Source organism: Numenius arquata, chromosome 3 (assembly GCF_964106895.1).
Source record: "Numenius arquata chromosome 3, bNumArq3.hap1.1, whole genome shotgun sequence".
NCBI classification, from domain to species: Eukaryota; Metazoa; Chordata; class Aves; order Charadriiformes; family Scolopacidae; genus Numenius; species Numenius arquata.
In genome coordinates, this window is record NC_133578.1 from 28,294,457 (window position 1) to 28,438,635 (window position 144,179).

General features: G+C 39.8%; 1 protein-coding gene across 1 annotated transcript; it reads right to left on the reverse strand.

Annotated features, from left to right (window-relative positions):
- Positions 1-3,039: 3,039 nt before the first annotated feature.
- RAPH1 (Ras association (RalGDS/AF-6) and pleckstrin homology domains 1) lies at positions 3,040-99,362 on the reverse strand. The gene is made up of 14 exons (XM_074145606.1): positions 99,011-99,362; positions 63,039-63,158; positions 57,139-57,244; positions 55,754-56,271; positions 25,534-25,611; positions 24,040-24,199; positions 20,210-20,331; positions 18,644-18,709; positions 17,062-17,205; positions 15,746-15,856; positions 12,244-12,342; positions 11,444-11,564; positions 9,651-9,793; positions 3,040-5,010 (listed from the first exon to the last, which is right to left on the reverse strand). The coding sequence occupies exons 2-14, from the start codon at positions 63,156-63,158 to the stop codon at positions 3,040-3,042; spliced, it is 3,759 nt and encodes a 1,252-aa protein (XP_074001707.1). The 5' UTR covers positions 99,011-99,362.
- Between the last annotated feature and the right edge of the window lie 44,817 nt (positions 99,363-144,179).

The window sequence follows — 144,179 nt, forward strand, 5'->3', positions numbered from 1 at the left end:
TGAACCACACTGTAGCCAAATTTCAGTGCTTGGTTGAGAGAAAGCAAGTTGCAGCCACTCACTGTATTTCTGTATCACTACTGGCTGAGGAAGTTAGTTGTAACAAGAAGGAATACAGGGTGCCACCTTTGCTGACGCTCATTCTTTTTGCTGCAAACTTAAGAGTTAAACTTCTGTCTCCCAGCAAGCCTCGTAGCAGCCCTCAGTAGTAAGCATGGATTCATTGTCTGGGGAGAGATACTGGGTAAGTGAACTTGGACACAGGAAAATGAGAACAAAGCTCAAACACCTCTGAAGAGATTGCACTCAAAACATTGCTCTGCCGAGTCCAAAGCCCAGAGGTACCCGCACTGAACGAGCAAAAGAAAAAGAGCTGGACCTGATACACACCAGTGGAGTTGTCTTGGGGGGAAAAGAAAAACAGATGGGGCAAGCAGAATTCCCTGACTACTCTCATCTGGGAGCACACACTGCATCGGCCCAGATGTATCTTGCCAGGGAGTAGGAGAAGGTGTCCCCTTACCTGCCTGTCATCAATAACAGCTGGGGAGTTATGACTGTATCTGTGCACTTTTTGCCCCGCTGGTGGGTATGAGCCCCAGGAGCTGCGCACAGTAAAAAGCAGCAGGAGGACCAATGTTGAAAATTACAGCACCCATGAACTGCAGTATAGCTTAAACAGCTTCCTGGGAAGTTATTTGCCAGCTACACTGAGCATGCTTAAAATCAACAATGCAAATGCTTTTAAGGACACTTTATAAGCACAAAAATAGTAGAAACAAAACTTTGTGAACAATTTGAAAGATACAAAAAAGTGCCTTTCCATAGCAGTGCTTTAAAAATGCACACAATGGTATATACTCTTATTGCTCAAAAAAACTAGTCTGAAATATTAAAACAATTTCCAGAGGTGCTGAAACAGATTTTAAAAAAATCATATGAAACAGGTCAGCAGAGACAGCACCATTAATTTTTCTCTTTTTGTGATGCACTTATTTAAAACTATATAGTTATAGATGTGTCATTTTTCCCCTCTAATTAGAAAGCTTTTTTCCTATTCATAAATTATTCACAAAGACATTTATTTTATTATTTGGATTTTTTTAAAAACACTTTATAAAAAAAAAAGGAATGGGGGACACTGTCACAATAGTTCTGAAATCTATCAGCCTGAATTACTCTAATGAGAGATTAATTTACATCTTTTTTACATGCTTGAGGATACTGTCAGGTCAAGCCACTTCCTTTGTTTCATTCTTTGGGGGAAGGAAAGCATTTAGAATTTGCTTTTGGAGAACAGGTCAACAGTAACATCATTTGCCATCTGAGCCATGACAGTATCCTCACGGTGATGAGAGAAGTTGTAACAACCGAAGATGGGGTAGGTAGAGTCCTAGTTGCTTTACAAAGGCTGTGTACCACTACCCTGTAATGAACATGCATGATACATAAGACCACTTACGCTAACTACACTACCTTATCACAACGCCCAAATATGCGGGTAAGACTGTACAATCGAGCTACTGACGTACAAGAAAAAGGACTCTAGTACTTAATTTGGTGATTGACAGTGAATTGGAGGCAAACAAAAAAACGAAAGCAAATGCAATAATCTATTTCCTACTCATATGGGCCCTTAAATTAAATTACTAGAAATGTTACTGCCTCTCAAGTTTGGGGTTTTTTCCAGTCTTCTCCCTTGACTGCTGGAAGTGCAACTTTGTAATTAACAGATTCATGCATTGGTCGCAGTCTCTGCTGGGTCAAAGAAAAGAGAGAGAATTCCCACTGTGCTTGGCCCGGAATTACAACTCCCTTCTCTCTTTCTAGAAGGGAGAATTTTCCTGACAGTTTATAATGAATTACAAAGAATACTTTCTTTAAATGTTTCCACACACTTGTTTTTGTAAAGATAATACAGCTTGTCAGGCACAGACAAGGTGAGACTGTGTATGCTCTACAGAAACCTACCTGTTCATTGAGGGAAAGAATTACATGTACAAGTGATGCATCTATCGGCGTGGGTCAGCCTTGTAGGTCGGCATCGATTGCAGGAGTCCTGGCAGCTTTCAGAAGAGGTTAACACAAATATATTCATCTTGAGCCACAGAAACAAATGATCGAGCCTACTGTAAAGTTAGAATGCATAATGGATTGGAATAATATATATTTATCCTCTTACTGCATGGACAAATAACTTTGAAATAATTTGTAGCAGTGTATATTTTTAAACTATTTGGAAGGGAGGGGGAGGCTCTTTATAGTATAAATATATTTCACTCCAGCCCACTATATATAAAATCTATTTTCTTCCTCAGAACATATTCATTTTCAGTAGTATTAGGACCAGAATGTTTTGGTATGTTGCATCTGTACTTTTCAATCAATGGACAGTGTACAGTTACTAGCAGAACACCTCAGCTCTGCACCATTTACCCACCACAAACTGCCAAGAGGTTTGTGGGGTTTTGTAGTTTGTTTTTTTCCTTTCTTTACAGTGCCCCCTACATCTTCATCTTTATGGTAAGATTTGACTAGTTACAGAGTCCGATTCCAGATAATATAGTGACTCAAACAATAAATACGGTTCTACAAAAACATTCTGGTTATCTTCTATAATTGCGACGAAATATATCACAATATATTATATACCTATACTTATAATACATGCACAAACATGTCTCACGTGGACAGACACTACAAAAAATTATCTCCCCCCCCTCCCCTAAATGCAGAAAAAGTAAGAAAATGGGGGTTTGGTCCAATCCATATGAAGGGCAAAAGAAACTGAAAGGATAAGTCAATGCCTCTCTACCCACCTTTCCCAATAAAATATCAACACGCCAAGCCCCCAGCTTTTTTGGCCTAGCCATAAAAGGGGAATGTCTTTACATTTAGCCTTAGCTACAGTTTGAGATCACCTCTTTTGATGGGGCTATCATCTGCGTCCCCACATTTTCTCCAAGTGCGCAGGATCACAGGTTGGCCAATCATGGAGCAGCCCACAAATCACGGAGAGCACCGGCCCCTGGGGACCAACTACCAGTCCCGTGACAGCTTGGTGTTCTGATCCCTTTTGGGAGGTGCAGGGGGAGGCCCCCTCCGTAACGTTGCATAGCCAGATATATGAGTGCCCGCAAAGCTGCTCGTCTTCTGCTGGTCAGCCAGCAGCTCTGGTGGAGGCGGAGGCAGGGCCATGTCGTCCATGGTGGCTGTAGGCTCTGTTCTGGACATCCGCGCGGAGGAGAGGGAGCCATGCCGGGTGATGGATTTCCGCTGTAGTGTCCGGTTGAGGTCTGCCAGGAATCCCGGCTGAACGCTAAGGCTGGACTTGGGTGAAGTGGGCACTTGAGGGCCAGCTGACCCCGGTGGCTCTGCGACCTCTGCCTGCGTCAGCCGAGTGCTGTCATTCCGCTTGGGACGTGTGGGTGGTGGGGCTTTTTTCACAGATGGTTTTGACCATGCCTGAGGCTGGGGATTGACAACAGCAACTTTTGGGGAAGTACTGCCTGAAAACACAGATGGGATCTCAACTGGTGGGAGAGGAAGATCTATTTCAGGTGGTGGTGGTGGAAAGTCTGAATCAGATGGCGGTGAAGGGAATTCGACCACAGGTTCCTTCCCAGACACACCCGGAGCAGGAGCTTTGGCCGCGACCCCTCCTTGTGGAAGGACAATGGGCAGGTTCACCCCAGAAAGGTTGAGCTTTCCTGGCTTTGGAGGGGCTGCAGGAGGCGATGACTCCTTGGAAGGAGACCCTGACGGCTCTGGTGGGTGTGCAAATTTGCTGACAAGGCGGTCCACTGAAGGTCTCTTGGACTCATGGTACTCAGTGGAGCTGGTGGACTTGATGCTAGAGTTCCTCTGAGGTGTTGGAGGTGGTTTCTTCCCTCCAGGGCTTGATGTCTTGCTGGCCTTTTTGACTGGAGACCCTGATTTGTCAGGGGGGGGAGAACCTGCAGAGGAAGCTGGGGAAGGAGGTGGAGGAGGAAACACTAAGCTGCTCTCTGGTGGAGGAGGGGGGAAATCTGGTGAGGGAGCAGAAGTGGGCTGCCATTTGGGCTTTGCCTTCACTGCTGGAGGCGACTGTGGAGCCACACTCAGTGGAAGGGGTTTCAGAGGCTGGGGCTCAGTGGCAGGTGGGGTGGGAGGAGGTGGGAACTGGCTAACTATCTGTTTCACCACCGACGGCACGGGTGACTGAGGGGATGGAGGAGGCTTCACAGAGAAACTCTGCTGCTTCGGGAACGTTGGGGGAGGAGTGGGGCCAGGAGGGGCTGGGGGCAGCGGAGGCAACTGGGGAGAGGTGACACTTGGTTGTTTCTTTATTGCAAGGGGCAAGGGAGCTGGCACGTAGGGGGTGACATGTGTGACCCCTGGTGACACTGCCTTCCCACTAGGCTGTGGGGGCAGAGCTGCCATGACTGGCTTTGGGGGTGCCTGGGGTGGTGGTGGGGCAGGCACAGGAGGAGGAGGTGGTGGCAACGAGGAGGTGGCAGTGGCCTGGCTTATATTTGGTTGAACCTGATGGATTTTGGGGGGTGGTGGTGGCGGTGTGAACTGTGGCACAGAGGGGGCACAAGGTGCCGGCTTCAGCTGCGCCATGGCCGAGCCTGGTGTGGGGGGAGGCGGTGGAGGGGGCGGAGGCGGCATGACCCCGTTGGGGGGCACCAGTATCTGAGGCTTTGCGGAGGGCGGGGGGGGCGGGGGAGGCTGCTGTGCTGCAGGAGCTTTGGAAAAAGGCCCGCCATGCTGGGCAGCGTTCTGCAACCTGGTGATGGTGCTGTACTTGACAAACATGGTGGCGGGGGAGCCCGCAGATGGGGCGGCCTGGCTGGGGAGAGGGGGTGGGGGTGGAGGAGGGGGGGGTGGGGGCGGTGGGGGTGGGGGAGGCGGCGGGGGCAGCGGGGGGGACGGCTGTGATGCTGTGTAGGGGGTTGCCACTTTTGTCTGTGGGGACACAGGAGGTACGACAGACACGAAGGGCCGACCTGCAGGCTCCATTCGGGCCTATTGGGAAGGGATTTTTAGTGAAAGTGGAAAGGGAGAAAAAGATAGAGAGGGAGAGAGGGAGGGAGGGAGAGAGACAAAGAGATTATAAAGTCAAGGTCTAAACGTGCCTGTCATTAAAAATTAAGTGGCAGATTACAGCATGCAGGAAATATTAGCAAAAAATGCAGCAAGAGACAATTCCATACCCTGACAAGCCTGGACCGTGCAGTCTGACCGGGCAGGCAGGGAGGGGAGCTGGCAAGGCTCAGTGGAGCCAGGTCTAGTCCAAGCTAGGCTGAACGTCAGGGAGAAAATACACCAGCCTTGTCACTCCTGTGGGGCAGGCAGCTGTACCCAGTGAGAATCACTGGTCCTTCTCTGGGCAAGTACAATGACCCAAAGAGAGCGCTTCCCAGAACACTACAGGCCGTGACAGAGGACATCAGGCAGAGCAAGAGACTCTGTGGACACCTCCTCAGCTCAGTAAGAGTAAACCATGCGTGGCCTCCCAGAGCGTCCCTCAAGCCTTTAGGGTGGGTTAGCTCAGGCCTTACGCTGGTCAGTGTTACAAAATGCAGAAATCCTGAACTGCTCTAAAACATGTGAAGAGGAAGCTCTACGCAGGAATATTACTGAGATTCTTCCACTCCACGTGCTCTGATATTCAAGACTGGCAAGGAAAAAAAAAAATGAAGAAAAAGAGGGAGAGCTGAGGTTTCCTAGGAAAATTTCCCCACAAAGAAATGTTTTGAGATTTGCAAAAGAAAGTTAGCTTGGGGAAAAAAGCTATACATGCAACTATTACATTAAGCAGAAAAAAGAAAGGAAAAACAGGGAAAAGCTGACTAAGGGAAGGAGCAATGGGAAAGCAGCAGGCAACATTTTAGTCTACTTGGTGGGTTTGGCTCAAGTTAAATTGTTTCTCTGAAATTTTAAGCCTATATTCCTGTTAAAAATTAAAAAGATAATTGCATCACTCAAGTTTATAAACATTCTCCTAATAGAAAGTGGTTTGGCTACAACCCAAGTTGTGAATTTCAGTGCACAGCACAGAAACATGCCTTAGAAATGCAATACCGACATGGCAACTGACCACACTGGGTTCCTGTACTTCATTAGTAGATACTTTGCCACAAGTTAGCCCAGTTATGCTCATTTGCACTGTATGAGTAGGTTTACATATTGCTTTGTTTTTAAATACAGGTGCACAGAGTTTCTCTATGCGCAGAAGAACACCAAAAGGATTAGAGTCAGAAACAACAAACCGTGATTTACAACACACAAGGAGTGTGACTCTACCTGTCACATCAGGTCTGGAAGGCAAGAGTGTAACAAAGTTCTGCAGCTAAATCAAGGTGTTCACATAACAAAACAGGAGAGAAATCTTGGTCTCTTGCAAGTGTTAGTCTGTAAATTACCATTCTTCCAATCACCCAGGTTAATGAATTTTCAAGTAGCAACACCTGACCTTAATTGTGCCCTGTCTAAGGCACCACGGGTGTGCTGACCTTAGCTGTGCTGAGCTTCACTTTTGACACCTGAGACAGCAAAAGGCAACAGGAAAAATAAAAGCGGCATAAAACAGAGAGGGAGACCCAGACATAACGGAATAGCTCTCTCTGAACGGCAAGACCTTGGAGAATCTGGAATTTGTCACTGAAAGCACACACAGCGAGCACATGTTTTGATGCCTGTTGTAGCATCCCATTTGAAATAACGAGTTCAAAATCTAACAAGCAAAGTGAGACATAATGAGATCTTCAATGCCAAACTGTGAAGAATGTGAACAGATGAATAAAGTATTCTTTGGGCAAACAGCAATCTTTCAAAATATGAAGTGGACAAATTACCTGCACGTTGGGAAAGGTGGGGGTTTTAGTCTTAGATATATTTGAAACTGAGAGGAATTTTCCTAATAACCATTGAAGACAGACATTTTCACAGTGAGCAAATCAAACACTCAGGACAGGGAAAAGAATATTGAGCATCTCAGGAGGGGGAAACCCTCCCATCTCCACAGAATCAAATTAAATTTCCACAACCAGAAAGATATTCAGTGATACTTTGTTTATAGAAGAAGTCTGAAATGGATCATTGTCCTTGTTCATCCTTATAACTATGTGATGTCCTTCTATATGTCCTGAAAAATTACTTATTGCATACTATCAATTCATATTTGTAACATGCATCTTAATGACTATCTGGAACTCTCAGAAATGCTATTAAAAGAATAGTATCTATTTTTTAAAACAGTAACCATGCTAATTTTTTAGCTGTTTTTTCTAAGAAAACAAGCTTTTGCAAGCGAACTGTTTGATATCTCTTCTCCTATGCCGGTTGCTTTTGGGTTGGTTAGCAAATTTCAGTCAAATATGACAGCACTAGAAATCTCAATATATTTTCAACTTCAAGAAATTGTTGTGAAGTGGCACCTGGTAAATGAGGGAAGAGCAGGCAGAACTCACCCATTTTTAACCTGTTGTGCAGTTAGCCACTGGCCAACCAGTGTAACATCCTGGCTTCCTGGCCAGCCAGCCTCAATGTCACCTCCCTGCTGAGCCAAAGCATGCTCTATTCTGCCCTAATTGCTGAATGGGATGAGACAAGGGGGACAAGGGGGGAGAGAGCTGCTGCAGAAGGGGAAGGGACACACTGGATGAGTCTCCATTATTTCTGCCACTTGCAGCAACCTGCCTGTATGAATTTCTTATGCCAGCTTTGTCACCAAAGCACTGTGAAAGAACCACCTCTGAAATAACTGCCTGGAGACAATCTTCCTAAACCAGCATGTCTCAGCATCACTGCAACTGCAACTACCTTTTAATTGACATTACGATTTTTTCAACACTGTTGTTTCCTTTCTTGCCACACAGTTTAACATTTTCCACTGCCAGTCTGATTTATTAAAGTTCCTTGAGCCAGACCTATACAGGATGAAAAAGCATGTGCTGTAGTTTCACTGACAGTAAATTTGCCACCAATTTACTCAGAATTTTTTAACATGGCTTTGAATTATCATTTTACATGGTTCATTTCATTTGGATTCTTGGGAAGTTTTAGGGCAATCCATTCACCTCTGTTACGCACAAGGAAGAGAAATATACCTTTTCTTGGATTTGTGCATAGAAAGGAATTCAAATTGATGAAATCTTGAAACATGGATGGCTCTCAACAGGGAGCAGTCTGAATATTTTATTTTTAACGTGGATTTAGTCAGATAACATTAAAATTCTTGGGGTTTATTTAAGTGACCAATTGCCAGCAGCACTATAGTCTTGATAAGAACATCAGTGACCTCACTGTAGTAAACTTCAAACTTTTCTCTGAAAGCTCACAGAAAGTGTAGCAGCAAGATTTTCATGTTAAAACCAAAACTTCAGGAAACAGTAACATTACAGTTCCTGTAGCAGTACTCTCTCCCCTCTGTCAGACACATGCTAGATAGACTCAAGTGCCTTATCTTTTCCACCTACCCCGCTTCTGCAGGAATGATGCACCCTGTACACATACACAAGCCATCTGCTGATAAACATGCATCAGGTGTTGCACTCATGCAGTAAAAAAATTTGGATCACAATTTAGCAAGCTACATTCCTGGGCTGAGTACTACATTACTATTAGAATCAGACAATTTTGAAGCCAGTAGGCACTGCAAAAAAGTTACGAACCCAAAAGAATGCAGCCACATCAGCTTTCACATTGTGCCACATGTGCTTTCTGATTTGAAAATGTGACATTCTGTCTTATTTTTAGTTATTTATCTGATGCACCAATGCCAGATGTAGTGACCTACGGTTTTGGTTTTGAAAAGCTTGCTTCTCTAGCTTGAACCTGGGGTCTTGGAAAGACTCAAAATTGACGGGAGTGAAGATAGCTTCTCATAGCATCCTGCCAAAGTACTTCCACCTGTAACTGCTGCAGTTAATACTGACATCATGGCTGTTCAGGAACCTGTTGAGCTTGACAACAAAACTAGCTTAAGTGGGAATTCAGCTGTGTTTGGAAGTGCTCCCCAGGAATTACACCAGTCAACTACCACAGAAAGGACGGAAAACTAACCAAACCACAACAGACCTGAGCCCCAGGCTTCAATGAGTTAAAATCTTTTGTAACTCAACAAGAGATATCAAATCTGCCTCAATCCACAATTGCTGTCAATTTTAGTACTTTTTCTTTGCCCATGTCTATGGTTACTGTTTCCATTTCCACCAAATATAATAGAAAACATTTGAGTAAAAACTACTGGATTACTTCTTAAAAAGATATACTTGCCTTCAGGTCTCAGTTATTCACTAGTTAACTAGAGAAAGATCTTAGTGAAAGAATTTCATTCAACTTGTTAACAGCTGATCTTTTTATTTTGTCTTTATTCAACATTAGTTAATAGGATTCTATGGGAAGGGCTGTATCATGCCTTCAAAGAACAGAGGGCTTCTGTGCACACAAAAAAAAGCAAGAACAGAAGGTTCCAGGGCTGAATTCCCTGAAAAAGTGATTCCTGAAAAAACAATTACATGGCAGTGTATGTCAACAACATAGAATAAGAAAGAGAAAAAATCCTGAGAAGAAATCCCACTCAAGACAGAGGGGGAAGAGGTATCACACTGTCTCGTACATTTTGTTGGGCGTTGGTTCTCAAACTAAAGTCTTCTTGTTACCTTGCTGGATTCCTCCAGTTGAGTGCCTCGTTTCCAGGCCTCGGAGAACATGGAGCTGACAATACTTTGGGAACGGACATGTCCAGCTGGCTGGGTGTCAGAAACTCCACTGTCAGACTGATTAGAATGATTTGATTGAGATTCTGTTTAGAAGAAAGTTAAGGAACAGTTAGCATATGTTTCTGAATGTAAAAGTAAAATTGGTGTCCTTATAATGCAACTCTGCGTGACATTTATTGGTCACACTTGTTAAACACGTTATCCCACCAAAGGACATGATTCCCACCAACTACTGCATAAGCTCTAGCTCACATCCAGGCCGTTGCTGTCTGGAAAACAAAACAGTGCAACAGATCCCTGGTATTAACCAAATCTGAAGCTCCATGAAGATGACAGCATGTCAGATATGCTGCAGAGTAAAACCACACTGCAGTTATATCGATTCTGAAACATGCAACAGCTCCTGCCCTTTGGGAAAAGCCCCATCTCATACAATGCACGCAGCCTGCTCTCTCCAGCACTCCGTCCCAGCACAACCTTAGAAAGAGGCACTGGACATCGGCTGAGGACAGGCAAACTTCGCTAACAGAGGCTGCAGTCTGCTTCTGACTACTCCATTCCTCAAGGGAAGAGAAGGAATGATATGCATCGTGCACCCAACAAATGCAGATGACGCTCTGTGTCCACAGTGTATCTTAACAGCACAGCAGCAGCCACTGCCAGACCGATTTAGCCAGCCCGGCACCTGCCTTCTATGTAGTCCCAAGCTGTGCTGGGGAAAAAGAGCATCTAGGCATATAGGCACAGGCTGGACTGTTGCTCTGGCAGAACATGTGTGGCTGGTGATTGTGGCTCAGCCACCCACAAGACAAACTTTATCAGAAAAACACCCGAGCTTAGATGGAGAAACTGTCAGTAACCGAGAATGTACTGCTACACCTGGCAAGCTGCTCCACACAGTTTTAAAAACATGACACCTTCCCAGTTAGGCTGAATTTACTTAGCTCATTCTCACAGGCTACTTTCTGGACCTTTCCAGTTCAGTAGCATTACTTCCTGGCTGGTATCTGCGACGGACAAAACATTTTCACACAATAACCTGTTTTCAATAATAAAAATCGCCCCCGAGGGTTCAAAATAACCTGGCAGAGTGTCAGTCAGCTCTGAAGAGTGAAATAAGGCTATATAAACCATTCATCAATTTTTAAAATGTTATGTGCTACACAAGAACAGTCCTGGTCCTGCTGAGAGGTAAACAGGAGCATGTTACTGCAGGCACACACAGTCTGACACAGGAACAGAAACAGTATTTTCAAAGTTTGTCTCTAAAGACGTTGTTTGGAACTTTGCCTTTGGGCAGGGACTATTGCTTACTTTCCAATTTCAAATATTTCAATCAACTATATAAGTTTATGAGCTACACACACAAGTCTCTATGTATCATTAAAATATAGATTTGCTTTGTCTTTTCAGCTAGGTCAAGACAGAGGCATCAGGAATTTGAAAGGAAGATCCCTCTTCTCAATATCGGAAAAACATTCTTTTTTGGAGGTGAACAAGAAAGTACTCTATGTTCCTAATACATACACCACTGTAAGTAATACAATAAAATAGGTTTTTATGTTTCTATATATATATATTAAACATAAAGTCTATGTTTTAGACAAAACATAACATAAAAGACTTTGGAGAAACAGTCCATTTTCTGCAATAGTCTCTCCTGAGGTCTCCAGATAGCAGGTGATAAAAAAGGTAATCAAATCTTCATAATATGAGACAGATCACATTATTACCTGGCAAACTAGATGAGCTGGAGCCTGACTTGATACTGGAGCTAGACAAGGAAGTCCAGTCATATGCTGATTCTGTTCTCTTCAGTGCTTCCTGATAGTTCATGTACAGTTGCTTCCCATACTAAGCAAAATGACAGACAAATTTAACAACTGTATAGGGTGTGTACCCTTTTCATACTGCTGAGCTCCACCTCTGGCTTCTCTGTTCCACCATTTTTCCCCACCCAGACAGAAACAACAGGGTCTTTGTTAAGGAGCTCCGACAACATTAATTCAGTGCAAATTTCATTCTGTTTTATTTAACAAAAGTGGCAGCTCCCTTACCCCAACCTTTTGCCTTTTTATTAGTGAATTACTGAAAGAAAGAAAAACAATTTACTTATGCTAGAAGACATTGTGTCAAGCAAGAAATGGGCCAATGAATATACTAAGCCAACTCGGGATCTTAGAAAACAATTCTGTTTTCTCAATTCTCTTCTTTTCCCATAAGCCTTCTTTTTAAAATCTTTAAGGAAGCTGCGTAAATCTAGCCATGACATCAGTTAGAATTTCGTTGTGCGACAAAGAGGTGCAGCAGAAACAAGAAAAAAGGGCCCAATTACTGAACGATCATAACAACAAAGCCTAACAATTTTGCTAGGGAATGAAATATGCAAGAAAATTGTACAGTTCACGTTCAGAATAGTGAAACAGAGGGAAGTTAGATTTAGCATGTATTTTGCTAAGTAACAGTAAATGGTTTCAAACAGATAATGACAACAACTCATGACAACAGTGCAAGACCGCCTAGAGGAGGTTACCTTAGCAATGCGGATGCCATTGATCCATTGGTGTAGAGTTCTTACATCATCACAGCAAAGATACTTGATATACTGGGATTTCTTCTGGATCTGAGGATGCTGCAGAAAAATTGTTAATCTTCATCAATATTTTAATAGCTAGGAATGCAAGAAAAGCCATTGAGGCATGTTGAGGTCTATACAGACAAACTTAATGCTGGAAGCTCTTCAACAGTAATCTGTACTTACAGCCCACTTTAAAATATTTGAGAGTATTTCAGGAGGTGGCAGTGAGGATTGTTTCACAGACAGATTGGCACTGTGTCCAGTGTGCACCGATTTCAGGTTTGAAACATTAAGAAAGGGTGAATCTTTCGGTATTTTAGTATTTAGTATTTCTACCTACTAACAGAGTCTTATGTACCTGTAAAGCTCTTTAGAAATCTTTATACTCCAAGCCAAGTGGTCAGAACAATCTCATCTTATAAAAACCTTTCCTAAACACAAGCAAGAGACTGCCAAAGCATAAAGAGTTGTCTCCTTTCGCTGCTCTATGGATTAACTCACTGCCTGAGAGATGCAACTACTATTTCACCTTTCTCTCACACCAAAACAAACTGGAGGAAAACACACACACCGGTCTTCTCTGGTTTTGTATGGCTTGAGTGAGACACTTCACAAATGACACGTTATGCACAATTCCATTTGCAGCTTGTAGAGCCTTCAAGGTCTCCACCCTACTTATACAGGGTTCTCATCTAAAATACTTGTTGCTCCCATATGCATGTATAAAAAAAAGAAAAGGCACTGTATTTATCAATTCAGCAGTCGGAAAAGAAATGTTTATTTTTCAAAAATCAGACACTGGAAATCATTCTGGATGGATTATTCAATTCTTTCCTGTCCATGCTGTAGAAGTTATATGTCTCACAGCTGTTGGGGCAATGCTAAATACTCAAGTTCTTATAATTTCCTGTGTTAGCTTACAGTTCAGTGACACAGAGTTTTGCCAGATGATCATAGGTATTTAGGTTTCACTGAAGACTGTCTGAAACATATATCAAATAATTTTTAATCTCTTTTCAGAATATTTTCTCCTGTTGTCTTCCAAACTATTTCAAAATGAACATGAACATGTTTATCTCCATAAACAGAATATATATAACTAACTTTATTATGATGTTAGATAATTGTTTTCATTTTTCACTACCAGCCTCTTTCATATACATGTTGTATAACAAAGAAGAGTCTATAGAAACATAAAAAATTACTTCACTAACAAGCCATCTTTTTCCTCAACTTGTTAAAAAATTTGGCTACATAGAAATAAAGGAATGTCTTAGAGATCTAACATTTACAACCAAGGAGCTAATATTATATACTACAAATGTTATATTTAACAATAGCACATCACCTGTCTTGCACAGTAAGGATTCAAGATAAACAAGGGAAGCAAACATGTAAAGACAAATCTATTCTGGGCTTCAGTGAGAATCGGCCTTTCAGTTTGTATTTGCCATTCACCTCTTCAAAAACATGTTCATGTTTTGGAGGTACTTCTTAGTATCTTTGTGAATCTTAGTGAATCAGCTTAGTGAATCTTTGTGGCACAAAACTGAGAAAATAATATTAACTGAAAAAATAATTCACTATTAACCTGTCAGAATGATGGAGATAGAAAACGACATGTAAGCAGAAGAAATCAATTTTCTTCAAGGAATTTATAAATACCTACAAACACTGACATTTTTGCTTTTTATTGCATTCAGTTAACTGTGCCAAAGACCTATAAGAACATGAAAAACATTTCCCATTTCAGCTGCATGCTTTCTCCCTTAGTATCATGTCCCATATTTGATACTCAGTGTCTATCTCTCAGTGGTTCCAAATGCACGTTGTCCTGTGTATTGGGAGATTAGATTTCTTTTTTTTTTTTTACACAGTGGACAGGCAGCCACATAACTCCAGATACATAAAACATTCTAATGTACTGACATATCCAACATCACATGAACTACAAATCATGAGAGGTAAGAGGTTAAAGGAAACCTGTAAGTGCAACTATAACAGTTTCTTGTTACTTGCACCGTTTTCAAATCCATGAAGACACTTTACTTGCTATGAACATACTGTGAAAACCTGTATTAATATAGCTTTGTAGATAGCTATGCTGCAGGAACTGACATAATTTTGAACACTGTGTGGGAGTCAAGAGAGACTGGGGGAAGAGCTGATGCAATTTAAAATAACTTGAAGTACTTAAGTTATTAATCTCACAGTTTAAGATCAGGTCACTGCTGTCACATTTTTTCTACTTGTTCTTCCTACCTGTCCTTTATACTCAGAAGTTTCTGCCTGTTTCCCTCAGCACCCTGTTTCCCTCAGGTTGGGCAATATGGGTAGACTTGACTCTAATACCAATTTCTGCACAATTCTGGACTTATGCTCTGAGAAAACAGCAACTCCCTGAAATTAGCCTTTCAGGGGGTATTATCACACTGAGCCTGAATTGTTGTAAGGTACAGAGTTGCCAAAGGGTCAAAAAGAGTTTAGTGTTGTTTTAGAGTATGATGAACAATTAAATAGACTGGGACACATCAGTCTAGAAGTAAGACAATTCAGGGCAATATGGAAACATCTACAAATTCATGAGGAGCACGGAGAACAGGCAGCAATTGTTCACTAACTGTTCGCTTCCTATACAAGAATGACGGGAAAATGAAATGGAAAGCAACTGATGGCTCAGAACAAGCACAAGAGCGTACAAGTACCCAACTGCTGCAGCATTCTAAAAGTTTCTTGGAATCCCAAAAGAGACAGGACATACTCAAAGAGTAAGAATGCACCTTTGGCTACAGCCAAGATTCCTGGCTTTCTAAATTTCTAAAGGTTGAAAAAGTATTCTGTGGAAGTATTTCTGCAAGACTGTCCTGTACTTCTAATTTTTCTGTAAGCAACTGACGAAGAAAGGCCACTGTCAGAGAAACCTAGAGTGCTAGATAAATCCAGTAAAGCCATTCTTCTGCTGCTTCTATGATATTTTTTCCTCCCCCACCACATAATCCACATGGACCTTCTGGCAGGAGGAAGAAATCTGTCAGCCTGATGGGGAAGAAGGTGATTCATAGCCTTTTCTTCACTCTGCACTAGTCCCTGCATGGCATTTTCTCATTTGTTTACTATATTTCTGTCAAGGAGGGTCATTACAACAACTCAACAGAAAATACAGTTAAACATAGCTTTCTCATTGTCACTGTAACTTATGGCAATTTAGATTTCTCATGTGCAGAATGAAAACAATTTAGAGACTCACAGAGAAAACTGACAGGCATAGTTTTCCAATTGTTATATTACTATAGGAAGCATATTCCAAAATATAATCTCTCCCAAGATTGTTAATCAGCTTCTTGTTCACCATTAGAAAGTGTAGTTATTATAAGGGACTAAGATTAATGTGGAAATGTTTCAAGCTCTTTAATTGCTCTTTTCAGCATAAGAATTTTAAAAACAATTAACAAGTTACCTTTAGCACTAAACAATAGTCTGTGGGTGCTTTGTATTTGTTCCGATAGTCCTGTCCATAGTAAACATTGACATGATCTAGCTGTAGAAAGCACACGAGATCTCGCGAGACCTATTAAATACAAAAATAATAATTTACAAAACATCTGTATAAGAAAACCACACACACTGACAAAATCAGTCTAGTGTTAAGATCCAATACTAATATAAGGTCTAGTTAAGCCCTAATATTAGTTTCAATCTGATTCAAAAACTACCAATACAAGAAGGAGATACAGCCACGCATAAAGTCTTCCATCAGAAGTTCATTTTTAAGCAGGATATCATTTTCCCAAATTCAGTCTGTTTTTTTGTGTTTTGTCTGCATTTTGCCTTTTGACAACATTTTACATCAGTTTATTCAGAGTTGGTAATCAGTAGAAAGTAAATAGGATTGGTTGATCAGGAACTTTTCAACAGTTGCTAGTTACATTTCATCTTGGTAACAATCAAGGTATCCAAATTCCCATGTGACTGTGAGTACAATTCTAATGATGTTTGGCAGTGATTGTAGGGCACAGAATTCTGACAGGCTATCTTGCATACAGATTGTTTTAATGAAGCAAAAGGCTATGGAAAGAACATCTGAGATGTATTCAGCTCTCAAGGGAGTTGATGCGCTGACAGAGATTTCCTCTTCATTGCCAGCTGTGTGGGAAGTAGACTTCCTGTACTGGGGATCAGTTGACACTGTCAAGAGTCACGGACACCTTGAACTCACAGTAGTTCAGCCTTGAAGCTATAGTGCATTTATATCAGCTTTCTATTTACTTTTCATTATTGGTAACACACAGAACAGCAGTAAGTGACACTGAAGAAATGGTGTTATATTTACCAGTTTCAAAAAACATAGCACAAATTAGTCCAAAAAGAATCCCATTTAATATGAACTAACTGAAACCAATAAAATTATGCAAACTGATTATGGAGCTCGTCTGATACAGGAGCTTCATTTGGTCCTTCATCTGAATTCTGCTTGAGAAAAGACAGCCTCTTAACTCCACCAATCATTTTTCCTCAAGTGCTTCTGAACACCTAACCCCAAGCTCACTCAAAAAGCAGACCTGTGTCTTCTTGTATTTTTAAATTTGGGGTTACACCCTTCACATCAAGTGTTACCACAGTAATCTACACAATATCTCCATGATAAAGCTGCACTTTTAATTAAGGGATGTGGCACTAGGCAAGGCAGAGCTAAGCCAAAATTTAAGGCTGACTCTTGTGTGCATGATTTACCAGCAATAAACAATTCAGGGAAATTGCTTTAAAACAGCATACCTTTGCCTTCCCTTTAGGGACGTAGTAGATTCCAGAAGCTCGAAGAAGAAAGTAACGTTTCTTCCAAGACTTCTTACCATCCTCTTTCAGCCACAAAACTCCCTCAATCTCTGGCACAGTTACAGAACTTCCACAGAAACATTCCTGCCAATAAACACAGTGGTTTGGGAAGAGCGAAAGAGAGAACATCCAGCATGCAGTGATTTGTTCTTAATGACTGAAATTCTCAAATTCTTTATCTAAGGAATAAACACACAACAGGGACGGCTCTTTTTCATGCAGTAGTATGAATTAGAGATTAATTCTAGAAGCTGTAAGGTAATTAAAACACAATAGGGGATCTTAGCGTTTTCTCAATGCAAGGATCGCAACAAAAATATTAGCAGCTACTGTAAAGATTTTCTAACCACTGATTATCAGTAATAGATCCCCAATAGCTTTACAGTCACACGCTCACCTTATAGATATAGCCTCATAAATCTATACACAAAACCTCCTTACATATCCACCAGATACATCTATAATTCATCCCATGAGTACTTTGTTGCTACTAACTGCCAACACTAAAACTTCTGTTAAGGTTCTATTTATAAAGAGCTAACAGAGGAAAACAAGTGCTTTAAATACAGTTCAGATTAATATGTAACAGAGAGATTTATGAGTAATCTTAGAAGACAGAGAGAGTTAGATAGAATTACAACCCTCTGCATGTCATGGCTTCAAGCATCTTTTTGATCAGAAGTATTCACATGACCACTTATTAAAACCCATATTAATAATATACTAAGAGCATGCATATGCTACTTATAAGTTAAATTGTATTAAGTATGATCCAAAATTAAATACGCAAAACATTTACTTTTGTGTAACTATTGAAATCATAGTCATTATTCTGGAAATCAAGTGAAAGCTAAGACCCTTCAGCATCGTTATGTCTCTACAAAAATGTCACAAAACCATTCAGTTTTCAGCTTATGGAGGCTATGTTTACTGTTTGCTTTATATGCTCCACACATTTTTTTTGTTGTCCTTGCTTCTGTAAACTATATGATGAGTTCGATACTAATTAACTTCCTTTTCTGTCAGTCATTTTTTAAATTTAATATTTGATTGCTTATTTTAAAGCGTATTTGAAACAACGTTTAACTACTTTGCTTACTAAGAAAATTTAAAATATTAACATAGACCATTCACTGAATGAATGCTATAGAATTTTGTAGAGAATAACCATTTGAAGAGTACTAGTAAAAAAAGTCTCTGCCACCACAGGTGAAAAAAGCAGGTGACAGTTCTGCAAATTTCCACTGGTTTTACCCACGGTTACAGGTAACTTCATTTTGATTATCACTGTGTATGGCATTTTAGTTATTAAAGAAAATAAAGACATGTTTTTATTAACTGATAGTATCTGAAACACCATAACATCAAAATAGCCATTTATCTCAAATGCAACACATTCCATTCACAGTTGTTCCAGAATTACATTCAGCTCTGTCCATCGATTCCAATCGTCACACTCTTTTAGAGTTTAGCTTCCAACTCTGCAACTACCACTATGACCTTTTTGTTTTGGCAGTCTTACCTCTAGCAGCACCTCTTTATTTCTGTCTGCCATCTCAGAGGTTTCTTTCTTCCCCAGAAGATAGTTCTGTAACAAGAGAAAGCTTAATATTTCTACAGGCATTCTGAAATCAAGCCAAATCATAGAATCATAGAATGGTTTGGGTCGGAAGGGACCTTAAAGATCACCTTTTTCCAACCACCCTGCCATGGGCAGGGACACCTCCCACTAGACCAGGTTGCTCAAAGCCCCATCCAGCCTGGCTTTGAACACTTCCAGGGATGGGGCATCCACAACTTCTCTGGGTAACCTGTTCCAGTGTCTCACCACCTTCATGGTAAACAATTTCCTCCTAATTTCTAACCTAAATCTCCCCTCTTTCAGTTTAAAACAGTTACCCCTCATCCTATTGCTACACCCTCCCTATTCCTCCTATAGGCCTCCCTTTATTTTTCATGAAGAGTTACTAAATACTCCTTGTCTTCTTAAAAGGAAGGTAATTATGCATAGGTACTGTACAGTAAGAAGTTTTATACTCTTCTTCAGCTTGCAAGGGACTGGGACAATGACAATCTTCTGCTTCCTAACCCCTAGCTCTTACACTGGAAAAACACCCCAATATTCACAAACTTTAGACAGCTCAATATTTTAAACCAAGAAGAAATACTGGGTTTATGCTGCTACCTCATTCTTGTTGACAGTGCCTACCATATGTACTGACAGTAAATGTATCAACTACATGCTTTTTAAAAAGAATTTAGAGTTTTTCTCCTTCATCACAAAGCACTTGAGTAAGAGCAGTTTTTCAATTCTTGCTTAAAAAAAAAGAAGAATATCAAGTACACCAATGATGTCGCAAAGGATGTGTGTGCAAAACTGACAGTTTAAATCCAAGACCTTACCACATAGACGCCATGCAGACATAAAAATAATCTATGACACCAAAAAACAATACATAAGGTAAGAGTTAAAAGAGAGATCAAGTGATATTCTTTCCAGGTCTTTTCAATTCAAATTCTTCAAAGGGCCACCTTCTGCTTTTGCATTTCTTTTCCTCCACTCTCTTCCATTACTGAACTGCTGCTAGACATCCAATCTCTAGCTATCATTTGAGAGAAGGGAGGCTTTTAAGGCCATTTGAGAGAGAAGAGGGGCCTTTGTTTTCCTAACCAAGGAACAGGAAACACAGGTGAAGAGACCATGGAGTAGCTATTCTCTTTGATTTTCTCTTCCCCTTCTTGCCAGTAACAGTGGAGAGGCGTTACTATTAGCAGTATCTGTCAATGCCTTTCTTTCATATTTACATCTTTGAACAGCATTAAGTATTGGTGTAAATTCCATGAAATGGCTTGCCTTCATCTCCATTAAAATTACCACAAACACATTAGCAAACAGATTGCTTCAGCTCATGGTTTTCTGCTAGGGACTTGATTTTGTGTTGCAGTGTAAAGTTGCCTGGCATTTTAATACATATGCAAGTACCAAAATAAAAGTATGGAAATGAATGTTACCAAAAGAAGTAAGAAACTGCAATCAGACATACACGCGTGCATGCACACATGCATTCAACGTGAATTTCAGGCTTACCTGGGGATTCTTGAAAAGTGCGTATTTCTCTATACGTTCCACAAACATTAGTTTGTTCTGACTGTCTCTTGTCCAGTTCAGAAGATTTTCAACTAAATTTTCATGATCTTCAAAGATCCTTTCTGCAGCAATAACAAGAGAGCAAATCTATTTGAATCTGTCACTTTTTGGAATAGAAACTACTCTGTGTAGTCATTATCTGGGAGACAAGACATATATGGAAAGAAAACAGAGTTCAAGGCTACTAAAATAGGGAAATTTACACTAAGAAACTAAAAGAATTACTCAACTTTCAGACATGCCTGGTTTAATTTTACACATACACTCACTCAACACTCACTTCCATCTCTTCAGGCTTATAGTTCCATCAATATATGAAGTGTTTTTCCTTTTTTACCTGACAAAGCCTACCATCCCACATGAACACAGCAGACTCAAATGACAACATTTCAAATGTTAATGAGAACAAATAAGAACCTTACCACATTTATATGTACTCTGGTACATACACGCAATCCCTGGAGGAATTTATTAGACAGCTTTTCAGCAGAAAATTTGTTTCTACATCCCTAATCACTATTTCACTCATAAACTATCACAAAAAGACAGTGACCAGAGGGATCACTGATGCCTCTGAAATGCAGAATACCTGTGGTTAGCAGGGGTATGGTAGAAGAAATCTGAAAACCGACACTGTCTATTTCTTACAATCTGTCTTGCTCAATAAATGTGTATCAACAATGGCTTCTGAGAACTCCGAGCTTTGACCCTGTTGAAATATTTACAACTTTTACACTAATACAAAATACTGAAAATAGGCAAAACAGTAGAGAGGAAGTAAAAAGAGAAGAAAAAGAAGAAAAAAATTTACTGAAATGGTAAAGAAATATCTGAAACCCCTTATTCTAAAATAAATAGAGAAGAATATATCTTTGGGAAACCACTAGACCAACTTTCTCCTCCTTTCAAAGACACTGAAGTAGAACTGCACATTCTGCAATTCATTCCCTCTTCCCATAGGTGACACAGTGGCATTGCAGCCAATTATTTCTTTCAGAGTCCTTTGGGACTTGCTTGACATTTCAATCACATCTGAAAGCAGAACATGTTTTTTTCCACAAAATCAATTACACCATATTTTTACAGAGGGTATATGGCACTGATCACATCCAGACCTAGGAGCTATCACTAACGAAGTCTGAGATGACAGATGACATCTCAACATCTTTGGTAATTAAGCAGAGTGAACGCAACAAAATGTCATCTGTAGGGAATGAATTAAGGTTTGAGATGACAACACAATGTTAATGTAGGTCTCAATGAGATCTCTCTAAGAAGCTTCAAGTTACAACTCACGACTTCCATCAAGCTCTATCAGCAACACAGCAATACTGTCTTCCAAGAAAGTAAAAAAGGTGTTACCTAACAGAAGAACAAGACAAAAAACCTTCAGAGGACTGTCATACAAAAGCTTAAATCTCACTGCAGCCTCATTAGTGAAACTGGATAGCTTTCAAAACATATCAACTGTTATTACAAGAACAATAACTGAACTCAAACACAAAGCAACTTATTCACTGAGCATAATGTACCTATAGTATGTAAAACTGCATACAATGCAATATTCCTATTATTAAACATATCCTCTGAAATTAAAACACTATAACTCAGATATTTCATAGATATAATCTGCTCTAACTCAAAAAATTAAAACAACCGTTGTCCCAACAAAAAGAAACCTTCCAGAGCTCTTTCTGGTACAAACCTGCAGGGTAAAACTGGGCAAAGCACTTCATTCCGCATTCTGGAAATAATATTACTGAGTTCTTCTAAAAGTACGTATAAAGCGCCTGGTTAAACCATTAGATAGTAACAGGTGGTCTTCTACTTCAAGTACATGTACCTAAATCAGACTCCTCAATAGTTAACCACACACATTTGAAACAGACCACATAAAATGCAAAGACAACCTGAACTCCACAAGCCTCATGTCTTTCTCCGCATTTTATTAGCTTAAAGCTTTCACTGCATTTTATTGAACTGTTCAATTAATGAGCAATCAACTGACAAGACAACATGGTGAAATACACTGTGAAGGTATGTAGGTCTTCTGTGTCTTGCTAAAGGAAAATATTATAATAAAGGAGTTTCTTCCTCTTGCATAGGCATTGCCAGAAAAAATGTTTTAAAAGATGAGCCACTGGCAAAATAACACAATACAATACACAATTGTACATAGGGTGAGGGCTTTGTTGTAACCATTTTTTCATCTGTTTTTCAAGTTCCAGTATAAAACAGATGAATCAAACTGGCTGCATTTTGGATTGCCTTTTAAAAAAACACATGTATATGAAATCTATGAAAAACTAAAGTTGCTCTACCAAGGAGCAAGGACAGCCAAACTGAAAAATGAAAGAGAAAACTGAATTCTAATCTCTTGCATCTCTCTTAGGTTTATCAGCAGTTAAATCCTGTCTTTTCCAGTATGTCACTGAGCCCATGCAGTAGGGTATGTATATACTTGCAAAACACCCGACAACAAGAGAGATTTGTTAACCCTGGTTTCATTTCAAATATAATTTTAAATTCAAATTAATTAATTTCAAAATAATCTTAATTCAGACGCACTGTTAATTTGGATAAATATCAGTTTATCTTCCTGTCTGCAGCCTAGCTCTTTGTTTCCAACATTAATTGAAAATATTTTTTTCCATTATCTTTTCCTTTTATTTTTTCCAGGCTGCACAGTGAATGGAAGTGTCTTATGAAAGCAAATCCAGGATGGGAAAGACCCCTGGTTGAGCTTTGAGTCCAGGATCCTGCTGGACAGAAGCATAAAACTATTGCAGAACTAATAAGGTTATTTATTCATATTATTCTCACTGGTAAAATATTACAGAATTAGACCTTTGATTTTTACATACCTAATTTGGATTTACATAGAATTTATGAAGTTCTTTCTAGTTTCAAAATTGCACAATGCAAGTTTTCATTTATTAAAATTTTAAGGATTTGAGCCTAGAAAGATGTTATTTTTCATATGGAAGGTAAAACAGTCAAAGGATACCTTGTTACCTTACAACAGCCTTTTCTGTCTAACAATTAGCAAAGTTAACATGCTACATTGCCTGAAATAGAAAAGGTTTCACCAAAAGAAAGAGGAAATACTGATTTGAATTTTAATTTGAAATCAGTTATGGGGTTCTCTTTAGTCAACAGGTAAGAAGCTTAACAACTCTTTGATGTAATTCTTCTCTGATAATGGGGATTAATAACATTGGCTTTCTATCACTTTCCCCCTTCTTTTCTACCAAGATGCTGTATCGTTTGACTAAATGACAACTTACATTGTGGTATGTGCGATGCAGCACAAAGGAGCTTTAATTGCCCTCAGAGATGTTATTGCCAATTGCATTAAAATATTTAACAGAAAAAAATGTAGACAGCTTTTTGTAATAAGAGCTATTAGGATCAGTACAATATTTACAAAGAGGAAGATGCATGGTAAGTGGTAAGTTTTTTATCCCTTATTTCTTTCTTCTATGAGGAATACATCAAAATCAAGAGTCTCAGTGGCTAGACATTAACAAAATTACTATATCACACCTCAGAATTTAGACATGCTTTTAATATGAAAGAAGAAAACATTCCCAGATCATTCTGAAACTACATCCTTCATGAGCTTTATTACATGAATGAAGGTTTACTATATGAATGAATGGGATGATGAACATTACGAAGACAAGAATTTATATCATTCTGAGGACACAGATATAGACAAGTATTACATAAACAGATAAGAATTATAAAAGTTTGTAATTATTACTTACCCATTTGCAATTCAGAGATGGTTTCCACCAATGACCAATCTAAACTGTAACCGCAATGCGATTTGTCCATCAGATTGTCTAATACTTGTCTCACTGTCTGCCTCTCATCCACCATCATTGTTTTTGAGCTGTCATCAGACATGTGGACTCTGATCACCAACTATTAACCAGAAAATCAGAAAAATAAGAAGGATTGATTTCCCACATTTCAAATAAAAACATGTTTTTTAAGATAGTGTTTCTTTCTCTAAAATTTTGTTAAAATACAATAAAATACTAAATTCAATCAAAACCCTCCCTCAAAATGTAAAAAGCCATAAATGGTGCTTAGATATCTGTATCATGGACACTTAACAAGATACTGTTCTCCTTCAATATAAGAGAGCAAATATAAAGGTCTTCCCAATACAATGATAATGTGCTTTCATTGTGTGTTAAGGAGGAAAAAAAATCCCTCCTGCCAAAGTGTCTTGTTTGGATTAATAGTGTCTTTGTGACAATTTTTCTCACATAACTAGGTGCAACAAACACAGATATAGAGTTCTGCACAACCTTATACAGAATCAGAATTTTTCAGATTTGCAATTCAAGCTTTGTGCCCACTTGCTCCATATTTTCCAAAAATGCTATTATGTAAACAATATACCTATACTAAATCCTCTTTTTCTGGGGAGCGTGAAACATTAGCGCGAAAGAAATCTGCTTTTTAAACACAATGGCTTTTCATAGGCACTTTAAAGAGGTGATTGCCCAGAAAGAAAAATGCAGCCATTTTTTTAACCAATCAAAAAAGCTTAAGATAATACATTCTTCTTGCCAATCATTATGCTTCCTTTCTTACACCTCGTTCAGCTGGAAAAGTTAAAACATACTAGTTGTAATACGCTGATCGGCTTGCCAATTCCCATCTTCCAGTCAGGACAGTTTTTTAGCTTTTGATATATAGACACTAAATGTAAAGGGCATTTTAAGCTACTGAAAAACTCCAAATGTAAAATAAGAATGCTAAATTTCAAGGGAAAGCTTTCTATTCTTTGATAGTGCATCAAGTGGTGTCAGTAGACTTTCTCCACTTGGTAACCCCTGACTGTAGTCTAGAATGCTTTTATTCCATTTACCACTAGAAAATCTTGCTATGCATAATGGGAAGGGGTCTATAAAGAAAATAGACCCAAATTTTAAATGTGTGACCGCTTAATGTACAATCTCAGGAGGCTGGACCTTCATTTCAGCTCTGAGTGGAAGTTGTCAAAGTCTTTTGCAGCACTTGCTGCAAAATAAGCTATTCCTTAAGAAAAACATAACGTTATTCCACATACTAGGATTTTCTTGATTAGATCCAGTCTAGACGAGAAAGTACATTATCATTCAAGATCAGAACACTGGAGTGTTCCTATTTCATTTTGGGCAACTTAAGGGTAATAAACAAAACAAAAAGAATTCTGCCTGCATTTTCCACGTGAATATGATTAAAAAACAGTATAAATAATTTACCTTTTTCACTTGTGCCTCTTTAATCTTCTCTAATGCAACCCTGATCTTCTCAGCTTTGAGTTTAGCAGCCTGTTCTTCCTAGGGGGACACAACACGAAGAATTTCAGTTAATGCAAACTTCAGTCAGGTCGTAGTGGATTTAATTTTGATGCTACCATGCTTTAGAACATGAACTGAAATGCTGATTTTACCCACCTATAAATCCTTAACTATTTCTTAGTGATGATGAAGACTATTATTTTTTAAGACAAAAAGTATTACTACATACACCTAACATTTAGAAATACAACTGCCATTATTTCCAAAAGAACATACTGGAGCTATATATTTTGTATAGACATATTTGGCATTTCTCTATTCTTCCATATTGTAAGTAGCCTTGTGCATTACCACCAAATATTTTTAGCATATCATGTATTTACAGACATAGATTTGGACAATACATATTTAACAAGAATGTGCAATTAAGTACACCCAATAGATTTTTGGTTGATCAACATAAAACATAAATAGCACACTAAGAACTATCAGAATTAAACAGCACACAGAAAGTACGGAAAACAAATACCATAAATAGGATTCCACACTATGTGCATTGGTCTGGATGACTTTTAACTATTAAATCCGATTGCAGTAAGTAAATAGCTTGAATGCTCCGTTTACCTTTACTAAATCCAGGCTGTATTTCTCCTCACTTTAGGTATTTTAAGACACATAAAACAAACAAGCATTCTTTTCTTTGATGCTCTTCTAAGTAATTAATTTTTGTTACAACTGGAAATGCATTAAAAATTTAGATAACTTAAATCTGTTCTATCTGCTGATGCTAAAGAAATCTGTATATTGTAAGACTAGCAGTATTGGGTTTTTAATTTCTGGAGATTATTGATATTTCTGTTGAAAGTGGATTTGAAACACACAGCTGAACAAACAATCACTCTTTTTAAGATGCCATATACAGGTTTCAGATTTTAGAAATCGTAAATTGTGGATGTTCATTGCAGCTAATATCTAAAAGCACCATAATTATATTAAAGCCTCTAGAACAATAAGCAAACATATTAAATAAATAAACAAATCCCCTCCAAAATATTACATCTCCTTAGAAAAGAAAAACTCAGATTTTTCTCAGATCAGAAGTAGCACAGCCCATCACAGCATGCCGCAGACATTTAGTTCTGCATTGCTTTCTTATATGAAAGCAATTCCTGGTTTCTTTACCATGTGTTTAGATGGTTGCTCTTCTTGTAAAAGTCAAGATTCAGCTATCTTGAAATCCACAGAGTTTTAAGTTTTCCACTTCTCAGTGAATTACTAATATTCCTATCAACTGCTAAAGTTGCTATTTATTGTACTCTAACTTAACAGCTCTTCCTCCCTCACACCTGTGACCATAATATGCACCGGAAAAAACATCAGCTAGACAGGACACTAGGCTGCCTTGTGAGAAACATAATCCTTTTCAATAAAATGAACCAGTAAGTTGACACGAGCAGATATAATGTGAGCTTGAAACATTATCCGTGAACTCAATTACCTAGGAACATAGGTTTATATTAGTCTACAAGGAACGACAGCTTTATATTCACCATAAAGATGGGGTCACATAGCCTAGAAAGGGTAAATCAGATTTTCATTCTATTAAAAACAAACAAATAACACTGCCATGATACCTAGAATCATTTAAATGTAAAATACACCTAGAATTCTATAATATTCTTCTTTAACGTTAACCTTTTCCCTCTGTAAAAATAGATTATTGCTAAAACCCAAGGTTTTAAATACTTCTGAGTTTCTAAAAGGGATGCTATGCATCTGAGCATTATGAAATCAGCAAGAGTAAAAGATTTCTTATTTTATCACACATTTGGAGAAAATGTAATTTATGGTTTAAAAAAGCTGCTCACTAACCCAACCATAAACCTTTATTGCTGTACAAAGGTTGACAGCACATTTGTTTTCACTCTTCACTAAAGTAAAGCAGCAAAATTTTCCACCCCATTTCACTGTACACCTGTGCAATGCAACTATTCTATACCAAATCTCAGCAGGAGCACGTTATGGCCACAGCGCACAGGCACATGCAGCAACAAGAGAGCAAGCAACAAGGAATCACCTGGAGGCCTCTCATAGAGCTGCACTAACAGCTAAAATATCTTTGTTGATCTTCAAGTTTATAATCCATCATTCCTTAAAATACTTTAAAAAACAAACAAAAAAAATAAAGCTAAAAAAAGAGTTTGAGGATTTACTATTTTAACACTTACCAATTGCTTTTCATTCCCTACTTGATTTTAACGTGGGCCCAGAGATCAGGATTTCTTATTCTTTACTAAAGTTTAACAAAGTTGGTTTAAATTGAAACAGAAAACCAGAATTACAATTATTAAAAAAAGGAACTGGTTTCAACCAGCAACAAATTATAAAAAGAAATCTGAATCTACTTACTGAAAATCCAAAGAGGAAAAGAAAGCAGAAATTAGAAATTTCTGAAAGCACATAGTAGTCCAGGATTTTAATTTATTCAAGTTTTGCTTTATAGTTAAGTGCTCAGGCCACTGTTGCATCATTGCTGACGATGTTTCACTGGAGCAGGAGGAGTAACTGTCTGTTTTGATTACTTAATAAAATAATCAAGTAACTACAGAATTCTTGAAAACCTACAACAATTTACTCTGTTCCTCTTCTAACAGCCAAGAAAACAGCCATACACATCCCCTCCCCCTCAAACCCACCCCAAAACTGCACCCAGACACAAACACAGGCTCCCTCCTCCCCTGCACATGGAACCAAGACAGCTCCCCAGTGGGAGGAAGCATATGCAATCCATCAGCTTGTACTAAGCTAACGACATTTTTCATTGCACATGGCGAAAGGTGACAGGTAGCAAAAATACTTGACTGTACTTGTAAACTATTCACCACAAACTAATAAGGCCAGGACATGCAGTCCAGTCATATTTAGCTTAGGTATTTAATACCTATTTCCCCATTGCTAGCAAATCCTTCTAGTAATAGTGATGCAAGTTAGGTTGCCAAAGGGTCATAAACATGCACATAAAGGGCAGGACTGCTGCCTAGGTCATGGTTCCAGAAGTGGCATATACCAATGTAAACGCCTGATACACCTGAGTCCCGTGCACAGCATTACTTCTCAGCTGTAGCAGCCATAGTGCTGTTGTGGCCACACAGACAATCAGTCAGGGAGCTGATCTGGTTGAAAATTAACACAGCACAAAGATTCAGCAGAATCCACACCTTGATAAGGCTGCCTTTATGGTCACATACACACTATGGAAAAGCATAAAGGAGATACATTTGTATACCCACTGCATAAAAACACCAAACATAAACGACCGTCATTTTCACCTCTGACAGGAAAAGGATATTCTCTTTTAGTAGCAGTACACATTACTGTAAAATTGCAACATAAAAACTTCACTTTAATGGGACAGCTTCAGGAGCATTGCTATACTTGCATTTTAAAGCTTTGAGATAAGGTTACTTTTGGTTGTGGAAAATATCACACCTGACTTAAAGAATGCCTGGCAACATACTTATGTTATGGACTAAATTGAACGAGTACAGCTCTGCAATGCAATGGTCTTTAATTAATGACCTTTTTCTTTGCATTTTTATATCAGAACTCATTTTTTCAATAATTTTAGCCTAAACTGGAATACTGGAAAGAATAACCCCAAAAACCTAAAGTTAAGATTTCCTTAATGTAACGATCATCATAGTCTCCTGCTCCAGTTTCCAGTTAAATGTGCAGTTAAAGATATTCCAGCCATGTTTTAACATAAATTATCCAAGATGTGTGCCATGACAGAGCTGACCTTGCTCAAATGACTTTATGCCTCACATTTCTAGGTTGGGGTTTATTTTTTGTTTCATTGTACATTTTTGAAGTGTCATTAACTGATCCTTTTTACAGAGATCACAGGCAGAATGAAAAAATGAGGGAAAAATCACTTAAGAAAGGTTACAGTATGCAGGAAAGTTAGTAATTAAATGACAAGAGATAATTCATGAAGTCCACATTTCACTGAAGTTAGCAGCGTAGATACACAGATGACATGATGCATAGAAGAATACATTTCTTTTTATGTTTAATAATTTTTCTCTGAAGTCTTTCTTTGAATGCAAATAAGATGATAACTATATACACAAGTGGCATTGACTTTGGAAGGACTAGAAGCAGGTATCCTCTTTTTTTTTTCCTAGCTACAAGCTAGCCTCAGGTAGAAAGTCAATCACCTGTTTTGCAAAGAGTCACCTTCCTGCAGAGTTTTTATTGAAACAGAGGTTCCTGTTGCCTGAGAACACCGTATCAACATCTCAATTTGTACCTGATTCCCCAAAACTTCAAGACATCTTTACTAGTCTGACGTATCATCAATCAGAACATTAATGAAGTGTTTTCTGTTGGTTGTTTTCATTTATTATTTAAAAAAAAAAAAAGGAACACTAGAACAAGTGTGTATGTGATCAGCACTGGAAGGAGAAAGCCGAATGAGTGAATATTAACAGCAGTTCTTCTGTATTAATTGATAAACTCTTTAGGAGAGGCAGAACACCCCTACCCTAAAAAACAATATGTGGCAATGGTGGCACAGCCCTTTTGTTAACAGTGAACTTGTGTTTACAGTAGCAGTTCACAACCATTCTCAAAACATAACTTTTATTGCACTTCTCAAAATAACCCTGAATAATCTACATCTGAGTAAAGCAGAAAGGCAAACAAGACATTACTCTCTTTCAGAGCTCACTAAATATGAGCGTACAGCAGTCATTTCCTGGTGAGGGGTCCATCCTCTTTAATGTATACATATCCCACATTTCTTCCTTCCCAACTTTCTATAGTTTTCTATACCTCTGGCACATTTCTGACTTATTGTCATCATATTGTATTATGTTAAAAAATATGGAAATGCATGTAAAGCAGTAATATTGTTTTGGGTGCTGTGTCTAAGAATTATTCACCAGAAAAGTTTTTAAATATTACAATGACATAACACTGGGGCAGTGTCGTATTTTTCCTTTGTTCTACTTCTGTGCACCATTCACAAACTTTTTGCTATTAGAAGCCTAGCTCTAACACAGAAGATGGCTTCTGAATAGAAACTGGAAAGCAGCAGTTACATTTTAAATGCATCTGACAGTCACACTGGTCCTCATCACAAGTTCCAACAGAAGGAATCTTTTTGCCCTACAGACTATTAGGGTAAAGAAGGAAGGCCAAGAGAGGCAGCAGTTGCTTATGAACTTAAATGCATAACGGCATCTATGAATCTCTCCAGAACAGCCCTTGTGCTTGATCAAAATTAACCAGTACTTAAGCTTTTGTCCTGCTTACAGCTGTGATAGAGTTAATATTTTTTTCCTACTAGATGCTGTGTTTTGAACTTAGTATGAGAATAATGTTGATAACTGTCCTGGTTTCAGCTGGGATAGAGTTAATTTTCTTCCTAGTAACTGCCACGTTTTGGATTTAGTATGAAAAGAATGTTGATAACACATATTGTTTTAGTTGTTGCTAAGTAATGTTTACATTAGTCAAGGGCTTTTTCAGCTTCCCAGAGAAGCTGAGAGCAAACATAGACAGGCCAAAGGACTATTCCACACCACAGACATCATACTTGGTATATAAATGGGGATTGGCTGGCGGAGGCAGGAATCTGAGATCACTGCTCAGGACAGGCTGGGCAACCCATCATGGGGTAGTGTTAAGTCCCAATTGTTGATCTGGGAGGGGCTCATCACAGGTGGTGAGAGCAACTTGCGTTGTTTCTCTTCTGTTATTGTTCTATTAAACTGTCTTCATCTCAACCCATGAGGTTTTTTCCCCCCTCTTTGTTCCCTCTTCTGCTTTCCCTATGGGGGAGTACTGAGCAAGTGGCTGTGTGGTCCTAGTTGCAGGCAGGGGTTGAATGATGACAGCTTTTCACACCCTTCTCCAATGATCTTGAACCATACTACAACAACATATAGTATTTGGCAAAGTGTTAATACTAGAAGCGTGATGCAAAGAAATTTTCACAAATGTGCAAGTGTTACTTCTTATTAGAGAGAACCACTGTGCAACTTCAACAAGATCAGTTTTATTTGCCAGTAATATCATTAAACCAACTGGTTGGGAAGAAAACTGCAATGCTAGTGTCTATCTCAATCTGAAGCTGAAGAAGAGGGGATGCAAAGCTAGTACCTCAGTCACCTCAAAGGATGAGGAAAAGCAAAAGTTAAGTTTGTCCATATCAAAATAAATGTGGATGTCCCTATCTCTGGGAAACTTGTTTTTCCCAGTTTTCACAGAATGGCTGAGGTCATCTTGTCCAACTCCCTTGCTCAAGTGGAGCCACTTAGAGCCAGGTGCTCAGGACCACGTCCAGACAGCTTCAGAGTATCTCCAAGGATGGAGACTCTACAACCTTTCTGAGCAACCTGTGGCAGTACTCAGTCACCCTCACTGTAAAAAGTGTTTCCTGATGTTCAGACAGAATGTCCTGTCCTTCAATTTGTACACATCGCCTCTGGTCCCGTCACTGGGTACCACTGAAAAGAGCCTGGCGCCATCTTGCCTTCTTTATACCCTCCCTTCAGATATTTGTACACATTGATGAGATCCTCCTGAGCCCTGTCTTTCCCAGGCTGAACAGTCACAGCTCTCTCAGCCTCTTCTCACAGGAGAGATGCTCCAGTCCCTCCATCATCTTTGTGGTGCCTTTGCTGGACTCTTTTGAGTAGCTCCGTATCTCTCTTGTACTGGAGAGCCCAGAACTGGACACACTAGTCCAAGTGTGGCCTCATCAGTGCTGAGCAGAGGGTAAGGATCACCTCCACTCACTTACTGGCAACACTCCTCCCATTGCAGCCCAAGATACCATTAGCCTTCTTTGTTGTGAGGGTACATTGCTGGCTCGTGGTCAACTTGATGTCCACCAGGACCCCAGGCCTTTTTCTGCCAAGCTGCTTTCCAACTGAGTGGTCCCCAGCATGGATTGGTGCAGGCGGTTGTTCCTCCCTAGGTGGGAGGAACTTCATACTTCCCTCTGTTGAATTTTGCGAGGTTCCTGTCAGCCCATTTCTCCAGCCTGTCGAGGTCCCTCTGGATGGCAGCATGACCTTCTGGCATCACTGCCACTCCTCAGTCTGGTGTTATCAGCAAACTTGCCGAGGGCACACTCTGCCCCATCATCCAGATCAGTAATGAAGATGTTAAAAGAGGACTGGACTCAGTATTGATCCCTGGTGTGCACCACTAGTTACTGCCCTCCAACTAGATTTAGTGCCACTGATCACCACCCTCTGGGCCCAACCATTCAGCCAGTTTTCAGCCTACCTCACCATCTGCTTATCCAGCCTACACATCCACAGTTTGTCTATGATGGTTAGCTTGTCTATAGGGTTAGGGCTGAGCGAAAGGGAGCACCTAAGAGGGTCCACTGAAGTGGCACTGGAATTGGGCAGCCAAAAGAGAGCTGGAGCAAAGAGATCAGTGCTGAGAAGTAGTTTTTGGTGTTTGGCCAGAGGTGAGGAACTTAGTTCAAGCCTGAGCCAGCAATTAGGGTAAACGTTTGCCCAGGCATCCAGATCATTAATGAAGATGTTGAAAAGTACTGGACCCAGTATTGATCTCTGGAGTGCACCACTGGTTAATGGCCTCCAACTAGACATCATTCCATCTTGAACGTATGCTTCAAGGTATGGCAGAATATAATCTTATTCAGCAAGGGTATACATTCTGCTGTCCCCCTGAAAGAACACTCAAACTAGATTTGACAAAGCTAGTAGCGATGAAGAAAAAAAAACCAAAATGCATTTGCAAGGAATTTCTATATCCCTTGAAGCATCCATCTGCACTAGATTATTTTCCTGCTTGCCTCTAAATAGGACCTGTCTTGTAACAGCTCTATACCAGGCTCTTCACTGGGGCTACCTAAGGCAAATAATTATAGGAGAAAAGGTCCTACATCTGGGAGCAGAAAAAAGCAAGAAAGGGGAGAGAAAAAAAAAAAACACAAACCACCAAAAAAAATAAAACAGGAAGGAAAAAAAGCCTTAGAAACCACAGTAAGGAAGTTTGAGAGTGGAAAGAAGACTACAACATAACAGACGAGGCATTAGAACTGACTGGACAAAAAGCTCAACTGATACTCAGAACAGGGCAGAAACACAGATTTGAGAACACATGCGGCTTGTCTAACAATGTATCCACAATAGCTTATTACAGTTCATTCCAAGACAAAGGTGACATTAAAACTACATAGGAACACCACAATAATCACAGTAGATTAGTACAAAGCAGCTTGTTGAAGAAAAATTTTGTAACTTAACTTTCAGCATTGCACAAAACCCTGCTACTAACCGCCTACATCATTTTTGTGGTTTCCAGGTGTGGTCATCACATGTTCCTCAAAAACTGTAGGAGGCTGGAGTTTTTAGACTGCGCTTACATCCTTTGCAGATTAGAAATCAATTGCTGTATTTTTAAACCGCATTAAAAAAAAAAACTCAAACAGATGCTTCATTGAAGAATGAGCACATCTGAATCAGACTGACTTAAGATGCATGAAGCCAACTTCACAACTGTTTTTATTCAAAGGTCTGAAGGGATGACAGTGTGTAGTAACCGAAGCCCACAAACCAGGGCAATCAACATTCCTAGTACATGACTTTCAGGTCAACAAGAAAAGAAGAACAAAGTACCAGATATTTGGGAAGAGAAGGCATAACGTGATTCCTTTCTCCAGATGCTGACATACATATCTGAAGCATTACATCATTAAATCACCATCATCTGGCTTCCTGAATGTAGTTTCAGCTTCACATGCATCAGAACAGTAGAAGAAATGCTAACTTCAAAATCCAGCATTTTACATTTCTATTTCCTATTTTCATGTCCTAAACAAGGATATACTTGAGGTCTGAATACTCTCTCAAAATTATTTGCAGGTGCTCTATATTTCACAACCATAAGCTTCATTTTCAGTATTCATTTGATGGCTTAATTCCAAACCTATAAGGAAACAAGCTTGCAGATTTTACATTAAAGACACATTGCTTTATTTTCAGTATTCCTCCAACTCACTTACTGATATGCCTTCACTGTTTTAAAAAAAAAAGTTTAAATGCTGTGTGAACAATAACACACAGAATCACATTTAATAATGAAGCGACCACCACAATAAATAGACCATTTTCTGTGCTGAGATGTGCTCCATGCTCAAATAGGAACTATGCTTGTGCATGGTTGTAATGCAAAATTAATCTTAGTCCATGACTAGAATTTTTACAATTAGTTATATTACCAGAGGACACAAATGGCATTATCGTTCCCCCAAAGTGTCTCTAGTCTCAGTATAAAAGGTACACAGATCAAAGAAGAGAAAGAATAAAAGAAACAATAAGACAATAAGAAATATTTGACACACCAGAGTCACCAGCATAGAGCTGCAACAAGATCCTACAGTTAACTGATCTTACATCTTACTACAATTCCAAGGAAAAGCCTCATTTCTTGGGACTGCTTCTTTCATACTGGGGCTTATCTAATATTACAGCAAGCTGAAGAGATCTAAGCAGCAAAGTTGACTTTCATTTAATCATTTTCCTAAAGGTATTTCTCTCCACAGGAGATCAATAGAGAATCAGTAAGTATCCACAGGAAGACTGTCTGCTCAGTAGTCAGAAGTAGAGGGCACAGTTGTACTGAGACAGTCCTAAGCTCAGATAACAACAAACTTATCCTCAGAACATCAGCAAGCTCATCAAAAGCACCTGACTCAATGGGCTACAAAGTCTAATTAGCTAAGATTTATAAATCCAAACATTTAACTTCAGGAGTCTATTAGAAACACTCATATGAGGTAGCCCATGGTCATATGATGCAATGGACTTAATATTTTACACATTTTTTATTGAAGTTCCATATGCTAACCAACACTTATCCCATATATAAATAACCAGAAGGGAGAATACGAAAACACATGGAGATGAAAGAGAGAAAATTATGGTTTCTGTTTGTGCCACAGCTGTTGTTAATCTATTTGCAATCAAGCAAGGGTTGCTGGTTTAGTGGGTGTTCGCTTTGTTGGGAGTGTGGAGGGCAATGGGGTTGATGGGGGGAAAGAGGCACCGACATAAATTTTAAGCAAAGCAATCACAAGAGCAGAAAATTACTTGGTTTTGGCTGTTTATACTCCTCAGAAAGACACCCTGAAAATCTGTTGTCAAGATGCATGCTGAGCATTTTGAGAAGAATGTTGAGGTATTTAAGAAAAAGCAATCAACCGGTTCTAACTTTTTATTGGAAAATACAGACTACTTATATGCCCAGTAAACATTATCCTCATTGTTCTGAAGTCACCAAGGTACATTTTGTCACGTCAGGCTTGCCTGAGGTTTCTCCTCTAGAGTGTCTATTTTAGAAAAATAACTCAAGGAGTGTTCTGCAGTAGGTAGTAGCATCAGACATAACTGACACCTCAACTACTGAACATTCAAAGTTTTCTCAACAACATGAAGCTGTACGGTGTTCATCCCAGGTTGTTTTTTTCATCAAGGAGATTTATAGCTTGCTCCATCCCTCCTAGTCTAGTTTCAAAAGGAAATATGTATAGAAAAATGTAATTCTTAACAAACTGAATGGCAATTTGTGCTCTCTTAGTACATTACTGACCTCTTTCCTGTAAAGAAAATGAATTTACAATCAGGATTTGTACATACCTGGCTCATTATACCACTGTCCTACTAGGATATTCTCCCCACATTATTTCAAGACAGCATTGAAAATGTTAAAAAAAAAATCTTCAGTTTATCTTCAATACAGCAAGTGAATTTATTTTAAGGATACTACTGCCTTTTAACTGTACTGAATACTCCCACATATTTTACATAGTTGCAAACTTTTTTATTATTTTGAACTAGTGAATGGGAAACAGAACAAAAGACCTTGTAACTCAGTACATTTCCTTTTCAGCTAAGGCATTTTACCCGCTGATACGGCTATTATGTATTTGTCAAGAACTTAAACACTTTTATAAATCTGCAGAAACAAACAATAAAATTCAGCATTTAAAAGCACCTTGGACAATCAGGAAAATCATGTAAGTAAATGCACAAGTTCCTGGAAAGGGCAGGGATGGGAGGAGCATAGCACACACCAAAAGCATTCTTTCTACATAGAAATAGTCACATACAGGTGGAAAGAAGAAGCATCACCTTGGTCAGCAAATGAGAAGGCTTTCCTGCAATGTTTCTCAGAAGGAGGGAGGTTTCCCTGTCCAAATAGGAGTGCTTGTGCAGAAAGAAAGAGAAAGAACATAAGTCAAAAGAAGTCAGTATAGTAATTTTATAGTGTCTTGATTACAGAAGATAAAGCAGAGTTTAAGGGAAAAAACCCTACATCACCACTTTATTTCCCTCCCATAAAAACATGAACATTCCCAAATACTACAAGCCTAACACACTAGTATAAAAGCAGTTGTGTTAACAGAGGACGCTATTTTAATCTGCCCCTGTACAAAACATCACACAATAAAATTAAGAAAAGTTTTGCTTACCTTCTACTGCGTTCTTCTCTGCAAGAGATAACTTATTTTTAAAGACATTTAGAACTATAAAAGTAAGAAAACATGAACTTACTTTCAAATTCCTCTCCAGTTTTCTAAAACTGAACATTTTACTTCTGTTACAGAAACATAAAGCCACTAAAAACTGGTCATGAGGACAAGGAACTGGTTTCATGCTTTCTACATTGGCTGCTGCTTCCATAGTTAAAGGACAAAGATGTTACCATAATAATAATCCAAAACCTGACTTAGAATTAATTTTTTTTTTTTTTTAAAGAACTTGAGTCTCTCTTCTCTTGTACAGTCCAAATTATATAATCCAAGAAGTTAGAAACAAATCACCACATTCAGAAATTAGCAGAAAATATATTTTAATCTGTTTAAAAAGGGGAAGCAAAACCAGTATAGAAGGACTTCTCAAAAGGCAAAAATCAGTTAATGACAGTTAACAGAGTGGCTATTTTCTCCAGCATCTGCTACAGAGGAACAACAAAACCATCAGCCCACAGGAACTGCAGAACTACATAGTCACAAGCCTGCTAAGGAAATAAGGCTAACAACGTGGCACTTAACAAGAGCATTAAGTAGATCTCCTGTGTACCACCATGGCACTGCAAATTTTGTCCCATGTGGCTGCATCTGTCTCAACCTTATTTGTGTTGACTGGTCCAATGCTATACAGAAGGCATGACAACTGAGCAGCCTACTTTATTCTTGTTTAATAATTAGCAGCACAGAATCCCCACCTCTTCTTCAGAGCCACAATAAGGTATAGCCTCCTGAAAAAAATGAAGGGACCATGTCTACAACTTCATGCGAGGCAATATCAAACAGCTTGGTGAATACAGTTCCTGCAGGGAGTTTACTTGATGTGACTGCCATGTGCTGGCATGAGTAATTAAGGATCTCTAGCAGGCTTTAAAGGTTACAGCTCAGAAAAGACTCTCCACAGCATCTGAAGTAAAAAACTCAGGCTCCAGCCCAAGCTCCACCTGGTACTCAGCCACTAATACGGACACAGGTTATGCTACAGACTGAATGAAGATTTTTCTGCCTGCAAATTAATTACCGTCCGTGTCTACATCATATGTTTCAGAAGCACAGCAGTGCTGCCTAGTGACAAATTTTTCACACCTCAAGCACACACTGATGAGAGCTTTGTGATGCAGGACCTGGTATAATTAAAAGGTCTCGTGCATTGTCTACAATCATACAGACCTCTCAGATTAGACTTCCTGACATGTGTAATCATATTATTTGGAACTGATGAACAATCTGCTTTTTCTACATACACAGGGTTTCCAGCAACTCCAATGACACTTTAAAAAGCCTATCATTTAAAAGACAGTTCACTTACTCAGTCTGAGCAAGCCTGAGTTGGTACTAACATTGCTGGTGAACAATACAGCTTTGCTTATCTTGAAGGCAGACTGATCCTCTTTTTACGATTTCTGCTAGGTGCATTTTTTACTCTGAATTGGACCCTTTCCTAGACAAGCTCTAACTTCACACAAAGTCAGTTTAGAATGGTCTCATTACAATATATTACTACAGAATTCTGGAATAAATTCGTTGGCTCAATCCAAAGCTCAAAAATATATATAAAAATCCAAAGGCAAGTTTAAGGAAATTCTTTTAAAGAGGTTCATGTCAGATATCATGGACTCCAATTAACATGCATCACTTTTTCTTGGTGAATGGACAACTGCAGTAGAAAGAACATGACAATGTACATTTGTAGCGTCTTCCTTAGGGTTTAGCCACCTTCTCTCCTTAGACGATCAGTCAAAAATAGTGTCAGGATAAAGAGGAGATACTGAATCTCTTCTTAATGGAAATACTATTTACTGGAGAATATTTCTCTCTGTACAGAGACACTCAAGGCAGATCGTTTAACCTTCTTCATATCATTGGTCACTTTGGCTATTGCCATCTTGCATTTAAGTACAGTGGAACTTTTCTCCATTAAGGAACCTTTATTCTATCTGGAAAAGGGAATGCCATATATTTCTTACAAAATAATAACCACTGGGGACTTTGCTAATACTTTTCCAGGTTTTCCAGACCTGCAGCAAAATATGAAAACAGATAACCCCAGGAGAGTTATTTTGGAAATAAAGAATGATGGTATTTCATGGGAACAGGTGTTGGCCAGAAAAATGTGAACTAACAGCATGATGACAACTACCTATGTCAATTTGAGCTGGAGAGATGTGTCTAGAAACAGGAAGGGAGCAACTCTTTGCCAGACACCTTTTGTGCATGGCTCCTTCCTACTGCTTAACACATTCTGCAGTACTGCAGATACCCAAAAGTTAGAACGAGCAGAAGTAGCAAAGCAACAGGAAAGCCCAAGTTCTAGGAATTATCGCTTGGCTAGACAACTATGTGCACGTATTTTTTAAATATTTGATCTGCACAAACCATTAGAGAAAGAAAAACATTAAGTTTCATTTTAGAACAACAACGTGTTACTTTTCCACAATCCAGAGTTTTAAAACATTTAATCTATGTCAAAAGAAAGACTTCAGCTCAAACATCAAGTCTTGAGGTGAAAAGATGTTGCCCTTTACTACAGGCTGATAGGAATATTCCATTGTTCAGGGGAAGATAAATATTTTGTTATTTTTTCTTAAGTTACTACAATCACAACTGACCACACAGAGGACCTAAACAGCCCAGTCTTCCTCTCTACTTCTGGAGTTCAAATACATATCAAAGCTCTAACAGTAGAAATGCCTGATCTCTCCAAATAAATTCATGTACTTTTCTGCCTCCTCTTTCTTCCAGACTAAAAATAACACCAATGAAATCTAGAAAAACAAAACCAAAATATTAATTACTCCTAGGTAGTCATTTCTAGTCTTTCACCATGAACAGCATCTGTTCTCCTTCCACCTGCTCCCATTACATCAACGAGAACTCATGCCCTGGCAACAAAGAAGTCCCTCCCCCAGTGCATCGTTTTAGGTTTGTTCAGGATATAAACACAATTACAATTACACAAAATAGGATGTCCTATCTCCTGCACTCCCCCAATGCCATGCATTTTTCTATCCTGTTGCAGTAAGCTGACCACTTCCACAGTACAAGGCCATAATTTCTCATAGTGGGTATTTTAATTTCAGTTTTATTTTAAATCATCACGCAACCTTGTGACAATACTAAAAAGATCCTTGGAAAGTAGTTTGAAACATCATGAAAGTATCAAAATTTGACAAAAGTTTCAGAGAAGGCAAAAACGTGCAATTCTTTATACTAAGCATGAAATTATATAAGAGCTAGGCTGAAACACTGTTGGAAGACTATTTAATTGCTGCATTCACTAAAATACTCAGTGAAGCTTATTCAAAATGAGTAACATTGTTCAGAGACATATATAATATGTACAGTTCAAAGCTAGCTGTAATTCTTTACTTCTGCTAGAAGGTTTTTTAAAGCTGTATTTTTTACGTATAGCATAGCTTTCTAGCAGATATTAAAGTTTTCTACTAAAGGGGATCTATAAAACCACTCTGTCAATAAAAAAAAAAAAAAATCTTAAATCCAACGCTTCTAGTTTGATATTTTAAATGATTAATACAGAGTCAGACTCCACTTAGGATACCCGGTTAATCTAAGAACACCACTGCTCAGGCAGAACTCCAAATACCATAGCCTGGTGAGTATCCAGGAAGGAAAATGAGATAGTGCTTTAAGAGGATTCTTAAGAGGGATTAAGAATTTTTTCTCCTTGTCACGTCATCAGATCATGTGATTTGCACTTCTACAGAAACTGTTTAAGTGAAGAATCTGTTGATATAAAAACTGTGTTACAAGACTTCACAACAGTAGCACTGGATAGGCCATAACATAGCCATGCTGGAGACTGAACCTCACTAAGTTTCTTTCTTTATAATCTTCAGAAGATACTCTTCCTTCCCTAAAAAAAGCAAATATGAAGCCTACCATCAGGTATCAAATATGCTTGCAACTTCTTTTCATGGCAAAATCACTTCTTTTGGGGACAACTTTTACATAACACACAAAAAGCTATTAAATTGTATTGTAGTGCCTCCTCATAACATGGAGCAGACTTTGAAATAAGTTTCAGAAGTCAATTTACTTCAAAAGACCTGGATAGAGAAAAAATAGTGAAAACTATTAAAAAAATTGGAAAATTATGTTTTTTAACTCATTTTATACAAGAAGTACATCATTGCAGTGATGACTGTTTTGAACTGTTTTCTACTGTAACTCCCAGCAGCAATTATTCCAAGTCACACTGGAAACTATGGATGTCAAAAATAATAATTTAAAAATCCTCAAAATACTAGACAAGATATGCTGATCAGAACATTGACTTTCTATAAAATAAAAGGCATACCTTTTTCAAGGGATGGGAAAACAGCTCTGCACATAAGTATAAAGTACAGAAATATTTTAATATTAAAAAATGGGGTACAATGATCAAAATACCAGGACTAACAAAAAAGCATATAAATAAGCCTGCTAGTGTCTCCATAGTGAACTTTAGCTGGTATGGATAATCACAAGTTAGAAAACTAGATTTGAATAAAATTAACATTAAAAGTTCTAGATGATGTTAGGACAAAAAATTTTAAATAGTTTTCATGCCCGGTTCATCGAGCAATGACAGCTAGCCTTGATGTTTATAAAAACATGGAATATAGCCTTGTTCCAAATTACGTTTTGGACTTCAAAGACTTCCTATATCATTTGAAGACAGGAACGTAACATCCACTATGTTCAGGCCTAAATACCAAAAGTTCATGGACCAGCTGTTGAATATTGCGTTTCACAACGCAATACTCCTCTTAAATACAAAGTAGCTGCTTATGCTGGGAAGTTTTTTTCAATGCTGAAACATTTTTATAACCATCACCAACCCTACATCTACAAACATGACAGAACAGATGGACTACTAGGAAAATGAAAATACCTTTCAGGATTTCAGAATATAATTGATTGCACTATACTGAATGACACGTAATCCTTCACATGGCCAAAACCTCAAGATTTTCTCCCCTATTACCCTAGTCAGTTCCTTTACGAAAAGTTCAGTGGGTGTTTTAATTCTTGAGGTTCTGAGGTCTTCGGATGAAAGCCAGTTTCAAAAAAACAAAAAACAAACAAAAAACCCAACCGGAAATGATTTCTAAAATAACAAGCATACTGAGCATATTAGAATTATGTTTTGCAGACAGTAACTGATGGGTGGATTTTAAGAAGTCAGGATCATTTTAGAAGGGGTGATAAACCAAGCTGCCTAGCTAGATTCTGAAGGATGCAGGTTGTGCAGCCCATCTAGCAACTGTAGCAGGCTATCAGTTCACAGGTAACATGCTATATACATTGCCTTGTTTCTTCAATTCTACTTGCACATTTTTGCAAACCTTGACAATCATATTCATACAGAACACATCCATTTTCTTGTTACACACCTGATTATCACTTAGTACAGAACTAAGCGGGACAAATTTAGAAAGACTGGATCTCATCGCTAAGACAGTTGCATCCAGTTCCTCTAATTTTAAGGTAAGGGCTCCGAATACATACATGCATCATTTAAAAACAGTACAATACAGTATGAAAGGTGCCAAACGTTTTCACTATACTGTCAATTTACAAACAACGAATAAAAACTGTGTCGGAATTGTAACAAAAAGATGACCTGGCAACCTTCTATGGTATTTTATCTTATTGTTCTAATGCCTTTATTATATTAAATAGAAAAACTCCCTTCTAGTTAAATATTATCTGTAGGTTGAAAGACATCATTCAGTCAAGGTATGTACAACAGAATACCTTACCTCAGTACATAAGAAAACCAAAAGACACTGACAAGAGACTGAGGACTTGTGCATATAAATGTCTTGCCACGTTTCTTGCAAAACTCTTTTAATAATTTAACATTAACACACACATCTAACTAAACCAGCTGGTGGCACTCTTGTGCCACTATTTTGGATTTAATATGACTGTTGAGAAACACCGCAAAAAGGCTTTTTTAAAAGCCTCCTTCTGTCCCTCAGAAACTAACTAGAATGAGGGAAACCAAGTAAGGAGTGTCCAACAGAGACCTACATGCTTGCAAAACTTAGTTGAAAAGATAACTACTATAGCTTGCATTTCAACTACATCAGTGCTTGAATTCTTTAGACTCCAGCTTAAAGAATTAGAATCCACTATTTTCAAAAAAGAACAAAAATTAATAACAGTTTAAACATAATTTTTGTAATTTTGTCCCAAAGGATGACAAAGATGAGAAAAAAAACCTGAAAGTTTTCTTTGCAAACTCTTTGAGATTATGCATTCAAATAGAATGTTATAAGACCACACAATATAAAATGATGAACACCTAATTTTTAAAAAAACTAGCTTCTGCTTTCCATTGCAATGAGGATTTGTTTAGGCTGGAGAAAAGAAGACCAAGGTGAAACCTTGTCGCTTTCTACAACTACCTGAAAGGAGGTTGGCGCAAGATGGGTGTCAGTCTCTTTTCCGAAGTAACAAGTGATAGGATGAGAGGGAATGGCCTCAGGTTGCACTAGAGGAGGTTTAGGCTGGATACTGGGAAAAATTTCTTCACTGACAGGTTTATCAAGCGCTGAAACAGGCTGCCCAGGGAACTGGTTGGGTCACCATCCCTAGAGGTATTTTAAAAATGTACAGATGTGGTGCTTAGGGAAATGGTTTAGTGGTGGACTTGTCAGTGCTAGGTTTATTGTCGGACTCAATCTAAAGGTGTTTTCCAACCTAAATGATTCTATGTTTCTGTTCTATCCTATGATTCTATAACTGCCAAGAGCAATCATGCTTCAGAAAAAAAGTTGTGTATTTCAAATAGTCTTGCCCAATTAATAACTAGAAAATAGTCAATGGTCAACTTAAGACTAAAAAGCTTGACTGTAATGCTATACATGGTTACCTTACTGCAGTGTTGGCATACTAATGAATTAAACTCAAAGCCACTATTTTTTTTAGTGGCTTTTTTTGATTTTTCTGTTGCAGGCAAATTGACACAAGTATTGACATAAACAGAAGCTATATAAATATGTCTAATAACTGGATTCAATTCAGTTTCCTCTTCTGGAAAGTTAATGGGATGCTTGGACTGACTGATAGAATGTCTCAGAGAAACAAAAAAAAAATTGTAGGAAAATGGGGAGGGAAGGATGGAAAAGGGGAGGAGGGAAAAGGGAAGGAGGAGAAAGAAGGCTTTTTAAGGCTCAGAAGAGGGAAGAAAGAAGCAGTGATGATGATTAACTTAAGCAAAGGAAACCCAACTGAATTAGGAAGTTGCAGTGTCCCTCATCCAGATTTCTTATGGAGAAACAATCAACAACTTGAAGACAAGAGGAGATTCAGGTTCTCTTCTATGGGAAGGGAGAAGGAGACACGATACAAGTATGTTTTTGTTCACAGGGGAAACAGTCAATCTCAGATAAAAGCACTGCAGTAAAACATCTGCAGGCACACACAACATGCTTTTTCTGCCTTTGTTGAAACAAATCAGAAAATAAACCCAGGTAACATTCTCTTTGCGCAACCATTTGTTCACTAAGCCAGCAACTGAGAGTTAAATTCTCTAAACATTACAAACAGAAAAAAACATACTGTCACTTTACACAAGCTTATCTTGCTTCCCATGTCAGTTCCTCCATACCAGTAAATAACGTAAGACACTCTGGTGACAATTACTAAGTACATATAAGAAGAATGTCCATTTAGTACAGATTTATCTTATTTCCAGTTGGTTATACTGTTTTAGATCTCTGAGAGCCTTCATACTGTAATTCATTTAAAAAGAAATAGGAAGTATTTCTGTATTTTCGTGATCTTCAGTAAGAGAAGGGGAAAAAAGAGGAAAAAAAAAATATTTGTGGCTCAGGACAAAATGTTCATGATAGTGACAAGCTTCTTAGTGTGAAGTTGTTAAGGGATCAAAAATTGAATATTATGCTACTAAAAAGCAGAGCACCCAAGATTTCCAGTGTGTCATCCAATGCTTGCTCATTTTCCTTCAAAGGTACAAAAGTATTTGTTTCAGGCATGTTAATTTTGGTAACCAAGTTACAGTTAAAGTTTGACAGATGCACAAGGGTTTACAGTTTCTTCTTATCAAAACCTCGGAAGAGAAAAATAGACATTTAGAAATTGAAGCAGCAGCATTAGATGACAGACCTGCCTGATACTTCCATATACAAGATACACTTTCAATTGCTTATAAAAATTTTGCCAAGCTATAACCACTATGACAGAAATTTTCATGACAGGTTACTGTTACAGGATGGTTACTAGTCATTTACATTAGACAAAGTATTTCCAAAAGAAGAAAGAAAGGTGCAGTTCATCTCATTTAAAATATAGATGTTTTTAAAGACCTCTGCACGTCTGACCATGAAATAGATTACTGGCGGGGGCATCCTCAAAGACTTGCTTTGTGCTATCCCATGGGAAGTTGCCCAAATTTGTCAGAGCATAAGCCTTTAGAAGTCTCAGTGAAGTATGGAGTATCACACTTCAAAAAATAAAAAAAAAAACAACCAAAAAAACCTCAAGGCTGCATCGTCTCACAGAGCACTGCCCAGCCCTCAATTGGACTGCACACTACTAACCTTGAACAAAAGATTGGCCAAGTTTGAGAATGCCTGGGTCCACAGTGGGAGAGTACAGCAGCCTTCTTGGAATTGCAATGCTTGGCTGCTGCAGAACATATTGGAGCCAGACATGGGAACTGAGAATCTAGAGCTATTACTCTGTGCTCCCAAGTGGCTAACCCCTCCTCCTGGAACTCATGCAACTCCATTTCAATGCAGGCAACTGGAATTTCCTAACTCTACGTGTTCAACTTTGCAACCTAAAAAAACCCCACAAACTAATCAGGACTAACAAAAAAACACACACAAAAAAAACCCAAACACATTAATTTATAGCAAGTGTTTCTTAACTACTAGGGATGCTTATAGCTTCGTGCCAGTTCTGGTAGTCACAGTATAAATCTATTGAAATTCAATGCAATTTAAGAAACATGTCTGTGGACATTTCAAATTAAGAAACTGCTGTGTTGTGAGCATGAGGTGCGCTATTTGCCAGTCCATGCACCTCACAGGTCAGGTTCCAACGCTTCCCTGTTGAACATAAGTTCCCTGGGACATAGCAGGACATAAAGAATTGCAAAAGCCAATAAACATTTCAGTTCAAGCTTAGTTTCACTACCAGTTTTAAGAAATTTAAGACTAAACTGCCATAAGAAAGATGCAGTCCTGACCTTTCCTCAACAGTGTGCTCTCGTGTCTCTTTTGTGTGGACAGCAGTGATTTTGGCCATGCAGTCCAGTGAATCAATGAACAACAAATTCAGAAGTATTCTTTTTCAGGGCAACCACAAGCTGATCCAAATCACTAGGAGCTGCACAAACACTAGTGTCAATACAAGATGGGGCAAGACTGCCCAATTCAGCAGCAACATGGACCTAAATTAGCATAAACCAAACATGAATTCCCAAATAAAGTGTATCTGCAGTGGAATCTTCCCAAAAGAAAAAACAAAACAACAGGAATTAAAAATGGAGTATAATTTTTACTAATACTAATAATTTTATTAATACTACTAATAATAAAATAAAAAACAAAATAACAGGAAAATAAGATTTCACGGAAAGTCAGATCACGTCTGATCTGTCCAAAAAGGGGTACATTAAGTGGAAGAATGGAAGAAGAAATAAGTGCAAGACTGAAAGAAGGAAGGAAAAACAAACCCCAAACTTTAGTAAGACTAATTCATGCATAATTGCATTAGTTCCACAAAGAATATCAGATACTTCATCCTGTGAAGGGCTCCACATGCAGCACAGAAAATAAGACATCAAAGCAGCTAAGAAACCTAATGAATAAAAGTACACATAGTTTTAATTGGTTTTGTTTGAATCGACTGCCTTTTACACTAAGTAGTAACTGTACTAAGTAACATTTGCTTATATGTCCATTGACTTTGAAACTATTAATCAGTCTTAAAAAAAATGACCACAGACATCAAATCATCCAAAGATCAGTCTCTAGAAGCCAACAGGTATACACAGCTGGGGAGTTAGAGGTCACAAATCTACCCTTTTGTTTAAAAGCAGATAAGCCATACGAAACAAATGAAACCTGCATTCATAAAGCAAACCACTGATGTGGCTGGTCCAAAATCTTGAATAACTTGACTAGTAAGTGTGCAACATGGGAAACTGTAATGAAGGCTGTAAATTTGGTTAACTAGAAATGAAGACTTTTCTTTGTATTTGCAGACTTTTATTATACTATTAACAGACTAAACACAAACCAGCATGCGCAAAACTGACACAGTTCTAAGTTGTTTTATTTTGGAAGTCTCATTTTTTGGGTTCAAACTCCTTTACAAACCTGATAAACCCTAGTTTTCATCCTATAAGTTAGAAGTATATGCAACTGAAGAAAACTATGTAAATTCTTTTCTCCTCTTAAGAGTTTAATGTTCCACATTTGGCTGGTGTGTTCTTAATTTTTGTCATCTGTTCCAAATTTGAATTTTGGCAACCTGAAGTAAGGACAAACAAGTAAGCTGTTGCTAATTTCCTACAGATGTAGTATTTCTCTTCCCTAATCTAATTAGAAGTTGCAGAAAAAGTAAAGGAATTTGTCTTGATTTTAAGTGAACTGGTATATCTACAAAGAAATTACCTGTTTTAAAAGCTCTATTAATTAATCACAATTTGTAGAGCGATATCTTCACTGGAAACTGCAACCAAAGCATACAACTCCCTGCAGTGCATTTGGCAAATTTTGGTAACATCATAAGGCAAGTATTCTCATTTCTCAGCTCAGGTCTAGTGGCCTGGTCCAAGACTGCTTCTTTCGAGAGGTACGTTGCCTAGATTTACTTGGTCATTGATCTATGGTATTTTGTCTCTTGCAGATCAATCTAGTAATAGTTCCAACCTCTGAGCAACCATTTTCTTAGCTTGTCTGTATCACTGATGCAGTTTTTTCTCAGCAAGTCCTATCATAAACACAAGTATTTTTCTAAAGTGCTGTGGAATCAGCATGATAGCAGTGAGATTTATTTTAAAATGTGGCTATTTACACAGCACCCAATTCAAACTGTCTTCTGTAACTGAAGTTTGTGACAGCAACTTAGAATCATAGAACGGTTAGAGTTGGAAGGGACCTTAGAGATCATCAGGTTCCAGCCCCCCTGCCATGGGCAGGGACACCTCCCACTAGACCGGGTTGCTCAAAGACCCATCCAGCCTGGTCTTGAACACTTCCAGGGATGGGGCATCCACAACTTCTCTGGGCAACCTGTTCCAGTGCCTCACCACCCTCACAGCAAAGAATTTCCTCCTAATATCTAATCTAAATCTCCCCTCTTTCAATTTAAAACCATTACCCCTTGTCCTGTCACTACACTTCCTGACAGAGTCCCTCTCCAGCTCTCCTGTAGGCTCCCTTCAGATACTGGAAGGCTGCCATAAGATCTCCCTGGAGCCTTCTCTTCTCCAGGCTGAACAACCCCAGCTCTCTCAGCCTGTCTTCATAGGAGAGGAGCTCCAGCCCTCTGATCAACTTATCTAATCAACATATGTAAAGAGGCAGGAGGGAAAGCTAAAAGTATAAAAAAGGTCACTGGACTGCAGGCAGCTTCCATCAGCAACAGCAGCTATTCTGCTGTTAGCACTGCTAATCAAAACAGCACATGTACATACACACACAGAAGTCTAACCATTTTAAGAAGGTACCAGCTCAGACGACTACCACTGCCACCAGTTCACATTCTTTTCTTCTTAGAGGCAAGTGTCTACTGGAACTGGAAAGTGAAGGCTGATGAACCTTGAACTGTGTGCCTTCATCTTAAAAAGTGAGAACATATGGAAAACAGAAACCATCAAGCATTCGGTATCTCCAGAAGGACACAATGGAAGAAAGGACAAGCACACTGCAGACAAATTCTAACTGATCTTGTATGACTTTGCCAGTGACCACCATTTCACAACTGCCGTATGCAAGTGGCTACCAGGAAACTTTCTGAAGAAGCAGTTTCAACTGCAGATAAACTCTGCATTTGGGATAGCAGAGTTTGAGTCATCCAGTTGCTTGTCCACAAAAGACTCCAACATCACAGAACAACCAGAAAGAACAGCATTTATGCATGGATAATGCCTTAGTATTCATACTTAAGGAAACAAAATATATCGTAACTGTAATTTTTGAGTTGATACAAGCTTTGCCAGCCAGCTGTGTCAAACAAGACATGTATCATACTGTCCATGTTCCTGTTCCTTCCAGTGAGGGAACTTTTGAGCTTATTCATCAGTGTAAGGAAAAACTGACAGGCAATCTCAGAACATAAATTATTCTTACATGTTTTACAGTTCCTGCTACACTTTAATTAGTGACTTCCTACATGGAAAAAAGTTACAGGGTAAATTTTATATTCAGGGCTATGAAATTTCACTGAATTTCACTGAATTTTTTTTAGAGTTGGAAGGGACCGTATAGATCATCTAGTCCAACTCAATAAGTCAGACATGCTGATTGGAGAATCAAGATTTACCAATACAAAGAAATTGTTTAGGTTCTCAGTTCCCTTTCACTTATTTTAAATCTATACACCCCGATTTTTAAAATGTACCATTCCATGCATGTACAGTAATTTAAACTTCTAGAACATGTCCACTGGATTCCAATTCAAAATTCTTACAAAAAAAACCCCAAAATAATGATCCCTTCCCATCATTTGCTTTGCAGATTCCCTAAGTATAATGTGAAAAAAAAATTAGGTTCCAGTTCTGCAGGCATTGGGAAGAGTGTATTAGTAATCTTTGGGTTCTAGCACATCGCAGAATGAAAATTGTTTTACTGTCATGCATAAACTTCATGATGAATAGCCAAGCATTGTTGATTACCAAAATACATAAGTATTGTTTATATTTCATATTGTTTATATTTCATGTTTATCTCAGAGGGTATTTCAAAAGCCTCTAAAATCTGGCTTGTGAAGAGTCATTTTACATGTATTTCAAGAATACTTGAAAACTGGATGGCTCACACTTCTTATGCCAACAAAATTTGAAGCCAAAATAATCCTTCAAGATGATAGATATGCACGGTTTTCCTTTGCTGCTGACTTATTAGAAAGCACCTTTTGACTAATAATTACAAAAAAAAAAAAAAAAAGAAAAAAGAAAGAGGACAATATGGTCTATTTGTTTTCAAATTAAAGTCTTTCCATTGACTATTTTCAGCTTAGGAAAAGGATAACCGGAAACACTCCAGAATACACTTTGTGTACAAAGCTAAGGACATAATAGAACTGGCATAAAATAAAAATAATTTAATTTTTTTAAGTCTCTAGAGGAAAAACAAAACAAATGCCTGTCATGCCTTGTTTGTTGCATATTTGTGACTACTCTCACAAATCACAGACTAACATCCTTAGCATCTGCTAACCACAAAAAACATGGAAATAAGGAGAAGTACTCAAACCTTAAGCTCCCAAAATACAAGAGCCAATAATGCTGTATTCCTCGAAGAGCTAAAATAGACCACAACTGTTCTTTAAATCACCTACAAATAGCATGCGAGGTACAGCAATCCAACTCTATTTTAGGATACTGTTGCCTATCAAAGACCATATTATGGGTTGATTTCTCTGCATACAGAAACAGTTAACTGCATTTAAATACATTGTAACATTTCGTAATCGCACATAAAACATGATCTACAATAACCTTTAATAGGTAGAAAAAGCTTCTACGTTATGTTACTGTGTAGCAAATATTATTTTTGTGAGAACATGTCCATACAAGAACTAAGGCAAAATTGCTATGGAACACAATCTCTGTCTTTCCTTACACCCATTTCCACTTTATCCCATAGGAGTTATTAGCCAATACACAGATTTGTCTCTGTGTGTTGAGCTTATGTTACAACCATGACTAACTGTCATGCCCCTAAAGCTCCCTTGTTTTCCCCGAAAAACTAACATTAACATCTACTCTATACTGCCACCTTCTCAGCCAAGTGAAGCAAATAACCTGTAGTTTTAATGCACTGTCAGTCCCTGTCGTGATTTTCACCTCTTACACCTCAAGTCTAGAACTACAATGAATTTAAGTAACAACGCAAAAAAAAAACCCACCACAAAACAATCATGCAGAATTACCAACTGCTAAATTAAGCATTATTTTCGCATGTTAAGTCAGAATCTCTTAGCTGTGCAAATTGGGTTATGGTCATAACAAACTCCATCGTGCTGGGAGGGAGGCGGGATAATCCTGTACTGTGCCGGACCAGATGGCAGACTTCAAACTTATCTGCAACCTCTTCACTAAGTATACACAGGGCAGTAACAAAGGCTGTCCATGAATGGACCCTTTCACTGATCAGACATAACTAGCCACACTGGCATGATCAACACAGCTCTCTATTCTCTCGCCATTACCTTCGTCTCCTATTGCTCCAGCACAGCTCACTGAAAATAGAGACAATTTCTTGGTGGCAGAGAGACCAAAGGAAGAAGGAAGAAGGAAAAAGGTAATACGAGTGGGTGGGAGGGACAACTTTGTCATACAGTTGTCACTTTCCCTATCGTTACTCATGCTATTACATCACTCATTCAGTGTACGTTCAAGTGAAGTATCCCCACATGCAGAAATCAAGATTTAAAGTGTATGCCACTCATTATGCAACTAAAAGCACAGAAGACAAAGGAACTTATCAATTTAAGGAAGAATACTGTTAAAGCAAGGATTTGGGAAGAAATTTTGTGAAAGAAAGATTTCAATTTAGCAAAAATTACAGGGGATTGGGGTGGGGTGGAAACAACTTTTCTTAGGTAGCAAAGCTTAGAGGAGACTGAAGACAAAAACGTTAAGTGCAGACCAACAGCACTCGGTGCCACCAAGACAAGATCACGAGACTGCAAAGCAATAGTCTTTGAAGACATTAATGTTCACAATGTCCAAGGAGACAGTGTTAAGAATTGTTATGAAAGGGAGAAAAATAAACAAATCATGATGACAACTAATAAAACTCTGATCTTAGACAACCCAGGGAATTCCAACAATCTCTCCTTGAAAGTGGCATAGAGAAATTCAGAATGAGAACAACAAGGATGGTCCTGGCCAACAGGATCACCAAGAGTTATCATCTGGCACGATGCTGATATATCTTCAACCCCAAGAAGTTCCTACAGCACAGACTGCTAAGAGGAAGAGGAAGACAAGGACACTAAGGTGCCTGTCCAATCACTGAGGCAAAATTATTTGAATAATCCACTACCACCAATGGGTATATTCCTGCTCTCCCTTCCAGCCTCCAGTTCTTGGCTACAATACCCCAGTTGTGCATCAGCAAATATCAGACCCCTCTGAGCCTATGCAATTCACCCAAATAACATAGAACAAGCCTCAAAATAAAAGTGGCAAGTTTTCATGTGTTAAGTACCAGTGTCAAAGCTGGGACAAGGGAGGAGATGAGACAATGTAAATAAGAGTTTTGGGGATGGACAGACGGAAGGGAGGAAAGGGAAGTCATATCCTCCCATTTTTGATGACTATAGAATTGCAGCCTCTTTCCATAACATTTGTTGCTATTATCAGCCAGAAAGTGTACCAGACTACAGATACCTTCAGTGGGCCAGTGCATGGCAGTTCTCCTACAGGACTTCCCTACATTTCCAGGTCAGTGAGCTCTTAAATGCACAGCAGAATTACTTTTTAAGATGGAATACTGAAGTTAATAACTACAAAGCTAAATTTCCTTTTTCAGACAAGCATTTCCTCCTATGAAAACAGTCTTCTGTTTTACCTAATGTTATGTTCTTCCACTTGTGATTCCAGTAAAACTAAGTTGTAGAAGAAGGGATGACTTTTTAAAGTCCCTATAGTTCCTGGAGAGAACAGAAAGGATTGGTCAAAACGGCAGAGCTGCCAAGTCATTGACCTCTTTCAGAAGAGCCACAGCAGCATAGAAAAATTTTAAAGGTCAGCACAACTGCAGTCTCAAGGAAGACAAGCAAAAAGAAAAGAGCTAACTTCAAGTACTGAGTAAGAACAACAAATCTCAAAACACATCTGCTATGGCCATGAAGTATTAGCCTCTCCCAGCTTCTGCATAAAAATTGTGGTTTTTGCTATGTGGGCACTAGGTCTTCTTCAAAGGCTACTTCCTCAGCGGGATGTCCTCCATTAGAACAGCACCATTGAGCTGACTGGGCGGGTGGGAGGGTAGAACTCAGCCATACTAAGAAAAGATGTTTTGGTTCACAATCTAGCCATGAAGATTAATAAACTCTAAGCAACAGTTTTCAGGCACTAAATAAATAAAAAAGAAAATAAACTCCTTTATTGGTACACAATGATTTACCAAAGAGACCTTGGGTTTCTGCCATTTATAAGGTGAATTTCATTTAACGACCACCACCACAAAATCTGTCACAAACACCAAACAAATATGATTTTCCCCTTCTCATTTCACCTGTGATGAGAAAAAAAAAAAAAAAAGCTGCTTCGCAGTAAAAAGTCCCATCACATCAAATAACAGTTTCAATACTGAAGAGTTGAATACCAATTCTGTAAACTTGGTGAAAATGTCTCAAAGTTGAACACCTTCCTCAGGCTACTGAAATTAAAAAAAAAAGGATAGAGCAAAAACAAAGCAGCACTGTTAATGAGTGTAGAGGTTTCTGTTCTCAAGAGAGCAGAATTTGGCTCTCAAATTACCAACACTTTCTGGTTACCTCCTTCAAAGGAATCATTCTTATCAACTTATCTGGGCAGAGAAACAATAGCCACATTCTTATGAGAAGCGATCACCAGGTTTACAAAGACAGCTCTCATATTTCTTTGTGAGAAAATCTTTTGGGGGTGATTTTGAGCCTTGCAGTCAGTGGCCAAGAGCTCAGAAAGCAACTGCAACACTTGCAGCAATATAGATTAGCTTCCTGTGAAGACAAAGCAGCTTCTCGAGCTCTCTCGATTCACCAAGTTACTTAAGTACAGCAGGTGGTTTGTTGATTACTCATGCCATGGGAAGAACTGAAAAATCTGGGAGACAAGAAAGGCAATCTTACTGATGCCTTAAGCATATCACTCCTGAAGTAAAAGAGACTGAGATCTAGAGGGAGACCTGCAAAATCAAATGCAGAAGACATCCTACATTTTTAAAAATTAAGAAATGAAAAATTCAAGTTTTTTTTTTTTTTACGCTATGCAAGTTACAGAAGCAATTAATTCAAGTAAATCATCTTTTGAGCCTGAGGAGAGACAAAGATGCAATATTGCCTAACCTTCTACATTTAAAAAAAAAGAGAGATCAGTATGAATAACAGTCAGAGATCCAAAAAATAAAAAAATAAGCCTTGTCATACCACAGAAAGAAAATGACTGACAAACAAGTGACAATATAATCAATGATTGTCATACACTGGCTCCAATAATTAAGCCTACAGCAACAATGCAAAGGCTTGCATTTAAACTTTCCAAGCAGAAAAGGTGTATCTACTTGTGTTTTGCTTCACTCAATATGGATCTCCAATAAAAACATACTGAACCCTAACTTTTCATACAAAAATAAAAACTTTAGGTAAACTGTCACTCAATCAGTTCTCACCATTTCAAATAAAGATTTAAATTTAAGTATGACCTTGATGAGTTGATCATTAGACTGACATGCCTGCATCATCCCCTCTTTACATCAGATGAACTTTTGCTGCAGATGGGTAGAGGCATGCTTTCAGCACAGCTCATTCAAATTAGTGCTAATTATCGATTAGAATAAACTCAGCTTGTTCCAGTTTTCTCCCGCAAAAGAGAACATGCATATTAGTACCACTGACTTTTGAACATGCCAGATTTCTGTTTCAGAGAAGATTTCTACAAGACAGGGTTCAGTTTAAGTTCTCTAAATTCACCAGAATATGTTCCCCATTTCCTTCCACAAGTTACCAGCACATTCAACATTCCCCAAACTGGCTGTGTTTTTACTGAAAAGTTTTCTCTCTGGTTAAGCAATGCCGAGGGACCAAAATGCCAAATGAACATCTGCTATTGCTATATTCCAGCCCAGTTGTTTTTCCTGTGTTGTGCTTCAAAGAGATCTCCCTGTCATACATTAAACAAGAATACTAAGTAGCAGCAAATTCCTGATACAGTATAGCTCCAGATAAGCACTCAAATTGCTCCATGTGTTTCAGGTATTAAGTGTACTGTAACAGCAATGTAATCTTGTCAGTTGTACTTTCTTTTTTCCACAGCTGTGTGTTCCTCAGATTTAAATCAAAAGCAGTATATGAGATTTACTTAGAATAAAAACATAAACTATAAAACATTAAAATCCATTACTAGCTTAGGAGGAAGAAGAAATGGGAAAAGCCCCTAAAAAAAAGGAAGTACACATTCTTTAAAAAGATTCCTTGCAGACAGAAACAAAAACAGAGAAAGAAGTAGCCACAGCACGTGCAACCCATGAAAAAGCAATCTTAATCTTTGATCAACCCCACTGCACTGAAGATGTTTAGCTAGGAGTGTCAGCATGAGGTTTGGGGCAGGGAGGGGGGCGAAGGGAATCCAGATTGAAGAAAAAAAACCCAAATCAAAGTCTTGAATTAATGACACTCTACCTCAGTGATTGGTTGCCCTTGTGATGTCAAGTCCAGTTCCTGAGGTCTTGTCACCTTATCGATATCCAAGGAGTCCATGCTGGAAGCTGCAGAGGTTATGCTGGAACGGGAGGAGTTACTGATTGAGCGCACTTCAGCATCACTCACTGTGCCAGCAGATGCTGTCCTCCTGTGCTGAGCAGTAACTACTGGTTTGGCGTCTTCTGCAACAGACTGTTGGGCTGCCTCATCCATGCTCAAAGAGGCCTTCTCTAACTGTGCAGTGATGTCATCCAAAGATACGTTGGCATGTGATGGTTTCGTCATCTTACCAGATGAGGAGGATAATCCTTTCGTGCTGCTGTGCTTAGTAGAAAGTCGGCTAGCAGGTGGTTTCTGAGCTTTGGAATCTGTGGCAAGGCGTTTCACTGCAGCATTGTTTGCTGAATGAGACCCAATGCTGCTGAGCTCCTGCTCTATGGAACAAAGATCAGCCATGAGGGCATCCAGATCCACAGTCTCCCCCTGATTCAGGGCTTCTGCAATAAACAAGAGTTTTCAATATATGCAGAGTTACTTCATTTGTCTGTGCAACTCTTCACTTTGTGTTATCAAATTTAACAGCTAGGGTAAGGAAGCAAAGGAAGTTGTATTTTTTTTTTCCCATCTGTATTGAAAAATCTCTGCTCACTGCTAAGGAAAAAATTATTTGCACTACTACTCTTGACTGGTCTAAGAGCAATTAAAAAAAAAAAACCAAAACTATTTAGGTTAAATACATTTGGCAACAGAAGAAATCTATGAATGTTCAGATTACATTTGAAAAGTTTAAACTGCTGTCCTGTGAACAGGATCTAAAACCACATTTGTATAATAAAAACAGTACAGGTATTTTGCTTAGCATTTTCTGCTACAGCAATGCAAGGTATGCGACACTGCTTTTAAAAATACCCACAAAATACTATACATATACTGAAACCTTTAAATTAAGGCTTCCTGTATTACATCCACAGGAAGCCATTTTAAGACAGGAAAAACATGATTTTTGTTTAACATGAAGGCACTCTGTAGCTATATTCCTGCATCCAGTCCCATGAAGCAAGATGCTCTTTCCTCCTATTTAAGTGACACACATCAATTCATTCTTTCATGAGACCAGATCCCAGAATTTATATTTCTGTACAAACACTAGGCTGCAATTCTCAGATATTAGGTGCTGTAAAAGATACTGCTTTAGGATACTCAAAATTCTGTGCCACCAGAAAGCAATGCCTTCAGCAAACATGTTCTCACTTCAGCTAAAAGTGTATTTAAATGTTCCTGTAATTTACAGTGTTCTCCTTTGTAGCTAGAACAGGTCTTTTTTCCTAAACTAATATTTGAGGAGGTAAATAATTCAAACAAACCATTCAAATTGTACATGGAGAAGCGATATGAGAAATTGGCAAGATTGGTTTCCTGATGGAGAGGTGATCTCTTCACCGGTGCCATAGGCTTGTCTGTATCCAAACTCTGAAAGAGACCCAAAAAAGGGATAGAATGAAGTTTGACAAGGAACTGGACAAGCAAATCTTCAAGATGATTGAAAATTAATTTTCTCTAAGAGAATTTTTTCAAGAACTCCTGGAATATAAAAAACCCCATACCACAGAGATTTAGCTTCACATATTCAGTGGAGAAAAGATGTTAATCACATTCTGGTTTTTTTAGAATCAAAAGGATAGAAGCATATTTCAAATGCATTTTTAAATGGTGTTACATACTAGCTCATTTTGAAACACAGACTGGCCTACCTATAACATCTTTTCTGTATCTAAACACATCCAAACTGCGGCACCCTCTCTAAGAAATGCATCATTAGCTTATGAGCATAATCATGGCATAAGCATTCAAAAGCATTCAATGAAGAATTCTATTTTATTAAAAGGCATTTGAAATTGGCTAAATTCAGTCATTTTTCTCAATAAGACGTTCCTGTAAGAAATGTTAAATTGTGAAAGTAAACCCCAGCCAGTTTACATAGGATAAGGTTTTTTAGAAAAAACTAATATTTAAAAGAAAAAAAAAAAAAGAGATCTTTCTACCCAATACATTGAATTCTTGTATTATGAAGTCTAACGTGAGCATAATATAATACATACCAGCATTTTTTTAAGTAGCAAGCAGTAGGGCACTATGATCCAGCTGGTGACCCAAGAGATTGTGTGACAGGGTCCAGAGCTGCGGACCCTGGAGTGACAAATGTTACCTGGGGAATCTCTCTCTTGCTGTCACTGAGGCTCAACAGGCCTGCAAAGAGTTCGAATTTAAGCAATGCTTGTACTGATAGTTTTCCTGAAGATGCACTTTTCTGAAAGAAAAGCCTCTTCTAACTCCAACAGAACAACCCCATGCAGCACTACAGACTTGGGGAAGAGTGGCTAGAAAGCTCCCCAGAGGAAAAGAACCTGGGGTTGCTGGTTGACAGTTAGCTGAACATGAGCCAGCAGTGTGCCCAGGTGGCCAAGAAGGCCAAGAGCATGCTGGCCTGTATCAGGAACAGTGCGGCCAGCAGGACTAGGGCAGTGATTGTCCCACTGTACTCAGCACTGGTGAGGCCGCACCTCGACTACTGTGTCCAGTTTTGGGCCCCTCACTACAAGAAAGACATTGAGGTGCTGGAGTTTGTCCAGAGATGGGCAACGAAAGAGAAACTGACATCATCTACCTGGACTTGTGCAAAGCATTTGACACTGTCCTGCATGACATTCTTGCCTCTAAATTGAAGAAACATGAATCTCATGGATGAACTGCTCACTGGATAAGGAATGAGCTGGATGGTCACACTCAAAGAACTGCGGTCAAAGGCTGGATGTCCGAGTGAAGACCAGTGATGAGTGGCATTCCTCAGGGGTCAGTATTGGGACCGGTGCTGTTTAACATCTTTGTTGGTGACATGGACAGGGGGATTGAGTGCACCCTCAGCAAGTTTGCAGACAACACCAAGCTCTGTGGTGCGATCAACACACTGGAGGGAAAGGATGCCATCCAGAGGGATCTGGATGAGAGGCTTGAGGTGGGGCTTGAGAGGTGGGCCCATGCCAACCTCATGAAGTTCAATAAGGCCAAGTGCAAGGTTCTGCACACGGGTTGGGGCAATCCCAAGCGCAAATACAGGTTGGGCAGAGAATGGACTGAGAGCAGCCCTGAGGAGGGCGACTTGGGGGTGTTGGTGGATGAGAAGCTCAACATGAGCCAGCAATGTGTGCTGGCAGCCCAGAAAGCCAATCGTATCCTGGGCTGCATCAAAAGAAACGCAGCTAGCAGGTTGAGGGAAGTGATTCTACCCCTGTAGTCCACTCTCATGAGACCCCACCTGGAGTACCACGTCCAGCTCTGGAGTCCTCAGCACAGGAAGGACATGGACCTGCTGGAGCAGGTCCAGTGGAGGGCCATGAAGATCATCAGAGGGCTGGAGCACCTCTCCTATGAAGACAGGCTGAGAGCATTGGAGTTGTTCAGCCTGGAGAAGAGAGTGGGTCTCCCCCACTCTCTCTGGGGAGACCTTATAGCAGCTTTCCAGTACCTAAAGAAGGCCTGTAGGAGAGATGGGAAGGAACTCTATCACTCACTATCAGGGAGTGCAGTGATAGGACGATGGGTAATGGTTTTAAACTGAAAGAGGGGAAATTTAGTTAGATATTAGGAAGAAATTTTTTGCTGTGAGAGTGGTGAGACACTGGAACAGGTTGCCCAGACAAGGTGTGGATGCCCCATCCCTGGAGGTGTTCAAGACCAGGTTGGACAGGGCTTTGATTAAGCTGGTCTAGTGGGAGGTGTCCCTGCCCAAGGCAGGGGGGTGCAACTACATGATCTTTAAGGTCCCTTCCAACCCAAACCATTCTATGGTTCTTTGAAGTTGGTGAAGGGTCTAGAGCACAAGTCTTACGAAGGGTGGCTGAGGGAACTGGGATTGTTTAGCTGGGAGAAAAGGAGGCTCAGGGGAGACCATATCGCTCTCTACAGCTACCTGAAAGGAGGTTATAGCAAGGTGGGGGTGGGTCTCTTCTTTCAAGTAATAAGCAATAAGACAACAGGAAACAGCCTCAAGCTGCGCCATGGGAGATTTAGATTGGATATTAGGAATCATTTCTTCACCAAAAGGGTTATCAAACATTGGACGAAGCTGCCCAGGGAAACGGTGGAGTCAGCATCCCCGGAAGTATTTAAAAGACGGGTAGATGTGGTGCTTAGAGACATGGTCTAGTGATGGACTTGGCAGTGCTAGGCTAATAGTCGGACTCGATGCTCTTAAAGGTGTTTTCCAACCTAAAGGATTCTATGGACCTGTTGGAACTGGTCCAGCGGAGGGCCATGAAGATGATCAGAGGGATGGAGCACCTCCCCTGTGAAGACAGGCTGAGAGAGCCGGGGTTGTTCAGCCTGGAGAAGAGAAGGCTCCGGGGAGACCTCATAGCAGCCTTCCAATATCTGAAGGGAGCCTACAGGAGAGCCGGAGAGGGACTCTTTGTCAGGAGATGTAGTGACAGGACAAGGGGTAATGGTTTTAAATTGAAAGAGGGGAGATTTAGATTAGATATTAGGAGGAAATTCTTTACTGTGAGGGTAGTGAAGCACTGGAACAGGTTGCCCAGGGAAGCTGTGGATGCCCCATCCCTGGAAGTGTTCAAGGCCAGGCTGGATGGGGCTTTGAGCAACCTGGTCTAGTGGAGGTGTCCCTGCCCATGGCAGGGGGGCTGGAACTCGATGATCTTTAAGGTCCCTTCCAACTCTAACCATTCTATGATTCTATGAAAATTTCTCACCTAAGCTTTTTATTTCCATTTTCTACATATTTACTCATGCCTTTCTTAAAAATCAAATGCACTATTTTTTTTCCCCTAATATTTATCTTCGCTGAACTCGCTTATCAGTTTGGCTTGAACTTCAAAAAAAAATAAAAAAATCACTTTATTGGGAAGCCAGTCACCACTGAATGAGAAGCCAGTAGATGCAGCCTTGTCTTTCATCAAGTGGAAAAAACCTCACCCCTAGTACGTCTGGTGGACCTTACATAATGTCCCACACAAAATAGCTGGAAAAAAGAATTTAAAAACTAAAATAAAAAAATATGTATCTATAACCCTAGAGGCAGCAGAGATGTGCTGCCTCTGAAACTGGCTCATTCCTTCAGACTAAACCCATAGACTGCCACAAAAAGATTTCCTGTAAAGCAAATGTATTCTGGTTAAAAGCATCTAAAATGTGTTTTAGTGAATTTAATAATAATTAAGTTACTTCACATCCTTGGAAACATATGCGATGTACTCTCACTATTATCAGAGCACATTCTCCATAACACATTATGATACTAAAGTATCAGTTTGGAGAATTGCTGAAAACTGCAACAACACCAAAAGCTTAGTTCTGAATGATTATGATAAGCAAGGTTAAGTTTTTCTTCATTTAACCTGCACTATAGAGCAGGATAAATGTTAGTGCACTTCGCATCAGTGCCAAACACTGCTTGCATGTGCTGCGAATTTTGTGACTACATTTTATAATGCTTTTATTGACCAACAGTTCAAGAGGGCAAAGTGAATTCAAATGATCTCATGGGCATCTTAAGAATTACGAATCTTTTAAAAAGCACTTCCATCTGGAAAGGAATCTGGGTCTTACTTTCAATCCCCTCAAAATAAACGTTTAGGAAACCGAAAAAGGAAGTCAATTCCTACTGACCTTTGAGTCCAGCTGATAAATAGCAACAAATGCTGAGACTACAGGAAAATGCACTTTGGAGCTCATTAGCTCTAATCACCCCACCTTTATTGGGATTTTATTGGGTCAGCTGCATAAAGACAGAATCACTTTCCAAACAAACAAACTGAGACACAACTAACTGTATTAACTTGTTTATACAAAACCATATGAGGTCATTCAAAGTTTTGGGGGAAATGTCATTTCTCAGAAGTCGCAAAAGACAGAAGGACAACTGTCAGGCTGTGTTGCAGACTCTGTTTTACAGCAATATGAAAGTGAGAAACAAATAGTTGGGTCCTTCCCTTAACTATCTGTTAGTAGATTTTAAGAATTTCACATGGATCAGCACACAAATTGAGACATCACCATTAAGTCTGTATGTCAAGAGGGTAGCTGTAAGCCCCACATAAAGTATGCTTCTATTTCTAGCTGCTCATACCTGAAAAAAAAATGAGGCAGAGAACAAAAGGTCTAAGACCAATTACATATTGTACTCCTCTGTGAAGATCTCATTCGTAATTTACAGAGCCCATTCCTTCAAAATGGCTCCCACTTACCATTAAAAATCCTTCATAGGAAGTTGAAAAACAATGAGACTTATGATAGACAGATTTATTTCACACTATCTTCCACTTACCTCAAGAGGCAGGATTCTTTGTTGCTCTGCATGCACAAGTTCAGAAAAAAAAATAAAAATAATTTTACTTCTAGAGTGCTATCTACATTTAGATCTTGCAGGCAGAGATTTAACCAGAAGATAATAGAGATGAGCCTGAATTTGAAATGCTGTCACATGATTAGCTCAATTTTCTTTCAGCCTTAGAATAAGATGAAGATGAGAAAAGCTGCCTCTTCTCTAGCTTACCGATACTTGAGGTGTCATACCTTTTCGTAAGTCTATGTGATAGAGTGGGAGAAGATGAAATATGTTATTCAGGAGGGCCAGCTCACACGGCTGAAAAAAACCACAGCAGGCAGTCACAGAGAAATGGCCTATTACCCCAGGAGTCTGGCATATGCAAGATGCAAGATCTGCTTGTGAGGGAAAGGAAAAGCACTACAAAGAAGGAAGTCCCAAAAGAACTCCTATCAGCTGCCTCTCTGATGCACGAAGAGTTCTCTGGAAAAATAGTGAGGCCTCTAGGGTGTATCAGGGCACCTTATATGTTATCAAGTGGCAACATTCACAATTTCTTGTTCCTTATTGCTGTTCAGGTGCAATGAATAAATGCTGCCCAACTATATGTTTGGAGATTAGCTGGCTAGAGGTAGGCTATAAGTCAGTGTTTCTCCATACACATGAGGACAAAGTACCAATTCCATAGTTATCAGAAGGAATCATACTCTTTAGGAAAAGTAAAACTAGCAAGTTGTGAAAAATGAATTTAACAACTTTGAGATGGGGAAAACAAGCCAATTCAGAGACCTTTAAAGAGCACTGAGCTGGTCACATGCAACAGTCTACCTTACTGCAAGTGGCAGTGCTAAGTAGTTAGCATCCAACTGAAAAGAACCATGTAATACTTATAAAGAATTATTCTGAGATGACTGAAACCTCCCTAACCTGTGTGAGTTTGTCCAGCTCCCCCAGCCATGCCCCAAACATCTTGTCCAGATCCTGATCTTCCTTATCGCTATCTTCTTCTGCACCATGGTCAAGTTCTTCATCTGATAATTGCTCCATCTGAAAAGAAAAAAAAAAAAGTTTGATACTCAAAGTTTATCAGTGTCCAAGAAAACTGGCATCAACTACTAAGTTTCTGAAGAAGTGTTCTGAAGTAAAAGTACATGTCTACCCATAAGCTTTATAAAAATTGCATACAATCAGAGTTTATTATCCTGCTTACAAGTAAAGAGTTAGTGTGAAAGATGCAATGGATAATTACAAAGCCATTCTTGAAGCTCACTTTTGTCAGAACCATGCAAGAAAAGATGAAGAACAGAGTCCACAATATTTAATACACAATCAGAAATTATTTCATGCTAGCCTTGCACGTGCATTCATTGCCAGCTATTGTTAGCAAGGTCTATTGACTTTACATTACAAAAATTCAACTCTTGTCCAAGGAATTCAGCTGACCACAGTTAAGCAACACCATTCAACCCACAGGAAGTGCAGTCTCACTGCACTGCAAATAGCTGACTCTACACATCTGCAAACAAAAATGCTTAAGCAGGCCACAGAGAATGCCAGCAATACATCCCATGAGACAGTTTAAATCTTGGACACTGTCCAGATCACTTCAGTGATACTGCACAATTTTTACCAAACAAAGAAACTCCTCCCTGGAAGCAAAAGGTCACCATTACAGCTATCAGATCCTTCTTCATTCAACAAATTTGAGTGACCAAGATAAAAACTTCACATTCTCTAAAGGTTATCTGTTATCACCTCAAAGGAAATTAATCTTTTGTTAAACAAGCCTCTATTGTCTTCCCCAAACATGTCCTCCAAGCGCCTTATATGGAGCTAACACACAGTGCCTTCCCTGGGTACATCCACACTGTTAAGCCCAGGATCTGGTTCAGAAGGAAAATTTACATGCTTGGAGGGAAAACGACATAGGCAACTATTTGGGAGCGATCAGGCACTACAGAATAGTAAATCCTAGAGTTATGCTATAGAACGTCCAGAGAGACCTGAGAACAGATAGCCACCAAGAGCTAAACAAAAAATTCATGGTGTGCTGTACAACTTGATTTGGTGAAGTTGTGGGGTACATAGTAACTTGCTACATAGCTTTCAGAAAGCAGCAGTTTACATTTTGTAGATTTAAAAGCAAACTTCCTAAATGCTAGTCTTCGGGAAAAGATAAATCTTGGTCTGAAAGACACCACAGTGTTGCAGAATTGAACTGATGAGAGATGTTACAAAAGATGATAAAGGTGATCTCAGAGAAAAACTGTTCAATCCATTTTTGACTTTTTATGACAACAGTTCATGCAAAACCTCTCCACGACTTAAAAACAGCCTTTGCTTCTATTTATATATTGCTTATATTTCACTTTACCTTGATAAAATAATCGGGGAACACGAGACTTCAAAGGTAATCTACAATTCTGAGGTCAGCAGAAGCCAATGCCTCCCCCAGATGCAAGATACTGCCATCCAGTTGCTCCAGGCAAAGCCACTTCAGTCTCCTACTGAGATTTCACTTTTGTGAGAGAGCACAATGCAGCTGCTTACCTTAAAAGGGGCAACAATACTAAAGCTAACCTGGCATGGCATGCTGCACCGAGCAAACACTAAACATATTAAATACACCATCTGAATCTCATTTCTTCCAACACTGGTTTTGAGCATTGTTAAATACTTCTAGCACTCCAGAAAAGGGAAGGAAGCTCTTCCTAAAATTTAAGAGTAATTCCGAAATCCAAAAATGCCAAAATGCTTATGTAATAGAGCTGTATCCTTCCACCAAGACAACACCATCTATGTCAGGCATGACTACCCCTGCAAGATTACCTCTCCATGATGTCACCCGAAAGCCCTCCCACACACAGAAATGGAGACGACAGGGTAGCAGCAGCTCATACTCCGCCTGACCTTCTGCAAAACAAACAGAAGCTGGATTGCACTCTCAAGCCCCTCCAAAGCTTTGCTTTACTGCGCCTTATGCTTTTACATCGACCAGAAATATTGTAAATTCAAGACAAAACACATTATATTTAAGATGACATGGTCAAACTGCTGTAACAGTGTTCACATTCGACAATATAGCATTTCTCAGTATCTAGATACACTTGAAGTAAAGAATTTTTATTTGAAGGCTAAGGGAAGCTATTAAAAGCGTGCCTTAGGAAATATGACTACGAACTGGCAAATCAAATAAATGGAAACTATGATATAAAACAGACAGAGCTTGGTATTTACAAATACTTTACACTGCTAGCCTTCCCCCCTTTGAACTGTTTTTGCCATTTACTCTACAGTTAGGTGGGACTTATTTTGCAGGGCGTTCATTCTATGGCACTGTTCATAACTCATCCTTTCATTAAGAGAGGAGCTTGTTCTTTTTACCAATATTTCTGAGGATCTAAGCCGTGGAAAGAAACCAGCATTCTCAATTTCCCATAAACTGTTGCTTTAGCTGTTTTAACTTGGCGTCAGAGACACTGCTTTAGTTCCAGTTACTCTGAAGATAGAATTAGCAGCCTAAAGAAAACTTTTATAAGTAAAGTACTGTTGTGTCAGCAAGTCTGGCACTAAACCCTGTAGTATTTGCCAGCTCCTTGTAGTCCCCACCCAAGCTTCCTAACGTCAGCTGCATTTCCTATGAGCCTGTCAACGTTCTCTTGCAAAAGGCACACAGAGGATAGTGTCTCACTGAGAAAACAGCGAAACAAAGTGACTAACTTTCTAGTTCTGTAAAAGGGATCTCTCTTAGCACAAGTTCCTCTACTAGAAGAGGCATTAATTAAAGGGTTAATTCAATAAATTAAGGCAGAGAAAAAAATGCTTAGTTAACAGTATCTGAACTTGGCATCAGACAACTTTATCTGTTTGAAATGCTATTTAAACAGGCAGACCCATAATTATTATAAGTCAACTGTCTAGTTTCCAAAACAATTCATTAGGTTTGTTCACCTTTAAATGCATTAAGCACAGTATTTTAATATTATTTTATGAAAAAATACTGAGGCTTTCATTAGAAGTCACCAGTTGCAACATGTAATCATAATCTACTCTTTTAATTACACTGTAAGGAAAAAAAACCTTACCAATAATTTAGAAAAAAAGAAACATTTACTCTTTCAAGCTGATTCTAATGCAAGCTATTATAGCTTTTATTATGCCAGGACAAGCATGAGATGATGTATCAAAACGCATGAGGAAGGATGAAAAGCCCAAGAACAATGCTTCAAATATACCATTTTAGCTTTTTCAAGAAAAAGACACCAATCACAATTCTGGAACTAACAAACTGCTGTTATCGGAAAGCAACAGCTTTGGAACAGCAGTAAGTTATAATCAAAAGTGAACTTAAAGCGTCTTTCCCTGAGACCCCATCCTGCAGATCTGCAATTTGAGACGGTAGTTCCTACCTTAATCAACCCAGTTCAAGACAATAGGAAATACTATATTAACAACGTTTCCCTATAATGAAAACACTCTGCACTGAAAAAAGAAAAAAAGTAGTTGTAAAAGAATCAGACTACAGGATTTGTCTACACCACACTTAATTACTGATGGAAAGATTATCAGAGAAACAAAAACAGAATTCTGAATCGAACTGGAAATGCCAATGTACGTAAAGGGTCAGTTACAAGAATGTCTTTATTGACTATAATTTCAGAAGTACTGTAATAAGCATTTTGAACCAGAGATGCTTAAGTATGTTCAAAGGCAACTGAGCATAAAACACCCAAATGAAAACAAACCATCTTTCAGGCAACTGAAATTTTCACCCCAACCTTTCTTGTTTTTTAAACATAAGTTTGTACAAGCTCATGCTTTTTACTGAACTAAAGATTTTCCTCCTAAAAATCACTGTGGAATTTGTTACAAATATATTATAGGGATGCAGTAGACAATACACAAACATTCAAGACACCATCTGAGCAAGTAACTGGATTTCTGCATTTTAAAAATCTTGCCTCAGGAACCAAAAGGAACTATAAAGGAACCATACTCTGGTTTGGAAAACATACTCTGTTTGGAGCTGCTTTGGAAATCAAACTTCTTCCATTTGTGGCACATCATCCATGTGTCATCATGCCAGTATCCATTTCTGTTTAAGAAGTTGTATATTACAGAACACTACAGCAATATACCATACAAGCACACAAGCACTGTGTCCACACATAAATACAACAGTAAAATTCTAGCAGGTTTTCACCTCAAACACTCATTCACCTGACTGCTTAAACAAATAAGGTTACTTATACAGAAAAAAAAAATTGAAATGTTTTCACCAAACTGACAGCCAAAACTCACACCCACCTTTCTACACATTTTCTTGACATTCTGGTAAGTAATGAAAGGTAGTTTGAGCACATAAATTATTTTTCGTATTAATACTTTGTCCACATGACAGGGACCAATCAAATCCAGCATGTTTTTCAGTAAAGAAATAAGTCTTATGCTACAACTGACACTAACATTTCTCCTTTTAATTTAATACTGCAGCACACTAAGCCAAAGATACAGTGCAGATCATTTGCTTTAGTACTTCCATGTTTCTTCTTATTAAGCATAAAATATTCTGAAATTAAGTACTCCTGAAAAAAAGATTTGGAGGGGGATTAGAAAGTTATGGAAAAATTCTTTATGCATTGTCCAATGTCCTATTACCCAGTTTACATTAAAAGTAATCTAGATGAAAAACCTGAACAAAACAGCACTTGTTTTCTTTTAGCTTCAAATAGCATAGTTACTAGCTGAATACATCCCAAGTCTCCTACAGCACACAGACATTCCAACGCATCTCAAATTCAAGACCTGAGGTACAAATCTGTCAGCCAAAAAATTCAAATTCAAAACATCCCAAATAAAAGTCTTATGTCAAGTGAAAGCCTCCTTCAATATACTCTTCTAAGGCAAGTTTGAGTTTTGTTTTTCTTTTAAGCTGTGCTTCAGGCAATAGTTTTCCAGGCTTGTAGTCACACAACACAGTGAAAACACCTTCAATGTCTGATAAAAGATAAAGCTTCGGCCACTTCAGTAAAAGTAAAGAGACCTTTTATAACCAATAACCTCATACGTTTCTGAAATTACTCAGGCAATAGTTTTAATGGTTAAAATTCTGTATTACGGAAAATTAAGTATTATACAAAGATAGCATCTGTTGCCACATTTAAAAAATCCAAATAATGTCTGTGCGTTCCTTTGTACCAGTTAAACAAATAAATCTATTTATGTAATACAACTTTAAAATGGAAAAATATTGAATTTATGCCTTGAACATATGAAAATATTCGTATACTCAGAAGTACTGTGGGTGACCTCTTGAGGTCCTAGACAGCAATATATACCTGCCTCAATGTAAGATCCAAGAAAGAAATAGTTGCACCCGATCACGCATCAATAGATTGAAGATGTAATTAAGGTGTATAAAGCATTCAGAGTTACTTGTGTATTTCAATACTGGGTCACTGGATTATTAAGGAATGTGACAACCTTTGATTCAAATCTATGTGTTTCCTGCCGTTCTTTCCCTCCCTCCCCAACTTATTAAGGATGTTTTCTTTACTTCAACACATTATCTGCCACAATTCAATTGAGCTATCCTGTCAAACTCAACTGCATTCCAACTATCAAGGAAGGAAGCGACTCTGCACTACTTCAGAAAATTTACTTTATTTAATTCCTTACTTATTTCATAAAATAAACTAATGAATGGCAACTTACAAATAAGGTTGGCAAAAAAGTAATTAACAAATGTTTATACACGAGGTTCTTTGAGTTGTTCAAAATTAAAACAGGGCATTGGACTTCAGCAATAAATCCTATTCTTCAAACATCGGAAGTCAAGAGCAGAACATGAAACATACAAAACATTCAAAGCAATGGGGAGAAGGAAGACAAATAATTACAGAATAAATAAAAAAAAAGAGTAACATGCAGTTTCAGCATATTTAATTTTCAAGTCTTTTGCTTTATATCAGGCAGTGGTCTGGATTGCAGAAATCCAGGAAGTATGAAAAGCAGGCATCCCGTCTGTAATGCCTTATTCTCAGGTTTAGATGGGAAGTGCAAAACTGGACAGCCCACAACTTTCCCTCCCTTACTCACTTATCTGTGCAACATGCAAGAATGTATCTTTGAAACCATAGAAAAGAAATCTTCATGTCTGAAAATGTTTTTGAATTGCAGACAGGCTAGAGTTTCAATAAATGATCAATTAAAAGCTGCTGAAAGTAACAGTTATTCAAGTCAAACATATACAGCATGATTTCTAACACTACTCCTAAAATTAGGCACATGCCTGTGCAAGAACTTGTCTTTGCCTCTAGTTGTTTGTACTTTAAGCCCAGTCAAACAACAATAACCTTTTCACTAAGCTCTTAAAAATATTTTTCTTTACATTATCTATAAGTTTGTAATATAAATATTTATAGCAACACAAGTGAACGCCTAACTTACATAAATTGTAGCAACTGCTAATGAAACAATTGTTTGAAAAAACAACTGGACGAGCAAAGTCAGATATCAGATGGTAACATCAAAGCAAACTGTCTCACTGTTACTGGAATCCCACAAAATACATCCGTGCTGTATACAGTGAAGACAGGTTTTCTAAAACTCGGTGCTGTTCATGACGGCACTGTTATGCCCTTCATATTATTACAGGCTGTTCAACAACTACCCCTAGAGATTCTAACCGGGAAAGTCAAACGTATCTCATTTGCCCCCTGGTCTTCCACAGATTCAGCACCAAATCTTTAGAATGAAGCAGACAGTGTTAAGCGGGGATATGACAACACAGTACTCTTCACAGACAATACAAATATGAAAGAATAAAGCTCTTTTTGACTAGCAGCATGAAGAAACAAAGAAACATTAATTTTCCATATTCACATCCACCGCAGATACCGACTCCCTTTGTATTCCATCAGAACTTGTACATTCCCCCTCTAACTTTAGCAGACACAAGCACCCATAATTTCCTGAAACACACAAACTGAAGATACTAGAATGTTTACTTCATCATCTTGATTTCTAACAAACAATGGGAAATACTTCAGATGTGCCACAGTAAAACCAGCCACAAAATACCCACCCTTTTTTGTTTGAAACCTTGAAGACAGAAGTAAAATCCAAAGTGGATCAAGCAGAAGCCTAGCCAAGTTGAGCTGGTTTCTCATTATCACTTAAGCTGTCTTTGTATTATTATTACGATTTATATTGACTCTAGTTTTCATAGAATCATAGAATGGTTAGAGTTGGAAGGGACCTTAAAGATCATCGAGTTCCAACCCCCTTACCATGGGCAGGGACACCTCTGTAATTGCAGCCTAAAATTTTAATTTAGTCTCCACAGGGTGACCCCTTGTATACTACAACACATTTAGAAGATCTTTCTTGCTGTAAGAGGGGACACACCAAAACAACTGAAATGTCTACTGATGAATCTATCCAATTGCATCTGAAATTTGTGCTGCTGAGAAGGCACACAGTAAAACCTTTATTTCCTCCAACATATTTCAGTGCCTGTCTCACATCTAGCCAAACAGATGTTCCCTTGAAAAGAAGGGGCTTTATCAATCATTGTGTCCCATTTCCTGAACCAAGATTCCAGCCAGAGTACCCAAGTGGACATTAAATTAATTCTCATAAAAAGAGCATCCTAGATTACATCATGTCTCACAGCAGATGCGTTATGAAGACAACCTGAAGACAGCTCTAAAAAATTGCTTTGCCAGAGACCACAAAAACACAAGTTGCCTTAGCTAAAATGTTTTTCAAGCAGAGGATACAATGTAGGTGTTCTCTAAAATAATGACACTCATTAGCTACAGGAGCCAACATCTTAGTCCTATCAGCTAAGATTATCTCACTCTTTTCACACTGAAAATTCTCTAATGAAAGCTAGGAAAATGTAGTTTTAATTTATATTAAAGTATAGTCTGTATTCAGTAGGCAGAGATGTACTTAAAAACATACATTAGCTCCAGTTTTCCAGAATCTTCACTATGCAGTTATCATAACACAAACAGTACGGTAGCATCTCTTCCCATTCAGTTTTAGCTTCGTAATGATGCCCAAAAAAAGAACACTAACAAGGTGATGCAGAAAAAGAGGCAGAACTGTTTAATGCAGTAACTTCAAGAAGCGTAGGTCTGTAATTTTTTTGTTACATAACTAAACTTATTTAAAAAATATCAGTAGGAAGTAGAGAGAGGATGCATTTTGTCTTAGAAATGAAACAAAAATCTTAGAGCATTCGCAACCTTGACAAAAGACAGCTCGATATCCAAAAAAGCTTTCATACTCAAGTTAAGCTTTATCACACAATTTGAGAACGTACAAATTCAAAGCTTTAAGGGGGTTATTTATGCTTGACTCCAGACAATATATACTTATGAACATGTTCATGACAGTATTTGAAGAGTACATAATAAATACATAAATACACAATCACGTCAATCTGTCTTTGAGGTTTTCAGATAAATGGCAAATTTTGTCAAGTAAACGATCATTTAAAAGCATCGCTCTCTTACCCACTGAAGAACCACAAATGACTTGCAAGAAGTTCTGCTGTTTCATCCCTGAGTTTTTCTTTCTGAACAATCCTTTCTACAAATCCTCAAGATTACAATTCCTATATGTTGCAGTTCATTATACTTCCCAAGGTTGAAGGAGCCACTACAATAAGTGAAAAATTGCTAAGCAAAATAAATCTCAGATGCCTCTAAGAAGCGGTTCTTAGTCCATACAGATTAGGAAAAAGAAAAGCCCTCGGACATTTCTTGCCAATTTGATCTGAAGGACAGAGGTGGAACACATTTCAGTCAAGTCTAGCCCCTAGCTTGAGTACACAGCAAGACAGACTAGAATGAGGATTCCCTACCTCAGACCACTGGGCTCCTTGCTCTGCTTTCCCAACTCTAGCTATGACCACACATTTCGGGAAAACATAACACCCCTAAATATTTCATTAACTGGGGGGTGGTGGTGGTATGTGCAGCAGCATAGGGAGAAGACAAACATTTGTGATCACAGCAGGCAACTCACTTAAGTCTTGAAGCACGATATTAAATTCGGTTACAGTTATTACCCTAATACACAGCTGCAAATGATATGAGAACACTAAGGCAATCTTTTCGTCCCCAGAGTACACAAAGGAAGTGGATGAGAAATCCAGAAGCGCACATCTCCTAATGACGTGGTAGACTCACACATACCAATCAGCCAGCCTGAAGCTCCACTAAAGCTTATATAAAACCTTTAGAAAAGGAAATGAAGAACTTAGATGTCTGAACTTTTACTGAAACTTCCTATGGGCTTAATGATTCAAGTAAAAATGCAAGCCTTTAACATCATCATATGCATTTATCATCAAAACTACACCAGACATGTCGGAAGAACAAAGGAAGGAAAAAAGATTTCCATGTCCTATTTCACAGATAAGGGCCAAAGCAAGGGATACAAAGCAAACCGCTCATGGTTTGGGAAGACAGAACAAGGAAAACTGCCTACATCCATAACTGTACTTTCAGCAACATTCTGCATGTAACAGCAGAACATAAAATCTGACCAAAAAAGCACAGAAACATGCACGGTATTTTCATAAACAGTTAAAGGATTCTATTTTACAGTAAGGACAACATTTTCAGACATACTACTAGCAATAGTCCAAATGATGATCCAAAAGATCTAACACATTTTTCAAATAAAACGTCACCTAATTCTGCTATGTCTCATTTGGCCCTCTCTTTCCTCTGTAGCTGCTAAAGTTGACGGAATTATAATAGATGGAAAAAAAAAAAATCAATACCAAGCAGTATCACACAACAAAATCAAGGCTGCCTTATTCTGTAGGAGGGCCACACAACAGCCTTCAAAAGAAGGATTCAACTGAGACAAGAGCAAAACATCTTTTTGTGATGCAGATCTACTTTCTTCCCATTCCCTCTTAGGCAGTATACAGTTCCATCCCTGTCCTTGCTGTTGAAAATGCTGGTTGCATTGACTATTCTATTTGCAGGCAATGCAAAAAGAGGTATCTCTATGTCAGTGTGATTGGTAACCTAGCGAATGGGAAACTTTTTAATTCAGGATCAGCAGGCGACTGAACCAAGATGCGTGAAACTGCATGAAGGGGTATGCACTCTGTAGGAGGGGAAGTCTCAAACAATACATGAGAAGAGACACAGCATGAAAGAACGGCTTTATATACATCCATAGTTAAACTTGATGGGCTCTGAAAAAACACTTGTCAGCTGCATTTAAAGGAAACCACTTTATTACCAACACTAAACTAAGCACTAATTTAATAATGCAACAGAAGCAGGTGAGACTAGCCTGTGCACAGGTGCTGTAGCTTCATGCTATTCTGGCCACTCCCTGAATGGCAGTTCCACAGGAACCTTATCTACCACATCGCCCTGAGAATGTTCTCTTAAACCCAGAAAAGTACTAGAAGGCACAATGTAAGTTAATTTTTATGAGCTTACTTGCCTCTTGCAACTTCATTCATTCCAGAAAAGATTATGTAGTCTCTCTTCTCCATCAGCAGACTAAGAATAGTAATGAATGTTGTTATAATATTTGGCCTTACGCATAGATCCCAGGAAATACTCAAATATTCTTGCAGCTGTAGCCCTGTAATAACAATCATCAGGCTAACAGGAGCACTTTTAGGCTGACCCTGCACTTGGGAAGGGAAGAAGTTGCCTTCCACTTGCCAACCACTCACTATAAAATTCACATCCCTTTACAGACGGGTCTGTTGTGCCTGTACAAGGTCTTTTTCCACCAGGAATAAATACTCAAAGAAATTAATTTTTACACCGATACTAGGCTGTCTTTCAACTATAAGAAAGCAAAATAAAGCAAGTAACTGCTAACTATCTGTAAAAGCTGGACATCCTAACAGTGCTTATAGAAGATGGTATATATGAAGGATCAAACCAACCAGGAGGAGGGAAGTTTAAGAAAATTATTTAGGTCATAGGTCAAATTACATTGCAGGTGAGAGTATTTCCTCCTAAGACTCTGAGCTACTCTATGCTTTAGTACAGTTAAAAACTAATTTTTGCTCAAGAGACCCTCTCAAAGGTTAAAAATAATCATTATGCTCACTTAAGATACCACACCAGACACTAGCAATTGGTATGATGTGGGTACTATCTAGACTCAGAGGAAGCTGCCAAATCCCTTTCAACAAGGGCCTAGTGACAGCCTATGAACCATGGTTAAAAAATTGGAAGAGCAGTGCTTCAGTGATGATAAACAAACAACATTCTTCACAGGTTTCTTTATATAAACTTTCGTATCAGGGTATATATGCTTTACACTAACCTCAGCTGCAACTGGCTGGAAGTTGATTTCAGATTTCTGGTAAGAATTAAGATTACATTGTGAAGAGCTGCATTTCACTATACCTGGAATTACCACCTCCAAGGCAAAAACAAAGCACACCAAAAAAAATAAAAATCAAAATGCAAAACTGTATATTTTTCAGAAAACCCACAGATAAATTTTTGAAACACCTGAAGTACATAGCTGTTTCATTCTTAGCGTTTATGAGTCAACACATTTTGCTATTTATAGTTAGCCACTACAAAACAGCATAACCTTAAGAAACACTGATGTTTAGAGGACGAGTACGGAAATAATCTTTTGGCTGAAATATTATCAAAGAAGGAAAAAGTATATTCACTTTAGAAGGCACCTGATTTATTTTAAACCCACTCCTAACAAGCTGAGCAAAAGAACAATAACAACAACACTGGCGTAAACCAAAAATAAACATATCTAAACAGGCTATCCCAGCAGCAAGTTAGCAGGAATGGGGCAGTTTTCTATGACAGGAAAAAGGAGAGGATCATGTGGCAGTAAACCAGTACAACTCACTAGGTAGTGATGTGACGCACATGGGCTGAAGGGGCCCTTACCAGACAATGGAATTTGGGAGCAACTACATGGCACGTAAATGAGAAAGTACAGACAAGTTCTGCAAGATATGGATGTAGGTGGAAAAATATGTTTATGAATCTCATGAGGGCAGGAGAACCATTGCTTCAAGAGAGTACTTTACCAGCATCTTCCCTTGGGTCTTGCAGATGATTAGGCACAATTTCAGATCCCCATACACCTCACAATAACAAGACAGAAAGCCAACTTCCTGCTGCATAAGCTGCAGCTCACCTTTTTTCTTGGTGATACTGAAAGAATCCAAGTTGTATTTTGACAACCACACCTGGCAAGAAAAAAAAAATTCCCTTGAAGGAAGTCCTACACTTGCACAACTCTTCTCAGCACTTGCTTTTTTTCTCCTCTAAAAGAGAGAAGCTATTCCAGAAGTGACCTCAATCCACAAAGCAACTTCTGTGAGACATCTGGTTGAGCAGGGTGCCAAAGCCTGTAACAATTCCACCACCACTATTCACTAGTAAAGCCCACACAAATTGCTGAAGAGGAGAAAGTCTATGAGCACATAGAGAAAGGCATGTTCATCACTGATAAAGGCTGAAAATACAACTTAATTCTTATTTGCCATTTTAGTAGACTGTCACTGAAAAACTCTGGAGAGAGTTTCTAAGAAAACAGAGAAAACTGCCAATATTTCTCCCTGCATTTTTTTCTTTTTAATACTTTCTTCACTTAGGATTTTGCTTCTACTGTCAATTCAACATCCTTTCTCTGGAAGGATGGCTTAATTATCTTAAACCAAGAAGTCCACATAATAACTCAAACCAGTATCAGCAATTTGAGGTATAAAGCCATGAAATTTGTCACAGACTGCTACCAGGAATCTAAGCATTGCCTACTGAGAACTGACCTTAATCTCTAGTTTATAAACCTCATGAAACTCATTAAAATTTTTTTTTAATTGAGTTTGTATACTTAAGATGTGCTCTAAAGATATATGTTCATACTTAAAAGCTGCATTGCTTCAGTTTCTAAAAAAATCTTGGCAGCAGACAGTGAGGGAGGGAAGGGGTGAACACCAGTTCTGGACTCAACTCCATAAAAAAAAGCACTTAAAGCAAGAAAACAGCCTCAATATAAAAAAGTTTTGTTATGTCAAGGGTTAGAGCAGTCTAAAAGCCAGTTAAGCATGAACTGATGCATACCAAAAGGACTTCATCTAGAATTTAATTGCAGAGATTAAGAGCAAATGTAAACATTTAACACAGAAACAAAAAAAAAAGCACAAGTTCCTGAAAAAGTACAAAAATCAGCTTTCAGAGGAAAAAAGAAAGCATTGAGTCATGGCACTGAGGAAGCGAACACAAAATTTCTATACAGTAGAACAATCATGGAAGACAGGGATGACAGCTGGGTCTTGTTAAAGAAGGACTTTAAACAGAAGGATTTACATTCATGTGATTAGGTCAGCATTCCTAAGAAACACTGTTCAGATCCTAAGCTGCAGAAGCATTGTCTATACAGCTCAGCACCTGAGTCTCATAAACAACTACTGTAAAGTCTGCTGCCACCACACTTGGTAGCTTTGTGAATGGAACTTTTCTTGCATATGAAAACTAAAGACAGTATAGTGCTTTGCTACTGCAACTGTGGAAAAAAAGAAATAAAATAAACCAAGTGAGTCAACAGACTCCATACTGCCACTCATGAACATGTTTCAAGATTATTTCCACAAAGTTTCTTGATTAAAACTAATTCCCTCCCCAAACTTTTAAACTAATGAATTTTTTTATTCAGTGAAGGCTAATTCTAAGCAGGTGGCTGAGTGCAGCTATTATACACACAGACATATATACCCTGTGCATTATGTTTCACATTACATTTTACTTGTAAACATGCTTGGAAGTTTTATCACTCAGTATTCAACTATTCTTATCTCTAATCTGTTTGATGCTGTGTTATATTGATAAACCAAGGTAAGACAGACTTAGATCATGAGAAAAAAGACTCCAAAGGCTGACTAAAATAGTCTTAAAGTTCACAAAAAAGTTTTTTAAAAGTCATATTTTTTACATCAGACTGATATAATTTATGGCTAGTTTTAAAGCCATCTGAAAGTAACATGGGTACTTGTTTTCTATGCAACTTTTTTTAATTATAAAAAGTGAATGAGCCTTTTTGAGCATCAGGCCCTCTTAGTAAGGGTCACGCTGACTGAAAAATACTGTACAGCAGTCTCATTTTCATGCTAAGAAACACAAGTTCATAGGGATGGGAATGAGATACTCCATGGCATTCGTCTGAGGGACAGATACCCTGCTATCACAACCGAACTGTGAACATCAAGAGTACCTGCAATTTTCAAGAAGTTAAGAAGAATAGTACTCTACAGGATGGCTCATGGTCTTCACCACACAGCGCCTTCCCACAGAATCCTCAGCAGCAAAATGCAGGATATTTCTTTTGATAGCAGCTACTCTGACTGCCATCCTTCCTGACAGCCACAGAACCTCTCCTCCGTTATGCTGTATTTATTTGGAACATGGTACTTAGCAAAAAGTCAGAGATTAATTCATTCTGTCTGTTTCTCAAGATAGACAGGGGAATAACTTTCAAAATAATTTACACAGATCACATTCCAGTTGCCCAGGAAAAACAAAGCTGAGAGCAGGTTGTGTGATACGCTGAAGTTAGTAGATCATTTCTGCTTGCCCCTTCAGAAAGAAATTCACCTACAAGCACACACTGGGCTATGCATACTCAACAGTTCCAGTCATATAGGAAAGCAGAAGGTGCAGCACATGCTTCCTCCTTCTTCCTTCCTGTCCTCTCCTGAGATAAATATACTACCTGTTCAAGTGAAGAAGCTGAGCACCAAAACGTTAAGATAATTCCAACAAATCCTTCAATTTGACCTATTCTCAGGACCTATTGTGAAAGGGGCAGCCTACCTCCTAGCTGCATTTACGCTGCATGATCAACTCATTCATCAAACACACCTACAACTACATCAGCTGGGTAAACCTACAAATGCTTATTTTTAGCAAAGCATTTGAGAAATTCAGGCAATTTATTATTGCTATTGGCATTTAAGAGCTTCGCAACATTAAAAAAAATAAAAAAAAAAAGAAAACCAACACATTTTGGATAAATCTTTTCTTTGCATTTAGAAAACACTGACAACTTTCAAAAGTAACAAAACTTTAAAGTTATCTTTCTTTCTGTTCCAGAGCCAACTGTCTACAGTTCTTTCCAAAGAAGTTTTTGGAAAAACATTTCTACAAGTCTACAAGCTTTCCTTTTTCTTTTTTTTTTTTTTAAAGGTCCTGTCTTACAGTTTAAAACAACAGCTTACACATTAAATTTGAGACAGTCTAATACCTCATTGCTGTCAAGAAAAGGAAGTTCTCTCCTTCCCCCTCCATCCACTAGCACTTTGCTCCAGAACATCACTGCTCAACCTTCTAAATCACTAGAACACTCACTCAACACTCCAAACACCAAAGTTATCTTTCTGCTGAGTTAGCAAGCAGAAATTACCCTTTCCCTGAGCAAATACTAGAGCCAACACATTCTTTCAGTTCATACCAGACAGCTGGGAGAAGGGATAGAGAAAGAAACAAGTGGGACTTCCCCTTTTTGGCAGCAGCAAGTTCACCTGTAACAGGCTCATCTGTCACTTGCAACTCCACTTAGAGCTCACAGAGTGTACAATAAAAAATTCAAACACTTTGCTTACATTCTTAAGTGCATAATAACTACCTTTCCAATTAGTACAGAGAACATGTCAAATGCTAGCTACTGTAAGGCATATGCAAACACATATGCATGACACTGAAAAACAGTTATGATTTTACTGCATTTGCATTTATTTATATTAAAATTGGATCAGTTTTACCAAATCAGTAAAATGACAAGTCATAATGAATTACTTTAGCTACAAATACATTTCAAGCTCAGACTTTTCATTACAAGCATTTAATGCTTTAGTGCTTTTCAGATATCAAGTTAGCCCCTAGAGAAGACTACATTTAAACAGAAGTTGGAACAATTTGGAAAAAAAACAAACATAGAGCATTATCATCCATAAATACAGTAATAATTCTGAATTAAGAAAACTTCCAGCATTAACTTTGCAGCAATAAAGCACAAGATATGAAAACACAGCATGCCCATGCTGTTACAGAGAGCTTCCAAATTAAAGGCTAAATACAGAAATGGTGTTTTCCCTGTTGCACTTTTTCCTTTAATGCTTACAAGCACTGGTCAAACATTTGTGGAAACTAAGAACTTATTTCATAAGCACAGGACTTTGCATATATCTGTGGAATTGGTGGTCTCAGAACCAGCCCAAAGGCATAACACATAAGCACGTCTGTGTTTGTAAATACATATATGCATAAACTTTAAAATATATTATTTATGAAAAAATAAAAGAAAGATCTCTTGCCAATGTAAGTTACTTACCTACAGACTACTCTAGTGAATATTTGTAACACTGAAATGTTTGTGCATGAGCAAAGGCACAGCTCTCAAAATGCATCACAGAACTGATGACATAAAGGTACAAATGAATACCTGTTGCAACACAAATTCCACTAAAAAGTAAAATTTGAAAGGAAGGACTTACACTTTAACAAGCCTGCATTTGTAACAAGTTTTCCCAAATTATCAGGAACAAACAAGACATTCTTCCCTTAGATGTAAACACTCCTTTGCTACATGAAATAGTATAAAGAAAGGGCATGAAGATGCATCAGGGGAAGTTCAGATTGGACATTAGAAAAAGGTTCTTTACTGACAGGGTGGTCGAACAGGCTCCTCAGGGAACTGATCAAGGCACCAAACCTGTCAGTGTCCAAGAAGTGTCTATGTGATGCTATTAAGTCACATCACTTTTAGGCAGTAGTGTGAGGAACAGGGAGTTGGACTTGATGATCCAACTTCAGATATTCTATGAATATCTAAATTGAGTAAAGCTATAATCATGCAGTTTACTACCAATTGCATGAAGTTAAAGTCACTTCAATTTTTCATTGTTTGAAGCATATATTAACTAGTTGATACAGGTTCCTTCTCCTGCTAGTGCAAGAAACATTATGCAGTCTTCATACAAAAATTACGCCATGATACACATGGTCACATTTGTTTCAAAGTTTGTATATGGCTTCATTCAGATGAGTATGCACAATCTGCTGGTACCACCAGCACACAGCTGACTGCCTCTAATTCTGCCATGAGCAATGACAAAGAGAAATGGGGTGACCAGCTTCAGACACACAACAGATGTTACTACCAAAATATTGTTTAAACAAAGAAAAACCAAATAACACTACTTTTTACAGACATATTGATAATACAATATTATTTTTAAACCCAAACATTTTATAGATGTATTACTATTAACACACTACCTCATTTTTTCCTAGAGAAGATAAAAATTCATGTCCTTATATGAAAACAATTTCTAAGCATTAAAAATTTGTTAGAAAAATGGCTAAAACCAAACTTATTGCATACTGAATGCAAACTAATGCATACTGAATTGCATACTGAATGCATAGTGAATACTCAAAGAGCCATGCCCTTCCTAAGGCAAAATACTACCTCAGTTTACAGTATCACTGCAGCCAGTCTCAATTCATTTCCAACATACTTAAGCGTGTGTCCACAAGGCTGAGAACCAGTGCTGTCATTTCCTTCTGTATAATTTGGAAAGCAGCAGGAAACATGGCTCACAACAAATGCAGGAATACCTGACATACACAAACAAAACGGAACCCACTACACACTCTGAGCCCATTTTTGAAGTCTACGTATGCTTTATTGCAACTTAACCACAGTGAACTCCTCCCAGGATTAAGGGTATTCCAGTCAAGAATTCTCACAGATGAGTATTTTTCTGCTACATAAAACCAGGACAAATTCTTATTCTAGACATACATTCTTCTGGCAGGATGAGGGGAGGAGGTTATCTCTAGTTCACAGAAAATTATAAATATAAACTGCATGTTGAAGTTTGTAAGCATTTCATAGGTACTCTCCCTCAACAGAAATTTGGAAGGGATTTATCACAAATTCTGCATACAGCTAGACTAACTATAAATGCAGGAGGAAGGAAGTTTGTATTTACAACTTTAGTCAAACAAAAAACCATTATATGATCTTAACAGCTGTGTAACAATTTGGCACGCCTCAGAGTGAAGTTTTTCTCTGAACATCCCAAAAGAACAATTATTTTTGTTTCCTCAAAAATATCTTCTTTGGTATAAAGACCTCTTTAAGAGTAGAGCCAGATGAATAAACTACAGAATACAACACAAAGTGGAATGTGTACCACAATGACTATTTTTACTGCTAAAGCAGCTGTACCGAGTTGACCACACTGTATAAGGAATGTCATTTGTGACACTAGAAATGGTAATTACTTGGACCACAGTCACATCTTATTAAGGACAAGGGTTGGCAACTAATCGGCATTAATTTGCTGTACCCAAAATGAACCACAAAGCAGGAAAAGCAGCTATTTGAAATGTAGGTGACAGCCACCAGTTTAAAAGCCACACTACAATAAGTCTCTTACCTCATTAGCACCTCAATATTTAAAGGCAAAATAAGCTGTGTTTGTCTACTATGAAAAAGTTTATGCAGATGCAGAAGTTTGTGGAACATTCCATTACCCTACAATCTCATTTCTTCTGGTTGCTAACAGTGAGGTGTGAATTGGCTGGAAGATTTTCTAAGTTTCATTTTTGTAGAAAAGATTATTGCACTTGAATCTTAGCTCTCTATCTCAAGTTGAATTAAATAAAAAAAAAAAAGCAGCACCCTGAAAGGATTTACAATGAAGCTTAAAAAAAATTTATTATTTCATGCCTTTTATTGGTTTTCTGTCTTCCTTCAGATCTCTAAATGGCCATTCAGGTTTAAGTCTTGCTGGCAACTTCTTCCTACTAGCTTTCCAAAGGATTTATGAAGTTTTGCTGACAGGAGCTACAGCCTAGCATACCATAAAGGGCCATCTTGTGACAAAACAGAACAAGTTCACAAGCCAAAAAAAGAAATAATTTTTGTAGAGTTATAAATTTCATTCCACTGGGAGCTTTCTGCACATTCTCCCTGCATCCCAACACATCTCTGCTGTAAAGGTAGATTATAATTACTAGCATATATAATATGTATGCTTATTTATTAATAACTTCTGCCAGGCACAATGTCTAGACTGTAAAGGCATGTTGCATTTGATAGTGCCACATAGCTCTTTCCGTCAGCAGGAGAGGAACACTGGAATGAAATGGAGCTGCTTCTTTGGAGGTCCTGAAATCTATACAGGTGATGGACTTCATTCATCCTCACCCTTCAGAATTAGAGATGTCATTCCATCTCAAAGATGAGATATTACAGCTCTTGCTATTAAATAGCCACCCCTGCTTTTTCTTTTCTTTTTCTTTTCTCCCCCACCCCCCCCCCTTTCTCCTTTTCAGTCACAAGAAGCATGTTAAAGTGCATTCATACAGGTCAGGGCATCTCATCTCGTTCACTTACATCACAACAGCTAGTTCACTTGACTAACTCTAAAGCATGCAGAACGATGAGAAAAGAACACAATCCTGTAGCGAGAAATGCAGCTATTTGTCAAGGTATCTCCCGACATTCATCACCCCCCTTCTTCTACTCAATAGTAAAAGGATACCTGAAACTGTAAAGAAACTGTTTGGTTCCTGACCATCAAAACAAACAAGGAATTTCTTAAAAGCTGGAAAATTAGGGCAAGGTAGAACTCCAGCTTTTCAACTAGTATTGCACATCAGTAAAATCAACAAACATAATGAAATCTGATTTTAAAATGGGTAGTCTAACTTCAGTAAAACATTGTCAGAACATGATCAGTGCCTTTGAGTTTAAGCCTAGCATCCAAGAACACTTTCATCAATGCTTTTCATGAAGACTTCTAGTGATCTAACAGGGCTTATGCCACACTAGACTTCAGATGAAAATGTTCTATGAGGAAAACAGGTTCTCACACTGCAGCCTGACAAAAGACAAGCTGGTTGGTTCTAACCACAAACGAGAGAAGTTAACTTTGGGCCTTGAATATAAAGTAATAGAGGAAGTAACAGACAAGGCATCTGAATTTTCATAGCATAGAGGTGTATTAGGAGAGGAATAAAAGATTGAATAACGTTATTTGTGACTCAATGGCTGAAAGGATTTGACATAATTCAAAGCAATGGTTTTTAAACAGGTCAAATGATAACAAACGTTTTCATTTAAAACAATATCCACCAACATCCTAGCTATATGTGTAAGCTTAACAATCCCTGAGCATTTCTCACAGAATCACAGAATCTTCTAGGTTGTCCAACCATCAACCTAACTGACAAAAATAAACACCCACAAAACAACAAAATGCAACACCATCTCTAAACTGTGTCTCCCAGCACCACGTCAACCTGTCTCTTGAACACTTCCAGGGATGGTGCCTCAACCACCTCCCTGGGCAGCCCATTCCAATGTCTGATAACCCTTTCAGTGAAAAAATTTTTCCTAATATCCAGCCTGAACCTCCCCTGGCGCAACTTGAGGCCGTTTCCTCTAGTCCTGTCGCCCGTGACTTGGGAGAAGAGACCGACCCCCACCTCTCTACACCCTCCTTTCAGGTAGTTGTAGAGAGCAATAAGGTCTCCCCTCAGCCTCCTTTTCTCCAGGCTGAATAACCCTAGTTCTCTCAGCCTCTCCTCATAAGACTTGTGCTCCAGACCCCTCACCAGCCTTGTTGCTCTTCTCTGGACCCGCTCCAGCACCTCGATGTCTTTTTTGTGGTAGGGGGCCCAAAACTGGACACAGTACTCAAGGTGAGGCCTCACCAGTGCCAAGTACAGGGGGACGATCACCTCCCGAGTCCTACTCACCACACTGTTCCTGATACAGGCCAGGATGCTGTTGGCCTTCTTGCCACCTGGGCACACTGCTGGCTCATGTTCAGCCGGCTGTCCACCAACACCCCCAGGTCCTTTTCTGCCAGGCAGCTCTCCAGCCACTCTGCCCCAAGCCTGTAGCGCTGCCTGGGGTTGTTGTGACCCAAGTGGAGGACCTGGCACTTCGCCTTGTTGAACCTCATCCCGTTGGTCACAGCCCATCGATCCAACCTGTCCAGATCCCTCTGCAAAGCCTTTCTACCCTCCAGCAGGTCGACACTGCCACCCAACTTAGTGTTGTCTGCGAACTTACTGAGGGTGCACTCAATCCCCTCGTCCAGATCATTGATAAAAATGTTAAAGAGAACAGGTCCCAGTACCAAGCCCTGGGGGACACCACTCGTGACCGGACGCCAACTGGATTTAACTCCATGCACCACCACTCTCTGGGCCCGGTCCTCCAGCCAGTTTTTAACCCAGCGGAGGGTACTCCCATCCAAGCCATGGGCAGCCAGTTTCTCCAGGCGGATACTGTGGGAGACTGTATCAAAGACTTTACTAAAGTCCAGGTAAACAACATCCACAGCCTTTCCCTCACCCACCAAGCGGGTCACTTTGTCATAGAAGGAGATCAGGTTTGTCAAGCAGGACCTGCCCCTCGTGAACCCATGCTGACTGGGCCTGATCACCTGGGCGTCCTTCATGCGCTGCATAATGGCACTCAGGATGATCTGTTCCATGACCTTCCCAGGCACCGAGGTCAGACTGACAGGCCTGTAGTTCCCCGGATCATCCTTCCGACCCTTCTTGTGGATGGGCGTCACATTTGCTAGACGCCAGTCGGCTGGGACCTCCCCAGTTTGCCAAGACTGCTGGTAAATGATCGAGAGTGGCTCCGCAAGCACTTCCGCCAGCTCTCTCAGTACCCTCGGGTGGATCTCATCTGGTCCCATAGACTTGTTTGCATCTAGGTGTTGGAGCAGGTCCCTCACCACCTCCCTTTGGATTATGGGGGCTTCATTCTGCTCCCCACCCCTGTCTGCTAGTTCAGGGGTCTGGAGACTTAGGGAACCCCCTACTCTACTACTAAAGACTGAGGCAAAGAAGGCATTCAGGACTTCAGCCTTCTCCTCATCCTTTGTCACTACATTACCTCCCTTATCCAATAGAGGATGGAGGTTCTCCCGAGTCCTCTTCTTGCTATTAATATATTTATAGAAGTTCTTTTTATTGTTTTTAACATCCAAGGCCAGGTTGAGTTCTAGCTGGGCTTTGGCCTTTCTAATCTTTTCCCTACATAACTTTACTATACCTTTGTAATCTTCCTGAGTGGCCTGCCCCTTTTTCCAAAGGCCATAAACTCTCCTTTTTTCCCTAACCTGTGACCCTATCTCTTTGTTCAGCCAGGCTGGCCTTTTCCCCCGACGGCTCGCTTTACAGTGCACAGGGAAGGCCTGCGCCTGGGCTTTAGAGACTTCCTCCTTGAAAAACACCCAGCCTTCCTGAACATCTTTGCCCTTCAGGGCTGCCTCCCATGGAACTTTTCCAGCCAGTGATCTGAAAAGGCTAAAGTCCGCCCTCTGGAAGTCCAAGGTGGAACTTGGACTGGTGCATTTAATCTCTTAAATTCTCTCATCACTAAATGCTGGTGCATTTAGTCTCTTTACACTTTTTTATAAATTTGAACATCGAGAAGTTGATTGCCAAATTGATTTTGCAGATTGCGGTGGGACAAAAATCAGGCTTTAAGTCAGGTCAAGGACAACCCAAACATCTAATAAATACAAAAGAAAAGTTTAAAAAAATCCCCTATGCTTGTTTACACCACTATGTAAAATATTTCAGATGCTGCACCCAAAATAACCTCAGAATATAAGTAAAATAAATCAATAAATCTAGTTAACAGTCATGTCTAAACACAGAAATCATCCACAAGTTCAGTTCATAAGTCATGCAGTATAAAAATTAAAGATATTAACAAAACAGTTTAAAAGTTCTACTAAATTTTATTATTAATAAAAACAATGTTCATAAATTAGTTTTCTCCCTACTGTCAAGTCCTGCCTTTAAAACTGCTGAAATTACTAATTCCAATTGTTTAATTATGGTATTGGATATTCCTTGATGCAAAGCTCCCACATAAGTATAAACACATCACTACCCCCCTCTTACAATCAAGTACTGAAAGAAGGCAGAAGACCTCTCCGTCCCATCATAAGAAAAAACTTAAGACTACACTATCTGCAGGGTGAAGCAGACAATCCAAGCAGTTTGTATATGCAAAGTCAGAAAATCCAAATTTCTCTATATAAATCTTCCAATTCATCTAAAACGAATTAGGTTGTCTTTTTCCAAGAGGAAATGATATCAGAAAGAAACAGTGTTAAAAAGTCAAGAAATAGACTCACAGTAGCATACTTGGGATTGAATAACATTACACACGTACAAAAGGCAGTATGCCATTTAAAATTTACAACTCAAAGACTGGAAGGAAAACCTTAAAAAGCTTTTTCTTTAAAAAAGAAAAAAACAAAACACACCACAGACGAAACAAAAAAATCCAAACAAAACAAAAAAAAACCCACAACGAACAACAAAAACCCTAACATGAGACTGCCCACCCCTTTTCAAGTAAATTAAAACAAATGAGGAAAGCCCACCATCTGTAGGAAAAAGAAAAACAAGCCCAAAAGTCAGTGGAAGAAATTTGGGAAAGATTTCCATACATTGCTGTTGTTGCAGTGCTAAACATTGCTGGTCACATGGACCAAGGATGGATTCCTAGTACTCACTGCTATCACTTTCTACTTGCAACCATATTAGAGGTCAGAAAGTTAGAAAAGAAAAAAACTTTACTTTTACTTATACCAGTATACTTTTTGCACACTTGCTCATACAAAGCACTAGACAAGAAGCAGGTTGTATTACCAACATAATCCATTATTAAGAGTCCTCACATACTTAAAACTCAATAAATAAATCTTTTAGAACATTTCCACACAGAATGTAGTTAGGTTTTGGGGTTGGCTTGGTTGGGTTTTTTTGTATTAAACTACTTATACACAAGCTGGGTTTTAAACTGTGCTGGTGAAGCTGAAGTAACTTCTGTTCTAATACAGTTGGATTTGGCATTCTGTTGAAGATGCTCTTTTGCATTTGACAGAAATACACTGCAACACACTTTGAAGGATGATATATATAAATAAGGAAGCAATTACCTGGGCAATTTTCCCATCATATTGAAGGAAGTCGTACAAACAATTCAGTTTTACTGAACTCAGAGAAAGCTGAAGACATGGGTCATGTGTTTTGCCCTCCTTTCATTGTTCAACAGTATTCTAAAACCTCAACATCACATTCTGATATTGCCTGAATATACAGCAGTATATCAAAAGCCTGACAAAACTGTAATCAGGGCAAAGTTAGTGTAATAACCACTCTTTGAAATACTGATCATCAAGGTGCACATGGACTTTTTAGCCAAGAAGCTAGCCAAATTTCATTTTTTAACAGGACAGTAGCTAGAAAGATAAGCAGTGAATGACTCGAGAACTAGGTGTTCTGCTATATACTGCTATAACAGCAGTTGCAGCTGTTCTGTCAAAGCTGCCAGTGGACCTTCACACTTATTAGGGGAACTGACTAGCTACCAGGAATCCATGCCTGGCCGCTCGCACTATTTCTATGTCTTTGTCTCCATCCAATTCGGTGCAACCACTTATGAGATCTGGAGATGAAACAGCTCTATCACAAGCCAGAGGGTGCCCCACAATATCATTTATGAAGAAATACCTGTAAAAAAAAAAAAAAAGGGATGCATCCTAAAACCTTGTTTATTCCTGGCCTTAACTTCTCATTTCATGTCACAACCTTCTCTCAGAAGAAAACAACTATAACAGCAATACATCTGTGGAATCATTCGCAACCTACTGTACTAAGTAGTAACTTTAAGGTCAATTCTAACAGTACTTCTTTCCAGCTCTACTATACATTTTATATTTTTTAAAATGCAATCAAGTAACAGAAGGCAAATTCTGTCTCCTTTTTCAACTCGTGCATTAGCTAAAGAATTTCTCCCAGCTGAGGAGAACATGCACAAAGCACAGGACTAGCCTACCTAATTACACTTTCAAACCTCCCCCAATGTGCATTTGGAGATGGGGAACACAAGGAACAGTATTATGTCCACTGAGAACTGGACAGAATATCTCTTGTGGGACAATTCTAGCCAACAAAACTTAAGAGCACGCAGGCAAACATAAGCCTAAGTGCAGGAAGGAACTGAGCACAAAAAAACCCCATATTTTTTCTACCTATCCAGTTTCAAATCAAGCAGCATTTCAGAAGCAAACATTCCAAGACCAATCCCCAAAAAGAGGACAAGAGAGCTAAACACATAACCTTCACAACCACTCGTCTGCAACTCAGCTAGAGAACTGAAGACTGTATAAAGAAAAAAACCATGCATGTAAGAGGAGAGCAGAAAAAGTATGATTCAAAGATGACAAGGACAGCATTTAATCCATAATATAATGCTTCCTCTGTGGCAGACCTAACTTCCTCTTCTTAAATAATGTCCTATTCCTCAAGACTATAAAAGATCAGCAATACACAAGAGGGCACAAATAAATTTTTTACAGAATGCGGAGTCATGGATATCATTCCACCGCTTATCCTGCTCATCTTTGGAAAGAGAAAAGATCAGTTAGTTACAAACAGATTTTCTAAGCATAATCTGTAAAATGTATTAAGCATAGTGGTGATAAAAACATGAAAATTACATAGTTATCAATCTGAATTCCATTAAATACCAGGCTACTGCATGCACACCTGATGATAGGAAGATCATCACTATTTACTAGTGTTGAAATACAAGCCGCAAACCATACATTCAAACTAGTTCCATGTAACTACATAGACGACTCTTGATGCACGCAGGACCAGACTGCTGCTATGCCCCTGCCCCACCCCTGCTTCTTGGTGAAATGTTACTAATCTCATTACAGATGCAAGCAGAACTTCAGAAATTACAGAACAAATTTTAAGTAAACTTAGGGCTCCTTTTATTGGACCTTCACCCACAAAGTAGCATTCTTTAGTTTAACAGATGACTCCATCACAACACTAGTTATCCACAATGAGTCATGTCAGGCAAAGTTTTAAATTTTCTTTTCCAAAGGTGAACAAATAATATAACTGGTCTTTTAAACTGGTTAACCATCTACGTATTCCAAATTCTACTAAAAGAAACCAACTTCATACCTTAGAAACCACTGTTTTGATGTCACACTGGCTGTCACTATAGTCCAAAGAGTTCAATACCTCATTCAGTCTGAGTGTTTTGGAATAGACATGATAAAAGGTGATGATTTAAGATGCATACTTTATATACAGTATCCAGATAGAAAACAATGTATTTAATCATACTGAAAAAATAAGAAAAGCCCTACTTTTGAATATATGTTAGTTCCACATTCCTGACAATAATACTGCCTGAATCATGCTAAAATACCAACATTGTAAGGAAAGTAGTCCAGCAAAAGTAATTTTAGGAATGAAGAAGCAGCTGCTGAATTTATCAGTAGGCTATGCCTTCTCAACTCTTATGGCACATCATAACATAGTGAAAGCATGCGCAGTTGTAAATCCAGATATTTAAATCCACACTGGAAGGCAAAAAGAATGCAGACAACATAAGGTCAGCTGCAATTTTTAACGTTTTCTTAAGAGAACAACTGGCCCTTTATCTTGCTTTTCAACACACTCTGAAGTAGAAAAATAAAAAATTTAGGAAGCTTTAACTAGAACTACACAAGACATATCAGTATCTTGTAATGTTTTACGATATTTCATGAGATCACATATATACAAATGTTGTTCTCAAATGTTCACAGCCTGTCAAGAGTTGTATCAAAAGACAGACTAACCTTATCTCAGAAGGTTAATAATGAGCACACAGAAAACTAAAGACTTCTGGCCTTCTAGTTTCAGGTGAGGTACATTTTAAACAAAAGGAAGATCGTGTACCTTCCAAGATTGGGGCGGGGGGAGGGAATATGGAGAGGTGGAATCCAAGTTCAGGTGGTAGGGTGTTTTTTTTATCTCTACAAAATCGAGAAACTAAATAAAGTCTTAAGAAGACATTGCTTTACAGCACATTCTCCTCTTTACAAACACTTTAGACCTATTTTATTACTATTTTGTTTCACTTCTCATTTCTCAAATGCTAATGCACCTTTTACTTCACAGTGTACAAAGATATGAGGTTGGCCCAAGGTCACATTATACAAGGACATAATGATTCGTGTTATCATCTTCAAAATAAGAAAGTATACGCTTCACAAGAATTAGTGGAAAACAGTAATCATCAGAAGGTACTAGATATGAGGAATAATTTTAAAAGTCACATGTAATACAACAGCATGTCTCAAGTACTGCACTCAGGTCAGTCTTTAGGCCAGAAAGCAAGCTATAGCAGTTCATTTAAACTCTTTTCATGACAATGACAGCAGACAGCCTGTACATTAAATTGAAGTCATTTGTGTCAAGTGACAATGTTTTTTTCCTACACTACGTGTATTTTAAATGTAAAGGCCACATAAATCTAATATACTTTTGAAGGACCTAGGCCTAGAAAAAAAAAAAAAAAAGAGACACATAAAATCATTCCCCAGACTTTTGGGTGTAGCAGTCTATCCAAGCTAGCTTCCTACATGACACTTGTAAATAACTACCTGGTACTTCAGGAGGATGAAGATTAAGCGAGACTTCTTCTCAAAAAGAGAGACACCCAAGTCATCACATTTCAGAAATAAAACACCACTGAAGTTGAAAGTGCACAGTCTGAAAATCTTTGTTTGCTGTACACTGGACTTTCAACCCCACAATGCACACTAGTCATTCCAGGAATATTCCATTCCAGTTGATAAAAGATAATTTAAGATTTTTCATTACCAAGTAGTAATAACTAATTATAAGGCTTTTTTTTTTTTAATTGTTGTTGGTTTTGAGGATCTTCTGAAGTTTTTGCACAGATTCAAGCTACACATGAACAAGCAATATCAAAATAGAAAAGTTTTATTCAAGCTAATCACAAGCACTTGAGTGGGGCTTTTTGGGGGTTTGTTTCCTATTCTATTTTTAACAAGAAAGTCTCTGATTTTCACTAACTAGGATAGCAAGCACAAAAGGTTAAGTTGTATGCTGCACTATCAACTGGAGTTTAGTTAATACAGAGTAGTCTTCATAAAGACACTGCATATTTCACTTGAAGAACTGTGACATGGATATATGGTTCCTCCTAAAAATTTCACTCATTTCCCTATTACTTCAATTTTCCCCTCTGCCAGCTGCCAGAAAGAAAGACAACATTCACGCTTTTCTATGGGACTCTCCTTCTCCTTCCATGTAATTGCTGAAAATGAGACTTCTTACTTCCACTATGCTTCTTAGAAAGAATTTCTGAGGCCTCTAATCCAGAACAACTGAACATTTATTTACAAAAATAATTCCTTTCCTTCCTCCCTGGGCAGGAATTCACTGTTGGTACTCACATCAATCTGACAAATAACCTTTCAGTTTCACAGAACTGATCATAAGATATCACTAAGTTACTTATTGATAGACATACCTGAGTAGAAGTGAAAGAAAAATTCTGCTACCCAGCTTCAGGAAGAGTTGTTCTCCTGACCCGTGATGCGCTCAGAGATTCACGAGTGTTAGTCACTATTACTACCTTGCAAACTTATTAGTAAGTGAAAACTACTGGCTTTCCCCCTCTCCCCCATAAATAAAATGCCACTTTCTAATAGATACAAGTGCTTTTCTTAAGCCCTCAGGCACAAGTACTGTTAACTAAAATACAAACTACTAGAAATGTTGGTCACTGACGCACACAACAAACCTGCAGAGTGCTTTTCCAGAAATAGTGTGCAATCATCCATGCTTCTATCAAAGCCACTCAGAACTACATGTCCACGTAAAAGGTCATTTTCTTAAGTCATGCACTAAAGGGGTAAGTGATGACTTCCTTGGAGAACAGAGGTCTATAAGGCATTTTTCTTTAAAGGCTCAGAACAACTTAAAGAGTTTTTCACTATGGGAATTATTTTTTTAAATTGCTCTATGAAATTTGTGTGAAAGGTCTTTAGTCACCTGTGAAGAAGAACACTTACAGACACCTGGAAAGTCCAAACTTGCATTGGTATACTGAAACAGATTCCAACAATGATTAACTCAATTTTGAATGGTGCAACAAGATCACAGTGATCCTTCTAGCAAAGAGAAAAGAAGGAAGCAAGAATAAATAAATGAGATAACTAAGGATAAATAAAGAGAGCTTGGAATGCTTGGCTTCTGGCTTGGAATCAAAAATCCTATGCAAGATGCCTCTTCATTATACAGGCATGAACTAGGCAAGTCAGGATGAAATAGAAAACAAGCATACATGAGCGGGAAATTGCCTAGGAACAGCCAAGAGAGCAATACCAAAGACTGAGACTTTATTTTAAGTCCACACACAATCCATCAGTAATGTACTTCCCATAGAACAAATGTGAAGAACCTCCCTGGGCGGTGAACATTGTCCTCACTTCTGAAGGAAGCTAGAGCACATACGCCATTTATTTCACATAGGGTGTTTTCTCCTTGTAGACAGAGTTTCAGAGTTAACAAAAATTTTAAAACTTCAGATCTTAACTTATCTTAGTGTATTTTCAGCAAATGATATGAGAAAACCTGAGGGAATACTGTCATAGTCACAATGAAATGGTTTCATGTTTGTGAGAGAGTACATCTATTCCCTTCAATACTCCTTGTTCTAAACCATAAAGAGGAGTAAAAAGCAATGAGCTCAGACACAAAGGAGAAAAAACACAGGATTAAAATTAAGGTAATTAGTATGCAAGTACAGTATTTCTGCAAAAAGAATAAACTTCCCATGCCAATTTCATCTTTGGAAGATTATCATTAAGCTGCAAATTCTTCAAATGTTTGAAAATATCTTGAACACTTACTGTTTTCAATATTGAGCTAGAACCAATCCCCCTTTTTGTAAATCAGCTTGCCTGAGTAAGTATAGATACCATTTGACATCTAGATATGAAAATGAATTCATTTACAAAATCATGGTGCAAAGTATTTTCTACAACAGATTATGAAAACCTGGATAAATGGCTTTTAATACTCATAAGATGCAAATTGCAGCCTGGAAGGAAGTTTTTTGTTTTTGTTTTTTTTAAATGCTTTTACATCCCAGAGATAAAAGAACCTTTAATTTTGCAAAACTATATAATCATGGTCTAGGAAGATGTACACAAGGATGTAGCTTCTCTTCCTCTCTCAACAACTCCCCAAAGGTAGAACCTTTCACTGCAACTCATCACCCCTTCAATTTTACCAACTTGGCACGCTGTGGACCATGCTGTAAACGGGATCACAGAACTTACAGGCATCAAATCTCACCAGACTCTTATTTTTAAGAGTATTTTTAACACACAACAGTTTAGTGATCACTAAAGCTAAATAAGACTTAAGAATATTTCTGCCAGGAAAAGCGTAATGGAAAAAAATGAATTGTCTCTAATTTCAATTGCATCTCTTAATCTCTAATTGCTCTTATTAGCACCATTTCATTAAGTGACCTACTAGGAAAAATACTGAGTGGAACATACAGTTCCTGGGACCGGGTCAGTGCTGTCGGAGATGCAAGTAGGGAGAACTGCAAACCTGTTACTACTCCAGCCATAACAACACACGGAGCAACTTCACGTCCACCAAAGTACCTGCGCATTTGTTTTGCTAATGCTGTCTTCTATAGCATCTATAATGAAGTCTATCAGTGACATCACATCATGAAGAGATGGAAAGAGGAGAGAGGGAAAGCCAGCAAGCATGTATGCAAGCTGTTGCCTTCTGAACATTTGTATTTCCACCAATGGTATATCACAAGAATCAACTCAGCAACTTTTCAACAAGTAACTGTATTGCACATCTCAACTCTGTGCAGTGCAGTTAAACTTAAGGACAAAGATATATGCCAGGTCCTACAAACACAGCAAATTATTAAGTCTTCGGAGAAAGGGAAGGACGAGATGAAATAATCACAGCACTGGCAGTAGCAAAGGTCGCAACACCAGCAATAGGCAGTGGACTTCAGCTCTCACTACCACATGAACAGAAGTTTCTGCCAGTCCCCACGCCATTGCTCCCAAAGCTTTCTGAAGGGTAAAGTTATCAGTGAGGATGAAGGATGCCAATTAGTCTCCCTCCAGCCCCTTTCTGCATACGTTTTATTTAGCATATTTTTCCACTTCATACGTGCATTTGAGAGAAATGATCAGGTTCTCTATTTAACTCCTGCAAGACTTTTTTTAGAGGAAAATGAAATACAGACACAAGTAGTAAAATTGATGAAAGCCACAAAACTGGAGAATGATGTCACTTTTTGCTCCTGTTTCTTTCAAATCCTGATCTGCTAGAAATCAGCTATTGTGCTGTAATAAATAGTAGGAAATAGTAAGGTGGTTTGGATCTGTGCTTAATATAGCTTAAGCAAAAGAGAACTGTTTTAGTTTATGAACACAACTTACTATTCTAAACACTTAAATTGACAGAGTACTGACACCCTTAGACAGTACAAGACTATTTCAACAGATGTCAAATACAACAATTAGAACAACACATCATTAACATTCCAATAAGGAATGATATTTAAGATAGTTTTCACACAAGATGAGAACAATCCTCATCCAGTTTACCATTCTCTCTATGCAACATCAGTGCATTTTTACCAGTAACAACTTCAGTTCTGGAACACTTTAAAATATTTATTCAAGAAAAGTAAATATATCATAACAGTTTTGCTACTGTGTATAGTAATTCCCTCACCAGACTCACTGTAATACTTTTGTATAAAAACTTTCACCTTACACACTGCTCTCCTAAAAAGAAAGACCAGAGACAATGAAGATTCAATCACCTTTTTGATTACATCAATTTAAATTAATCTGATGAATTTCTGTGACTAGAAATTCAGTAACAGGTAAAAATTATGTTCTATGACTAAAGTTTTGAAACTATTTTTATAGTAGCTCTGGAATTCCTCCTCCCTCCTCAGTCCTCTCTATAGAGGACTGAAATTATTATTCAACATTATGAAATAAATCAGCAAAAATTAATTTTCCTAATATTTAACCTCAGGTCAGTTTCAAATTCAAATGTGTACATCATCTTCCCTTACACAATTACTAACAAATATTGTGATACCTCACAGAACAAGATATTTCAAGTGCTTTTCATTAATAGACTTATAAAAAAACCTCAACAAAAATATTATTCTGTGTAACATCTTACATTAAACACTTCAACTAAGGCCTGTCCTAGCAAATAAATAAAAATTACTACTTAGGACAAAATAGAGAACTGACTTTAACTCATTGAAAAGTCAAAAAATATCATCCAACATATCTGGATCAATTTGCCTAAGAAGTATGCTGCAGATACTTTTCCTAGTCTTTATAAGACTTTCAACTACGAGGATGATTATTAGCAACCTGAACCATCATGGAATTTTACTTGTCTTTCTCACAGGGACGGATATGCTTAATTGGATAGTTATTAACAATTTCTAGTATTAACCTCTTGAAAATAATATGCCATTTTCAATGTACACAGTTTTTAAATGATGATAATGCTTGCAGATTAACAAGAATAAACTTGAATCCCTTGCCAATCTGAAGAACAACTGTAACAGGCAATTATAGTGCAAGTTTCTTCACTGGCATTCCCTAACCTCGTAGACATTCCTAACAGTGGAGAGCATTCAACGCATGTATTCACTCAAAATCTGTGACTGACAATTATGATAGAGGTATTTTTGAATCCTTTTTGAACAAATACAAGTTTGGTTTTGTAAGTTACATTTCCTTAAACAAAATTAACATTACACGTAGAAACACGTTAAATGTGACTACTCAGCAGTCTGCTGCCATTTTTACATATTACTAAACCTCAGTAATAAATCAGATCTGGATTGCCCCTTTTTATAAAGCTTGTTTATCTGAGATTGTCTGATTCAGCTGTAAATCAATACATGTTTTCTTCTAGGAATTGCAGAGAAAGGGTGTGAAACGTCACAAAATAAGCATCCATAAGTGTTCAGTTTATTGTTGGGGGCTGAAATATAAGTTGGACATTTTTGGCTTTGGCAAGTGCCCATAGCAAGTTCTAGATGTAATCAGCAGAGTCAGATGTTAACGGGAAGCTATGAAACATATTATTTCAGTACTACTTGAAAATTCAGTAATAAAACTATTGTTTAACATAACAGAAAAGGCAGTGTGATTATTTTGCAACCTTCAGCTTCATTTTTAACAAAGAGATTTGGATTTTTTTACTATTAAGAATGTGATATAAATTACTTAGCAGCTAGGATCTTGAGCACTATTCTCCTTAGTATTTGCCTAAGTGGCTTAGTCACTCAGATTTAATTCTGTCCCAGTTTGATAGAGTTTCAGTTTCTTCCCTTCCAGTGGCTGAAAGACATTTGAAGAAGGAAGGCAAGTTGTACGACCAGTAAAGATCAGATTAATACAGCATAAAGATGTTCAATTAAGAGCACAAAGAAGTAACTATTTCTGGCTAGAAAAGCTGGCTGATTTTATTAAAAATCTTGATACTGAAGGAAGAGATAAAGGAGCATATGTTTATATTCTTGCAAAATTCAAATAAGGAAACAACATAAGAGCTTAACAGCTAAAAACTTTCAGTGGTTTTGTTGTACCCTTAATGTACATCAGTTTGGGGGAAGGGAGAAATGAGACAATATCCACATATGCTGATACTCAGAAGACTGAGACACTGTCTTGAAAAATAAAGCTTCTTAAAATCAATCAAATTGAACCATTACCTACAAAAGTTACCTTGACAGTGTCATACACTCCTTTAAACCAACAGGTGCTCTCTGTACCACAGCTTACCTTATGAAGAATGGAACACGCTGCAACGTACAGGAAGTTCAAAACACTTTATGCCAATGCACTACTCACCTGGAAAAAAACTATTTCAAAGTCAAACCTGAAGGCAGCGGCCTCAAGATATTATGCAAGGAAGGCAGACTGACAAGTATATAAAATTTGTCAGTGCTCCTTTTCACATTACTTTTTATATTCTTTTGAGAGATTAACAACTGGTACACTACATTGCTTTCCTGAGCTGTGGCTTATCTCTTAGCAATACTTTTCTCTCCGTCATCCCATACTGAGTCAGAGAAACAGTGGTAGAAAGACTTTTCATCGCATGTTGTATGAGTCTAAAAACCAAGCCATTTTAAGGAAATATCTATCTGAAAACAAAAAATTTTGGAGGGCAGTAAATAAATTCCTTAATACCACTTACCTCTTTTTGAGGTAATTTGAGTGTCACCCACTGATAGGAAAAAACACATACCAACTTAGGTGCAGAAAAACAGTTCTATATTCCACTATCCATCACACCCACCCAAGAAGGATATCATTATATTAAATACGAATACATCTACATCTTTATGTGTAAAGTATTCCTTACAACTGGAATTTATGACCTATGCTTTTGATCTTCAAGAAGATTTAGCAAGTGATTTTTCTGTTCCTCTATTTTAATAGGAAACTTCTCAGCAGAGAAAAGCTGATTAAACAGAGTAAAATAGGCAGATTTGCAGTTTTAGACATGTTGTTGCAACAAACATCTAAATTCATTCATCAAAAAAATTCTAAATTAATTTTTCTGCTCAAAGGTGTTTTACAAGCTAATGTGGCCCTATCTGGATGACATGGGAGGGGGAACAGACAAAAAAAGGCAATTTGTTTAAAATAGAGTGGGTGTAATTCTACAGTAGTTCCCCATTTCTCCATCACATGAATGGCAGTGTAAAGATATTAGCCATATGAAATACCATACTTGTGCCAAATCGAGTATACCTGTACTCTTCCAATAACAGAGGAATTATACTACACATAGTGCAGTTTGTCCCTTTCTGAATACCTATAACCCACTAAAAACATAAAAAGACTTGAAATACTACTAAAAATTATGAAATGCCCAAACACAGAGATGCCTATTTTCTGCCACACAAAATAACAAATCCAAAACAAATAAAACCTTCCAAAATGAACAGTTAAGTCACTGGTTTCTTAAAATAACTGTCATTAATAAAGGAGAAAAAGGAGTATACCTATATGAATTTTACACAGGTCATGTGACACTCATGTATACACTCCTCCTTCCCCTCCCAGCATCAATGATTTTTCCCATGAAAAAAAAAAAAAAATCTCTCCCCATCTTCATGGAAACCAATGCAGACACCAGCCTTGCTTGGGAGGCTCTCCATAAACCAGCCTGCCCTCAGCAAGTCGTACAGCTAAAACGCTTAAGAGATTTCAGGTCTTTTTTTTTATATATATATATAATATATATATTTTTTTTTTTTAAACAAAACATTGTAACGAACAATACAAAGCAAGCTTTCCTTTCTGCACCAGGAAAGAGGGGTTTGAGCGTGTTTTGTTCTCCGGCACAGAGAGACTTGACGATGCCTGTGCAGGGGACTCGACTGCCTGCAGCTCCACAGGGTGGAGACTCACCCAAGCTGACATTGTCTGGATGCCACCGACTACATCCCTCGCGCATCCCCGGCTCACTTCCCAGCCTCTTCCGAGGCATGCCTTACACAGGGAAAAGCCGAGGGGAAACACAGGCACAGAAAAACCCTCCACCGGTCATCAGCATTGCAAAGCCGGCTTGAAAAAAATCAGCGGACGATGTTTAGGGCGTGGAGGGGCATAGGGCACAGACCGAGGGGGCGTTAAATCCTCGCCCCTCTCACACTCCTTCACTCCGGTCCTCCCCGCCCAGCCCCCGGCGGTAGCGATCCCTCAGCGGCCCCCGCCCCGCCGGCGGGCTGAGGGGAAGCGGCAGGAAACGCCGCCCCCCGCCCGCCACGGCCCGGCAGACGCCCGCCGGCTCTCCCACCGCCGCCCCCCGCAAAAAAAAAAAAAAAAAAAAAACAAAAAACAACGACAAGGCGGCGGTTCCACCACTCACCTCGCCCTGGCACCGAGGAAGCCCCCGGCGGGCTGGCGGGCAGCGGCGAGCCCCCTCAAAATAAGAGGGGCGAGGCGGCGGGCACACTCCCGCTCGCTGCCGGCGGCGGCACCCAGGCTCCGCTCCGCCAGCAGACCCCCCGGCTGCTGTTCCTCCTCCTCCCGCCGCCGCTAATGGTGGCCGCCGATACCGGTTCCCACTGCCGCTCCCTTCCTTTCCCGTGTCTTGTTTCCGCCCAGCGCGGAACACGCCTCCGCCCGGGCGCCAAAGCACGTCCCTGGCCGACACCGGAGACACCGCTCCCTCCACGCCGCTACCGCCCCACCGCCCGCCGCCGCCGCTCCGGGCTCCCCCCCCCCCGCCACTCACTTCCGGCGCACAGGCCGCACCTCGCCTCGCCCCGCCCTACCGGGCCCACCGCCAGCGTCCGGGGGGCGGCCAGGGCCCCGGAGAGCCAGGGCGGCTGCCGGCCGTTGGGCGCGCGAGCGGCGGTTGGCACGCGCGGGGCGGCTGGCGCGCGGGGGGCGGCTGGGCGGTTGGCGCGCGGGGGGCGGCCGGGCGCCGTACCGGGGTGCCCTGAGGCGAGCTGCCGCCCCCGCCCCGGGGCCGCTGGCTCTCCCCCAGGCCGTCGCGCTGCCGAGCCGGGCGGAGCGGGTCCGCCCGGAGCTGGCGGCAGCGAGCGCGCTTTCGCCGGGCGCTGGCCGTGCGGCGGGCGGCTTGCGGCAGGGAACGTACGATGCGGTTCGGTAGGCAGCTCCGGGTGCTGGGGGGCGTTTCCCCTCCGGCGCCGGTCACCAAGGGTTTCTGTGGGCAGCAAATTGCCAAATGCTGGAAATGCCACGGAAACCCTCGGTCGTGTGTCCCGCAGAGCCGCCGGCGGCTGCCCTGGGCCAGCCTCGGACTACGCCGCCTTGGCCACACTCCATCCCTAGTCCTTATCCTAGCACAACTTCAGGGCCGAGATCACCCCTTTTAAAATTATTTCCGAAATGGGATAAACAGCTGGGTGCGACTGCAAGTACTGCTATGGGAGGGGAGGTTCACTTAAATATAGTTTATTGCGTGGGCTGCTGGGGAAGATGGCAGTGTGCTGGGGCTCCAAGCATTAGCGTGGAAGAGATGACACTCACACTGCCTTCGGCTGGGATGGTACTTCTCCCCTTTGCTAGAACTGCTGTCGTACCATGCCAGAACATAGGCATGTTTTACATGGGGTTTTATCTGCCAGTATTTGACAAGGAGAAAGCTTCAGTCAGCTAAAGCACAGTATTTTCCATAAATGAGAACAATTATGCAAAATCATGTGAGTTGTTTTAGTTCTGTAAATACTAATTTACTGTTGAGGTTATAAGCTAGGTCAAAAGTTACATGAAGAGGCAGCCTTTAAAATACAAGCTTGTACACGGAGAAAATTATTTTCATGTGTACATACAATTAAGTCATTTGAAAGACAAAGTTCACGCATATAATTCTCATGCGTATAGCAAAAAAAAAAATCTTTGCTATATAAATTAGCCTTAGCATGTAATCACTTACAATATCCCAGACAAGCTGAGATCAAAGTTATGGATGCAGAAATATCAGACTGTTTCAATTGCAACTCTGAATGCATTTTATAAATTACCTATGTGGGATAAAAATATACGTGCTCATCACCAAGGGACTACATTAGCTGCCTGGATTTGCAAATAAAATAACTTAAATCCAACCAGTCAAAAGAATAGATAGCTACTGCTACACTGCTTCATAGTTTGTGGAAATGTTCCATGATTAATAAATGTCTGGGCTCACATCATTTAATAAAAGTGATAAGTACTTCAATTTTCAGTTTTTGTACTTTCAATTTTTGCTGTTCTGCGCTTGCTAAATATTGGCAGTGAGAGTGAGCTAGCGGTGACTATGAATCTGGTGTTATCAGCAGGTTTAGACTGTCTCCAGGTTGTATTAATCCCACCATGCTCTCTTAATGATCCTTCGTGACCCTGAATGGATTAGAATGACAGCACCTCCTCCAGAAGCAGACTCACAGAGGAAGCACCAGGAGTGCATGGTACAAGGAGCAACTTGGGTGTCCCGTGCCCAGGTTCATTCTGTTGCTCCATGGCAGCTCCAGCTACATCTAACCCAGCACAGAAGCACTGCCAAGTCACATTCAACACCAGAGCTGCCCAGGAACTGCATGGCCAAGAAGTGTGCAAAGCTTCAGATGCTCAGCTATGAAATTGTATCAAAAGGAAAAAGAGGCTGCAGCTGACTGATGCAAACTCTGCTTTTGGCATGCGGAAATGTTACTCCTTTATATCCAACTTGCTAAGTTGCCCTGAGCCTAAGCAGGCAACAGACAACACAATTTAATGCAGGGTAAAGATCAGAGCCAGACCATTTTAAGCTTGAGGACCAGATTGGATCTGTGTGCACCCTACAGAACCACCATCCAATTACACACAGCAGTTACTAATGTAAATTCATCCCCCAGGCCAGGGAAATAGTACATACCTGCTGTAGATGTTGAGTAAGGTTTTCAAAGTAGTACAGGGGAGTTAGTCATACATCTGCCAATAAAATTAACAGCTAAAGAAATAATAAAAATAGTTAAGTCTTTTGAGAGGGTTGAAAGGTCAGTTTAAAATGTATATCTGCTTCCAAATAAAAACAATGATCCATTCTATCCTTTCTTAATCAGGGCAATAATTCCACGGCTATTGACCCTTTCTTCTCCCTAAATGCTGTCTATCAATCTCAATTTTAAGTACAGCTAAGCAGCATTGGCAGCCGAGTTTAACTTTGAATCCTTCAAAGGCTTCATCTTCTGTATTTAAATAACTGAATAAGAAAACATATATAAACAAAGTTTATGTACACTTCTGGATCCTTGGACAGTTGGGGGAATTCCATTAAAGGACACACCAGGCAAAGGCTGGGAATATGAGAGTTCAAAATTCAAAAAACCCAACAACTCCCATCTTGATTGCTTTGCTGGACCCAAGAAAACTCAATGACTTGTGAAGTAGAAATTTCACATTTGGTGAAGACCAGCTGAGTCTGATCCAGACTCTGTCAGTCAAAACTACATATATCTGTGCATATATAGCTACCTCTATATATACATGCAGCTATCACCGTGGAACTTAAGAGTGCCTCTGACCCCTGCCAGCTCTAACAAGGAGAAGAGCAGTCTGACTGTTTCCACCTGCTTCTTTATCAAATTTTTGCTAACTAAAATGTTCAAGGTACAAAATCATTAAAAAGCCTTTCCTGTGCATCAATACTTGCTCAACCTATATTGTATCTATTGCTGCTCAGTTAGCTGTAATGGCATTTCCAAATGGGAGTTATGACAAAGTATTACAGTATTTCTTAGCAACAGGTATAGCACCCATATCCATTAACATAAATAATTCAGCTCGTGCAGCCTATACGTCAAAAATGTCTTTTCTGAGATCTTATCTACTGTTCAGAGTAAACAAGAATATCTTGACGAGAATCTGACCTTGAAGCAACAGGTGTAATGACAACAGTAGCCCATAACAGGAATGCAGACTGGGACAGGAGCTTCTGGGGTTTCAAGCCAGCCAGCATGATATGGAATCCATTGCAGAAACCACTCATGTTCTAGGTTAAGGCTGCTTTCTCAGGGCTACTGTTCTTAGGAAAGGCTGCTGCTATTTGCTTGTGAGAACAAGTTCAAATAGAGGAGCACCACAAACAGTGGGATGAAAACACCATTTTCTGAACTCATTTCATCAATGTAAATCAGGAAAATCTCGACTAATTCCAGCTAAAGCACTCCTGATTTATAGCAGGATGACAGCTCTGAATCCAAAGCACAGAATGGCTGTGAATGAAAATGCGACCAATCTTCTCTTCTTTATGCACTTTCCCCTCATTCCTCCTCTGAGAACTACAAAAGTACTGTCTTCCCATTTCTCAGGTGATGATTTAAAGCAGAGAGAGAGTAAGCTTCTTCCCTACAGTCAGAAAGTCTTGTTCATAGCCAAGGTCTGAATTCTGCTCTCATCAGTGCCAAACTTGCTTGGGAGATTGCTCTTCCTCAAAGACTCATCAGCTGATATTCTTTTTATGGAAGTGGCAGTATTACCATAATACAGACTAGCAAATAATCTACCTATAGCATTCATTATTGTTATCACTCCTTTTAGTGAAAACTCAAGCCATGCCATCCACATGTCAATAAATCAGCAGGGCTAACACATGGCAAGAAAACATTTCTTCTTGACCCTCAAAGCAATCAGCTTATGCTGCTGAAGCAGGAACCTTGTTTGTCCCCTGCATCGTTGTAATCTAGCACATACAGCTGCAAATGTCATCTTTGGTCACAAAGCTTCCTAAATCCCTTTTTTAATTCTACTAAACTCTTTGCCTTGATGACTGCCTATGGCAATTGGATTCCATAGATAGAAAATATACTGTGTGAAGCAGTACTGAAAACGTGTTCTGGAAGGTTTTTCTCTGTGAATTGGAGCATAGAGGCTGCAATTAACTGACTTCTCTAGACACTTGATGAAGTTTCATCTTAAGTGAAGTTGCCCTTTCCTCCATGATTTATATTACCCTCCATTACTCTTTATTCTGCACAGCTGGTTTGTGGTTCCTTTCTAGGTCCTTTGAGGAAAATCCCAGCCCTCACAAACGTATCTGAGTGCCTGTGCAGCCATGCACATAAATATAGGGAAGCAACAGCCCACACAAAGATTAGGATCTTCCAATATGCAGGGCACCGCAGGGACTCTGGACTCTCCTCCCAGGCTGAAGTCAGTGATTGATTTTAATGGGAGCAGGGCTGAGCTAATGCTGGCACTTTGGAAAATCCCACCCAAGGGATTCAGTGATATTGAAAGTGCTTGAGGCAGGTTAATTGTGGGGCATTTCCATTAATGGGGAATGGCACATTTGTCTTTATTAATTTTCCTTCTCTAAAGTGCGATTAGAATGTATATATTTTTATATCTTTAGGAATAAAATAATGTAAAATACTTCTATTTCTAGAGATTCTTACTGAGAAGCAGATGAGTGGCTTTCTGTAGCACAGTTACATGCCTTAAGATCTATCACACCCCCAAGATCTGTTAATACTCTCTAGCTGCCTTTCTTTTTCCTTCATTTGACTTAATATGATTACAAGGGAACGTACCTGTGGGTCCCAATCACAGTATTTGCACCGGCCATTCATAAAACAAGGTTTTTCATCATCTTCTTGGAGACAGGAGGAGCCAATACTTTTCTATCTGACAGTATCCTTAAAACCAAGAAAAAAAAAAATCTCAGTGGTGAAGATGAATTGGAAAAGGCCTATTAGCGTAAGAAAAAAAAAAAAAGTGACTTGAACTGGAATGAGGTGCCAACAACAGCAAGAGGGGTGATGTAAACAAATGCTAATGTAGAGGACATTGACACTGTTGTGGTCAGTTCTGGAGAAGTCACTTCATGGTAAGGATGGCCAATCTAAAAAAAGAGGCCAAAGCAATGGCAACAACTTTGCAAACAACTCTGCAAATAAATACAGCCTGAAGTATCTTTGCTTTCTTTGAGTGATGCCTCTGAAAATTATGAGGTTACTGATTTATAAGAAGTATGAGGTTCTGGCACATAATTCACTTAAAATACAAATACTGATTCTTTTCCACACAGTCATTCAAACAACACTAGAATTTTCAGCATGGGAGCAAACATCACAGGCAACTTCCAAAGCATTAAAACCATTTGCTATTGTATAATGGCAGAGGTTTGTTCATTAACATCACAGTGAAGTGACAGAACTATACCAAAAGTTTTGCAATCATGAGAACCATTGCTTCACAAAAAAAAACAAGTCCACAATATGTTTAAAATACTAAGGAAGATGAGTGGCAGAGTGGGGTGGGAAAAGAAATTTGTTTCTCCTTGCTACTTCCACTTGGCAGTTCAAATCTGTCTTGTAGTTCTGATGAAAAGTTCTTCTGTTCTTGCAATGACCTTTTTGATATGGCCTTACTGACTCTTTAGGCATGATGGCTCTGCTTGATATCAAACTGGAAGAGTTCCAAGATAATCCAGGGACTGAGGTCTGGATTAGGAATTTCTCTGGATCAGGCTGGAAAGCATTTCTCAGAAGGACTTGGGAGTTCATGTTATCGACGTTACCATTACCGAGTAAGGCATAAAAGAAGAAACAAGTAGTCATTTACCTTTCAGATTACTTTTAACTTTCTGTTTTTACTTCTTCCATGACAACATTTCTCATTTTAAGCTGAAAAGGTTCTATTTCATCTCACTTCAAAAGTCACATCTTTTGCTTACTAAGTTAGAAAAAGAGCAATGTTTTAATGTAAATGTTGAAAGTGTCTTTCCTTCAAGACCAAACACCTTATATGCAGTAAATCCTCATTACAGAATAATTACGTGTTAAATCTGATTTAATAATTATTAAAGTAGAAATGATTTTATGAATGTGCAATAAAGTTATCAGTTACGTTGCTGTCCGAGATAGAAGTGAATTTTGGATCTTCTCCTGCTGCACTGTGAAAAGCCAATACACTACAGTTAGCTTCCTTTCTTTACAGAGTGAAATATTTTAAATTCAAACTCATTTATGCACTGGCCTTAATTGCAGGGGGAAGATTTGTGTGTCTGTAGTGCAGTGATGTTGTACAGTTTCTGGAGCTACAGGAATAGATATACACATCTCCGGTATACTCAGTGCTGGCACTACTCTCTGTTTTTCTCCTTACTATTAACTGTTCTTTCCCAGCTATCTTCAACCATGTCTTGTTCTCAGATCTCATTCTGGATAATGACTTGCTCAAGTGGACTTTTTTTTTTCCTTTCAGGAGCCAGCTGGCACCAATCAAGTTGCAAGACTGGGTAGAAAATACAGCTTTCTCCAGAAGATCTGTGTTATTTAATTGTACTAAATGTTTACAGAGCACAATCATTTTTTCCTGTCATTTTTGTGTATACGTGAAATATTTGACATATGCCTTTGTAAATCATTCATTAGGATTCACTGGAATTTCTCTCTTGACCATTTAAGTGACATTGGCTGGACTTGTCTCGTTTTTTTTAAAGAAGTAGTTTATACTGGTCCAGTTGTTCTTTAACTAGCAAGTGACTGAAAATAGTCACGAGAAGCTTTAGATTCTTTTTAGAACAGCTGTAGATGAATGGACAGTAGATTTCTGAACAGTAAATTTCAGCTTTTTTCTCCTTGTATTTTGAAATTTTTACAATTTATTTAAAAACTTGCATTCTGAAATGAAAAGAGGAAAATAAACGTTTCAGCATGTTTAACATGGTCTGTGTGATGTTTCTGGACTTATCAAAGAGAGCTGTCATGATTTTTTGACTAATTTTAGTGGTGAGGTTATTGGCATTTATTAGGTTATTGGCATTTATTAGGTTATTGGCATAGAGGTAAATGGCATTTCAGAATACCTTTGAAGATTTTTATTCAAGATTTGATGGGTAAAAATCCAAGCAATCCTCATTAGTAATTCTTTCAGAGAGAATTTCCTTCTTGAATCTTAACGTGTACTTTTGAGGTAGATGACTTGGGAGCATCTGTTTAGGAAAATTCAACTGCATTAGCTACCAGTGTGATTTCTTTCTTAGCCTGAGACACGTGAAATGTTACATACTGGTACACACATGCACATAATATATGTTTGCATGTAATTTGTACTGAAGTACTCCGGGATTACCTCTAACTAAATGAAGAGTGGGATTAAGTGAACATATGGTGTTAAGAAAGCTGGAAATAAAATCCCCCTCCATCTTACTCTGCCACACTTATAATTGCTTATTAGAGGATTACTTCTGAGTCTGTGTGGACAAGCTTTCTGAGGAAGGAATTGACAGGCATAAAGTTTTACAGGCTGGCACTGGTTATGAGGAAAATCCTGCAAAATTATACTCTCTAGATGAAAGGTACTTTGTCTTCTGATAGAATCTTGAAACTCAATTTTCACTTGCACTGTATCAATATGTACATGTAGAGAAAAAGAAGTCGTAGTGGTTTCTTTGGGCTAATCATCATATTGTGGCAGGTAGTTTTTCTGTAAGTCAGACTACAGTCCTAACTGGATGCTGCCTTCTTATTAAATGTGACTGGAAAGCTTCTAAGCCTACACTAAATTGACAGATTTTCAGCCAGAAAAATCTATAAATTTATTTTAAAAAGTTGTTATATTAGATTTAAACCCCATGATTTTCCTGGTTATTTACCTGACAACTAGGTGTAAAGTAGATACCAAAAACTTGCAACATCTATTGCATACACCAACCACTAGCAAACTGGATATCACAGGGAGAAAATAGCTTCAAAGCACAGAGCCCATTGTCCCCCAGCCAGCGTATGCCTTTGCATTTAGTTAGTGTAGCCAGCTCACGTTTAGTAACCTCAGCGAATTCTTCTGTACTGTAATTTGGAAGTCACCTTAATAGCACTTCACTTCCTAGAGCTGTATGTATGCTAGATTATTCTGCAGTCTTGCTACTTCCTCTACATCCTCCCAGAGGCCCATTATGTTAACCAATTTGCCCAGTAGATCCTCTTCACATAAGTTTCAAATCCATGTAAAACTCAAAGTCTAACCATTTCCTCCTCTTCTACTGACCAGTTGTCCTTTTCTCCTATAAGTACAAGCTGTCTTCTCCTTTGTGTCCTAAAGGGAACTCCCCGGACAAATACATGAAGCCACTGCATGGTCCCTTACAAATCTCTTCCATACACACTCCATGTTGATATCTGTAAAGTTGATAACGCCACTGCAGTAACCAGGAAGAATACAAGCGTCTCAAAATAGCAATCTGGCAATGCTTACAGTGCACAAAATCCATGTGTGCAACTGCCTGTTTTTATCTTTGCTATTCTTGTTCTTCCTTTCCCATTTCCTCCACGGGATATTCTTCAACTTTTTGTATTGTGTCAAAATTGACTGTCAGCTCTTTAGTAAGACATAGGTCCCCTGTTACATATGTGTGAATTGTCTGGCGTAAAAGGGCACAGAGAGCAGAGACAGGACCAGGGTTACCACACCTATACTGCTGCCTGGGGTGGCAACACTGACTCACACAGCATGCACAAAATCCCATGTATCCAGGCTGCATCAGCTGTATGACAGAACTGCTACCCCAACGGCTAGCATGCAAACAGTACGCCTGATGCTGCTGGACACAGTGGACAGTTGGTCTGGTTAAAGTGGTCAGACTAGAGACGCCCAGCTATTGAGCTACCTGCCCAGAGTGATGATTCCCGCAGGGCTGATTCAGCAGTTCCAGAAAAATAGCCCCATCCATCTTCTTCAGGACAAAATTTCTTGCACAGGAGCCTGTGCTCTGTTACAACACAAACAATAAATGATACAAAAGAAGCCAGTTCTTTCCAGGAACTTACCCCCGCTGATTAACAAAAGTGTTGCAGAACATTCAAGGTGACCAGCTGTGCTTCAGTTTTGCCAGAAGAGACGCCCGGGCTGCAGCTGCAGGTCTGCTCCAGGGGCAGGTTGTGTTGTGGTGGTGGTGGTGTGGGTCACCGCTCTCTAAACTGGGCTGCACGTCTGCTGCTCCTCTGCTAGGACTGGGGAGCAGTGGCTTGGTGGGGAGTGCCAGGCCCTTTGCAGCTGCAGGGGGAAGAGACAAAGCCCATAATGCAGCAACTTCTTCCTGAGAAGCTCTCCTCTGCCACAGCTGAAAAATGGTAATGGGTAGAGTCTGTGCAGCTGGGCCAGGCTGAGGGAGTGGTGATGATTACAGCTGTGTCTCCTTTAAATAGTTTATGAGTGGTGCTCACTTTGTTTTTTGTTTTACAACCAAGCAGAAATTAGGTGCAGCAGCACCCCATATGTTCATTGTCTTTTGTTTGCTTGGGTATGTTTATTGTATGGGCTTACTTAGGATCCAACTGTGACTATGTCAAGGGTTTGTTGTGCACATTCTTAAAGACATGAGACTGAGCCCAACACCTGCGTTTAAAACATTATGGTTGTGTCTGGAAAGTCAGAAAAATGGGAGTATGATCTGTTCTGAGCTATTCTTACACCATTGTAAACAATTTTAGCTAGCTAAATAGAAATCCTGCCACTAAACACAAGCGTCAAATTGCAACCAGATCCTCAGCATGCCAAGACCACATCACTACAGTTCCAGATTTCCCTTTCAGTGAGTAACGTGGTAGTGCCTCGTGTTAAGCAGCTTATAGCAGGACTGTTGTTACCTACTCCATGCTCATCTGACTGTCCATGTGCAGATTCACCTTTTGGCATGTCACAGTGGACTCACAGGAACCCTGGGGAAGCAGCACAACTTCTGTTCCAGAAGAGAATGTAACCAGAGCCTGAATTACTGCTGGTCAGAATGTTGGATGCAGGAGAGTGTAAATAAGATGTATTGAAGCTCAGACCTATCCCTTGGAAACAAATATCCTCCTTCTTTGAAAAAAGTTCAAAGAGACAAATTCTGCCTCTGCTACATCCTTAGGTCTCCAAAATCTTCCTTAACCCCACCTGCCCCTCACCATCTTACCCTTGCTCTCTGAAAGAAATTTGGTTTCTGTTTCTGTTGAGCCCACGTTGACACAACAGTCTGCGACATCCACTCCAGTGTGAAGGTTCAGACTATTTGCAACCTTACATAAATGCTTCCCACTTTAAGATTTCTAGATCCAAATGGCTCCCTAAGTGTTGATGTATTTGTTGCCTCCTTTGAACCTAAAGAATCCACAGATGGCAAGGAGATGTATGCAAGCAACACATGCTGCAAATTTTCTCTGAAAGTCCAAGATTGAGGCTAAGACCACTAAAAGCCTGTGCCATTTTATGAGTATCAATCAGAGAAAGGAAATTTTGGCAGCATTTATAACTCTAACATGTATGACTGTTTTAAGAGGAAAGTATTTTGGTCACTGTAACTAATACTGAACTTGTGTAAGCTATATGGGCTAAGCATATTTGTTTTCCTTTGTGTTAGTTGTCCCTCCAGTAGGATGATGTTTTTGAACAGTTGGCAAATTCAATCTAGCACAGACCTTGCATGTTGTCTCCTGCTACTTGCATTCCTATTCCTTTCTGACCAAGAGTTATGTGGGATGAGCACAATAAATCTAGATCAGAGTCGAGAAGGAGGGCTCATTTTTCATTTTCTAGTGTTATTTAGTTTGTGATACAGTCCAAATATGGTTGGAACCCAGTGTGTGTATTTAACTTTGCCTTTCCCACTGAAATGTGTCATCTGTACTAAAGAGAACAGTTCTGCAGCACAAATTCCCTTCTGTCTAAGTAAATGAGGTCATTCTCGCTGTAAGGAACATTTTTTTAAATGTTTATGAAATAAGTCATTCTGCATAAAAAATAAAAAATAATATTTTAAATTGATGTGGTTTTGTTTGCTTCTGCAAGATCAGCCTTATAACAGCATGCAAAATAGGACTGGAAGGGAGTAGGCCAAGGGTACTTCTTAATGAAAGTGATTTTCTGCTAAAACTGAAGCAGAACTGCATGAAGCTAGAAAAGGTCCCAAACCTGTCTGCTTAAAGTTAGGAATCTATGTCTCAATGGCTAAATAAAATGGCCTGGTTTTCCAAAATGGTTGTCAAGCACCCACATTTCTCATTGAAATCAACAGGCATCGCATATGCTTAACACCCTGGAAAATCAGGCCACTTATATTTAGGAGTTTAAATATGACATTTGGAGCTTAAATTTTATCTCTTAGAGAAAAAACATTAAGCCAGAGTATTTTGAAGTAGGATGTCTGATCTAGTGGTAGAGGTTACAGTTAACTAAGGTAAATGATTCTTATGCTGACCGCCCCACGCCTCTGAAAGTGCTACCCATACACTGAGATACCTTAGCTGTAGCCTAGGTTTCTAGCAGGAAACTTGGTTTGAGAACTCTTTCCAGAAACCCTTCTGACAACAATGTTCTTCATGGATATAAGCCCCAGTAGTCAGTATTTTCACAAGCAAACCCATGTTTGAATGCGATTGTTATCAAAATAAGGATTTTGCTATTTGGTCCATTTAGTTTTAAATTATAGGAGAAAAAGGAGCTATGCAGATTCCATCCTGGGCAGAGGTACCATTACCTTCTGAGAAGAGCTGGATGCCTGGACCCTCAGTGCTCTGCTGACCTGTTGTCTGGACTTCCAAGCTGGGGAAGGCTGAGGGTTTTGGGGAAAGCACCTCTCACAGGCAGTGCTGAATTGGCATAGTCATTCATTCACACTGCCCAAGTCCTTTCCCAGTAAATACCTAGCCAAAAGTAAACACAAGTAAAAGAGTTTCCCTGCTTCTAATTCCTGAAATAGAAACTTTATTTGCGTCTCTCTGCTTGGCCTGGGAGGCTACACAGGTGAGCCAATTTGCTTTTCTGGTTGACCATTATAGTGACCGACTCCTCTTGAGGGAACAGAGGGAGAGGTACTGGGTCTTAGTTTCCACTTTGGTCTAAAAAAAGACCAAAGAACACTTCCCTCCAGTCCTTGAGATCCTTGTGCCTGCATTTGTACCTGGAAAGATCATTATGCGACAGGGTGGAACCTGGCTTCATCTTTCTGTTTGTTGCATGGTACATTAAAAGAGAGTGCTAGTTGCCACAGCACTACTTTGCCAATCACCACTATATGTTAGAGTCCATTCTCTCACGATTATGGAAGAATAATGGGTTATTACTTCAAACATTAATCAGAGCATCATACACAGCTCTGCTCATGGCAGCCAGCCTTTATGGATGCAGAATCCTAACCTGTGCTTGATACTTTGGCCTGTGTTAAAGTATTGTGAATACCAGCAAAACCATGGGCAAGTCTCTGCAGTGCTGTGTAGCTAGTTCAGGGCCTAGCAGCAGCAGCGGTGCAGCCATGGGGATGGGGAGATTGATTTCTGTAGCTAGTTTAAAGCTAAAATTGCAGTCACAGTGTTTCTGGAGGCACAGTGATGCTCCTGCATCTGCACAGCTATCTTTAGCATGAACTTCCAGCGTGCAGCCCATTTAATTTGCATGTTACAAAAAGAAAAAGTCCCTTGAGCAAATTCAAGCCCTTTCAAAGAATTTATCTCATCACCACTCCTTATTTTTAAATGTCCTGGAAATCATGAGATTCCTACGCACAACATTTTCTGTTGCCATTTATTTCCCCCAAGCCCCAACACCTGGTTGTCACAGACCCTTTTCCCTGGTTTGTCTGGTGGAAGGGAATCGAATAAAATCACTACAATGCATGGGGTGTGGTTTGAAAAAGGATTTAAATGGCAAGTACTGCAGAGAGATTGTAGGAGTCTGAATGTTATTTTTTAAATACCATTTGGACAGTGCCCATGGTAGAAAGTCCTTCATCTTCTAGAGGCCAAGACTTCCCTAGTTGTGTAAACATTCTCTCAAAAGGCAGCTGTGTGTGTTAGATCACCACTGTGCTGACCACAAGTGGGGAAGGCTGGGGTTCATGCGTCCTGCAAAACTCTGACTCCAACCCAATTAAATTAGGAAAGACTCTTGCTGATTTTAATGGACTTTGAACCAGATCTTGCCTGTGAGCAGTAGTGAATGTACGTGTGGCCTAGATTCAAGAATGAGGTCTGGGTACATATTCCAGGTAAAGACTGAGTACTGGTGGGGACCATGATGACAATGCAGGCTCCCTAGAGCAAGCTCTGAGTGCTGTGGGTGACTGTAATCTGCCTCAAGCCATGGCCTGCACCTTCAGAAATCTTCCTGACATTGAGTAATTTACCCTTTCAATACATGTGCAGGGAAAACTCTATGACTAGCTTATAGGAAAAGAAATGGCCTGAGAAGCAGAGTTGCATTTGCAGGTGCTGAAGAGCTGGAACTCCTTAGGAGTGGGAAAAAAAGCTGAGGGTGTACCTTCTCTGTGAAAAAAATCAGGCTTCTACTTACTTCTATCCACAAAACGATTTTGTCTGAAAGCCAGAGTGAAAACTCAAAAGTTCCTGGCTTAGACCAAAACCCCAATGTGGGATAGTGTTTCATTACAGAAGTTATTTATCTACCGAAACTATTTAAAGACAGGAAGTCTTATCTGTGGCTAGGATTAATCATCTCTGTCACATAGCCTGTCTTCCGAATGAGAGATTAATGCAGAGAATAGCTTCCTGACAGGCAAGAAGCACGGTATGGATTTTGTTAATTTCTGTGGTAAGAAGCAAAGCCAAGTAAATTGCACAATGCATGGCATGTTGGGACACTGTCAGCCAAAAATATCTCAGCTGAGGCTGCTCATTGTGCCAGACTTGATAGATGGAAACAGGCAAGGAAACCTCTATCAAGCCCCAACATCCAAGCCTACCATGCTGAAAAGGGAGAATGACCAAGACGCTGGATATTCGGCAGAGAGGAGGCAGCTTCCACTTTTCCTGCCAAACTTCTGTGCTCCATCAAGAAAAAATGAGAGTGCAAGAAAAGTAGAGCAACACAGGGAGATTAAGCAAACACACGGAATGGCAACACCAAAGATGCTGGTGGAGGAGCAGAGACAGAATGGCAGAAAATGTGGCAGCTTGAATTGGCATTTGTTGCCTTGTGTGCTCAGGCAGCCCCAGGCACCTTGACCACACACAGCAGGCACACAGAGAGGGCACAGCGAGACCTGACCGCAGAACATCCTCTCTGGGCTCTTGTCATGCTGCCAAGTTGCAGATAGAGTGCATTGCTCTTTGTGCACATTCACAGAGGAGGGGAACTTGTGACAATGATCCCGGGTAAGATTTGACTTGTTTAACTTGAAGGAAGGAAGGAGGTCATCATACATATCTTTTGTCTCCCCAGATGAGGCTGCTTTGTCTGCTCTGCTATTTGTATAGCCGTCTACACAGCTGAAATATTTGCATTTTTTTCCTGGGCCTTGTGGCCAGTGCACCACTATTTGAGCTGGTAAGATGCCAGACTCTTACTCAGTTGTAAGACTGAGCTGGTGATCTAGTCGGCTTTGTTATGTTATTGTCGGCCACAGCAGCAAGATAGCAGACATCACCACCAAGATCATCAAAGAGAACATTCACTCCTAAGAGAAAAGAAGAACAAGATGGGTCATAAATTACACCACAAATCTATTTCTAGCCAAAAATAATATCTATTATTATCAGAACATGTATGCTAGAAAAAGGCCAGGGCTTGACCTGCTCTTGTTGGATGATATGATGTGCTGCAGTTAGTAATGACATGATTGGAGCCATATGGGATATCCAGAAAATTATGTGCTAATTATGCGTTAATGTAATCAGTCCATATGTGCCTAACGACTGGCTCTCTAGTGCTGCTGTACAGTTTATTCCCCAGCAGATAGACTACGTGTGAGAACTTCAGAGATAAATACAGGAATTTGCTATTTGAAGAAAAAGGAATTTGTGGGCTGACTCACTTTTTTTTCACCTTAAATTGGTGATGGGGTTGTTTATTTCAAATGAGAATTATTCCTGTTCTGGTGGGGGAGAAAACATTTTTTGAAGTATAAGACAATAGAGCACTGTCTTGTGTGCTACAGCCTGAGAGTAATAGAACAGGATCAACCCAGTGCAAACATCCTCCGTTTATCTTAGCAGGACATGCAAAGATTATTCTTAATCCTTTGAGTGCTTTGTACCTTTAAGATAGTATTTCTGAAAGCAAGAAGTGCTCACTGTAACATTAAGTATCGATTACTTACAACACAGCTCACATTCAAAGTGTTTTTGTGGCATACTACTGAATTAATGCAGTTTGTCTTTTCACTCTGCTCCTCTTTAAAGGTCTCAAGTTTCAATGAACCCATGGGCAACTTAGAGCCCTGACACACTTCTTGTCCTCAGCCATCCCTATGTGCTCTTTGGAAGGGCTGGGTGGTAGCAAACATCCCCTTCTGGTCCCTGATGGCACAGGCTCAGAGGTTAGAGCTGCCTTGGAGCAGGCAATGAAACGGCAGCGTACTCCCGCTTTGAAGGGCTGCACCATTCAAGTAGAACTGTTTAATGCATTCATTACATGTTATGTTTGTAGAGTGCGCTCAGGATCCACAGGCACTGTCTGGCAGCTCAGCTTCACTTCATCCTCAGCATGACTAATGAGAATAAGGTGTATCTTCTATACTGCAGTAGACGTGACGACTGAAACTGCGCCTCCAGACACAGCTGGCCTTCTCTGTGTTATTTTTTCCCCCTGTGCTGCTTTAGTCTTTTCATCCCGCTCCTTATGGGCAGCAGGCTGTGTGTATCTGTTTCTCTACAAATAGCATTGTTCCCTGCCTTTGAAGCGCCTGTATGTTGTAGTTTGCTCTTTTCTTCACTCCTCCCCGTGTAACTGGAGGGGTGGATGCTTTCTAGATAAGGACTGGGAAATGGCTGAATGTATATGTCTACGAAAGATAATCAAACAAAATGAAAGCTGGGACTGGCCCTTGAAATTTCACTGCAAACATTTTTATGCATGCAAGTGGCTGTGGCTTAGTTGACTTCAGAGACGCTGCTAGTGTTCATAAAGGATATCTGTGTGTATGAGACAGCAAGATGGACGCTTCATTTATTGTTATGGTAATGTAACTAGCTTGAGGCTGCTAGGAGATCATGATAAAGGATTTTGAAGAAAGAAAGCAAGCCTATAAAGTGTTTCATTTTAAGGCATGTAGGGAATTATTAGCAGAGCAGCTGTAGCTTTTTATATCATTTCGTAATGCATATGATGTGGCATTTTGAAATTAAAACCCTCTTTGTGGCTGACTTTTTGTCACGTATATCATGGCCAACAGTCCACCTTTTCCAGAGAATTCTCCAACTGAGTCTGCACAAAGGCTCAGACACCTTTGAAGGGTAAGGACCTTTAGTGTGCAGAACTGTTTTCCAAGAAGAAAGTTGGGTGAGTTTGCCAGATTGAACTAACCAGCTGTAAGGAAGAAACAGTCTGTGTTTCTGCATCCCTGCAGCTGAAGAGCTGAGACATTCCCAGGCGTGGCCCTGGCAAAGTCCAGTGCCCATGTATTTCTGGAATGAATGCCAGCTGCCGCCGTGTCTTCTCACTTGCACATTGCAACGCTGTACAGTAAAAGCCACCAGGACTCGCAGAGAGCTCCGCAAGTGATCTCAGGGGAAAGTAATCTAGGGCCTTTTGCTCCTAAAAAAAGAGACCCCTGAAACTGGAGTCACATTACTAGACGAGAAAAGAGCCTTTTGACCGAAGAACAGAACCTGCAAATTCTTTATGCTTTCACTCCTCCAGGAACTCCTGGACATTTTACCTCAGCCATTAATACTTCCAAACACCACCACTGTAAATTTAGGACTCATCCTGATCACTTTAAACGAAAAGATGGGCACATGGGAGCACACTACTTTTAGGTTACAGAAAGAGTAAAGACTCAGACCTAAGGACTCCTGCCACTAGATTCAGCCACAAAACCTGCCTTCTTCCATTAGAGACACGAAATAGGTTCCAAATCATTGTGCGAATTCGGGAAAACCACTGAATCACTTCTTGTTCTAATTTCCTCATCTCTGAATAAGGAAACCTTTTTGCAGGGAGGGGCTTAGCTTAGAGATCCATGGAAAGCTCCTTCTACTCTGAAGGAAAATATGACAAACATAGAGCAATGTTGTCATATACACAAAGAAAGCAGCACTAAGCCCAGCTCCCGTATAGTAAGCTTGTAAATAATCAACAACTTCCAGTTAGGATACTAAAATCAATGATACCTTCACACATACAGGAAGCCCCTTTTGAGGCTCAGCCACCAAACATGACCTTGTAAAAACATTACATTCCTATGAAAAACAGGTTTGGATGCTGATAAGCACTGCTAGAAAATTACACTTGATCAGGCAGACTGAGAAACATTAGGTTGTTAATCTCTTATCCCTTCAAAAATCTTGTCCACTTGGAAATGAAAATCCGTTGTTACAGAGGCAGGGAATCCACCTTTTCGTGGATTAACTGCTGGCTACCTAATGTCTTTTGTTCATATGCCAAAGCCTGTGCAGGTTAGTACCCTGTCTCCCCCCTCCCAAAGTATTGATGGAGATAAAGCAAGCAACTACTTCCTGAGAGCTTCTACTGCCCTCAGGCCATCCTGTCTGAGCCACCTGTGAAACCAGTCATTTTACCTTCTCTTGTACTTCCTGCAGCAGAAGGCAAGTTCATACAGGCACCCCCAGTCTGCCCCTGCATATCTCTCTCTCCCCCTCTCTCTGCAGTAATACCTCTTTGCCTGATATTTTGATTTGTGTGGGCTACAAATCAGCATGTAACCTGCCCAGGACTGCAGGGTAGGGGTCCAAGCACCACTAACACATTGCTCCCTATTCCAGTGCTGGCCTATGTAATGCAGGGACACCAACTGTCCCCTCCCTCGTCTCTCCTAGGCTCATTCCAATCCCCACCCACCCACACCTTAATCTAATACCTGGCATTTAGATTTGACTGACTGTGGAAGTAAATGGGTCAGGTTATTTAGCATAGGCTGCTGGGTTGTGATTGCAGTTCTTCACATGCTGAGTCACCTTGGCAGCAGATGTCATCTGCTTCTTGTTTGAGGGAGAGGCACATAGTGAATTAAAAATGCAATGTGCACTGCTAGAAATCTTATACAGCTGTATTCAGCAGGGATGAGTGGGAGTAAAAAGACAGTCAAATTACAGGGGGTTCTACTATGAAGGCAGAAATTCAGGGGAAAAGCTTTTGTACAAGCGCTTAGTTCAGCTCTCCACGTGTGTTTCAGTGAACTGGCTAAATATAGAACACCCAAACCATTGGAGAAGCAAAGGAAATGGAGACCCAGGAAAAATAAGCCACTGGTAGTGATGCAGGAAATACTTCTGAATGAAACCATTTCCGCTGTAGCCTTTGTAATGTTCTCAGAAGACCACAGTTGTAAAAAATGAGTCATTCCTGTGCTCGAGTGTAACATTGGCTTTACATTGTTGACAAGGAATCGCAAGGGATCTGTGTGGCAGTAGGGTAAACTGTGTTTGTTTTTATAGAGATGTATAAAAATACACATCACTACAAAATCAAAGCAACAGCCACAACAGACCAAAGACTTTCCATAGGAGACAAAGAGCCTAATTCTCTGAGAGCCAGTGACCCCAGCTGCTCTCAGAACTGAGAATGTCCCTTGCTCTCAAGACCTGATGCAGAAAAAAGGAAATTAGGGCTGCATTTCATTATTTTGGCACAACGGACTTCAACAGCTGCAACTAGGGTTAACGAACTGCAAGTAAACTTCCAGAGGAAAAAACCCCATCAGCTCTCCCCCAGAATCAGGCACATTTGTGTCCCTGAAAATCTATCAAAACTATTGCAAAAACAAGGTCCTTTGTATGTGGCTCAAGCTGCTGAAGTGGAAGAGGTACCCTGAGTAAGCACAGGTCAAATAGGGTTAAGCTTTCTTTCTTCAAAGAGTTATCTGGAAGGGATTATGAATCCAGCAGCAGCACTGGCCATCAAATGTGCTCAGACGTCTCAGCTGAGCTCATGGTATCTTCCAGCAAAAAGCTCAGGTTTTGTTCCCCTAAATGTGTTTGTTCTTGAAGGTGTTTATGGCACTTACTGGCAGCTGACTTAGAAAAAAACCACACTTCTAGACTTGTATTTGTTGAAAAGAGGGAAGTTTTTACTGAAACATTTGCCTCTGTTTTTCACAGAAAAGAAATCAATAGTTTTCTATTGGATTGAAACTTCTGTAAGTGCAGGCTGTTGGCTGACTAGCTGCGTTCATGGTTATATCCCTGTTTCACCCTTCCTACACGGCACTGCAAGTTCTGAAAGCAAAAGTTTTTAAACCTTAAAACAGTCTTGGTTGTCACTGTAAAACTTCTGCCTCATTCCTGCTCCTTTATATCACCTTGAGCCTGGTATTTCACTCCAGTTTACATTATTTCAGGAGAGGGAGGCTAAGAACTATTTTGTCTTTTATGACTTTTAAAATGAAGATTTTAAATGTTTTTATAAGATTAAAAAAAAAAACGCCCAACCATCTATAGCGCTAACTAGGGGATTTGGAATACCTAGATCCAATGAATAAGATTTGAGGCAGTAATTTCCCAGAAGGTGGCTTAGAAATGTTATCCATGTGATGCAGAAAAATCCCCAAATCTGGGAAACTCACATGGATGAGGTTTGTTCAGCTTTGTACAGCTTCATCTTCTCACAGCCTATCTCTGTGCTGACACAGTCCCTGCAGGAGCCAAGCTCTCAGGGCTTCCCACATGCTCTTGGGAGGCAAATTTCATACAGCGGAACTGGAAAGCCCTTCAGATCATACCATGAGCTTTGGGTTATTTAAATTTTGTGTTTTTTCCTATGGAGATCTATTAATTAGGGCATTTGACTAGACTGGAGAAAAAAAGTCTTAGGAAAATAGGCTTCAGGGAACAATCTCTTAGTTGGCAAAAGAGCAAATTAGCTCATGGGTGACTTCTGTCTTCTTTCCAATGGTATTTGCTCTTTCAAGGCTTGGGAGTCTGTTTCATGTTTACCAAAATAAAAGGTATAATGTCACTGAAATCAAAGTTCTTGTAAGTAATTTAAGGTGTGCAACAGTTTTCTTCTTCAAATAGTCACGGATTACATGGTCTTTCCTGCCTGTGAAATTTCTCTGGAGAGAATGGCACAGCCTGCAAGCTTTCCCTAAATTTCCTGCATTTTATTCTGCCAAGGGCAGGACACAAGATGGTCCACAGTGTTCGTCTCCTGCCAGAGAGCTGTAGTTGCTGTCACCCTCACAGTCTGGGTGGAGCACTGGAATACAGAGTCCCTTGCTGCAAAGTGATCCTAAATCAAACCTGGTGCAGCAGACTGGAGGTATTCACATCCGACATTTTGGTTTGAGGCTCATATGATGCTTGAATTTAGTAATGAGCAGCACATGTTAAAAATGACCAGGCCAGTTTCCACTTTGTATGGTGAGATGTACTGCATAGGGTGGTGTTATATAGCTTGAGTACCATAGCACAGATGAGTCCCAGGACACTATCTGTATTATCAGGGAAGAAATGTCCAGGAAACAAAACCTTGAGCCGTATTCAGTCCTGGTGTAAGCGCCTGCATCTTAATTTTCTTTGATTATTTATTTTGCAGCCTAGAGCAGAAGCCTAATCAGAACTCCCTAGCCTCATTGCTTATATAACAACTTTCTCCACTCCCCCTCGCCTTCTGTCAGCCTTACTTTCACAAAAAAAGAGGATGCAAATATTCTAAAAATGCAAGTTGCCCAAGCCTTGCTACCTGTTAGGGGATGTGGGGCAGTGGGAGACTGCAATTTGAGAAATCAGGGCAAGTATAGAGGACCTAAAAACATGTAAGTTCTGTCTGATGGCACTAAGTCTGACTTTGGGCACAGTTAAATCAACATACAATGTGTTTGGCACATTATTTGTTGCAATTTTCTCTTTCTTGCTGTTTGGACTCAGTGCCTCTATGCATCTGACTGTTTTTAAACAGCCAGTGGGTGATTTTCTACATTTTTTCAGCTCTCGAAGTGAGATCACTAAAGCTATTTTCCTTGGATGGGTTTCATCCATATGGACTGTTGACTACCTTCTTGATCTGGTTTCCTGCCAGCGTGAACATTTTTGTCAAGGAGCTCCCTCCTGTAGTGGTGCAAGCGTTGTAGGTGGGTGCTGGGAGGTGTCTAATTAAATGGCTTGTGTGAAGTAACTGGAGGCGTCAAAGAACTTCAGGCTACTCTGAAAACGGCCTGCACTGTCAGTAGCAAATGTGGGACAAACTGCAAGCTCAAAGGTCTGCTTTCTTGTGAGAGGGCTTAGTAAGAACATAGAAATTCAGTCAGTGCGGAGAAGAGAAAGCCCCTCGTGCCAGCAAACTGGGAAAGTTTATACAATGTGGCTCAATCACCTTTGCTCTCTCATACACAGAGCTTACAGTTTTGCAAGAGTCCTAGGAGATTACGTGGTTCTCAAGAAATTAAAACATCCAGTAAAAGTAAATTGGCCTTAACTACTGCTTTCAGAAAGAGTGTTCCTTCTCCTCCCTCTTCTCTCCATCTTACAGAACCAACACGGCCAAATTAATGATTTGTAGTGAGAGGCCCTAGTTTAAATTTAGAGCCATAGGAAGCCATTTAAACCTTCAGAGCAAGAAAAAGCTGGCTGACACAGTCATGAAGGGTTTATAGGGCAGCACCAAAGCTAGCACACAAAGTATCCAGCGTTTCAAATAGCTCATTCACAAAATCTGTGTACTACATTCTGGAGGGAGTCAAATCCTGTTTGCCTTTTGGGAGTTGTCACATTGAAGCCAATTGGATTACTCATTTGTTTGAGGCAAGCAGGATTTAACCCTCCAAGAAACAAAATGGATTTGCTAAATGAAAGGGATTAGTTTTTTCTATATAATTCTGTGTTAAAAAAAAAAAAGAGACAAAAGGCATCTCTCCTCCCTCTCTTCTTTTGGTGCAATATGAGCAAGAAGCTGAACAGGACTCTTCTGTGCCCTATGCATCTTAATTTTTGTTGCCAGGTTCTTTGCCTTGCCATGCTTAAATCTGTATGCTAATGCTAATGGATGCTTTTCAGTATGCAGGTCATACCAGGCTGAATTGTTTCTGGAGGGTGGAGCCACTCTCTTGCTTTGGTGTTCGAGACAGGGTATACTCTTTGGTCTCAGATGCAGACTAATTTGTCGTGGACTTAAAGTTGCGCATAGTTTCTGATTTCGCAGTGCTAGAGTCTGGGGAGCCAGCTGCAGGTTTTTGCCCTTCTTGGGACATGCTGATACTGGAAAATAGACTGCCTATGGTGATGGTTCACAAGAGAACAGATCAAGTGTTTGACCCATTCTTCAAAATGAAATAAAACTTGCATTCAAGGTCTTAGTCTGGGTGAATTCTGCATTTGCATTCATTCAGCACAGAAGGAACCTCTCTGGCAAAGCAGATAGGCAACGGGTCCTGTTGTACTGAAAGGGCTACAAAGGGGGCCTAATCGGGGCCTAGAACATCTCTCTTATGAGGAACAGCTGAGGCACTTGGGTCCTTTTAGTCTGGGGAAGAGAAGACTAAGAGGGGATCTGCTCAACACCTATAAATACTTAAAGGGTGGGTGTCAAGAGGATGGGGCCAGTCTTTTTCAGTGGTGCCCAGTGACATGACAAAAAGTAACGGGCACAAACTTGAACATAGGAAGTTTCATCTAAACATGAGGAGGAACTTCTTTACTTTGAGCGTGACAGAGCACTGGAATAGGCTGCCCAGAGAGGTGGTGGAGTCTCCGTCTCTGGAGACATTCAAAACCTGCCTGGACACATTCCTGCAACCTGCTCTAGGTGGACCTGCTTTGGCAGGGAGGTTGGACTAGATAATCTCCAGAGGTCCCTTCCAACCCCATATTGTTCTGTGATTCTGTGAAAGAAATTTTATCCCCTGAATTGGTGCACATGAGGGATGAAGGTTGCCCTTCTATGAATGGCTTCTGCATGTCTGGAATTAAAGAAATTGCAGCCACATCACACTACATCTCTCACCTTTTGTCATCCTTCCTGAACACTTAAGACAAAAGTCACTAAGCAATTCTAGATTTCCATGGTCTTCTGGAAGATGCTTCCAGTTACATCCTCTTTTGTGGTCAGTGTATATTGAGCTTCCACTCATGAGCTCTGCTGCAGTGGTGGCAGCCCCTGGTTTGAGAAGCTGGGCTCTGTACGGGCAGTAGGAGACAGATCCAGTCCTTCACCTCTCTGTTTTTACAGAACCAGGGAGGGGCAGTCCCTCTGAGACAAACCTGGTGGGCAGGGTGATACCATCCACGACCACATCCAGGCTGAAGGTAACTGCCAGATTAAGACAGCTTGCCTGGTAGTGTCTGCATTTATACCCTTATGTGGCTCAGTAATCTTCCCATTTTTAGCTAGAGCTGTGTTCTATCATGAACTTGCTCTTGCACTTATAGTCTGTTCTGAAACCTGAAACCCTGAGCATAAACTTGGAGCAGCATCTGTATCACATGTAACGAAAATTCTCTATGGGGTAGGAATAAGTTCTTACAGCAATGTCAGGTTTATGCTTCTTCTCAAGACAGAGGACAATATTCAAATGAGTGAGATGAACGTCTGGCAGAATTATAGGGACCTCTGTTTGGAAGGTCCCATACGGATACAGAAGTGCTTCTCTTCTGTCAATATATCTAAGAAGAGTTTCACAGAGAGAGGAATAGACTGCAAGCTTTCAGTATGAATGTTTCTGAATCTGATCAGTATGAATCTGTTACTGATTGTAAATGTTACCTCTGAATTAGTTTTTATTCCTCCCACAATTCAGAGAGAGTCAACAGAGGAGTGGCTTCACAGTGGATGGTCTCTTCAATCAATGCTAAAAAGTTTTGGATGTTATGACAGTTCTTAGCAAGGCCAAGATTCAACACAGGAGGAGGCAGCATATATGGGGAAAAAATTTACATGCACATTAGTTCTCTACATAAATCTGTCTCATTCCTGAAAAACAGCTGTGAGCTCCACAGACCCAGGATAGCTGTAAGACACAGAGGGTGGAAGATTTATTATTTCTTTTAATACTTTAGCAATGATGTTGTTTGTCTGCCAAATGACAGACCTCTTGGTGGCAAGGATTTCATGTTCAGCCAGACTGCCATTTGTAGTAGCCTGAAAAGTTTACAACCTGCTATGCAAATAAGGAGAGAAGGAGTGAAAAGTTTGCTCAGAAACAGCTGTAACCCATGAAGAATCCAAACCAATATCCACTCTGGCAAGGAGCTGCCCTTCTAAGTCCAGCTACTACAATCTGTATAACAGACTGATAACCTCTGTTTTCCCCTTCAGAGGGCCTCTGTTTCACCCATGCTGCTACCAAGGAGGAGGAGAAGGCATGAACTGAGAAGCAAGTGAGGTCAAAGATGGGTGTTCTGAATGAGCCCAATGATCAAACCGTGCTGCAAGCTAAATTCAGGTTAGTGTAATAGATCCCTCAGTCTACACCACTTTTTCATGTTGCTGCTCAGGCAGCCAAAGCCTAAGGCCTCTGTTGCTGAGGAAGAGGCAGCACAGGACAACTTTGCTTATATCTCTGTTCTACTAATTATTTTTGCCCAGTTGCTGCCAAAAACATCTACCCTGTGATGACAGTCCAGTTTGCCACATCATCAGACAAGGTATCAGGAAAAGGCAGCTCTCCTCCCATGAATCTCTAAACATCTCAGAGACAGAGGTAAAGAAGTTCAGTCAGGAGAAAAGCTCCCATCTTGTCACAATGAGTGTTACAGTGTTGGTCTGAGGATTTTCCACCATTCATAAGAGAAGGCAGGGGAATGACTTGTCCTTGCTTCAACAGAACAAGGAAAGCACTGTGTGTGAGGGGATGCAGCAGCTGATGGGAGTGAGAACAGAGGCTCCGTAAAACGTGGGAGGTGCTCTGCTCTTCTGGATGCTGTATCCAGTTCTCAGACAGTTGCATGAGGAGAGAGCGGTGCTCACCCACAGCCAGCACTGAGGGTGCTCCAGCATCAACAGGCTCTTGCTGGGCTGAGCACTGACCCTCCCTGTAGCCTGGGCAGAGCTAAGGCATTTGCCACTGAAGGGTTTCCCTTCTTGGCTCTGCTGCCCGGAGGCGCGGAGGCACCGGCCGCTGTACAGGCAAAGCCCTCTTCAAGATTGGCCTCATCTACATTCAAAGCCAGACGTGAGCGATGCTGCTTGGGGTTTGCATTAAACTGTTTACTTTTTCTTCTAATCTGTCAGAAGACTTTGCCAAGGTATCTTTGAATGCAGCAGAAATGCCTGTTATTCTTGGACCTTACTAGAGTCCTTAGGTCCTGTAAATTACAGGAAGGGTGAGCAACACAGAGTGTGCATTATCTTCTAAAGAGGCTTTTTATTATTGCAGTGCCAAGTTAGGAGAAAGCGTGAAAAGAGCAAAGCAGACAGTGACTATTATTTGAGTTGTTGTGCTGCTCAAGGCTTGAAAAGGGTTGCTCTGAGCCGCTGTCAAATGACCCCTGCTTTCAGTGCGGCTGGGTGGATATTCCCTAGTACAGGGCTACTGGGCTGAATCCAGCCCTAAGTCTTTGAGAACAGGGCTGCTGTGAAGAGTGACATGCAGCTTTTTTCTACATGGGAGTACCAAGACAGGAGTAGCTTAAAAAAAAAAAAATAGGTCAGAGTATTTCTATTTTAAGTACTCATCAAGAAATAAAGAGGTGCAGCTTGGTTTTTCTGGTTTGCATTTCAACATTTGTGAGGAGTGTCACGGTGATGGTGCCAGCGCTGAGTTGGCAGCCTCAACTCCAGGCCACCCTCTATGGGGTTAGACTGCCCAGGGGCCACCCTAGGGTGCTGCCCGCAGCCTGGCCGCTCCCAGGGCCCTGCACACAGAGCTCTGTCTTCCTGGGGAGCAACGGTACGCTTAGGAAAATGTTCGCAATAGGTAAGAATGCTCTTATGGTTTTTGCTTTGTTGATGCTAAATATCTGCCAGGCTGTTCTGGAATGAAATTAAGCACAGTATCAGATCAAGTTCGCTAATAGCAAAATCCTATTAACTGTGCATTTTCTCCCCATACGAAGGCTAGTCATGGGATCCTCGGTAACAGTAGTCTTATTCTGCACAGCAGATCTTATTTTACATTCTTGGGCCCAGACGCTCAGTTGATGCAAGTAAGTATATCTCCAAGTTGTAGCTACCCTGGATTATACTAGCTGCAATGCTGACCCTCTGTTAATTGCACACGGAATTTCTCTTGCCACAGACTGCAATAAAGAAGCATTTTCTGTTGGTGAAAGGTCAATAAACAGATCTGTAGATGAAACAATCTCTTTGTGATTATGGTCATGCTTTAAGAATGATTTTGTCCTTCCACAAACATAACATATGTGGTCTGCCTAGGAGTTTTGATCAAAAATGCCTGTGCATAATGGCTACAAATAAAACAACAAATTTTTTCCATTTCTAAGCACAATTGTTATTCCTGACTTTAAATTTACCTACCTACACACAATTCATCCTTCTAGGAGCTGCTGATGATTACTTGCCTATTTCTTTCACTCATGGCTTGTAAGACCATCCCCAGGGCAATGCCTGTTAATTTCTAATTTAGCCTGGTTTAACTAGCCCAGTTGTTCAGCGACCCTTAGACAGACAGAACTAGATTTCTGGACTTGATTTTCCTCAAGTCAGCTGCAATCAGGCTGAAGGTGAAGAGCCTGTAATCGTTTAAGTGCAATATCAATTTACAGGCCTGCCCCTGCATCTTTGCTGGAGCTGGACGCTTTGGCAGGGGAGGATGTGTCCCTGGTGGCAGGGCAGGGGCTAACTGCCACTCCAGCTTTTACAGAACAGCTTGTCTTCCTCGCCTGAACCGATGTAGTTTTTCGTAGAGCACTGTCATTGTTTCAACCTCATCTGCTGTTCCCATGAGAAATGCTGAACCAACAGTTCGGGGACCATAGACTTCTGTCTTCCCATGAGAGGCAGCAGCAGGATAAGCACCCTTGGCCCGCCTGGCATGGAGGATTTGTCTTGAGGCCAGCCAGCGTGGGCCACCCTCCGGTTTGCTCATGAGGAGCTACACAACAGCCTATGGCAGTGATGGGCAGTCCAGGAGGAGAGCGGCAGCACACCTGAGCTGCTCTGAGTGTCAGGATACTCCATGGTTTCAGTGTCTCCTCTTTGTTTGCTAGGATGCTCCCTTCCATTTATGCCCTATTCTCCCAGAGAGACATACTGGAGAGGCTCGGACACTGACCCTGTGAATGCCAGATACTGTCCCATCCAAACCTGCATCTGCCCCACCATGTAAACATTATGATTCTATTAATATCCTGTGTTCCTTCCACCCTTCATGCCCACCCTGTTTAAGTGCCAGTGCCTTTTTACACAGCTCAGAGACTGCTCCAGACCTACGGAAGCCATGCGTGCAAGTCCCTGTCAGCCAGCTTGCTATGCGATGATCTCAGGCTTTGGAGCAGGGGCTGTCATTTTACTTGACTGGAGGCTGTTTCCCTTACTCTGACCTTACCAGTGAGCATTTCCAGTAACCACCAAACATTTCTTGTAGGACTAACAAGCGGGTGGCAGAAGCAGACCCTTTCTGAGGAACACACACACATATTTATTAGTCTTCAGAATGAAGAAAGAACTAAAATCAGCAGCAGACATTACTACTTAGGATTTCCTCCCTGGATTTCTAACTTGATGGTATGTAATGAAAAGAGACTTTATAAACAGAAGGAAAATAATTAGATCCCTTAAGTTTTTGCATCTAAATTGATGCAGACGCTATAAACAAGTATTAGTCTAAGAAGTCCACAAGCATCTGCAATTTCAGAGCCACTTCAGGTTTTACAAATCACAAAATCTACTCTGGATTTTCATCAGAAGTATTAGCATTGATTTCTTACTAAATCTCCATCTAGTTGCATAAGGGAATAAGTTTAATATTCTCTTTCCCTGTTTTGGGTTTTAGTCCTTCCATCATGCTGCATGGAGGTATGATTTATTTGTCCTTGTAAGAACCCATAATTAAAGTACAGATTGATTACACAATGTCTGACATAGCTGCAGACTCTATGCATTGCAAGTCGGTTTTGAACCTAGGGAGTATGACACAGCTGAGGCTGCATATGGTTTAGTGTTATATGGGAGGAATTTATGGGAGATACTTGGAAGCAGAAATCAGATTAAAAGAGAGAATTATTATTTTTTGCTTGCCTAAATGTGAACATAAAAAAGGCCGTACATAGATTTTCCGCATTAGTCAAGGAAAAGGATTATGAACACTTCCTCTAAGCGATGGCATTATTAAATGTTCACTTGACATGTGAAAAGCTTTATTCTGTGGTTTAAAAAAAAATGACATCGTTATTAGGTCAAACTGACCTGTATTACTTTAAATGTTTGCCACATGCATGGAAAATAATTAGAGCACAATTGAATACGGAGCATTCAATTGACATATGAATAGGTCTGAATTCCTTCTTTGGGGTAAAGTTTCAAAAAGTACCAAAGACTGTAATCAATTTAACAGCAGGACTAACCCATCAATAAAGCAGAGATAGTGTTCATTCAGGCACTGCAAACACATTTGAATATGGAAACATATTTCAGCCTCAGGCTTCCAAGAAATGCTCACATAGGATGGGGAGAAAATGGCTGTAAAATGTCAGCTACCTTGATGGTCTTTTTATTAAGTGAGGAAGTAACCTGAATCTGTTTTGCCTGCAGATCTGGATCTACCTGTATCATAAGAAATGATGAAAAGCCTTTGCTGGAATTTATTAAAAAAAAAAATGTAGAGGCTGAATTCAGTCTTTTTCCTGTCCAACACTTGCTGAGACTTTATTAGCCAGCATTGTTCACATCTGCTTATAAGGGAGCACACCAGAGGAGCATGTGATCCAGCTGTTGCTATGGTATCTAGTGGGATTTTAAGAGAACAACAGAAGAAAGAGTGGCAAGAAACCCTCCAGCTGACACCTGAGTTAAAGGGACATTGCCAAAAATCATGAGTTGAACATACATAACCTTTGTTTGTCAGATTTTTCTGAAAGAATCCAGTATTTAGCACTCCAGTGAGAATTTATAGCACCTGGAGCCTCTGGGGGAAAGGATAACAATACCAATAATAGTCATGCAACTTCTTTTTAAATGCCTCTGTAATTTAGCAGAATGACACCTGCTTTAAACTGAGCTCTGAAAACATTCAGTAAACCTAGCTCATCATCAGTGCAAGATGATAGTACTTAGTTTATTACAGAAATCAATGTGTAGGCAAGGGCACAACAGCTAGCACCTTGAACCAACCTTTCCTTGTCTCCCCCTCATTCCTGCCAGGCTATAGAGAATAGAAAGACATCAAAACCTTGTTTCTGAGATATTTCCCAGAGCAATACTGCTCACCCTAATGCCCTGCTGTTGCATTATGCATACAGCCTATCAGAAAAACAGACATACAAAATGAGGTACACACAAGAATCTGTTTTGGGGACTGTTTTTCCATCTTCTTCTTCAGACAGAGGTTTTCCAAGAGCTGTCAACTAATAAGCAATGAAATTCCAATAAGTGTTTGTTTGGCTGAGCACAATACTCAGCCTTTTGTGAGCCAGCCAGCAATTTGGAGCCTGCAAAGCCTCAGGAGACTGGGCTTTACCCTTGTTTCTGCTGATACTTCCCTTCATCGCGTTGGTCAGAAGTACTGGGATTACTGTTCTGGCTCCGTAGCTTGCCTGCGGCCAGCCAGGCTCAGCCTGTGATAATGTGTTTTGTGAAAGTGAAAACAATGTACTATGCATGGAGCACCTCTTGCTCTGGACCCTGGAAGACATCCATGGATAACAGAGCACCTATTTGAGATGATGTTATATTTGGTCATAAAGTGGCTGTGAAGCAGCTGTTCTTGCTCCTGGGGAAGTTTTCTGGTTTTGCCATCCCATCCTTGAAGTCTCAGGGCTACTTTCTATGCCTGGGCATTAGCCTACAGCCACCTAACATGCTGAGGTGGAGGGACTCTGAGGCAAAAGCCCAACAGAGGCCAGAGTGATGAGCACCCAGGGAGCTCAGTCTGCCATGCTGCTCCACCCTCCTGCTCAGGGGAGGCTATAAATCTCCCCACAGCATGCCTGTCCTCTGCCATGGTGTGGCTGTGGGTGACTGTAGCAGTGTCCAGGAGAGCCAACAGAACTTGCCTTTCTGCAGTGCCCTGGCTGCTTCTTGGGAACCAGTGTACCGAAGGGTGCCAGCATACCCCAGGTGGGAAGAGCTGAGGTTTGGGACTTCACTGAGTTGTGCATGAAGCTTTAAGTGAGGCTGATTTTGTCCTGATGCTTTCTCCATTTCTAGCATTAGCCTTGACCATGGTAACCTCTGAGAGCCACCACCGTGTCCACTGTGTAGCTACAGAACTACTGTGTGTTTCTTGCAAAGACAGAGGACCAGACATGATGCTAATGAAAGAACAATGCACGCTGCATTGAACAAAATGATTGAGAAATCTGCTTTCCTGACTTGAACACAGATAGCTTGCTCTGCCTAAGCTAGGAGAGGGCTTAAAAACTTATTTCTTCTCCCTGGTTCCTTTTGAATATTATAAACTTCATGAATTAATCAGGAGAATACTTGGTGTAGTAGGTGGAGATATGAGAGGCTGTTTATGTTCAGCAGGAACACAAAATGCTTTGTAAAACTCATCTATAAAACAAAGGCTTGCAAGAACTGTATGCAATTTAATAGTCACATACAACTTGATGATAAAATATGCATAATCCAATATTATATGCCTTTTTTTTCCCCTGACAGAATATGAATAATTTAAGATTTTGTTTTTCAACCACAAACCTCTTGCCATGACCCAGTCAAATATTATCATCCTAGAATGTGTTACCCTGCAAACCATCCAGAAGACATAGCACTCTGCACAAGTAGTCCTGCTAAGCACATGGGTACAGAACAGCAGGGCTGTGCTAAGAGCTTGGATAAGATGTGGCTCTCATATGCTTCCAAGATATTTCTTGTAATTGGCCTCTGAAATTTCATCTGTTAATTCCACAGCAGAAGAAGGCAAGTAACACAGAAAGAGGCACTTCACGGCAACACTCCTCAGTTCAGGAGTGCCAACAAACCAGCTTATCAAAATGGTCATAAAGGAGTAACAGAAAAGAAGTTTGGGAACTTCTGCTGAAGGACAGTTCAGCACACTGGTGAATGGAGTGAGCAGAAGGCAGGAACCTCTGCAGTTAGTGAGGCTGCTGCCTAGGTCTTGTCTGCCCCTCACTCTGCCCCCAACCATTCAACCTCTCTTCCACTGCATCTGGCACTAAACCTTCATTTGCAAGCTTCTTCCTGTTGATTCCCACAGAATATTGGTGTCTGTCTTTCTGTCTTTTTCCTTGTTTTGATTAATTTTGGTCATCTAGGACAAAATGACAGCCTTCCTTCAGAAAGGGCGACCTTTGACAGGGACACTACTGAATGTAGAATTTGTCCCTGATATCCAGTTCTTTCTTTTTTTCTTTCTTTCTTTTTTTTTTTTTTTAACAGAAGCTACTTAATTGCACTGTCTACTGGCATCACAAGTGACTATTTCCAGTCCATTTTTTCCCCTTTTTCTGTGTATTTTAGAGTCTTTGCTTTGGCTTTCTTTGCCTAAAACTCAACAAGCAGAAGTGCTTTTCAATAAAAAATGCTATTTAAGCCATGAGAATTTCCTCTGCCTTCTGCTTCTGTACATCCCATGGACTTCTCTTCCCACATCCTCTACACCTTTGTATTTGCCTTTCTGTGCTTCTGCTGCTCAGCCTGTGTACTAGTGTGATCTCATCTCTGCCGTGGTTCTTAGTAATTTCCTCCTGCCCCTTGCAATCCCATTTCCCTTCATTCCCTAGCTGCCAGCTCTCTATATGCAGTAGGCTCCTATTGCCATTTCCACATATACAGTGGGAGGTTACAAATTGATCCAATCAGCTCTTGAGTGGTTGTTCAGCTGCAGAGATCTGTCTCCCATTATTCCAATCAGCTGTGGAACAGAAAGCAATTGACATGGGAGAATATGAAGGTTTAGATTGGCAGTAGCGAACTAGTAAAAGGTGACACGGTGCGTGCCCTGTAAGTCCCCAAATGTACGCTCACATCTATTTTAAATTCCTACTCATTTGGAGACCAAGGATATTACTCTCAATAAACAATTTGCTTGGAAAATATCCTTTGTAGTCTTGATGGTTTAGTGAAAATTGCTCAGCTACCCTAAATTATTTCCTGAGTTACATTTTTATTAAGATGCCCAAAGCATCTTGAGTATGAGGCAGGTTCCCAGGAATTAAAGATTAACACCACCAGGGTTTCCCTGGAGATTTCAGAACATGAAAGGGCAAATTGCTGGTGCACAGAAGGCAAACTCCTGTTATGGCAACGTGTTCACAGCTGTTATGAAGGGAGGCAAAGCCTTGCAAAGTGAGGTCAATAAACCAGACAGTAAATCAAGTTTATGAAAGTCGTGACGGGTGGGACTACATTAAAATGTTATCTGGGAAATGTATGACAGCCATGGATGAAATAAGGTTTGTCACAGGAAGGTGGGTGGGAGCAGATTGATTTAACCTGTTGAGAAGCACGGAAGAAACACTGAATATCAATACTTTGGGAATTGTCTATGGACTAAATGACAGTGAGAGTCAAAGGCAAAACAATGTGTAGTTGCAACACACGCAAGGCTCTGTTTAAAAGTTCTTATGTGGCATAAATGGAAATGAAGTTTTGCAAGGAGGCTTGTTCTTCTGGAGAATCCACTCTTTTTTTTTTTTTTCCTGTGTTTTGTACTTTCTAGAGCTCATAGTGTGTTTTGTTTGCCAAATGTACCTAGTTATTACTCAGTGAGAAGCAATATTTTATTTTTTTTTCAACACAGATAGCAGGTGATATTAAGAAAGGATTCTGAGCAGATGGCAGGGAAGTTAATTTTGTTGAATCTTTATACCAACTTTCACATACGGCTTTCAGAATTAGCTCCAGTGAACATATATTTCTGTTTGGAAGTTAAATTTTCAGTTAGTTCAATTTACAATAACTAACAGTTAAAAATATAAATAATAAACTTACTAAGTCCAATTATTCTCTTTATAAATACTGTAAACAGGCCTGAAATCTGGTAACTGAATGTGGTGATTTACTTGAAAAGTAAGCGGGCAGCTGGCTGGTTTATCAGAAACAAATGATCCTTCCCCAGTACTTGCTAACTTCCTCTGAAGGCTGTAACTGTTGCCATTTTGCAGTGAGATACTCTGAATACAATGAACAAAGTGTTAACTGGCAGTGTTCCAAGCACACATGGTAGTGGCTTTGCTATGACCTAACTACATGCTATGTGAGGCATTGTTTTTAAGGAGCAGTAATGACTTTTATTAAACCAATTATAATTGGAAAACCAGGCAAGTTTTCTTCAATTCTAGAATAAAAGCAATCACTAAAGCTAAATACAGGTTGAGAACAATTGCTGTGAATTTAATTTTCAAACCTCTGTAAGATTCTTTGTTTGAAGTTGCCTTAAGATTTGCAGCTCCCTAATAGAGAATTAATTTAAGCTCCAAGTTTGAGTGTCCGCCTGATTTTTCTGCATGCAACAATTTTTCTGCCTGGCAGCTGTTTTAATCTGAAGGCTTTACTGATACATGTGATAAGCTGTTTTATAAAGACCACTTATTGTGCAGCACTCAAGGTATAAAACATACTCAGCTGACACAAGAATACTGTAGTTCCAACCCCAAAGAACTCAGGCATCTTTAAAACTTATTCTTTACAGCCTATGGCTATGAGTAAACTGCCTTTGTTAGCTGGGTTTGAGTTCAGACTTGTTCTCTAAGCTGAGTGCTATGGAAAGCCAGAGAAATCTACAGAAACAAGACCAGACTGGAAGGAGCACAAATTTGAAGAGGAAAAGGAGGGATGTGCCAATGAGCTCTGTAACCTGTTTCTTCCCCGGAGGGTGCCGGAATGCACTACCATGGAGAGTTCACTACTCTGCTCATACTGAAATTTCAAAGATGTTGTGTTGCCCTCGGTTACTGGAAACCCCTTCTAAAGCAAAGGAGTCATCCATCCTAAAAGCATTAACACTAACGGATCCAGTCCAAGTTCTTTGATCACAGAGTGACAGCCCAAAATATTACCCTGAGTGGCGCCAATTCTATCCTGCTCTTCAAGGGAACAGCAAAGCACCATTATTTGCATTACACATTTGGTCCCCAGGCCACATTAAGCCCTTAAAAAAGGCTCTCAAACTTCATATCCCTAAATGTAGTAGATAAAATAAAGAGAAACATGAAGGACAGGGGAAAGAAAAGAGCTCTACCAAATGAGAAAAGACACATTAGACTATGTTTCTCCTGAGAACGCTGTCTGCCAGGTTGGTATAAAATGCTGGTGTTCAAACACAGATCTGCTCATTTAGAGTTCAGGCTGTACAACAGTGCTTAGCTAACAGATGTTCCTGAATGTAAAAGGACACTATTGTCTGTAGGACTTGCATGCTCCGATGGTATCTAGCTATTAAAATCAAATTATAGAATCTGGAAGAACCAAACCTCGTGTAGTAACACCTGTAGGATCCAGAAGTGAGGCAAGAGCCATTTATAATCATTCTGCTTCTCTTAAATGCTATATCATATTACATCAAGGTTTTCTGTAGATGCTCCAAGCACAAGGAAGCAACAAAAACAAAGGAGAAAGGAGGCAGCAGAATTTAAAAAACTGTGTTCAGCAACATCTGCTCTTTACAACAATCACTATTACATACACACTCACTCATCTTCCCCCTCTCTCCTGAGTCAAAGACTAAATCAGATTCAGCCAGAAGGTGGCCTAATTAGATTGCTGTTATATTCAAGGTAGCACCACCTGGAGTCATTAACACCATAAATTATAGGACTTCTCTCATGACAGAGCACTACAGTGCTTGTTGAATAAGAGGAGGCAGAGCTGAGTGGTTTTAAAAATCAAGACAGAAGGAATCAGAAGAGCATAGGAGACTTCTGGGATTGCATCTCAGTGGGTTTTGTGAAACAACATTATGTATTAAGAATAAGAGGGTGGCTTAGACAACAGAAAACATCAGTGTGGATAGTGGTTATGCTTTATGGACTCAGCATGAAGTTTTAGGCTCTAAATGCGCCTTCATTTTCAAAATAGAGGGGGGGAAAAAGGAAAAGGTTTCTCAGATGAGTGATATTTTTAATATCAAACAATGCTGCTATTTGGATAACTTAGCACGTGCCCGGGCCACGTGTAATTCCTGTCTCCTCATTTCTATGAAAAAGTTCCAGAATGACACTGGGGCAGAGAAGCCAAGAGAAAAAGTCTTTGCCTTTTATTGCTGCTCTTCAGAGGTATGGAAGCACTAATATGTCACACAGCAAACCCCTCAGCAGGGACTGGTGATATGGAGTGGCCAACTTTAACCACCAATCAAGCCCGTATTCAAAAACATCCTTGCCAGGAGATTTACTCACAAAGAGCTTATGCAAAGCACAACTGTCAGAAGTTTGATATCTGACAGATGCACAGGTTAGCCACTCTTATACGAAGCAGGTATAAACTAGAAAATTGAGGTAGATACAGGACAGCATCAGGAAAAAAGAGAAAGGCACAAATATAGGGATGTGTCTAAGGATGGAAATACCTAGCCAAATTACTTTAAGTGGTATTTTTTATTACAAAGCCAACACAGCTATAGATCAGAGAACTGAAATGTTATTTGAATAACTGAAGTTTCCAAATGATGGGAGTACGGGATCTTTTTTAAGACACACAAGAACTGTGTGACCCTGCCACACCTTCTATCATATGGCAGATGATCATCCATCATTCCAGGCAAGAATAGAGTTCTTTTCTTTTTTTTTTTTTTGCAGTGTGGGAGCAGTTGATTTGGATGCCTGGGGGAAAAAAAAAACCATAATGCTTGGGAAGCATTTTCAACATGAAGTTAACTTTCTTTCACAGAACATTAACGGTCATGGAAATGACACTGAAGGCCAAGCCCTGCAGCCTGTCTGTATCAGGACACAACGGTGAGATAAAGAACGAGCCCAGAAGTGGATTTTGAGAAAAAAATGAGGCATTTTCACTATTACCAGGCTTCCCATACAGTAAACGATGTTGTTGTTTCAAAAATTATTTTTAAAGAAAATTGTGCAAATTAGCTCTTTTGGTATTTGCCTTTTTATTCCATTTCCCTTTGCATCTCCACTGCTAAATGTTATATAGCTTTAAATAAATAATAGTCAGTTCTACTGTGTTCGCCAGAGGTATTACAAAGCACAGAAGGGTTGTCATGGAGACAGAAATTCCTAAGTAAAGCAACTGAATCCCTAAAATATTTAAGCAACACTGACTCTGCAGGACAAACATGAAGTAGAATATCTGTGACAAGAAACTAGGTTGGAATTTCTCATGTTGAAAATGAAAAAGAAAATAAACCAAACCCCATCTCGGGCAATAAAACCTTAGTGGCTACTAGGTGTGTTTAAATGAGGAAAAAATGTGCATGGCTACTTTCACATGTACAGAAGGACATGTCAACTCATCACACAAAAAAAAAAAAAAAGCATAGCTACATCTGTGACTTTCACCTTCTTCCTGGCTGAAGTGGTGCTATGTGTCTTTTCTGGTGACGAAGGCCAGTTTCTCTGGGTGGTTCAAACCATCAAGAAGAATGAACTGTATTTTCATTTTGTCTGCCATTTCTTCTTGAGTAACTGCTTAACCTACAGAGTTGACACAGTGGGTCGGTGATTCACGAAGGCATAGGTACCTTGTGAGAGGACACTAAAGAGGTAGTTCAGATCTACAGGAACCTAATTCCTACCTAGTGTTGTTTTAACACTAACCCTTCTCAGACCTGAAATAATACAAGGGGCAGCTGCCAAAGGCAATCTGTTGATTGCCTTTTCCATCACACTTAATTAAGATAGCTTTGACCTGGTAATTACATTTACAAGCAAAAGAGATGCGTTTTATAGGACAAAAATTGGATAGCTGAACTCAAAGTGTACCCACCAAATTGTCTGTGTCTAGCACTGCGGGGAGGTATTAGGAAATGAGTTTTGACCAGATTTTCAGTCTTTTCCATTACTCCTGGCCCTTATTGCTCCTTTCTGACAGATTTCTTTTTCTCCTCTCTTTGTATCATCTAGTCATTTCCTCTCCACGCTTTGCACTAAGCAGCAAGGGGAGAATAAGGAGTTGGAGGAAAGGAGCAAAACACTGGCTGAAAAGAAGAAAGCAGAAAGGAAATCTGAACAGATGTCTCAAGCAAAACTCCTGTGGACCTTTGCTGGGATATCTGCCCAAGTAAGGGAGCATGGGGAGGGCAGGAAAAGGCCTAGAGAGTTCTTTAAAATATTGCAGAGCTTGTAGTTAATTCAGACCAAGTGTTCCTGGGGACAGTTTGTGGTAATGAGGAGAATGTACTGAAGGTGTAGGAGGGGGACAGTTTTTGCAATATCACTGCTTTCCCAGGGTCTCCCGAATTTGTCATTTTGAAAGCTATATGTTTTAATCCTCAGGAGAACACTGACTGGAAAATGAAAGGGTTTGGTGTGAGACAATTCATGGCAGGCCAAATACCACAAATGTATCCATTTGGCCTTAAAATAAATCTCCCACTGATTAATGCAACTTCCTAAAGTTATTGATAAAGGAGCCCTGCTGAGGGCTGCAGCTCTGACAGCTAATATCCACAGCATGCATAATGTAAATGCCTCACCACCTCCTCTTGCTAATTGACAAAGAAAAGGAGGAGATAAGATGTAAGTAAAGGTCCCTCATCTGATAACTGGCCTACTCCCACATAAGCCATTGACAGCTGATACTTGTCACCCAGTGCAGGGGAATATGGGACCCTGAACTTGTCATCCTGTGGCACACCCACAGTAAAGCTGTGTCCTCTCTTAATCCTGGCTTCCTGTTTCCTCTCCCTTTTGCAGCCAGCTCCAGTGGTTATCTTACGCAGCTCAGGGAACTGATTGGCTTTTTAAAGCACTAACCTCTGTATACATGCAGACTGAATGCAAGGATCCACTTCCTAAGCCATGGGCAATGGGGCTTCAGGGAAACAAGTGAGCAATTACATAGTGACTTCACCAGTGTATCACTGTTATGGGTCCTCTGGGCTACTCAAAGTAGTCCAGAGTAATGAGGGTGCACTGTGTTCTGGGTGCAAAGGCAGAACACACTCCCTTCTCCCACACACTCCCGATGCTATTCTTGCACCCTGGGGACTGCCCAACAGACCAGCAGGATCAGCCTGTTCACCATCAGCCTTTACTCCATGAGATTAGCTTGAGTAGTCGCTGTGAGGGTGACATACCTCTGTCTTTGGGACATGCAGCATGCACAAGCCACTACACTCAGAATCAGGGTCTGGATTTCACAACTCACATGAGTTTCTTCAGTCCTTGCCCAGCCTTAAAGCTGATGGAGCTTTTGGGCAGGGTCACACTTTGACTGAGCTAGCCTTAGCATGAAGATGGCACTAATTAAGCAGTTATACCAGTAATAAAAACTTTTGGTTGGTTATCCAGCTCCCAGAAAGCACTCTCTTCTCCTACACACATGCAAACATTGTAATTTTTGTATTATACTGATTCAGTAATGGATCATTCAGTAATCATTCATTAACAACAGAGCACAGAGCAGTATCTCATCTCTGCACCTTCAGAAACTCTTATGAGATGATTAAAAAGCCCCAAACTCTCAGAAATGTCATAGTCTCTGGGAATTCCTTTGTTTTAAATGAAACTAAAGACCAATCATTTCCCTGAAATGCTCAGCTTGTTCCGAATGCCTGTTTAAATCAAATACAGATATGCTCTATTCTTTCTGCAGAGCCATTTGCCTGCTCAGAGACAGAGAAAAGGACATTGCAACATAAGTGCATGCACATCTCCACATAAAACAAACCCCGCACCCAGGTTTGCAATCACTTGGGTGTCCCAGGGGATGAGGAGATATTTTAACAATGCTGCAGCTTGTTGGAAGAGAAAGAAGGGGAGGAAGTGAAGAAGGCATGGGGGGCAGAAAAAGGAGAACAGATTTTTCATTATAAGGGTGACATTTACAAATACCATTCCCTTTGGGTGAGGTTATATTTAAGCTAGACAGCTCAAACAATATTAAAACTGAGATGAAGCTTTATTTCTGAAGTGCTTTTCTTCTGAGGAACCTGAAGCACTTTCAGAGAAGCATGAATTAAGCCTCACAGCAGCAGCGTGTATGAAGCAACGATTATTCCCCATTTAGTAGATGGGGTATAAAAATGCAAAGAGGTCACGTGAGCGGTTCAAGGGTGTACAGGAAGTCTGTGGCACAGCACAGAAATAGAATCCAGACCTCTTGACTCCTAGACTTGTACTTTAACCACAAACTCATCCTTCTTCCCTTAAATATTCAAGAAGTTGAAAGCCACGCAGTGTCAACAAGTCAAAGATCTGAGTGATGTTTGCCTCAGATTTTGTGTAAGTATATACCTAAAATAGTATATGCATAGACAGGAAAAGATAATTACCTGGGGCATTACATAGTAAGTGTAGTACGAATAGCAAATTTGTTTTCTTCCTTGGTGTGCTGTTGGAGTAGGACTCCCTGAGCTCATTCTTGTTCCCAGCTGGGAAAGGATTTCAGGGAATAGAGAGGACAGTTAGTACGTTTGTTGACCGGGACCTTTCTTACTTCAATCAGATATTTACAAGAAAAATAAATAAATATGCATAAGTGTTTTGCGCTCTGATAAAGATGACGCTACAAGGAAAATGCAGGAGCAAAGGATGAGCATTTTTATCTGTAGTAAAAGTTTCTACAGGGTTTAAAAAAAGATGTTAAATTATAACAGAAAGAAACAACAAATAAGCTTGGAAAGATTATTGCTTATTGTCATGGTTGAATGGAGGCATGGCAGCAAAGATCACCTATTTCTGAAGTGTAATTCTTTAGTGTTAAACAGGAAAGGCTACTCTCAAGAGAGATTTCTAAAATGAAAAGTTGCTTGTCTTCACTGTTAATGCTTACAATCTGTCTTCTGGGTTCAATTCACCCAGAATAAAGCATCATACAAAGAAGGCAATTTTAGACAAGTCTAACCTTCTTTCCATGACTAAGGAAAAAAAAAAATCCAATCATGATTTCCAGTGTTTGATCACTGTGCAGGTTTGTGTGACACTGGCTATTTACTTTTGGTCTGAAACAAGGCCCTTCACAGAGACTGGTATGTGCTCTTTACTGAGATATCTTTGATACAAGACCAAAGATATGAGATATCCAAGATACAGCTGCATCTCCAGTACTGTTAGCTTGGTCAGAAGGCATTAGTCTCAAAACCAGGGAGAGAGAAAACATTTGCCTCCCCTAAGTGGTTGGTCTTGGGTGAGGACTAGTAACAGTAAATTAAAAGGAAGAGAAAAAGGAGAGACCTCTTTCTTTTCTTTTCTTTTCTTTTCTTTTCTTTTCTTTTCTTTTCTTTTCTTTTCTTTTCTTTTCTTTTCGGTTTTGTTTTGTTTTCTAGCTCTGGTATTTAAGGCCTATTTGTCTGAATGCATGTGTGTTCTGGGTCCTAATTTCTAGCCTCGCTGTTTTAGTGGTACTTTAAAAAAACACATAATAAATTGTTTTTGATTGCCCAGCTCCCTTAGTGAGCAGCCTATTGCACTCAGCAATTGAAACACCAAATTAAACAAGACACCAATACTTCAAAAGCAGCGCTCCAGCTCAGAGATATGCAAAAAAAAGCTAATTTCTGGGCAGGTCCTTGGACCTAGAAGAACTGCTTTTCATACGGGGTAAAGACAGACCTGCTTTTGCCTCATTCCAAAGGAAAGGAGACTTGAGGCGGTGCTGGTGTGGGACTCCAGTCGTAGCATATCACCTGGATGCCAGCCTTCCTCCCCACACTGAAGCAGTTCCTGGTTTTGTCTATACAAATATGCAACAAGAAATGGACCGACAAATGTGGAGGGAAGAGAACCAGCACAAGACCAACCTACCAGAACAGTCATATCCATTAGGTATCTCCCAAGAGCAGAATTGCCACCCTTCATTAAGCTATGGCATTACTTGTTATTATTACTGAGTTCATATTGCTTCATTGAGATTTTCTAGTTAGTAAGAACACAATGTCTAAGGATTTGCTGGGGGATGGGTTAGATTAATTTTCAAATCGGAACTAGTCTATGCTAGGCAGACAGGCAGTTGAGGATCATTTATATTAAAGAGAAAATGAACAGTTAGATACATTTAGGTAGCAGCCAACAAAATGAAAACTCTGAAATTTTGTCCCTTTCCAAAGCCCCATCCAGATACTACACTGTGTGATTTGATGGCTGTACCCTAGTTATGCTTATTCTGTGGGTTAGAAAACAGTGCCTTTTTGCTGCTCACAGTCATTCATACCTTCAAGCTTGATGCTCATTATAGTCCTGCAAGCAGGTGAACCTCTACACTAGGATCCCTGACAGTGTAATGGCATCACCAATTACTGGATTTACTAATGAGATGTTACAGGAAACTGACAGAGGTAACTTGTACAGACAAGTAATCTGCCCAGATAAAACAAACATGGAGTTGAATTTTTGTACAAAACTCATCGCAAACCTAAAAACAGATAACATAAAAATAACAGATAACAGATAACAAAAAGCTTGTTTCAATTAGGAAAAATACAGTATGGCCCAGGATTTCTAAACAGTGTGTATTTGTCTCTGTCTTATAGACTCCAAAACAGACTAGAATTTCATAAACCTGAACTGACAATAAGAAAGAGGCTAAAGACATACAAAGAATGGTCTATGTTCACAACGTTAAAGGATATGTTCTTTGCTGTTGTGGTGCTGTGACACAAATGACTAAGGTGCTGAAAAGTCAAAGGGACTCTCTTGTTGCATGGGTCTGCACTTGCACCAAGAGAACGATGATCCTGTAGCATGACACATCAGTATACTCAGAGGTACCATCGAATAGCAAGAAGAGGTCACACTGCACTTGGCAGAGGAGGAATGAGTAAGTATGTAGAAGACAACAGCACTCTGACAAGCATTCATTCCTCTGTTAAGTTGTTGTTTGACATAGTACCAAAAAGGCAGGAAGAACAGGGTTCACTTCCTGTGGGATTTTTATTTTTCAACTTAGTAGCACAATGCCATTCTTTTAAAAGACTTCTGATTAATTAACTTTGTAGGTAAATGATATTTCATTTATGCTTTTCAGATGTAACAATCATTTTAAATCACGTTAGTCACCAAGAAAAATCTTCCTTGATATTGCCATTGGGCAATATTTTTTCCATATTGTTTCCAGAAGTTACAGAATAGCTAAAATACATCTGCTACCTATGATTATCTTGATGTGTCCTATTACTTGTATTGCAATCAGTCTAGGTGACCTGGTACAGATTGTGTTCCCCTAGGCTGGCCAGTTCTTGAAACAGAATGATCCTTGCCTGAAGGGTTCTGAGAAGTGGAAGAAGAGAGAGTGAAGAAGATCACCGAGACTTTCAGGCAGAGCTCCTCAGACTTTTCCTTACCATGAAGTGACACAGCAGTGTTTCCCCCGTTACCATGGCATTCTGCAAACAACGCCAGCACACTAGCTAGAAATTAAGTGGGTAAAGCTCTAAAAGTTTGGCAGTTTGAATAAACATCTGTGAGGATCTGGCTGGACTTGGGGACAGGCTGTCCTTTGCAGAAGAAACCACAGAAATTGGTAGAGACGCATTCCTTTTCTAAGGGCCTCTGTAGAGTCTAGAGGAAAGAGTATGAGGCAAATAAGATTTATAACCAGAAAAGGAGAGAGGCTGGGGAGCAGATGGGAAAAAAGTACCCCATGGTGGGGAATCCTGTACAGCGCAGAAAGGTAGAGGAATTAGAAACAAAGAAATGAATGGAGAAGGTGCTCTCTCTTCCACAAAGAAGAGCAGGATGCATATTATATTGCAGGTGACAACTGTAGTGCCTTATGTATCATGTGTGATCACACCATCACAGGTATCTTCCCAGGGAACCTCTCAGAAGGCTTCAAGGCCTGTGGTCTTGGAGAAGGGCAGGTTCTCCTGAAAGATATTGCCAGCTGCAAGAGAAGCTGGGGCCACAGAGCTGTAAGCTGAAGATACTACTGATCTGCAGTCTGGGCAAAATTTAGGAGTTCATTTGGGAAACCACTGGGGGCACAAAGAGGCAGAGTGAACCCTGCTAGAACATTAAATCATAAAAAGCTGGAGTTGTCCAACTTTCCCAATGCTATTCTAATTTCTACTCCTAAAGCTTCCTATCACAGGTTATGTGAGAATTTAGACAGTCCCTTGGTGGGCATTTGGGTGGGTGGGCATTTTTTTTCTGAATAAGCACTACGTATAATAAGACATATATTGCTTCAAGTAATGCCTCCCTTTCCAGTTAGAAGGGCTGTTCAGAAGGGACACTCAGTGATGGTGGGGTCATTGGCCAACCTCCTCTCCTGAGTCATTTGGCTGAATGCAGCAATGTCAGATGTCTTGCATCTGTGTGCTCCCATTCTTGTGCTATTATGTACACATCCCTGTCTCAGCTGAGGCTGCAAGCAGGAGTAACCCAAAATACCACAACAGCTGTTTTGCTGGATTTTATGGAACTGAAACCCAGGAGTACTGGAAATCTTCAAATAAAGCTTTTTCCTCTAAAATAAACTTCCAGATGCATGAGCGCTGAGTGTTTGTGAACAAGCAATGTTTGACTAGAAAGCTTACCCTTTTGATGTCTGCCACTTACCACTTGATTTATAATAAATATGTGATAACTTGCCAAATATCACAGTAACTTATGAGAACATTAATGCATGATTTTGTAGGAAAAAGATGTATAATTTGACTGGAGGGCCACTATCAACCCAACCACATATTTTAGCAGGGTTTCCTTCCCTGGATAGATTGTTCTTGAATAAAAAAATTCCAAAACTGAGACCAGTCCTTACTGTACTTAATGGGCTTTAATTAAGCTTTAATGGGTTTAACAAGCCAGTGAGCAAGTGCTATGATGCTCAAAACTATGTGTGACGTGTAGTATGTTAATTTTACCGGTCAAGGAACCTCCTTTTACGTTAAGTATTTCAAAGAAAACCAGGTCATTTGTTCCACAGGTGGCAGGATGCTGCGCGCAAATATTCTCCCTACATTTATGATCTTACAGTAAGGTGAAAGAGACTTCACTTAGCAAAGTTTCACAAAGTTTTACAAGTGCCATATCAGCTCACTGTTACATACTTTCCAATGGCTATAGAAAAAATAGAAAAAGGGGCATGAGGGGATCATTATCCTAAGCAGGATTTGTATACCATCTAAACCACCCGCGATGGGTGTCTAACCAGTTAAAAGCCTCCAGCGCTACAGATGGAAACCTGTGGCCCATCTGCTGCTCTGCTTGGGTACTCTTGCCTTTAGAAAGCTTTTCCTAATGCTGAAGTGTCACTTGCTGCAGTGCAATCCCATCGCTACTTACCTTGCCTATGAGACATGGAGGACACGTGATTTCCTTCCCCTTTGCAGCAGCCTTTTTACGTATTCAACGACTGCTGTTCTCCACTTAGTCCCCTCTTCTCTGAGTGAACACACACCCTTCAATCCTTTCCAGACTTCTGACTGACCGTATTGCACTCCTCTCACCTCGGCACAGCTGGGCACAGCTTTCTGGCTACACAGTGCCCCAACCACCACTTGCTACTCTAGCTAAGGC

Bases quoted from the DNA above. Each gene is read 5' to 3' on its own strand.
- RAPH1 (XM_074145606.1), bottom strand. From the start codon at position 63,158: ATGGAGCAATTATCAGATGAAGAACTTGACCATGGTGCAGAAGAAGAT. The intron at 18,710-20,209 runs GTAAGCCTGAAA...CTCTTGTTACAG, and splicing joins CACTTTTCAAGAATCCCCAG to AACTATCTTCTGGGGAAGAA. The intron at 17,206-18,643 runs GTAAGACTGCCA...GTTTATTGGCAG, and splicing joins ATAAAGAGGTGCTGCTAGAG to GAATGTTTCTGTGGAAGTTC.